At 49.9% G+C, this 141608-nt stretch overlaps 4 protein-coding genes and 1 long non-coding RNA gene across 14 annotated transcripts in view; 2 read left to right on the top strand and 3 right to left on the bottom strand.

Annotated features, from left to right (window-relative positions):
- The window catches only part of EMID1 (EMI domain containing 1), a 40946-nt gene extending 37444 nt beyond the window's left edge, over positions 1-3502 (bottom strand). For 8 of the 9 annotated variants that reach the window (XR_005723027.1, XM_040251376.1, XM_040251374.1 and 5 more), the window contains exon 1: positions 3353-3500. Coding sequence is in view for 7 of the 9 variants with exons in the window: in XM_040251376.1 (XP_040107310.1) it covers positions 3353-3453 (101 nt within the window). In the remaining 2 variants the exon portion in view is untranslated. Of the gene's footprint in view, positions 1-3352 lie in introns of all 9 variants that reach the window. The other variant, XR_005723026.1, reaches the window with a different exon arrangement.
- A 35476-nt stretch (positions 3503-38978) lies between these two features.
- Positions 38979-40311, top strand: LOC120871603. The gene is made up of 3 exons (XR_005723071.1): positions 38979-39165; positions 39742-39863; positions 40038-40311. It is a non-coding gene; the product is annotated as an uncharacterized LOC120871603 (long non-coding RNA).
- A 411-nt stretch (positions 40312-40722) lies between these two features.
- KREMEN1 (kringle containing transmembrane protein 1) lies at positions 40723-99363 on the bottom strand. 2 transcript variants are annotated; one of them, XM_040251649.1, is made up of 9 exons: positions 99254-99363; positions 81439-81601; positions 76978-77069; positions 56793-56917; positions 50339-50492; positions 48480-48812; positions 47540-47701; positions 46337-46421; positions 40723-44529 (listed from the first exon to the last, which is right to left on the bottom strand). In XM_040251649.1, exons 1-9 carry the CDS (start codon positions 99348-99350, stop codon positions 44361-44363), a joined length of 1380 nt encoding a protein of 459 aa, XP_040107583.1. In that variant the 5' UTR covers positions 99351-99363; the 3' UTR covers positions 40723-44360. The 2 variants fall into 2 exon arrangements, with proteins under 2 accessions (XP_040107583.1, XP_040107584.1); XM_040251650.1 differs by having other exon boundaries at positions 47543-47701.
- A 3256-nt stretch (positions 99364-102619) lies between these two features.
- CUNH22orf31 (chromosome unknown C22orf31 homolog) lies at positions 102620-110419 on the top strand. Its single transcript, XM_040251300.1, has 3 exons — positions 102620-102763; positions 108129-108593; positions 109906-110419. Exons 1-3 carry the CDS (start codon positions 102620-102622, stop codon positions 110329-110331), a joined length of 1035 nt encoding a protein of 344 aa, XP_040107234.1. The 3' UTR covers positions 110332-110419.
- A 503-nt stretch (positions 110420-110922) lies between these two features.
- The window catches only part of ZNRF3 (zinc and ring finger 3), a 145261-nt gene continuing 114575 nt past the window's right edge, over positions 110923-141608 (bottom strand). Inside the window, exons 3-9 of the mRNA XM_040251409.1 lie at positions 123136-123210; positions 122603-122734; positions 121139-121249; positions 120040-120207; positions 117857-117959; positions 115465-117228; positions 110923-114472 (exon numbers count right to left, since the gene is read on the bottom strand). Coding sequence (XP_040107343.1) covers positions 114429-114472; positions 115465-117228; positions 117857-117959; positions 120040-120207; positions 121139-121249; positions 122603-122734; positions 123136-123210 — 2397 coding nt within the window. The 3' untranslated portion in view covers positions 110923-114428. The remainder of the gene's footprint in view (positions 114473-115464; positions 117229-117856; positions 117960-120039; positions 120208-121138; positions 121250-122602; positions 122735-123135; positions 123211-141608) is intronic.

Genomic DNA, 141608 nt, shown 5'->3' with positions numbered 1-141608 from the left:
GCCCCGCCTCCAGCCTGCTGCCCTTGGGCGCTTCTTTCCCCCTCACCCCACCTTCCAGCATGCTTGGTGAGAAGCCACCTGAGACCCTGCCGCTGAGGCTGGGTTACCTCCTGTGGGACGGGGCGATAGCTGGGGCTGGGAGGAGACAGCACCCCTCTGCTGGGCCTGCCACTCCTGCCCACTCAGCACCTCCGCAGCCCCAAAGGCTGCCGGGAGGAGAGAAAACAGGCCAGACCAGCTCGGCCTGGCACCAGCTGCCCCCACAAGGGCCACCCCGCCCACCTGCCTTCCACCCCCTGCCACGAGGGGCCCAGGGGACTTTGTCTCCACAGGGCCCAGGGCTGTGATCCGGAACAGTGATAGGGGCTAATTGCAGGAGGCAGCCAAGCGGGCTGGGGGCCAAGGGCCCTTATGAAAAGGAGAGGAAAGAAAGAAGACCCACGGGTGGGGGTGGGGTGGACGGAGCCCGAACCCCACACCGGAGGCCAAGCTCCAACCCTGGCCCTGCTGCTCCCTAACCTGGTGACTTCGGACGAGCCCTGACCCGCTGTGGGCCTCACTCTGTCCATCTGGACGTGGGGACGGCAGGACCTCCTCCAGCAGGGGGTGACTCACGCTAAGCCCCGAGCGCAGTGCTGACGTGCGTTTTGGTCCTTCTTGTTCCTGGACTGTGACACGGGGCCTACGCCAGGAGGCTGGGGTCCAGGGGCTTCCCTGAGGGACACCAGTACTGCCCCTTCCACACAGGGTCGCCCCCTGCCCCACCCTGACTTTGAGATCGTGACTGTCAGGCTCTGCATTTCACAGAGGGGAAACTGAGCCTCCAAGAGAAGTCACCTACCCAGGTCACCCCTATGGGTGCAGCACTGGGATCTGAGCTCCCCGGGAAGAGGATGAGGAAGAAAGTTCTCCACTCTCCTTGACTCTGGGATTTGCCCAAAGGAAGCCAGTACTGTGCAAGGGAGGAGGATGGGTCAGGACGCCGGTGATGGCGTCAACTCCAGAGCCACACTGCTGAGACACAGACGGGTCATTACAGGCTGGAAGGGTCCTCAGCGGGGCAGGAAGCTGCCCCAGCAGGGACTGGGGGGGCAGACGGGGCAAGGCGAGCACAGGCAGCTCTGCGCAGCCCGCAGGCACCCGGTTCCGGGGGTCTCGAAGTCTCAGCACATACTTGGGCCTGGGGGCGGCCCCTTGGACGCTGTCCCGGGCCTCCCCCTCCCCAGGCACAAAGCCTCTTTTCTGCCTCTGGTCCCTCGGCTGCCAAGGGGCGCCTGGGGCACGGGGCTGGAGGGAGGGGTGATGGGCGCGACATCCCTCTGCTGTCTCCAGCGAGGCCCAGCGAGGCCCAGCAAGGCTGGGCTGGGGCCACAAGGGGAGGTCCTGGCAGCCCAGAACCACAAATTCCTCTGGCGAGGGTCCCTCCTTGACTCAACGTTGGTGTTAGCAGGTTGGGACCTTCCTCAGAACGGGCCTGTGAGCAGGGGCTGAAGGGAGGGGAGAGGGGAAGAGGGTGGAAACAGAGGGGAACTGAGCCCTGGAGCCACGAAGAGACCTGCCCGAGGTCACACACTGAGTGGGTGACAGAGCGGGAAGGAGCCTCTCATTGCTGACCGCGACTGCAAACCCTTCCCTGCTCCCCAGGCTGACACCCGTGCTCCCTCCTCCAGAGAGCTGCCACGGTGAAGAGAACACTGGATCTGGGGACTGACTGACTTGGACTGAGGTGTCGGGTCTTCTCTTGGCCTCAGTCTTTCTATCTGTAGAATGGAAGCAACAGCATTGCCTACAGGGCTTTTGTGATGCTCAGGCCACTCTGAGCCTTCTATGACCGGGTGACAGTCCCCAGCGACGGCCAGACACCTGCCCACAGCCACAGTCCTGCTCCCGCACGGGGAGCCCTGCAGGGAAAGGAGCCCAGGCTGGGAGGCAGTATACTGGCCGAAGGGCAGCGCAGGCCTCACGCCCTCTCAACCGTCATCCTGAGCTTGACACTGGATATTCCGTTCAGAGTCTTGGTCATTCTGGCACCTGGGACCCTGGGGGTTCACGTCCCTGCCCTCAGCAGGTCATATCCCCTCTCTGAGCCTCAGCTTTGTCTTCTATGAAATGAGGACCATACAAATGTGTGCCTTCCTGGCAGTCGGAGAGGTTCTGGAGGGGGACAGGTGCAGGTGAAATGCAAGCCCAGGTCAGCACGCACAGGGGCGGCTGCGACAGTGGCCAGCATCAGTCCCTGACTCAGACAACTGCACCTCTGGCCTCTGACATCACAGCCACCTTTGCCCTCCAGCCCTGCCTGCGTCACCTGCTCTTGCTAGCCCAGTGGAGACACGCTGGCCCCTGACCACTGGGAAAGTGGAATTTCTGAAAAGAATTAAAGAATTGAGGCCATAGGGGGTGGGGGCCCGGCAGGCCTTTGAATGGGATGAAAAGGCCCGGAGAGGCCTGGCTACTCTGTATTGTTTGCCTCAGACAACAGCAGTGGCTGGCCCTTGAGAGGGGACCCCAGCCCGGGCTACAGTCAGGACCAGAGCCTGGGCAGGTTCAAACAGTGTCACCAAGGCCAGAAAGACACAGATTTGAATCCCGGTTCTTCTGTCAATGCTCAGAGAGCCTAGAAGATTTTGTCAATTCTCCAGGGCCTCGATTTGCTCACCTGCTAAATGGGGACAAGTCTTCCCTAACTCATTCAATCCTTGAACACTGCATGTAAAGGGGCCCCTGGCTGGTACTAGGGGATGCTCCATAAACACCACCAGATAGAATGTTCCCTGCTCTTGAGTGACGGGCAGGAAGACAGAGCACTCCCACAGCACTTGGTCTAAAATGCCAGGTCCCTGGGGGCCGACACTGACCCTAGGTCTGTGAAACTCCACCCCAGCCTTCTTCCTTCAAGGGAAATAAATAGCTGGGATACTAAAAAAAGCCAGGAGCAGAGTAAAGGGGAGAGGGTCCCCCAAGTGTCAGCTAGAGGGTGATCTGGGCTTCTCCTATGTGCAGGGAGGGGCCCCTGCGGAGGGGACGGGGAATCTTGGGGTTTCCTCCGTCGTGTCCCTTCCCCCTCCCCTGGGGTCCGGAGTTGAAGTGGTGGGGGCTGGAGAACGCTGTAGGGGGCTGCTGGCTCCGGATACGTGAAGCAGGGGACCCCCGCACGGCCCGGAGCTCCTGCCAGCTAATGAGGCCCACGGTCCCTGCCCCCACCGGGGCTGGCAATGAGGTGGGGAACCGGGTCCCTTTCCCAATCCTGGGCTTGTCCGGAGGTTGGGGGCCGGGGTGTCCGGAGTCCCGATCCCCAGCCCCGGACTGGAAGGACACTGAGGTGGTGCAGGGTGTGGGGGGCAGCCCTTACCTGCGCGCAGAGAACGGAGCTCCCCCGACGCTCCACGCGGCGCTCCCTCCTGGGAGCAGGAGCCCGAGGCAGAGCAGCGCCCAGGCCCGCGGGCCGCCCATGCTGCGCCCGGAGCCCTCCGCGCGCGGCCCCTCGCAATCGCCCCCAGCCTGGCGTGCCCGCTCGCCCGCCCGCCCGCGCCGCCAGCCGCCCCGGACGCGCGGATCCCGGTTCCCAGCGCAGCGGCTGGAGGGCGGGCGGGAGGCGGGCGCGGGGCGGGGGCGCGCGTTCCCGGCCTCGCCCGGCCCCTCCGCGCGGCCCCCCGCCCCTTGCGCCGCCGCTGCCAACCCGGAAGGAGCCCCAGGGGGCCGGGCGACCCCGCCAGGAAGCCCGCCAGGTGCCCACCTGAGCCTGGTGCCCTGCGCCGCGTGTCCCTTTTGGGAGCAGGGTGCCAGTTCCGAGGTGCCCAACCACGTGTTGCAAACTGAGGCCGGGCCACGGTCTCTGACACAGCCAGGACCCAAAACCACCAAGCCTGGGCTAATGATGCCAGGGGCCGCATCCCCTCTGGATATTTTTGAGGGGCCCAGTCATCAAGGCAAGGGGGGCGGTCCACCTACACAACGAGAGCTGCCCAAGCGGTGCGCTCCACTGTGCGCGGGGCACCTCACCTGCGCTTCACGTTCCCTCTCAGTTTAATCTTAAGACTGCTGTGGCCGAGGTGGGCACTGTGATCCCTATTTTAGAGAGAAAAAGAGGGAGGCCCAGGCACTGTAGTCCCCCCTGGGAGAAGAAGACCTGGGTTGACCCTATAAGTCAGTGTCCACTTTTCTTGCTGTTTTACAGATGGAGAAACTGAGGCCAAGAGATGTCATCTACCTAAAGCACTCCAGGAGCGGTCAGATCCAGGCCTCCTGACTTCAGAGGAGGTGTCAGCTCTTTAGCACAATCAAGGAAGAGTGCAGACAGCATTTGGTCTGGGCCTGGGTCTCCCCATCTGTGACACTGGAAGAACAGGCTTAGGGTGGAGTTACTTCATCTGGGGTGTATGGATGGGCTTCTGGGCAGAGGGCTGTGAAGTCCTCCAAAGTGTGTGCCAGGGTGGTATGTGTATATGACACATGTGTGTGCAAGCATGATGGGGTGTGTGAAATGTGTGATGTCTGTGTGCATGGCTGTGATGTATGTGTCTGTGACAGGAGTGTGTGTTTATGTGGAGAGGCCATAGCTCTCATCAGAGGGCACCTAGAACCTTCCCAAACTCCAGAATAGTCTCTGACCTCCCCGCTTCTGCCGCTGGGACTGACAGGTTCAATCTCTGGTGAGAGCACTAGATCCCACATGCCTCAGCTAAGAGCCCACAGGCCGCAACTAGAGATCTTGCGTGCCTCAACGGAGATTGAAGATCTGGCGCAGCCAAATAAATACGTATATATATATTTCAAAAGCCGAACACCCCAGAGAGCACTTTGAAGGGCACGCAGCTCATCAGGAAGGGAAGGTGCTGGGCAGTGGCTTCTGTCCTGGGAGGGACCTGGGAGACCCACGGAGTGAAGAGCACCGCCACACCTGTTAGCGACGTGTCTGAGGTGCTCCGTGATGAACACATGCGCTCAGTGGCTCAGCCATGCCCCAATCTTGGCAACCCCGTGGACTGTAGCCGGCCAGGCTCCTCTGTCCATGGAATTCTCCAGGCAAGAATACTGGAGCAGGTTGCCATTTCCTACTCCAGATGGAGAAATATCAATAACCTCAGATAACGTAGATGACACCACCCCAGTGGCAGAAAGTGAAGAGGAACTAAAGAGCCTCTTGATGAAGGTAAAAGAGGGGAGTGAAAAAAACCTGGTTTAAAACCCAACATTAAAAAAACTAAGATCATGGGATCCGGTGCCATCATTTCATGGCAAATAGATGGGGAAACAATGGAAACAGTGGTGGACTTTACTTTCTGGGGCTCCAAAATCACTGAAGGCGGTGACTGCAGCCATGAAATTAAAAGACACTTGCTCCTTGGAAGAAAAGCTATGAAAAACCTAGACAGCCCATTAAAAAGCATAGACATCACTTTGAGAAAAAGGTCCATACACTTAAAGTTAATGGTTTTTCCAGTAGCCATGTACAGATGTGAGAGTTAGACCATAAAGAAGGCTGAGCACCAAATAATTGATGCTTTCGAACTATGGTTCTGGAGAAGTAAGGAGATCAAACCAGTCAATCCTAAAGGAAATCAACCCTGAATATTTATTGGAAGGACTGATACTGAAACTGAAGCTCCAATACTTTGGCCACCTGATGCAAAGAACTGACTCATTGGAAAAGACCTTGATGCTGGGAAAGACTGAAGGCAGGAGGAGAAGGGGACGACAGAGGATGAGATGGTTGGATGGCATCATTGATTCAATGGGCATCTCCTCCAGGAGATAGTGAAGGACAGGGAACCCTGGTATGCTGCATTCTGTGGGGTCACAAAGAGTCGGACACAGCTAAACAACAAAAAAACAGCTCCAGGGGACCTTCCCAACTCAGGGATCAAACGCAAGTCTTCTGCACTGGCAGACGGGTTTTTTACCACTGAGCCACCAGGGAGGCCCAGATGGACTGCATGCATGTTCCTTTAGCACCAAACTTGTGGGAGCTCTGAGCCACTGTGGGATTTCTCCAGCAGTGGATACTCCAAGAAAAAGCTGTTATCAACACTGTGACATCAGAGGCTGGGGTCCCTTGGTCCAGGGTATTTATTTGAAACTATAGCTATGACTTAAAACTCAACATTCAGGAAACTAAGATCATGACATCTGGTCCCATCATTTCATGGCAAATAGATGGGGAAACAGTGGAAACAGTGACAGACTTTATTTTGGGGGGCTCCAAAATCACTGCAGATGGTGACTGCAGCCATGATATTAAATGATGCTTGCTCCTTGGAAGAAAAGCTATGACCAACATAGACAGCATATTAAAAAGCAGAGACATTACTTTGCCAACAAAGGCCCATCTAGTCAAGGCTATGGTTTTTCCAGTAGTCATGTATGGACGTGAGAGTCGGATTATAAAGAAAGCTGAGCACCGAAAAATGGATGCTTTTGAACTGTGGTGTTGGAGAAGACTCTTGAGAGTCCCTTGGACTGCAAGGAGATCCAACCAGTCAATCCTAAAGGAAAACAGTCCTGAATATTCATTGGAAGGACTGATGCTGAAGCTGAAACTCTAATACTTTGGCCATCTGATGGGAAGAACTGACTCATTTGAAAAGACCCTGATGCTGGGAAAGATTGAAGGCAGGAGGAGAAGGGGGCCACAGAGGATGAGATGGTTGGATGGCATCACTGACTCAGTAGACATGAGTTTAAGTAAGCTCTGGGAGTTGGTGATGGACAGGGAGGCCTGGCATGTTGCAGTTCACAGGGTCGCAAAGAGTCAGACATGACTGAGCGACTGAACTGAGGACATCCCTGGTGAAACAGTGGCTAAGACTTCATGCCCCCGTGCAGGGGACCTGAGTCTGATACCTGGCTGGGGAACTAGAGCCTGCATGTTGCAGCTAGAAGATCTTGTGTGCCTCAAATAAGACCCCATGCAGCCAAATAATAAAAATACATATTAAAAAAAACAAAAACAAAACAGATTTCCCTGGTGGCGCAGTGAATAAGAATCTGCCTACCAATTCAGGGGACACAGGTTCAATCCCTGCTCTGGGAAGATTCCACATGTCGCAGAGCCACTAAGCCCGTTCCCCACAGCTACCGAGCGTCCGTGCTCTAGAGCTCACGTACCGCAACTGCTGAGCCTGTGTGCTGCAACTGCTGAAGCCGGAGAACGTAGAGCCCGTGCTCCTTGACAAGAGAAGCCATCACAATGAGAAGCCCGAGCCACAGCTAGAGAGAGCCCGCGCAAAGCAACGGAAGACCCAGCGCAGCCGAGAAAACACCTTCTAGCTAGAGCCCATGGTAGTGCGGTCCAGCGGCTAATGCGGGCTCAGTGCCTCTTTGGCCTAGATGTCAGTGAGCAACCACTTGGTACTGTGTGACCTGGGACAAGTCACCTCCCCTCTCTGAGCCTCATCTCATTACCTGGAGAAACAAGGCGGGTTTTTTTTTTTTTCTTTACATGTTCATACATATTTATAGATCACTGTAAGTGTTGGCTTTGCTTTGTCTTTAAGACAGCATGAGCATCTCTTCATGCCCTTAAATGTCCTTCTGAGATGTCGTGTTTTTATGTTATTAGTTATGCTGTATTTTCTGCTCTTTGTTGTGTAGATCTTAGTTCACCAACCAGGGCTTGAATCCATGCCCTCTGCATTGAGACTGCACAGGCTTAACAACTAGACTGCTAGGGAGGTCCCAAAGTGAGGCAGTTAAAGATAGGGAGGCAACCTGAGTGTCCCTCAACAGGCGAATGGATCAAGAAAATGTGGTGTGTATATATATACCTATATACACCGTGATATCTCTTGTATATGTAATGGAATATTACTCAGCCATAAAAAAGAAGGACATATTGCCATTTGCAGCAACGTGGATGGACCTAGAGATGATCATTCTAAGTGAAGTCAGTCAGAGAGAGAAAGTCAAATACCCTGTGATACCACTTATATGTAGAACCTTAAAAAATGATACAAATGAACTTATTTCCAAAACGAAATAGAATCAGACAGAGAAAACAAACTTACGGTTACCAAAGGGTAAATGTGCAGGAAGGATAAATTAGGTATTTGGGATTAACAGATACACACTACTTTATATAAAACAGATAAACAAGGGGAACTATATTTAATATCTTGTAATAACCTATAATAGAAAATAATATGAAAAACTGAATATAGATATATAAATGTATCACTTTGCCGTGTACCAGAAACTAACACAGCAGTGTAAATCAACTATGCCTCAATTAAACAAACAGAAAACAGGCAGTTCTTAAAGCTTTGGGTCTCTGGGCAGTGGTCCTGGGCCACAATATGAGGCGCCCTTTCGAGCACACCCTCCTGGTGCATGTCAGCCTAGTTTCTGGTCCTCTGTGCTCCCTGAGCAGGAAGGGCAGGAAATGCTGTGGGGACCTGGGTTTGGTCATTTGAGGTTTCAGTGTTTGCTGAGATGGGGAGGAGAGGGGCCTCCTCCCTGGGGGCCTGATCTTCTCGCTGCCAAGACTAGACCACAACCGCCAGTAATGACAGCAACTTCCGGTCTGGTCTGAGCGCTGAGTGTGTGCCAGGTGCTGTGCTAAGCATTTTACTTTCATTGTCGCCTGCCTTCTTCTCCCACACCTGGGAGGCCGCCAGATTATCCCCAGGTGCGGGGCTCAAGGCTGGTGAGTGATGGATGCCGGCCTGGGTGCTTACTCACCAGGCCGCATGGCCACCCTCTGGCCACCTCTGGCCCAGCCCTGCATGGGGGGCTTCTCTGGGTAAAAAGAGAGATCAGCTCAGATTTAGACTCCCACTGGGAGCTGAGGAGGTGAGAGGCAGCACACACACACACACACACACACACACACACACACACACACAAGTGTGTGGGCCACATGGGGACATGGACTCAGACACCGCCCGCCCCCACCCCAACCCCGAAGCAGGCCACGGGGTCTGGGAAACACAACCCTGCTGGTGTGGATTCACTGACACATCCAGCAGCCTAGTCCAAACAGGAAATGCTGTTCTCTTAACAGCAAACAAACCTGGGTCACAGCCTTCCTTCCCGTTATCTCCCCCTGGAGCCTGTGCTAAGGGCCTCTCCTCTCCGCCTATGTCCCAAGGGCAGCCTCCCCGGCTGGGGGTGCCTATAAGATCAGCCCTGTCCACACACCAGCCCAGGTGCCCCTGGTGATCTGCACCCATATCCTGCCCATTCTGTAGGGCCAGGAGCAGCCCAAGAGGGCTGGGGGTACCTGAGTCCACGGCAGCAGTCCCCAGGGGCCCAGGCAGCGCCAGAGGCCTTCAGAACCTCTGCCTAGACAAAGGGCAGGGCCAGAGGGCCAGCCTTCCAGGTTAGGGAACAATGCCTGCGTTCTGTGCCTTTAATCTGGAGGCCTGGGGCTGCGGCCCCTCGCTGGGCCAGGGCGGGGAAGCTGGGGGACCTGAGGGCCTATAGCTGCCCAGCCAAGTTAGTTATGCTCCACGGAGCTGCCCTTCTCACCCAGTTCTTTCCTTCCATGTGGGGCTGGGACTGGGGCTGGAAGGGAATGGTAGCAGGAAGGAAGCTGTAGGAAAATCATAAAGTAGGGGCCCAAGAAGGCCTTCCTGCCCTCCTCGGAAATCCTAGGAGGAGAGGCTGGCACCTCTGGGGTTGCAGGGAGGATGACAGAGTGGCCGGCAGGGCACCTGTGTTTGGAGTTAGAAGACCTGGATGTTTGTGTGATCCACAGTGAGACCCTTCTCTCTGGGTCTCGGTGTTCCCATCTGGACACCAGAGGAGGAATGGATACAAGGCTTGGGGACTTTCCTGTGGCTGTGCTGTGTTGGCTGTGAAGAACTAGACAAATAAATGGCTGCTTCTTAACAATGTTTGCCCCAATTGCCTTCCTCTGGGTTTCCCCCCAAGTCCCCTCCTTTCTGCCCCCTGCTTCTGCCTTACCTCCCTTCTTTGGGGGTCCCTTTGCTTCTCTCTCCACAGCTCTCCTCTTGCAAAAACAAACTAGTAAAGTCTCCTTAAGGCAGCATCCCCCTAGCTAGAGGGGAGGGGTTGGGTAGAATAGGAAAAAAAAAAAAAATTATTGGCTCATTTATACTAGAGTGTTAATGACTGATATGTTGAACGTTGTTAAATATTGGGGCCCATTTAACAGGGATTCTTCCTCATTTAAACTCAATCACTGGTAGTGGTATTTGTCTGCTAGTAAGGGGGATGCTTAGTCACCAAGGGTCTAGGAAAAAGATATGCCAGGTGAAAAGGCCTTCTGTGTGGGCTAAGTGCCCTTCTCCCCATCCCCTGCTGGATGCATCCGGAGTGGCAGCCACAAGTCCCTGCAGGTTAGTTGGATCTGGCAGGTGTGAAGGACAGGTGAGAGAAGCCCCTCAGAGCAGAGACCCCAGAGCTGCCTGGCAGCCCCGCCAGCCCCGGGAGGTGCCTGCCCGGCCAGCAGCGTGTGGGCCTGCCTCACCTGACACCCACAGGATGAATGGGTTCCACTCTGAGGAGGAAGAGGAGAAGGAAAGCGAAAGAGCCAGCGAGAGACAGAGAGAGGCATTTGGAAAGACAGAGAGATGGACAAAGAGGCAGACGCAGAGAGAAGAGCTCCTGGGGAAAAGGACCCCAGGTTGTTGGTCTCAGCTCCTCTGGGGGCCGAGCAGAGGGGGTGGGACCAGGGTGCCAGCTCAGCAACATCCTCTGCACCCATAGGCTCTGCCTTGCTCAGAGCTGCACCCCGCAGCCCTGAGAGTCGGGAGCTGGGCCTTCCTCCATCTGCCGCCCAGGTCTGGCCCTGGCCGACCAGTGAGCGCTGGTTTGCCTGTGCTGCTGGTGTAAGTTGTGCCACGGCAGCCCCGTCAGGCAGATGGATCCGCTGGCCCGAGAAGAAATGGGTTTCTAGCCTGCGGCTTGGCCTGGGAAGTCACAAATGGGTGGACAGCGTACGGGTGTGTGCAGCCCTGGGGCTCCTGGACTCCAGGCTCTCCCTGCCCTGCCCTCCGGTCCAGCCCTCTGGGGCCAAGCCTGGATCTTCTCCACCTGCCTGCTCTTCGGCTCTTGTCCCTTCCCGCCTTTCCACTCCCCATGGGATGTGGCCTCGCACGCGCCTCCTCGTCGACCCTTCCAGTCCTTCGGAACCTTCCCTAAGGCGGATGGAGGCATTTCTCCATGGGGGGATCCTGCAGTGTCTCTGCTGCCCTGAGGCAGGAATGGAATGTGGCCTGGCCTGCTCACCTTCCCACTGCCCCAGACCCTGAGATACCAACGCGAGTCTCCGGTTTCCCAGACGACCCTGTGCTCTCCAGCTGGACTATGGGGCTTTCCCTTTGCACCCCTTCTGCCTGCCAATGCCCACACCCCTTCTGTCTCAGCTCAGACATGACTCCCTCCCTGCCTCCAGGAAGATGTCCCACACACCAACCCTGGTCCCCTGTCCATTGGGCTTCCCCACTCATAGAATTCTATGTAAGAGCCACCTGTTGATTTGTCTGGTTCCCTTGATGGGTCATAGATAGTTGCTGGCCCCTTTCTCTAATCTTCCTAACAGTACTAGGAAAGCTACATACCCCGGAAGCCATAAAGGATGCATTGGGTACTTAAAATTTTCTGCATAGAGAAAGAATAATATGATTAACCATGGAAAAAAATTGCACCTTATCAGAAAAAAAAGACAACTAATTTCCTCCATATATAAAGAGCTCTTACAAATCAGTAACATCAATGACCCAGTAGAGAAACAAACCAGTTATGAACAGACACCTCAGAATGACAAGGCATTCAACTTCACTCAAAGGAGAAAAATTGGAGATGAAAACCATAGTGAGATAGCACCTTCCAAAACGGATGGCTAGGATTTTTGCTAAAACGCTGTGGCAAGTCTGTGGGGGAAAACATCACTTCATATATTCCCTCTTCGGAGCACAGTTGGTAATATGTAATAAAAGATAAAACTTGTATTACCTTGACCTGGTAATTCCTTACACGTGAGGCAATTTCTTACACGTACATTTGCAAAGAACAGAAGGAAATGAACTGCAGCACTATATGTGGGATCAGAAAACTGGAAACAACCTAAATACCATTGCACATTAGTATACCAAGGCACACCCGTCAGAGGAACGCTGCTGCATCAATGGGGTGTGTGAAATGCGGCACTGCCAGATTGGAATATGCGCCATCACAAGGAACACAGCACGGGTCCTCGCTACAGAACCTTGACAACATTATCCTGAGTGAAAGAAGCCAGACACCAAAGGCTACATATTGTATTTATATGAAATGAACAGGCAAGTCCCAAGAGACAAAAAAGTAGGTTAGTGATTGCCAGGCACTGGGGACTGGCACTGGGAGTGACTGCTAATGGGTCTGGGGTTTCTTTTTAGGGTGATGAAAATGTTCTAAAATTAGTGGCAATGATTACACAACTCTGAATATACTAGACATCACTCAATTGTTCATACTAAAGGATGGGTTTTGCGGCATGGGAATTATATATACCAATACATATTCCTAAAGATGAGGCTTATATATACATTTACCTATATAAAGATGGGGTAGATAATGGAACTTCTAAGATCAGTTAAGTGAAAAGAGTAACAGCAGCTTTGTGTAAAGGATGCTGCCGCGTGTGGGAAATTGCACAAATACCCCCCCATAAGTACTCAGGTTACACCCTCACTTTCTCTAGAATTCACCAGAAACCGCTAACTGGCTGCCTTTGGGAAGATGGAATGAGGGACCGAAGGTGTTAGTTTTTACTGTGAATCCTTTTGCATGGTTCAGAGAAAAAATTAATGCCAGAAAGTATACATACTATAGTCACCCTTTGCCCTAAGAATTAAGTACGTGTGTGTGTATGTGTGTGCACATATGAACCGGCAGCTCTTAGATTCCCAGCCCAGAAGCTGGAGGGCACCTGCAGCCTGGGAGGGCCCCTGAGTGCTGGGGTGAGGTTTCAAGACAGACCTTCACCTCTGGGCAGGCTGAGGCTCCACAGGGCTGAATTGGGAGCTGTGCCTCTGAACCAGCTGGACCCTGGGAGGCGGCCCCTCCCTACCCTCCCCGGAAGGACCCCGAGCTGCTGTCCTCACCAGGCCTGGCCTGGGGCTTCCAGTCACTCATGACACACCTGAGTGGAGGCTGTTTGGGAAGGCGGGCTCCCTGGCCAGAGGGAAGTCCTGCCAGAGAGCCGGGGCGGCCCCCGTGCCCACACTGACCCATGAGAAACTGAAGTGGGCTGTGTTCTTTCCTGATCCCAGGGAGGGAAGAAGAGGAAGACAGAGGGAGGGAAGACAGAGGGAGGGAAGACAGAGAAGAGCAGGATGAGAGGGCGCGGATGACAGAGACTGAGCTGGGCGTCAGCAGGGAGGAGCTTGGCCTGAGGAGGACAGCCGGGCTGCCACGCGGCGGACAGGGATGTGCAGAGAGCAGAGAGACTGTGGGAGGACAGGGCGGTGGCAAGGGGCAGGCGGCGAGCAGAGGCGGGGGCGGCGAGGACCTGCCCTTCCCGAGCCAGCCCTGAGCCCTCATCTGCGTGCCTGCAGACGGTGTGCATTACCATAGCCGCCCATGCAGAGGTATGTTGCCCAGGAAAGGGAGGCCAGGAGGCTGATAAGCTGCACAGCTAGTGATAGCAGAATGCCACTCAGCGTCTGGCTTCGGAGCCCTGGAGCGGTGGTCAGGACAGTCCAGGCCCAGACTTGACCCTGGGACCCCACACTGTACCCAGCTCCCTCCAGTGGGGGCCCGTTGGCCCATCTGGGCTGCTTCTGTCCTGCCGTGGTGGGACGTTCCCAGGAGCAGAGCAGACCTGTCTGGACTCCAGCCTGCTGTCAGGAAGGGGCTGACACTAGCCCCAGCTTGGCCGGCAGGATGACGTTTCAATCCTGCCTGTATTCTCCTCACTGTGTGGCCCTGGCCAAGCTGCTTCCCCTCTCTGAGCCTCAGTGTGTTTGCCTGGAAAGTGGGGATAGCAGCGCTTGTCTCAGGGTAGGCTGTTTAACCGTGCAAGCTAAGTCACTTCAGTCGTGTACGACTCTTTGCTACCTGCCAGGCTCCTCTGTCCATGGGATTTCCCAAGCAGGAATACTGGAGTGGATTTCCTTCTCCAGGGGGTCCTGCCAAACCAGGGATCCAGACCAGGGATCCAACCCACGTCTCTTATGTCACCGGCACTGGCAGGTGGGTTCTTTTTACCCCTGAGCCATAAGCTTAAGAGGAGCATTCAAATTCAAAAGAGGGGCTCCTTACGCAGGGCTGCCACATTCTGCTCAGGAAAAAGTACCCAGTGAATCTGAGGCATAGGCTGTGCAGTCTGCAGAATGAGACATCTGGGCATCCGGGGAAACCTGACATGAAGAGCCAGTCTTCGGCAAAGAGAATATTGGGGGGAGAATCGGGTTTTCTAAAGGTCCCTCGTTATGACATGCTTCTTTTGGCCAATCTCTCTGGCTAAAGCAAGGAAAATCCCTGTTGAAATTCAAATTTTTTGTTTGTGTATTTACTCAAGACCAGACTGAATAGTTTAATTACTATCATCGTGGCTGGCTTTCTTTGCTGGCCCAGGGAACCAACCTGTTCTTCCTAGTTTCAGTCGTACTCTGCCTGCAATTAGGAAGCTCTGCCACTAGGTGGCGTCTTGGGTTTGCACCTGCAGTGAAGTGAGGTTTTTTTTTTTTTTTGGCGGGGGGGGGGCGGTTTGGTCCCTCTGATTCACTCCAAGAAGCTGCCTTTGGAGAACAGACAGGAATACAGAGACAGTCTCTAGACTGATGGAAAAGAGTGCTGTGATCACTTAACAATGCCTGCCCTGGATGAAGGAATAGAAAACAGGGGCTTCTGTGCCCTCAGCCCTCTAGACTGTGCCTCTGAGTTTGTGTTTCTATTTAATGCTACTTTTTTAGACTAAGTGGGAATCTGTGAAACACTTGAATTGTTTAAGAAGGGATGCTTATACAAATAATTTTTGTAATAAAGAATATATAATTTGGGGAAACATTTGCAGTAAAATATTAAAAAAAAAAAAAAGCAAACATGAGGGTTCAGCCTTTCTTACTGGACGGTTAAGAATTTCCATTTTTTCCCCCACAGTCATTTCTGTTTTCTGTTGTGCCTCGAGGCATGTGGGATCTTAGTTCCCTGACCAGGGATGGAACCTGTGCCCCATGCAGCAGAAGCGTGGAGTCTTGACCACTGGATCCCCAGGGAAGTCTCTCGCCACAGTCCTTTTAAAGAGAGACACCTCTAATGCCTTTTCTTACCTGCTCCTTCCTAAGTGCTCACAGGCAACTCTCATTCCTGGAGGTGGGATATTCACAGCTTCCCTCAGGCCTGTGGCTATCGGCTCCCTCCGTCTCAGCCTCAGTGAGCCTGTTCTTGGAAGAAACTATAAAAGAACAGGAAAGGCCTTTTTGGCCGCACTCTCCTTCAGAATTGCTGGGTTTTATGAAATCATTCTTTTTCATCAGTAATCCCTCAAAGCCTTCTTAGACTCTTTTTAGTGGTAAAACATTATGATAATATAATATCATTAAAGTTTTTTTTTTTTAAGAAAATAAATCATTTGTAATCCATCCACCTTGATGTAGCGATTCCCCAGATCTTTGTTTGGGGTTTGGGCTTTCCTTCTTTTTCTAGTGCTTTTCTTTTATTTTGCCAAAGAAGAACTTCCAGTCCCATTGAAAATCTTTTCCCCACCTCCAGATAGCTGAAAATCCTCCTTCTTTCTTAGCTAAACTCTTGACTGCTTGTCCTTTGAAGTTAAAGCTGGTTTCTTTCTAATCTGCACTGAATTGTTCTTTATCGATAGTCACACAGGAGATCAGAGGAAGCTGACTGCAAAGGCCAGGAGTTGTCACAGTTTCCACGTACACGGCCACCCATTCGGGATTCATATAAGTAAAAAGAGCAAAGGGATATTTGAAGGGTTGGACACCAGATATCTTTGTTCATGGGGATTACGGGTGTGCTTGCATTTTCTTGTTTCTAACTAGTTGGCTTGGTGCTCTCTCATGTTTCACGTTTGTAATTTAAAATATAAACTGGTTTTAAAACTAACTGGTTATTCTTGGTTGCACTGGGTCTTCACCGCTGCGCACAGGCTTCCTCTAGCTGTGGGGAGCGGGGGCTCCTCTTCGACGCGGCACACAGGCTTCTCAGGTGGGGGCTTCTCTTGTGAAGCACGGGCTCTAGGCGTACGGGCTTCGGGGGCTGCAGCACACAGGCTCCACAGTTGCAAATCGAGGGCTCCTGAGCACAGGCTCAGTAGTAGTGGCTCACGGGCTTAGTTGCCCTGAGGCATGTGGGATCTTCCCGGACCAGGGATTGAACCCGTGCCGTCTGCATTGGCGGGAAGATTCTTACCCACTTGGCCCCCCAGGGAAGTCTTCTGCAGATGTAATTAAATTAATGACTTTGAGATGAGATCATCTTGGATTACCCAGATGGGCCCTAAATCCAAGGACAAATGTCCTGATAAAGGACACTGGAGGGGAGACAGGAAGAAGGCCCTGTGAAGACAGAGGCAGAGCTTCACGAGGGATGCAGTCACCAGCCAAGGAGCTTCTGGAGCCACCGGAAGCTGCTTGAGGCAGGGGAGGACCCCCCTCTAGACGCTTCAGAGGGAGCCCTGCTGACATCCTGACTTCACTTCTGCAGCTTTAAGCCAAGTTTGTGCTCCTTTGTTATGTCAGCCCCAGGACACTCGTATAGGAGGGCACGTGGGGATGGAGAGAAGTCACCAGATCTGGAGATTTTTGCGTGCTAAGTCACTTCAGCCGTGTCTGACTCTTTGCGACCCTGCCAGGCTCCTCTGTCCATGGGATTCTGCAGATAAGAATACTGGAGTGGGTTGCCATGCCCTCCTCCAGGGGATCTTCCTGACCCAGGGACCAAACCCCCATCTCTTCAGTCTCCTACACTGGCAGGTGGGTTCTTTACCACTAGCGCCACCTGGGAAGGAGATATTTAGGAGGTAGGAAAAACCTTCCCCACACACTTCCTCTCCTGTCCGAATTTCCAGGCATTGCCTTTTACTCCAACTGTGATGATTTGAGTCTCATTCTTTCCACTGAGGGCTGCGAAATGGGTGACAGTCATCCTTAGAGGGTGCCTGGCACACGGTGAGCATTCAGTACAGGGCGACAATGGTTATAAATTCATAAAATCTTAACGAGTATGCAAAATGTCCTTTCACTTTGCCAACATCCCCAACCCTCAGAACCTTCCCCACTGGCCTCAGGGAGGCCAAAGGCAGTAACTGTCGTGGGACGGAGCTGTCTTTGGGTTAGATGGTGTCCCTCTAAAACACGCTGAAGTCCTAACCTTTGGGATGTGATGTTATTTAGAAAGAGAGTCTTTGAAGATGCTCAAGTTGGGCTTCCCCGGTGGCTCAGTGGTAAAGAATCTGCCCGCAAGGCAGGAGACACGGGTTCGATTCCTGGGTCAGGAAGATCCCCTGGAGGAGGACATGGCAACCCACTCCGGTATTCTTGCCTGGAGAGTCCCATGGACAGAGGAGCCTGGCGGGCTGCGGTCCATAGGATTGCAAAGAGTCAAACACGACTGCAGTGAATGAGCATGCAAGTTAAGGTGAGGTGGACCCTCATCCGACATGGCTGTGTCCTTATGAAAGGGGAAATGCGGACACATGGACACACGGAGGGAAAATGGTGTGAAGACAGGGAGGGGGCCACCACTGATACGAGGAGTGCCCGAGGCCACCAGAAGGTACAGAGAGCGGCGGTATAGATGCCCCTTCAGGCCCCTGAAGGCACCTGCAGAGCCCTCAACCTCAGACTCCCGCCTCCTGAGCTGCGAGACCAGACGTGTGCTGTTCACGCCTCCTGTTTGTGGTACATGGTTACTGCAGCCCCAGGACTCTATACAGGTAGGGATGGGTGCCATGGTCTGGGGAAACTGGTCATTCCAGGGCCTGTGGAGGGGCCTTGGGCTGTTCCAAAACCCTGTCCCCCCAGCGGTCATTGTCTAGGCCTGCGGTAGGGCCCGGCTACTTCTCTCCCCGCCTGCCCCCCGGCCCCACCAGCAGAAGTGCACGGGCACTTCCAGGGCAGAGGTCTGGGCTGCACTTGGAAGCCCTGGCAGGGGGTTTCCAATCTGGCCCCTTCCTGGTCAGCAGGGACCCATCATCTGGATGGCCTGTTGGCCGCCCCTGGCAGGGGAATCGGGGCTGAGCTGTGGCAAGTGGTCAAGGAGGGGTGGCTCCCGTTATGGCCAGGGCCCCCGGCAGGAGACAGCAGGTCCTGCAGTAGGCCCCCTGGGTCAAGCCTTGGCCCTGTGCTTACTTTCTGGGTGACCTCAAGCCACTCATATCACCTTACTCATCTTGGTTTCCTTACCTATTAAATGAGGGGCAGAAGTAGAAATTACCTCCAAATACAGCTGCCAGGATTTGGTGGGAGAATGGGAATACCAGGATGCTTGATGAAGGAAAATTTTAGATACTTTTTTAACTTAAAAAAAATCGGGGTGGACTTCCCTGGTGGTGCAGTGGATAAAAATCTGCATGCCAATGGGATTGACAGAGATTCGATCGCTGGTCCGGGGAGATTCCACATGCCTCAGAGCAACTTAGCCTGTAAGCCACAACTACAGCTGCCCTCTTGCTCAAGGGCCCTCAAGCCACAACTGCTGAAAGCCTCGAGCCTAGAGACTGTGCCCCCCAACAAGAGACACCCACACCACAACAAAGAATAGGCCCTGCTCGCCACAACTAGAGAAAGCCCACAGGCAGCAACCAAGACCCAGTGAAGCCAAAAATAAATAAATTCATTAAAAACCATTAGCAGCTCATCGATATAAAACAGATTATAAAAATGGTAGTAAAACGCATATGATTTAAATTTACTATTTTAACCATTTTTGAAGTTCAGTGGTATTATGTCCATATTGTGCAACCACCATCTATCTCCAGGACTCTTCTCATCTCGCAAAACTGAAACCATGTCCCCATTAAACACAATCTCTGCATCCCTCCCTTCCTACATCCCTGGCAACCACCATTCTGCTTTCTGTCTCTATGAATTTGGCAGCTCTAGCATATTAAAAAGCAGAGACACTACTTTGCCAAACAAGGTTCGTCTAGTCAAGGCTATGGTTTTTCCTGTGGTCATGCTTGGATGTGAGAGTTGGACTATAAAGAAAGTAGAGTGCTGAAGAATTGATGCTTTTGAACTGTGGTGTTGGAGAAGACTCTTGAGAGTCCCTTGGACTGCAAGGAGATCCAACCAGTCCATCCTAAAGATCAGTCCTGAGTGTTCATTGGAAGGACTGATGTTGAAGCTGAAACTCCAATACTTTGGCCACCTGATGTGAAGAGCTCACTCATTTGAAAAGACCCTGATGCTGGGAAAGATTGAAAGTGGGAGGAGAAGGGGACGACAGAGGATGAGATGGCTGGATGGCGTCACCGACTCAATGAACATGAGTTTGAGTGAACTCTGGGAGTTGGTGATGGACAGGGAGGCCTGGCGTGCTGTGGTCCACGGGGTTGCGAAGAGTTGGACACGACTGAGCGACTGAACTGGACTGAACTGAGGGACCTCACATGATGGATTCACACAGTGTGTGTCTTTTTGTGACTGGGAGGTTTCACTCAGCATCGTGTCCTCAAGGTTCATCCATGTTGCCACATACATCAGCATTTCCTTTCTTTTATTTTAATATTTATTTATTCAGCTGCACCAGGTCTTGGCTGCGGCATGTGAACTCGTGTCTGCTGCGTGTGGGATCTAGTTCCCTGACCAGGGATCAAACCCGGGCCCCGTGCATTGGGAGCGCACAGTCTTAGCCACTGGACCACCAGGGAAGTCCCAGTATTTCCTTTAGGTTTTATTTTCCGAGAGAAGAATATTGTGAAGGCTCTGTGTGGTGGTGAGCTCCAGCTGCCCTGGGAGGAGGCGCTGAGCAGCCCCTCTGCCCTAGGTGGGCTCCAGGGGCCCCGAGGAAGGAGGCGTTGGGACTACAGCTGCTCTCAGGGGCCTGCCTGCCTCCCAACCTCTCGCCTGGGGAGCTGGAAGAGGGCACTTTCTTAGAGAAGCTCCTGACCCACTCCCTTTTGAGTTTCTGAAGTTTCTAGAAGGAGATCCTGGGTTCCAGGAACCTGCACTGGACTGCAGGGGTGGAGGGGCAGGCGGCGGGGCTGGGGTGCAGTGAGGAAGTGGCTGTGTGCACACACGCTGGGCATATAAAAGGAGGACTGGCTGAAATACTAGGGGTGGGGAGACCCAGGCTCACGCGTGGCGGCCCAGCCAGTGTCCGACCAGGTCTTGGAAAGCTCCCCGCAAAGGGTTACTTCTGAATTCAGCTTCTACTGTGAGTGCAGCCACACTGGACGCTGAGAAGAGAACCCTGAGAGGACCCCGAGGTACCCAGACGGAGGATGGCACCCCGGCCTCTGGGTCACCCTCAGCCTCACATGCAGTTGTGTCTCCACGGCTCCCTGTGGCCTCTGGGCTCCCCGGGGCCCAGTGGAGCCTTGCTCCCAGCACGTATGTGACCTCGGGTACTGTGCTGAAATGGAAAGGCTATTGAATGCATGGCGGACCCAGAAGGCCTTGGGGTTACCCTTCTGCACAGCAACCTCCGCTGTCTGGGGAGCGGGGGCTGCAGTAGAAAACAGGACAAGCGTGGGGTCTGGAGGTGAGACAGACTTGGGCCACCATGGCCTTAGGCCGGGGGCCCTCACCTCCCTTCGCCAGCCGCCGTTTCCTCGCCTGCCAGCTGCAGATGATAGCAGCTGTGGACACCTGACTGGGTGGGTGAGGGCTGGTGGGCTGAGGCCCAGTGTCCAGCCTGGCCTGCAGCCCTGTGAGGACACGGCCCTGTTACCGCTGGCATAGAGGACAGCTGCTCACGCTGAATGTGTGTCAGGATGCCCCCCAAGTCGGTGCTTTTCCTTTCTGGATGTGTCAGCTTACTTTCCAGCCGCCAGCCTCCTCTAGAAGTTGCACACAGATAAAAGGTCCCCGTTAATGAGGATTCTAGCTAAAGTTTTAAAATTCACAGCAAGCCCGCTCTGCATAATAATGTATTAGAAACACAACAATCCTTTAATCTAGAAGGAATTAATTGCTGGGCCCAGAAATTCAGGGCACGTTGACAGAATCCTTAATTTCTTGAGTGGATGGTTTCAGAAATGCGACTGATTTTAGACTGCTTCTCTCTCCGCCTAAGACTCCCACCACAGTTCCGACAAAGGGTGAGATTGTCTCGATGTCTCGCTGGGTAAGAATCATGTATATGGGGTCTGAATTGACGTCAGCTCTGAGTTTTCCCTGCTGGGTGGAACGTGGCCGACTTGAATCCCCAGGAGACTCAATGCCGGCTCTGTGGCCCAAGCGTCTTGGGCCCTGAATGGCTTCATTCGTCCCACTCACACACGTTTGCTGAGCGCCCTCTGGGAGCCTGAGCTCACGGTCAGTGCTGGACATGCAGGAGCAGATAAATTTAAAAAGCCTTGAGACTTCCCTGGTGGTCCAGTAGTTAAGAATCTGTTTTCTGGATGCAGGAGGTGTGGGTTTGATCCCTGGTCAGGAAACTAAGATCCCATGTGCCTCGCAGTACAGCAATAAATAAAAATAATAAATAAATCTTGGCCTAACCCAGGGTTGCAAAGGTTTTCTTTTCTTCTAGAAGTTTTAGTTTTACATTTTACTTTTATGATCTGTTTTTTTTTAAATTTATTTACTTATATTTTGATCGAGCTGGGTCTTCATTGCCGTGCAGGTCTTTCTCTAATGGCTGCGAGCGGGGGCTGCTCTCTAGTTATGGTGAGCGGGCTTCTCGTTGCAGTGGCTTCTCCTGCTGCAGGGCCCAGGTTCCCGAGCATGCAGGTTTCGGGAGTTGCAGGACATGGGCTCAGCAGCCACGGCACACGGGCTTAGTTGCTCCATGGTGTGTGAGGTCTTCCTGGATCGGGGACTGAACCTGTGTCTCCTGCATTAGCAGGAGGATTCTTCACCACTGAGCCACCGGGGAAGCCCCATGACCTGTTTTTGAGTTAATTTTCACGTACACTAAGGTGTGGGCCAAATTTCTTTGTTAGAAAAATTTGCATATGCATTTCTACACTAGTTTCTTGAGGATGCCACAACAAACTACCACATATTCGGTGGCTTCAAACGACAGAAGTTTATCCTCTAACCGTTCTGGAGGTCAGAAGACTGAAAGCAAGGCGCTGGCAGGGCCATGCTCTCTCAGGGGCCTGTATGAGAAAATCCCTTTTTCATATCTTATAGCTGCTGGTGGCCACCTGGCATTCCTTGGTTACACCACTCCCATCTCTGTTTCTGACTTCGTAACACCTTTTCCTCATGTGTCTCTTATAAAAATACTCGTTATTGGATTTAGGGTTCACCCAGATAATCCAGGATGATCTTCTCACCTCACAACTCTTAATTATATCTGCAAAGACCACTTTGTTGTTGTTCCATTGCTAAGTTGTGTCTGACCCTTTGCAGCCCCGTGTACTGAAGCATACCAGGCTTCCCTGTCCTCTGCTATCTTCCAGAGTTTGCTCAAATTCAAAATTCATGTCCATTGCTCAAATTCATGACCATCTCATCCTCTGATGCCCCCTTCTCCTTTTGCTTTCAATCTTTTCCAGTATCAAGGTCTTTTCCAGTGAGTTAGCTGTTCACATCAGGTAGCCAAAATATTGAAGCTTCAGCATCAGTCCTTCCAATGAATATTCAGGGTTGATTTCCTTTCGGATTGACTGGTTTGATCTCCTTGCAGTCGAAGGGACTCTCAAGAATCTTCTCTAGCAGTACAATTCAGAAGCATCAATTTGTCGGTTCTCAGCCTTGTCACATCCATACATGACTACTGGAAAAACCATAGCTTTGACTGTACTGACCCTTGTGGGCAGAGCAATGTCTCTGCTTTTTAATATGTTGTCTAGCTTTGCCATAGCCTTCCTTCATTTATCATAGCCTTGTCATGGCAAAGGGACTTGCATAACTCAATGAAGCTATGAGCCATGCCGAGCCACCCAAGATGGATGGGTCACAGTGAGGAGTTCTGACAAAATGTGGTCCACGGGAGGAGGGAATGGCAAACTACTCCAGTATTCTTGCCTCGAGAACCCCATGAACAGTATGAAAAGGCAAAAAGATAGGACACCAAAAGATGAACACCCCCCCCCCCGCAGGTTGGAAGGTGTCCAATATGCTACTAGGGAAGAGTGGAGGGCAATTTACTAACAGCTCCAGAAAGAATGAAGCTGCTGGGCCAAAATGGAAATTACACTCAGTTGTGGATATGTCTGGTGGTAAAAGTATAGTCCAAAGCTGAAAAGAACAGTATTGTATAGAAACCTGGAATGTTAGGTCCACGAATCAAGGTAAATTGGACATGGTCAAGCAGGAGATAGCGAGAGTAAATATCAACATCTTGGGAATCAGTGAACTAAAATGTATGGGAATAGGTGAATTTAACTCAGATGATCATTATATCTACTATTGTGGGCAAGGATTCCTTAGAAGAAATGGAGTAACCCTCATAGACAACAAAAGAGTCTGAAATGCAGTACTTGGGTGCAGCCTCAAAGACAACAGAATGATCCTGGCTCATTTCCAAGGCAAATCATTCAACATCACAGTAATCCAAGTCTATGCCCCAACCACTAATGCTGAAGAAGCTGAAGTTGACTGTTTCTTTGAAGACCTACAAGACCTTCTAGAACTAACACCAAAAAAGGATGTCCTTTCATTAAGAGGGGATTGGAATGCAAAAGTAGGAAGTCAAGAGATACCTGGAATAAAAGGCAATGAGGCAGGGCAAAGGCTAATAGAATTTTGTCAAGAGAACACACTGGTCATAGCAAACACCCTTTTCCAACAACACAAGAGACAACTCTACATACGTACATCACCAAATGGTCAATACTGAAATAAAATTGATCATATTCTTTGCAGACCAAGATGGAGAAGCTCTATCCACTCAGCAAAGACCACTCCTCTCCTTCTCCTTCTTCTGCTCCTCTTGTTTTTGGCCATTCTGGGTCTTCATTACAATACGCAGGTTTAGTTGCCCCGAAGCATGCAGGATCTTAGTTCCCCAACCAGGAATCAAAGCCACACCCCCTGCATTGGAAGGCAGATTCTTGACCCTACCTGGCCACCCAGGAAGTCCCTCTCCTTCTTCTTTTTCTTCTTCTCTTTTAATTTCTGAAGGCAGAAGCTTATTCAAATCCTTTAAAATTCACTGAGGTCTGTTTTATAGCCCAGAATATGGTCTATCTTGGTAAATGTTTTGTGTACATCTGAAAAGAATGTGGATTCTGCAATTTGGGGGTAGGAAGCTGTATAAATGTCAATTAAGTTTAAAAGAATGTAGAGAAAGCCTGAGCCAGTCCAGACAGTGAAAGGAAGGTCAGGGGTTGCTGCGGAAACTGCAAGAGTATTTCTCAGCCATGGTGAAGGCTGAGGCTGTGCAGAGATGATCTGTCCAGGGCCTGTGGGCGAACACCCAGCTCTGGCAAGGAGAGGTGCAGGAGGAAGGTGCATGTTCAACGTCATCTTTGCCCTGGGCCCTGTGGCCCTCACGGCTGCCTCCCTAGCTATCTCCTTCCCAGGCCCCCTCTGCTGGGCTGGGCTGACGCCCAAGTTCCAATTTCTACTTTCCGGAAGGCCTCAGGCCTGACATGGCCATGGGCCTACCAGTGAAGCTCAGCCAGACAGAGACCGCCCACTGGATTCTGTGCCACTTAGCTGGAGTACAGACACGGTATGTACTCCTGGCTCCTCGGCTTCCCAGAAAGATCTCTGTGGCAGGTGTGGAGTCCCATCCCAAGGCCACAGACGCCAGAACCAAGGTCACCTCAGGAGCTGACTGAGCCCCTTTGTGTTAGAAAGTGTTAGTTGCTCAGCCGTGTGACCCCCGTGGCTCCTCTGTGCATGGGATTCTCTGAGCCCCTTTGAAACCGTTGCCAAAAGCCCCCTTGATCATCACTCGCAAGCTTCCTGACCCTGTATTAGGCAAAAATGCCCACCTCAGTGCTCACCCTTGGCGCCCTAATCACCTAATGCCACACTTCCAGCAGGAATTCCCTTTGTCTTGAAGCTATAAAAATGGCTTCTAAAATGGAGATGGAAATGGCAACCCACTCCAATACTCCTGCCTGGAAAATTCCGTGGACCGAGGAGCCTGGTAGGTTACAGTCCATGGGGTGGCAAAGAGTCAGACTTAACCCATGAAAGCGTCGGCTTTCCCTTAAGTTGGCCCACTGTTCTAACAGCAGCCCGTCGGATTTCTCTGGTCTGTCACAAAGTCAGCCTACTGAGCTCAGAGAGCCCACACTATCTCTGCTCTTTGTTCTTAATAAACTTCCTCCCTTCGGCAACACTGTCTGGAAATCCTTTTACAGCCTGCCTTTGGATGGCCACGACAGCAGGCAGCCTCCCTCTCCTCCTCTGATCATGGGGCCTGTTCCCCCGCCCAGTTTCCTTGTGCTTTCCCTCACTGCCTGCAGCCCCTTGGCTCAGAAAAAACTAAGCTTTCAGGACCTGTAGGGCCAAATTGTGCCCACTCCCAAATTCATATGTGGATGCCCTAACCCCTGGTGTCTCAGGAAGTAACAACGTGTGGAAAGAGAAGATTAAGTTAAACCAAGGACATTTGGGTGGACCCTCATCTGATGTGCCTGGAGAAGAGGAAATCTGGACGCATAGTGAGATACCAGGAGTGCACGTGCCCACGGGGAAGACCACATGCAGAGTGGCGAGAGGGGGGGCCGTCTGCAAGCCGAGGACGGGCCTCAGGAGGAGCCGCACTTGCCAGCACCCTGATCTTGGACTTCCAGCCTTCAGATTGTAAGAAAATAAGTTTCTGTTGTTTATGCCACCTAGTCTGTGTTCTACTTTAAAATATTTATTATTTTAAAGCAAAACGGTAAATATTTATTCATTTTTGTGGGACAAGGGTGTTGCCTTCCTGACCTGTGTCCCACCCCCCCCACCCCAGCCTCCCCAAGCCCATCCTTCTGGAAGCGGCCGCAGAGGCTGAGCTCTGTGGGAAGAGGAGATGGGGGGGTTGCTCGTGTTTGAGACACTTCCTTGTATTCCTCTGATAAAAGAAAGGTCCAATGTACTGGGGTCCGGGGGAGTCATTCTGGCTTATACATGAGTAAACTTGAATTTTATGCTAACTAGTGTGGCCCATTTGTGACTTATTAAACATACATTGCATGTCTGCTTCGATTTAAAATAAAAAGGGATATTTGACCACATGTAAAGAATGACCATGATAAAAACACAGACTAAATGCCTCCCTTCCTGGGATGCCAATGCTTGCTTGTTCTCCCCTGATGCTAAGACTCCCTTCCCAGGTGCCAAGGCCATGCTGACTTGCTGTGTCCATGCTGATCTGTTCTTTTTTTAAACTTGGAGGGATGTATCCCTGATGCATTTGATGTTCTTTGTTCTGACAAGACCTAAAACTGTGCTGAAAACCATGCTTCTACAGAGCAGTTTCTCAGAGTTATCTGAGAACCTGTCTTCCTGGCTATCGTCCTCTGTTTGGCTCAAATAAAACTCTTTGCTATTCCTGTTATAGATTGTTTGTGGATTATTTTCATCGACTGCTCCCTCCCCAGCCTGTGGCTTCCAGGGAAACCCCGAGTTATGGAGCTGAGGGGAGAGTGGACAGTTCGGCCGACCTTGCCAAGTCCTGGGCCCTGGCTGAAAGATCTGGGCTGCAGGAGCCAGCTGGAGGCCCCTGGAAGGTCACTTGCATTCCTGCAATAATCACAGCAAACTTGAACGTGCACACGCCAGGCACCGTGCCTCACAAGCCTCCTCTCAGGACCCTCACAGCCCTGGTGGACGGGTGTTAGGAGGCCTGCTGTACTGAGGGGCACACCGAGGGCCACAGGCCTGGGGCATGGCAGGACCTGCATTCACACTCAGCTTGTTTTAACTCCAGGACCAGAGAGATGAGCGGAGGTGGTTCTGACAAACTTGGTCAGAATCCGGCTAGAAGATAGCAGAAGATCTAAAGAGAGAAGCTCTTTTAATTCCAGTGTGCACGAAGGTTTGTGTCTTAGGGTTAGTTTTGTTGGAGCTGTAACTGTCTATGGGGAGGGGACGGGCGGTGTCGTATTGTCACCAGCAGCCTCTGCAGATCTCAGCTGGTGGAATCCAACGCCACTGTCCCGAACTGCTTCGCTGCCCCCACCCCATTGTCACCTCTGTCCTTCCCCTGACCCACCTCCTGCTAGGGCTGGGTTACCTCCAGCACCTTCCATGGCCCCCCAGCAAGGGGACTGCCAGCTCCTCTGGGCGGCAAAGGGGCATCAAGGCCAGAATCACTCAAAGGCCGTCATAACAAAGACCATTGAAATGGTTTCAGACTCCACACTGCAAGTAACCTTTGAGAAACTGCCACTTTTGCATTTTAGTTTATATCGAAGAAAAATAGCCACTGTTATCTGAAAATGCTTTGAAAATGCTCCTTTTTTTCCACCTTCCTATCTGTTGAGGCTGAATTTTCTTCATATTTTCAACCCAAACACTACGTCACAACAGACAGAATGCAGGCGCAGACATGGGAATCCAGCCATCATTTTGTGGAGCCAGACATAAAGAGATTTGCAAAAAGTATTTTTTAAAAGCCATTTTCACACTAATATTTTTTTAAAATATAGTTACTTTAAAATAAAAATATTCTTAGTATAACAAGAAATATACTCATTGTTATTTTTAAGCAAATTAATAGATTTTTTAAAAAAGTTTTCAATTTAAATTTCGAACAGGATGTATTCATTTCCTATGGCTGTTGTAACAGACTGCCACAAACGTAGTGGCTTCAAACAACACAGATTCATTCCCTTATCATTCTAAAGGTCGGAAGTTAGAAATGGGTCTCACTGGGTCAAAATCAATGTGTCAGCAGTGCAGTCTGGGGCATTTAAACAGAGCTTGGAGCTTGGTAGGTGCTGTAAAGTGTTGGCAATCACCACCATCATCTTCTATAAGTTAGTAAAATTTGTTTTCAACTTTCTATTATTCAATTGGGCTGTACTGGGTCTTCATTGCGGTGTGCGGGCCACTCTCTAGCTGAGGCTCTTGGGTTCTAGAGCACTGGCTCAGTAGTTGTGGCACATGGGCCTAGTTGCTCCATGGCATGTGGGATTTTCCCAGACTAGGAATGGAACTCAAGTACCCCGCACTGGCATGCGGATTCTTAACCAGTGGCCACCAGGGAAGCCCCTTCTTCTCCTTCTCCCTCTCCTCCTCCTCCTCCTTCTTTTTTTGATGGATAAGAAAAGGATTTATTTAGAGAGAAACAGACTCCACAGACTGTGGGCCATCACGAGGACGAGTGCCTCTCCTTCTTCTTAATGAGGTTGGAGAGGTCAGTTGGGGACAGCTCATACAAGCCCTGTTATCCTAAAACCACTGGGGTTCTCGGGGCTGGCGTCTGGCTGTGGAAAGGTCTAGGCAGGAAGGAGCTGGTCAGCTTTGGGTTCAGGAGGCCCCCCTGTGGGAGGGTGGAGAAAGGACAGGAGTGGGGAGACCTCCAGGGAGACTACTGCTGTCTCCCAGCAAGGGCTGGTCATGGCTTGACCTCAGCACGGCAGGGAGATAAAGGGCTGTGGATAGGACAGAGAACGGCCGGGACAAGGCCCACGTTTCTGAGCCAGCAAGAGTACCAGGGCTGGACAGGCGAGAGCTGTGTCGTCAAGCGCCGGAGCAGCTGCCCGCAGAGGCAGGGGTTTCAGGCCACAGGAAGGTGCGTGCAGGGGTGGAGGGCCACCTGCTGGGGATGCTGGAGGGGTGCACGCCCCCACTGGGAGGGGGCCCGACAGGCAGACACTCTGGATTGTGCCCTAAATCACTTGGTCCTGGCTGTTAGGAAGGTGTCTGTAACCAGAGGTAAATTAGGCAGGTCTGGTCCAAAGATGGGTTGGCCAGTCTCCAGCAAAGTCTCCGCGTGCTGTCCGAGGGCCCCTGGGCTCTCTCACGTGTGCGTGTGGGCCCGCCCCGAGGGCGCACTCTTCATCTGCCATCACTCACTAACCTTGTTTTCTGCTGGGGGGCCCAGGCCACCGACTGATGCTCGAAGTCGGTGGTTGAAGTCATGGTGGGACTGTGGTCCTTGGGGCTGGTGTCTGGCTGGGAGATCCAGAGATGCCCAAATCCTCCTTCCCATGAGGTTCCCCAGTGAAATATGTACATCAACAGGAAAACGACATGCAACTTGGTTCTGGGACATTCTCAGAGAAGCCTGCTGGGCCTGGAGACCATTTATGTCACTGAGTGATTAAGCGACTGTAACCACTGACCCTGAGCAAGCCACACCTTTATGTGCTTGCACAGATCATAAAACATACTGCGACTTGAGCTGGATTCCTTCAGGGTGTTCCTCCTTTCATCCTCCCCGGCTATTGTTGTTGTTGTTTAATCGCTTCCGTCACGTCTGACTCTTTTGTGACCCCATGGACTGCCTCTGTTCATGGGATTTTCCAGGCAAGAATATTGGAATGGGTTGACATTTCCTTCTCCAGGGGACCTTCCTGACGCAGGGATCGAACCCAAGACTCCTGCATTGGCAGGTGGGTTCTTTACCGCTGAGCCACAGTGGAAAGCTGCTCCCTGGCTGACATCTTGACTATAACCTCGTGGGAGATCCTAAACCAAAGCCAGTCAACTCAGCTGCTCCTGAATCCTGACCCAGGGAAACTACTGATAATACATTTTCATTGTTATAAACTTCTCAATTACGGGATATGTCACACAGCCAAGTATAACTCACACAGGTGTGTAGTGCAGTGCCTGGTACTGTGTGTACTCAGCAAGTTATTAGTCATTCCTCTTCTTTGGAGTCAAGCTCTGTATCGAGGTCGAGCTCACTGCACTAGGTTCCTCTTTGCTTAAGGCTGTGGCCTGTTCTAGGTAACGCAGTAGAGGGCTGGTCCCATCAATTTGCCAGCTATGTCTGACACTCTCTTTGACTTGACAGAGGACCCCCACCACCACCATCCTCAGCCATTTCCCTTTTGGATTAGTTAACCTATTTCCTGCTTTTGCAATGTCACCACATCAGCACTGGCTTTAAAAAAACTGTACGGGTAGGCCTCCTTGAATGTCTCTTGTTATACGAAGGTAGAGACTCCTAAGATTAGGATGAACCTTGCTCTAATCCAATGCCCTCATTTCCCCATTTGGACACCTGGACTTCATCCATCGTCTGTCATCTTCAACATCACATTTCAGGACTTTTCTGGCAATTCAGTGGTTAAGAGTCTGTGCTTCTAATGTGTGTGTGGGGGTGGGGGCAGGTTCCATTCCTGGGTGGGGAACTAAGATCCTACATGCCGTGTAGCCAAAATAAATAAATAAAATAAAATATAAGGATCTTCTTAAATAAAAAAATCACATCTCTTACAGAGCTCATCGTTCTCAATTAAAAAAAAATCTCTCACCGGCTAATATCTTTTTCTTCCCAATCGGTAGAATCTGAAACCAGTCCCTCCTAAATGTTTATACCTCAGAACATTAAGGAACCAGATACACCTGAGCTGACCACACCCCACCCCCCTCCTCCCAAGCTGTCTCCAGTTCCATGTCTTGTTGCCTTGCTGTACGATCAGGCTGGAAAGTAGCCTCTGTTAGCGGCACCTTTGCCCAGGAGGCAGGGTCATCACACCCATACTGCTGGACATAGGGCTGGCTACACAATTTTCTGGGGCCCAATGCACAATGAAACTGTGGGGCTCCTTTGAAAATTATTAGGAATTTCAAGATGGTGACAGCAGAGCGGAGCATAGAGCCCTTCTGAACGGACGGCCCTCTGTCCCTGCCGTGAGCCTTCATGGGAAGCGGGCCCTGCTGGCACCAGTCGCCATCGTCTCAGAACTCCCTCCCTGGCGCCCTGCGCTTGCTTCTCTCCTCTCCTCTCTTCCAGCTCCCCCTTGCTTCTCTCCTCTCCTCTCTTCCAGCTCCCCCTTGCATCCTCTTCTTTTCTGGAAAGCCGGCCAGGACTCTTGGCTGGTGGTGCCTCCTCTGAACATCTTCAGGGCTCTTGGGTTTCCCTTAACATTCATCTGGAAGATTCTGCCTCTCGCTCTGGCACCATCCTGTCCCTCTCCTGCTGTGGCTGGACTGATGTCAGGGACTTGAGCCACAAGGGCCTGATTGCAAATCAGGGTCCTCTCTCCTTCCTACTTTTCCGCTGGTGTTTCTCATGCTGGGCCTGCCCACATCTCCCTCTGTTGCTCCTCCTACATGCTGAGCAGCACTCACCCTGGACCTCCCTCAGATCTTGAGGCATTTCAGGCCCTGATATGACTGTGGGATTTTTGAACAGTTGTGGCAGAAACAGTGCCTTTGACGGACGTATTTCATGTCTCAAGCTGCCTCTCCTGCAGGACTACATTTCCCAGAAGACCTTGCATCCAGCTGAGCCCATGTGACTAGTGATGGCCAATAGGATGTGGGAGGAAATGAAGTACAGTAAAGGACTACTTTCCTGGGTCCCACCCATAAAAAATCTGGAGACCCTCTACCCACACTGGCTCCCAAACTGTTTGTTGACACCAAGGGTGCCTTGAATGCACATGATGCTGGAGCTAAAGATGGCAGCAGTCCACGGGCAACTCTGCATCAAGAAGGAAACACCCTTAGACTGGGTAACACCCTCCACCTAGACCAATTGCTAAGTCCTTTCAGTCGTGTCTGAGTCTGTGAGACCCCATAGATGGCAGCCCACCAGGCTCCCCCGTCCCTGGGATTCTCCAGGCAAGAACACTGGAGTGGGTTGCCATTTCCTTCTCCAGTGCATGAGAGAGAAAAGTGAAAGTGAAGTCGCTCAGTCGTGTCTGACCCGCAGCGACTCCATGGACTGCAGCCGTCTAGGCTCCTCCGTCCACGGGATTTTCCAGGCAAGAGTACTGGAGTGGTGTGCCATTGCCTTCTCCGACCCAGGCAATTTGGAAGATCAGCTTTTGCCCCGTTTTCCCGTCCAGTGCTTGCCACCAGCTTCAGTCTTTTCAAGAAGCCCCATGGAGTTGTGTGAAGGGCATGGACTGTGGAGGCGAGTTCCTGGTGGCAACATGGGGGCATGAATTCTGCCCTCTGGGCTCCAGTTTCCCCAGTGGAGAGATGGAGTCCCCAGCCTCTCCTGAGAGGCTTCAGGACGTGGGGGCTGACAGCTGGCCCTCTCACTCCCTCTGGGTACCTACCCCACAGGTGGGTTTTTGAGTTCAGTGTTGTTTCTAGGGATCTGAAAGGCGACACTGTCCTTTGTGTTAGTGAATCACAACCGCACAGGGATGGCCAGAGGTGACTTTGAAGTTGCAAAGCCCTGGGTTTCAGTCCCAGCTCTGCCCTCCAGTCACCAGGTCGATGACCTTGGGCAAGAGCTGCCTTCTGTCAGAAGAAGAGGACCTAACTAGCTGGGATTAAATGAGACTGGGGAAAAAAAAAAGAAAAAAGCAGACTTGATTTCTCTGAGATTCAGTTTCCTCATCTGTGAAATGTGAATATAACCATACTCACCCTAGTGGGTGGCTGGGAGGCTCAAATGAAATAATACAAAGTGCGTTGACTTTAGCAGGGAGCCTGGTCCTTAGACGTTTAACCAATGTCCACTGTTGGCAGGACAAAGTACCTGATCTTCAGCAAATGTTAGCCTTGCTGCCCCTGCCTCTGTGTACACACCCAACATCAGGGGTCTTGCCCCCAAGTGATTTGAGTGCTGTAGCTGCTCACAGCCGTTCACCTGGCGTGGGTGCTGCTGTGTTGGGGGCTTTCTCTAGGGGTGAGTCCCTAGTGCCTAATTCAGAGTTTTAAAGATGTAGCCAGCGTCCTTCCCGGGGAGCGTTCCAAGGCCTCAAAAGCCCATCAAAAGCAAATTTATAGCAGAAGCCCACATGAGCCACCACCCCCCAACCTGCTACAGACCAGTTGGCGGAAGATCAGACACCCCAACTGCTGAGGGTTAATTACAAACTTGGCGCCCATCTGCTTGGGAGAACTTGCAAGAGTCTTTTTTCTCTTTCCAAAGGCATAAACATTTGTACTGCAAGTAGCCCAGGGGGCCTGGAGATGTTTATTTTGTAGTTAACAAAGAGAAGGAACTTTTGGCTTGCAAGTGGAGTGTTCTGCTGGCCCCAGGGAGAAAGAGCTTTAGGGAGGCCCCCCTACAGGAGCAGGCAGCTCTGGGGGTGGCTCAGGTCAGGGTGGGGAAGGCTAGCAGCTGTCAGCCCAGCCTGGGGACCCCAGGTGACCTCCCCAGGTAGGAGATGTGCTGCTTCTCAGGGCTCACTCTGTCCCAGCATTTTCACTCTTCGACAGCAGAAAGAAGTGCTTTTTTTCTTCTGAGTGGTGTGCCAGTGAGAGGCAAATGTTGCTCTTTGTGTTTTTTTTTACACTTTCCATTTAAAAAACAATGTGTTTTTCCCCCAAAAAATTGCACATGTAATTCAAGAATATAAAAGATTCAAGATACATGTAAATGCATCAAATAAAATGTGTTGAATGCTGACACAGCATTTCATAGTATGGAAGTAGAATAACTCATATGCTCACTTACCTGCTGATGTAACGTGTTCTTTTTATAAGACAAAGAGGATGTTCTTAAGTAAAGATCTTTCTGTTGTTGGGTCCTGTGGGGTCAGGGCTCAGAGGACTCGCCTTCTGGGTAGACAGTTTGAGAATCCAAGAGCTCCTAGGTGTCAGTGGTGAGAGAGAGTGTCCTGGATTAGTCTTCAGGGTTAGGGCCCAGAGCTCTGTATGGAGGCTTTGGTTCGGCTGCAGCTCTCTAATCATACCACTTGGGGGCACTGCTGAGCAAGTCTGAACAGGGGCAGCTCTAGTCAAGAGAGCCAGGGCGGAGAGGGCAGGGTCCGGACAGTGGGGAATGGGGAGCTGGGCTTCTGGGCTGGCCTGTCCGCTTGCCCTCATGGCAAGGGGCCATGAGGGAAATAAAAGGACATCCAAGTTCTGCATTTGTTCCTGACCTGAACATGTTGGTTTAGGAACTAAGTTGTGTCCAACTCTTGTGACCCCATGGACGGTAGCCTGCCAGGCTCTTCTGTCCAGGCAAGGGATTTTCCAGGCAAGAATACTGGAGTGGGTTACCATTTCCTTCTCCAGGGGATCTTCTCAACCCAGGGATTGAACCCGGGCCTCCTGTGTTGCATGTGGATTCTTTACTGAATGAGCCACCAGGGAAGCTTCCTGACCTGAAGCAACAGATTAAAAAAAAAAAAAAAATCCACTGCAGGCAGGAGGCCAGCAGAGAAGGGTATTTTCACCCAATAGATAATGTTGCTGAAAAGGTGATGGTCAGCAGATAATTTTACAAAATAGGGCCACATTTTGAACATTTTGGGGGGAAATTAGCTACTTAAAATGAACTGAGTCAGGAGTTATTTTCTAAGGAGCGAACTACCCTTTCTCAGAGCATTGTATGCTTGGAGTTTGATAAACAAGGTTTCAGTCCCAGAGGCAGGGTGCACCTCAGGTCCCCCTGCTCTCGGTGGTCCCTGGGAGGTCAGGCTGCAGAACCGTGTGAGTCGGCTCCCGTATGCAGAGTCAGGACTGTGAACCAGGCCTTTGACATGCTGACTGTCTCCAGACCTGTGTGGTTAGGGTGTCGCCACCTTAGTTTATTGCCAGAGCTGAATACTTTACCTTTATTATGGTATTTAACCTTCACAGCAACTCTCTGAGAAACTACTGTTAGACCTGTTTTACAGATGAGTCAACTGAGGTTAGAAAGGTAATTTGCCTGAGGTCTGGGAGCAGGTTCCATAGCGGACCCCACATGGAACCTGGCCCCCAAAAGTCCAGAGCTCATGGTCTCCATGCTCTTCTGATGAGGAGTCACAGCTTCCCCCGTGAAGCCCCGTGGTTTGGCTAAGGTTACCTACATAGGTGTGGCAGCAAGCCCATCTCCTCCATGCACCCGTGAGGGGCTGCCTTCCTCAGGTTCAGCTTCCGGTCCCTGTCACCCCAAACAAGACAGAGGCCCCAAGTGTGTTTCTGGGGTGGAGGGCTCCCAACCCTTGGACCCAAGTTGCAAATGACTCAGCGGGGACGGAGAAGTGGCGAAGGGCCAAGGGCCACCTGTGAAGTAAGTTTCCTGCCCTGAGAGCCAGCTGGGGAGGCATGGAGTTGGAGAAAGGGAAACAGGTTCTTTGCTGAGACCCTTTGCTAAGAGATTTGATGGCAGAGCTCAGTCAAGCAAGGCCACGTGCAAAAGGGCGGCCCTGGCTGCCTCATGGGACTGAGAAGGCCAGTTTCTAAGAGACTGAGGCTCTGCACGTGGGAAAGAGAAGTGATTTTAGCCCAGTGGTTGGCCAGGAGCCTGGTTCATGGTTCCAGCTCATGGGTATTAGTAGAGGAGAACAAGGCATTGCTGAGGGTGGCAAATTGGTTATAATTAAGAGAACCTGGGAGGGCAAAACAATGCAAGGGCCACCAGCTGTCCTGGATCTGGGAATTTCTCTGGAGGAAACCAGTCACTCCCCACCCACCCTGCAGGGTAGTCCATTCGAGCAAAGCGCCTCCCCCATCACCACCTCATGCTCCCAGGGACCTCTTGCTGCTCCCCACCAGCACCTTTTCCTTCCTGGACAATTTTAACTCACCCAGCTGGCTTGTCTTTCAGGAAAGCAAACAGGCTTGGGGACGGGTTCAAGTCCCGAAGCCTGTGCTTCCTGAGTGCGTTACGTAAACTCTCTGAGCCTCAGTGTCCTCATCTGACAGATGAGGATGATAAGAAGGCCTAACCCATCCAGCCATTTTATGTGTTCAACAGGATGGACGAGAAGTGGCTGGCCTGGCACCCGGGGCTGGCCTGCGGAGTTGCCGCCTGCTCTCCTATGGCCGACAAGCTAAGAACATGTTAATTGTTGGGGGAGAATCAAAAGATGTGTGACAGTTATATAAAATCCAGGTTTCACAGTCCATAAATGAAGTTGTATTGGCACATAACCTGCCATTTGTTTATACAGTGAGTCCCCTACTTATACGAATGAGTTTCGTTCTGAGACTGCGTTTGCAAGTCCAACTAAGTTAGCCTAGGTACCCGGCTAAGACAACTGGTTATATAGTACTGTATGGTAATTGGTTTATAATACTTTCCACATAAATAATACATACATTAAAAAACTCACAAAATAAAACATTTAAAATAATTTTATTTGCTTATTTATGTTTGGCTGGGTCTTCATTGCTTGCAGGCTTTCGTCTAGTTGCAGAGTGGGGGCTTCTCATTGTGGTGGCTTCTCTTGTTGCAGGGCATGGGGTCTAGGGTGAGTGGGCTTCAGTAGTGGTGGGTCCCCAGTTCTAGAGCACAGACACAGTAGTTGTGGCTCATGGCCTTAGTTGCCCTGCGGCATGTGGGATCTTTCCGACCCAGGGATGGAACCCGTGTCTCCTGCATTGGCAGGCGAATTCTTTACCACTGAGCCACCAGGGAAGCTCAAGAAAACATTTTCTTATCTTACAGGACAGTACCTTGAAAATTGTAGTAGTATAAGTACCATAGTTGGCATACAGGGGCTGGCATGTACGTTTGCATCTTTGAAAGCTTGCAACTTGAAGGTTTGTGTGTAGGGGACTTTCTGTTTATTGTCTGTGGCTGTGAGGGGTGGGCCTTGGTGCCCGCCTCCCACTGCCAATTCCCCACCCCCTCACGGAGTCACCCAAGGCTTGAGGACTTGCAGTGCTGGGGTCCTTGGGGTTCCCTGGGGATGGGCCGTGATCCCAGCCCGTGGGGGATGCTGCCCCCAACCACTGCAGGTAGAGGTGAGATGTGACAGAGATCAGAGACTGTAGGAGCCAGGAAAGGTAAAATAGTTACTATTTAGCAATGCGGGAGACCTGGTTTGATCTCTGGGTTGAGACGATCCCCTGGAGAAGGGAATGCCTACCCACTCCAGTATTCTTGCCTGGAGAACTTCACAGACAGAGGAGCCTGGCAGGCCCCAGTCATGGGGTCGCAAAAAATCAGACATGACTGAGCGACTTTCATTTAGCCCTTTGCAGAAAAACTTGGTCACCTCCTGGCATGAGCACCCAACACTGGATGAGTGATCAGTAAGAAGTATCCATGGTTACCATTATTATTATTCTCCTGGTCTAGTTTTAACTTTCAGGTATCCCTTGCTTTTGGCTTCATGGAAAGACTATGAACCTGAAGTCCTTGGAAGGGTTTTGGGGGTGTCTCTGAATCTCCAGAGAATCTCTATTTTTCTGTAGATGAGGTCTTTTGGGGAGGGGCTTCATGACATTCATCTGATTCCTGAAGGAGTCTGTGTTCTCAAACAGGTAAAGAAGCATAGGTTTGATGCCTTCCTTATTGCAGGCACTGATCTGTATTCTCTGGGCTGTTTGGAGGCAACATGGATGATATTTGGGGGAGATTTTGGAAGGCCGCAGGGCCTCCCTCAGATACCCATGCCCCTGCCCAGATGGGAGGGGCTTTCAGAGCACCAGAAACCAAAAGCCTTGGCTTTGCAGCCAGCAGACAGGGGTTCAATCCCGGCCTTGCCCTCCACTGGCCCATCTGTTTCTCCGAGCCTCGGTTCCCAGGCTGGGTTGGCCCCAGGAGGACTTGGAGGGCTGACCACAGTGTCTGGCGCACAGGGTACCACGAAAAGGGTACCTGCTCTTACTGTTATCACCATCAGCATCCCTGGACATTCAGAAGCTTCCCTCAGCTCACCTGGAGACCACGAAAAGCTGCCCCATGTCTGGCTAACAGGAGGTTTGAATTCCCTCTGCTCTTGATTTGACTTTATCTTTGGTACCAGCAACTAAAGTGAGTTCATGAGACATATTCATACAGTCAGTCTGCCAAACAGCAGGCCCCCAATTCTGCTTTTTTAGAAGTTCAGTGGCTTCATCTGAACAGGGACAATAATAGACATTTCCTGAGAGTGAAATAAGAGATTGGAAGTGTCTCTGTTGCAAGAAGCTTGGCTGTTTCAGATTCTCCTGTTTTTGTTTTTTTTCCCACCTGAGGAGTTACTCTGGACCTGGAGCTTGGATCTGTTTTCCCTCTAAAATGCTTCTCTCTGCAGCCTGGTTCCCTGGCCCAGTCATCCACAGCAGGCAGGTTCATTCCTGGGCCCGGTGACCACCTCTGAGAAGGCTGAGGGAATCTTCAGCGACAGGCCTGTCCTGGAGACAGGCCTCCGCACACAGGCTGGTCCACGGCCAGGCCAGCCCGGTGCAGTCTGCGGCCAGTTGCTGGGCGTGGTCCCATTCAGCAGGGGTCCAGTGGCTCCAGACGACAGCTGGAGACCAGGAAGGGAGACTTCCAGCTACAAGCAAATGTTGCTGCTTCTTGAGGTTGAAATGTTCTATCCCCAAAGTGCCCCTTTCAGCCAAGCAAAAACAATCCCCCACGGGGACCCGACTCTGCCACAGAGGAACAAAGGCGCCCCAGTTCTCTGTGTTCCAGAGACCGTCTGCAGTTTCAGGCACGCACGGCCCAGTGGGGAGAGGGGGTGGTCATGTGATCTTCAAGCTTGAGGACAAGGTCGTCCTCGTCCAGGCCTTTTGTCTCTGGAGGAAGGCCCTTGGTTGCCTGACAGAGGATGAGGCTGACGCTGCCCTGGCGCCAGCTCCCGGGCGAGCAGGTTTTAGTGTCCCATCTTGCAGGTTCAGAACAAGGAGACGAGGTCAAGGTCAGGGGTCCCCGGAGTCCACTCGGATGGGCCGGGAGGAGGGCTCCTCCTGGCCCTGCTTCAGGCAGTACAGGTGCCTGTGTTCTGGCTGCATGTATTTATTTTTCTGTTGCAGGTGGATCTGTCTCTAAGAAGTTCACCAGCAAGGCCGCTCCATTTGTTCTCCAACAGTCATTAAAAATATTAGTATTTTCCTTCAGGGGCAGGCAAGAGCTTCTGGGAAAGAGAGGAGGAGAACTCAGAGAAGACCAATGCTCAAGTAACACTGGCCTCTGAGGTGCCAGCCGAGGTTGGGGCGGGGGTGGTGGTGGTGAAACCGCCACGTCAAGGCAGCACCTTCCGGAGAAGCGTCTGGAATGACTGCTGTGCCCTGCCCTCTCTGTCCCTCGATGAATCTCTGGAGCGATACGGCCTTCTAAGTCGAGGAACCAGTACTCTGTGGACGGCGGAGGAAGTGGCCAGTGGAACTTAAGGCCGTTGTCTGTGAGTGGATAATTGATTTCAGAGGAGAAGGTGACTACTGACCAAACTTCTCAAACGAGGTAAAAGGGTGTTCAGATTTCAGTGAGCGCCAGCATCAGTCAGGGGCTTCCCGGGGATTCTAGGGGGTCTGCGGTGGGGCCCATGAACCTGCATTTCGAACAAGCACACGAGGGGTTCTCAGGCCAGTGGTCCAGGTGGCAGTCCGAGAAGCACGTCTGCATCTAAGGCGGTGGTGCCGGCGGCCTTGCCTGGCCAATCGCTTCCTGAGAATTTGGACCTGGGGGCTTGCAGAGAGCCAGCGGCAGCCTGATCCAGGCGGGTCGGAAGCCTGGCTTCTGGGGCTGCCTGCTCTCCTGCCCGCTGGCCAGCCCCACTCCCAGCCCTGCCCCGGCTCCCTTCCACCTGCCTGAGTGTGTCCGTGACACTGCCCTCAGCTGCTCCTGCCCAGACACACCCTGGGATATCAGCTGTGCCTCCGCTTCCACGGGCCGAAGCCCCCAGGCCTGACCCTCCCTGGGCCTCAGGCCACCTGTCCAGGGTCTAACAGTGTGGCCTCCACATCCCATGGGGACCTCCCTTGACTCAGCCCGACAGAGCTCAGCACGTTTCCTCTCTTTTCATGTCCTTTACCGCAGAGACTGGCCTCTCTCTCCGCGGCAGCCAGGTCAGGACGCTTGGGCAGCACCGTGTTCTTCACCTACCAGCTGGATTCCAGAACAATAAGGAGCAGCTACCGCTTATTGAAAACATACCACAGGTAACAACTCACCACAGCCAGGTGGCCTGAGTACTGTAACTGCCCTCACCTGGCAGGTGAGGAAACAGGCACTGCAGGGGCCGCTCACCCAAGGTCATGTGGCAAGTGCGGGGACGGGGGTGAGCTGGGCCCTGTGGGGCGGCCGGCTCTCTCAGCCCTCCCCTCCCACCACAGCGCTGCTCTGGGGGCCCGGATAGGCTCTCGGCATCTCTGACTGCACCCTTGGTTTAACCTCACTCCGACCTAGTTCCCGAATGCAAGTGGGAAATGCTTCTCAACTGGGAACCTGACGCTGCTCCTCCACGGAAATCCTTCACAGGCTCCCTGCGGTATACCCCCGGCCTCGAAGCTGGGTCCCACAGGCTGACGCTCGGCTTCCTCAGGACCCGCTGAAAGGCGCTTTGGGGCACACAGCCCTCACAGGAGAGGGCAACTCACACCCACGCTTCTTCCCTGTTATTAAAAAGGAAGGGGTGGGTGGGGGGAAGGGGAGAGGAGGTGCCGGCTGCTCGGAAAGGCAGAGGGAACCGTGTGGATGAGAGTCATGCAGCTCACCAGCCTCCTCCACCTCCTGAGCCGGGGGTGCTGTGCATCTTACGGGAGCAGACACTGTACTGACCAGCCTGAGGCCACCTCAGACCCGGGGTCTGGTGCCCTCGCCCGTGGCCGCCCTGTGGGTGTGGGATCCCAACTCTTCAGACCTCAGCAGTCGGAGATTGGCTGCGGGTCAGAGGCACGGACGAGAGCTGAGCAACTGGGAGGCAGTGACCAGGGACGAGCCTGCGGTCCCCTAGCACAGCAACGTCCCGGCCCACGGGCTTGGGAGCCTCCCATAAACACAACAACCCTGGGCCCGTCACAGTTTCTACAACAATGAGAATATTTATTTTCTCCAGACGGTAAAAATAACATTTTTCTCTTTTGTAAAAGTTAAGTACCATTACATTCCATTTTCTTAAATAACAAAATCCTAAAAATATATATTAAATTGTATACAGTGCGTCACACTTCATCTTATATTTTAAAATACATGATGTTTCTATTTTATTCTCAAAGTTGCATATTAAGAGCATATTTACAGGTAAAGCCTTGTCATCCAGAGTCAGGAGCCCCTTGGGAAGGTGAGTCTGGGTGTGGGCAGTCCTGACGCCGTGAGGACCCCGTGGCAGCAGCCCCCACTCCCACCTGTGCTCCTGGCGCCACGTCCTTTCCAAAGCAGCGGACTGACCTGGACTTTCCCCCACACCCCACTGCTGCCTCACTGAGTGTGTTCAACTCGGCAAGACGGGAACCTAGGAGATGGGCCCCCGGGGTCTGCAGGCTGAGGGTGAGGCCCCGTCCCCCTGAGCTGGCCAGCCTGAGGGGAGGCAGCTGCTGCGGCTGGAAGAGAAACACCCCACACCGGGGCGGCTAAGCTGAGAGCCCCAGCCAGGAGGTAGAACAGCGAGGAAGGTAAACGAGACACCAGAGGAAACAATCAGAAGGTTAAACATTCCCAAGACGGCAGCAAAAGCAGACGTCAAACAGCAAGGGAGACTGGGAGCCAACAGGCTGCGGGCCAGCCCGGCTCTATGGGAGGCCGGGTGCGGCCAGACCAGGGACCGACCTCAGAGGCCGCCCACCGGCAAGTGCTCGGGAAGATGAAGTGCCAGGACTCACAGGGGTGTGGCGACACTGGGGTCAGGACGACCTGGCTGGATACGGAGCAGGTCTGACCACTCCTGCCAGGGGCTGACAATGGGCAGGGTGGCGGGGGCGGCGGGGGGTGGGGGGGAGCCCTCCCCCCTGGGTTTGGCAGAAGGGCCAGGACAGCTGCGCCTGCAAGTGCTCTGATCTCTGTGGGTTTCTGGCCGACTGGAGTCTTGAGCCAGAGCCCACACTTCAGAAGTTACAGCAACCTGGTTACCTCACTCACGCCCAGAAAGGGGGGGCCCTCAACCCTGTTCTGATGTGTGGGCACCTGGGTTCATTCCTCTTCCTTCTCTGTTCTGTGTGCCCCTGGCCACTTGGGGAAGAACACGAGCTCCGTGCGCCTTCTCCAGGGGCCAAGAGGCCAGGCTCCCCAGCTGGCTGGAGTCGGGTGTGGGCTGAGGGGGGGCCTGGGTCCCGGCAGCACCCCATCACCCCATGGCAGGGATGCTTTGCTCCACTGGGGTCCCCGGAGCCTCTACGCCTCCTCTTACCTAAGCCCGTGTGACCTGTCGTGTGCTCTGCTCAGGGTCACCCTTTCCAGTCCCCTCCAACCCCTACTTTCTCGCCTCTGAAGTGGTTTCTTAGCAGATCAAGTGCTGCCCCTTGGGTGTTCCTAGGTGCAGACGCCTCCCCTCTTCTGGGACAATGTGTGTCTCAAGTGTTTACTTAGGTGCAGGGGGCCCCTCTGGGCAGGTGGCTGACAGGTTCCAGCCAAGGTCATGGCCAGGTCAGGCTTAGAGACTTTGGTCTGGGACAATTTATGGCCCTCTCCCCCTGTGCCACCCTAAGGCCGGTGTGGGTTTTCAGGGCTGCTCCTGGGATGGTAAGTGGATCCTGGGTCACTGGGCTGCACCTGGGGTGGCAGGAGGGATAGCACTGGGCTTCCAGCACCTTGGGGATCTCTGAGAAAGGGCTCCTCCGGCTGCTCAGATACACGGTGACCTGAAGTCACCAAGTGTGACGACAGCAGGCGGGCCCACGGGACGCAGCAGGGCCAGTGATCAGAGGGAGCCCGCAGCTTTGAGCAACTGCTCCTGGTCGGGCAGAGCCCTCCCGGCCACGACCCCACATTCGCTCTGCGTTGCTCAGGGGCCTAGTGGCCGCACACACCTGACCCTTGTGTCTGAGAGGAGATTCCGCAAAGGCCGGGAATAGCTCGGAGGGGAGACTGCACATGCTGTGCATCCCAGTGGTCCTTGCGCGCGGCAGGCCTGTCTCCAGATCCCGGGGGCCGGCAGACAGCTGTTGCGGGGGAACTGCCTTTCCAGATCAAAGCCTCCCCCAGGGCCTGGGGCAGTGCCCCCGCCCTCCTGTGAGCTTGCTGCGTCTCCCACTCTGACTCTCCCCCCATGCCAGCTCCCAGCGTCTCTCTGGCCACTGGGGTCGCCTCCCTGCAGCCCCACGTGGCCCTCTGTCTTTCTGGGAGCCGGGTGCAGATGGCTGCCAGTGTGGCAGACCCCCAGGGAAGGCCAAACGAGGAGTAGCCCAGGGGCTGGAGGAGGGGGGCAAAGTGCCCAGACAGGGAGCGGTGAGGCCCAAGGCCTACGTGCCCACAGGAGAGCCTCAACTCTGAGAAAAGCCAGGCCCGCCCGCGGGGGCCGGGCCCTCCTCCCAGCTGCCGTGAGGGATGGCACCAACTCTACCACCCACGGCCACTGCAGCTGCAGCTCTCCATCTCCGGAAGCCTCTCCTGGAGGGGCTCCGGTTCCCACGCCCTCCCTCCGCACTCTGCACACCACTCTCTGTGGCTCCCCTCTGGGTCGGGGCAGGGGGGTGGTGGGACCAGAGACAAGAGCCCTCTCCTTCCCCGCCAAGCCATTCCAAAGCCCACCCTGTCCCCATAAGAAGGGGCATGGAGACCACCGAATGCCTAGGCCATGGGGAATTTCTCATCCTCTTTTAAAAGGAGGGATAATTAAAGGAGCGACTGCTGGCGCCCGGGGTCACAAGACGCTGCCTGGATGCTCCGCCATATACACTGTTCTGAACAGAGAGGCAGCTTAGGAGTCACCAGACGGGGCTTGGCTTGGGCTCCACGGGACCTCAAGCTGCTCAGGAACGAGGCCAGCAAACCCAGTGAGGAGTTACTGAGCATCTAGAAAAGCTTTCAGTGAAGTCTACTGCTTGAATAGATGGCTGGACATTTCTTATGATCATCCCTCAAACCTATCTGCTGGTCACCAAGCTGCACAAAGAAGCCATAGAAAGTAGCCGCGGGTGAAGGTGTCAGGTTTGACCTGATGGCCTTCCAGGCTGGAGGAGAACCATCCTTGCCCAGAGCCCAGAGCTAGCACAGACCATGTGCCTACATCATGGGCGGGGCAGCTAACGCCCAGGAGTACCGGACCAGGCCACCCCTCAGAAGAGCCTCAGAACTCTCTCTGCCTGGCCTGTTCCAAAGCAGAAAGACCAGGAGAAAGCCATCTGTGTATGGACAAAACTGAGAAGAAGCGCTACCTACCCACTACCTGACAGTCGTCTAGAATGTACCTGAGCCCCATGCCTGACACAATCATCCCGTCACCTCAGGCCCCATTGTTCCAATCCCCCACTCCTAGATCAGAGTGATACGCAGAGGGCACAGACCAGGGACCTTGAGTCTCTCTCCTGAGTGTGGTGATGAAGCAGGTTGAATCCAGGCCAAGCGGCCCCCGTGTCAGGTGCCCGCCCAGTCGGAAGACTGCTGCCCCGGAGGAGGCCAAAGGCGAGGCAGGGAAGAGTCGGTGGAAGGAAACCATGGGAGAGGCAGCCCCAGGGGCGTCGAGTACAGAGGGATGTCGTGTCCTGGGCATGGAGGGGGAGCTTTTAGTCACTCACAAGAGGATTACGGTCATCTGGTTGACTCTGACACTTGAGCTTCTTCTTAAAGATGGAAATTGAAGTAGAAGGCTCGTAAAAAATGCTCCAAATTTCCCCTGATGTCCCTGGTTGACGACAATCCCTAAGGTCCCCCGAGGCAGGAACACGATGGGATCTGTCCAACAAAAATATCTTAATTTTTCAAGCAGAACAGAACTAAGCATCCAAAGCAACCTACCATTTCATGAGATACCTGCACCTATAAAATGGGATACTCAGTGAGGAGGCCTGGGGAAACCTAATAGCTGCCTTTAGAGACTGGAGGGATCACCAGGCTGACCCAAATCCTATGGCATGGCCATGCAGTGGGGCAGGTCCCAGCTCAGAGTAACGAAGAACCTTCTAGCTGGTTATTCCAATCTGGAAAGGGCTGGCCTGAGAGATCATGAGTTTTCAAAAATCTTCTCTTTTTAAGCAGATGAACTTTTTTCGAATGACACTTATTCACAAGCTCACCTACCTAAACAGGATGAAGGCAAACCTGCTCTGCTGGGAGTGGGCCCTGCCTTTCTCCCCACCTGCCCTCCCTGTGTCAGCCCCTTGGGCTGCTGGGCGGGGAAAGTGCAGAGGGACTGGGTGTCAGATGGGAGACGCACACGAGCTTTGGGGTCTCGGTGCATGGTGAGGTGCTGGGCCCCAGAGAGCACCCCGGCCCCTCCCTGCTGTCGGGGACACACAGATGGGACTATGCCTGAGAGGCTTCCCTGGAGTATGTGAACTGTGACTCAAAAAAAAGGAAGAAAAACATATATATATATGCATCCAAAGCAACGTACCATTTCATGAGATACCTGCACCTATAAAATGGGATACTCAGTGAGGAGGCCTGGGGAAACCTAATAGAGCCTTTAGAGACAGTAAACAACAAGGACATTGTTTTCCCTGAAAAATGTACAGTGCAGGGTGGCAAGGCCTATGAGTAGTGCCAAAGTGGCCAAGGGCAGCCTTTGTATGAAAGTCTGTGGCAGCCTCAGGGCAACTAAGCCCATGCATCGCAACCACTGAGCCTGTGGGCTAGAGCCCTCGAGCTGCACAGCTGAGCCCACGGGCCGCAGGTACTGAAGCCCACACACGTAGACCCTGTGCTCCGCAACGAGAGAAGCCACCGCAGTGAGAAGGCTGCGCACTGCAGCAAAGTAGCCCCCACTCAAAAATCCAGGATAACTGAGTCAGAGCACAAGCCAGAAAGTTGGGGAAAAGGTAGCTTTTACACCAACGCTCCTCCTTGAAATGGAGGAGACTTTATGTCAATTATCTCAATAAAACTGGCGGCGGGGGAGAGAAATGGAGAGAGCCTGGACTGGGAACCACAGGAAAGACAGAGCAGAGGTTCCGGAAGACGAGCAAGCCCTTCTGTAGGTGCACAGGCTCCTGTGCAGAACAACCGCCCCTTTCCTGAAAGGCAGAGCAGTTAAACCTGAATAAGTGGAAGCAAGAGAAGGAATTTTTTTCCCAAATTGGTCAGAATTGAAGGGTGAAGCTATTATAAACTTCCTAAATAATGCTTTAAAATAATTATTAAACAATAGTTAATAAAACTTCTCTTCCTAAGACTGTCTCACAGATTCTAGACGGCATCAGGAAATATACCTGGTATTATCCTAGGAATCTTTGCTCTTATGTAAATCACAAATCAGCACAAATCAGAACAATGGAAATTGTCCTGTTTTATGCCCGGACTATTTCAGTCCTCGTGAAATGATATCCTCTAGACTGGGGAGCAAATACAATCCCTCAAACCTTAGTGAGATTTGTTCAGGTGGACAATTCACTCTACAGAGAATGAGGGATGTCTACGGCTGTACACTGCCCCGTGTTGAGCACTTTGGAATTGTGTTCTGATGTTACAAGTGTTTTCAGACAACTGAAACGAAGTAGGAAATTACCTTCCCTTCCTGGGGCCGGGCAGCTCCCGTACTCACCTGAACGTGATGTGCAGAAGTATCTTTGCTACAATGGCTGTGACCGTGAGGATGAGGAGTGTTGCCAGGCCATACACTGTCCATCCTGCAAGTGTAAAACACAGGGATGAGTTTGCACAAGGGGTGAATTTCGGACTGGGTGTGAGTTTAGTTTTCAGGAGGAGGTCTGTGTGGAGCCCTGAGGGAGCCCTGGCAGCTCAGGGTCGGGGGGCAGGCTGGCTGAGGGGTTCCCGGCAGGTGGGCGTGGCCACAGGATGCAGCTGGAGCAGGGCTGGCATGGAGACCCAGTCCTCTGAGCACCTCGCCTGGTTCCTGACTCCCCTGTGGAGAGAGGCAGGCAGTGTGGCTCAAAGCACACTCAACTCAGAGTCAAAAGGGGTGGTACACATTCCATCTCCATCGCTGGGACCACTGTGTGACTGCAGACGAGTTACATAACCTCTCTGGGCCTCAGTTTCCTCATCTGAGGAATGGGATGAGTCAACTGTGGAATGCTACAGATACGCAAAGGACAGGACACACAGGGAAGGGCTCTCCTGCCTGACTCCCTGACACGAGTCCTGCAGGGGAAAACCTTTAGAGCGGGGAATCACTAATGGTCTCTGCAGCTCTACAAGCTCCTAAAGACTGCAATTTCCTTGGCAGAAAAGGGGGAACGACAGTCTGTGTCCAATCAAGTCACCAAGCTTAGACCACAAGACTACTGCTCCCTCTCTACCCTACTCCTGTGGGGGCTGCCTTCACAGCTCAGGTCACTATCTGACTTCTCATTTTGCTTCTTGTCTTTCTCCTCCCACTTACAAGTGGCAGGAGGGCAGGGATTTTGTGTGGTTCTCTGTACAGTCCAGCACCTACGACAGAGCCTAGCATCATTAAAGCATTTAAAGATCTGCCCAATGACTGAGGAAAGAGCTCTGGCAACTGCCGATACATTTAGCGAACTACTGTTGGGGCTGTGGAAAACACTGGATAAGCTTATTACATACCGTGTCCTAAAGGAGGTGAACACTTTGCCTAAGGACTAAGGAATCAAGCCAGAGAGAAGATGTCCCTCCAAGGCCAGGACAAAGAGAGTCATGGAGCCAGGACCCCCAAGCCGCCTCGGAAAGGGAAACACCCAAGAGCACCCTGTTTCTGTAACTGCCTAGGGTGCTGCTGCCAAGCTCTGTGGCTTCCACCCCTTTGATGGTGTCTGGGAATGGCTACCTGGCACAGTCTGGCGTGGGTGGCTGGGGCTGGTGGTGATGACGTAGAGGACTTTGGAGGACCGGGCAGCGCTCACACTGAAGTTGGCCTGCTCCGTGATCACCTCGGCCAGCATCTGGTTGTCAGTGGGTTTTTCCTGTGGTGGGTCTTCCTTGATGGCTGGAAGATCAAAAGGAATTAGCTGGGGGAAAGCAGGTGGAGATGCCAAAGAGGAGGCGGCACTGGTTACAAAGAGGGGGCCGTTTTCTCTGGTTCAGTCCTGGGGCAATTCTCTGCCCTGGCCCCAGAGCAGAACCTGCCAGGCTCTGGCCCTGAAGGAGCCATCTGATGTCTCTGTGTGGACTCCCGGACATGCTTGAGGGTGCTCCTTCCCTTGTGCCTCTGCAGCTACGGTCCCTAAGTGTGAAAGGCCCTCTTGTTTCCTATCTGTCTGCCCCAATCCTACATGTCCTTCCAGCCTGTCCCACCTGTACACTGGAGCCACACACTGACTGAACTCTTCTCTAGGCTCCTGACATCCAGGGCAGAGACTAGTTCACGGATGCCTTCTGTGTACCCAGCACACATATCCACAGTATAGGAGCATAGCTCCATGTTAGGATGGTCTGAGGACAGTGAACCAGGCTTTGGTGATTGGCAAGGGTGTTCAGAGACAGGAGGATGAACCAAATGACCTCTTTGGAACCTTCTGATTCTATCAATCTCAGCTCTTTTAGTTATTCTTTTAGCCTTTCCATAAAAACTGTCACGAGAATGACTAAAACAGCAAAACTCACAGGTGGCATCTCTTCTCTGTATCACGCAGCATGTACAAGTTATAAAAAAGGAGGTGGGAAAACCTGCAAGTTGATTGGGCAGCTCCTGACACGCAAGAACCACCTGAAGTCTGCACATCATAACAAGGTGCAGGAGGGGCCCGAGGAGGCCGGGGCCTTACCTTGGTATAAGACGGCAAATCCCTGGGCTTGATTGATGCGATCAGAGAAGAAATACAAAATGATGAAATCCAGAGAGATGTTAAAGGACGAAGGTGGGCGGTTTCTCCCATTGAAACGGACCAGGACGCGGTGGGTATAGCCATCCAGCAGCTCCACCATGTCTGCGGAATCCCGGATGTCAAACAAGGTGAAGTTGAAGTGGATGTGCGCGGCTCCTGGGACCCGGATGGTCCAGTAGCAGACCCTCCCCGCGGCGTAGGCATCGGGAAAGTCAGGGGAATACACCACAGAGGTCATGGCCGAGTAATTCCCACCACAGGCGCCAACCAGAGCTGCAGGAGACAAAAGGACATCAGCCCTCAATCGGGGGCTTGGCCATGGGGTTTGCTTTCCAACGTGTTACAAACAAAACTTCTGAGCTGATGGGATCCAGTCTAGTATGCTGCTTTTTGTCTGCAAAACCAGACCATCTTATGTTTCAGGATCGAATCACAGAATGAGTAGCTTAAACCCTGAACAAATGACTGGAAGCTTTTTTTTCTCCCAGGAGACCTCAGAGTGAGTATACAGCATGGCAGTACAGCCCAGGCGGGGGCCAGGCTGGAGTCAGAGAGTCTGGTTTCGGGACCAGCTGGGCCGTGTGATCCCAGGGGCTCACTTCACATCCAGACCTCTCGCTTCTCTTGGCTCTGAGGGTGGAGAGACCACCACCTGCTCCTGTATTATACGAATGTGTGAGGACAGATGAGACAAAGCACATGAAAACACAGACCTCTCTGCAGGGGGCACTCAGTGAAGTGAGGGCCTCCCGGGTACCTAGGGGTGCAAGGCTCATGGGAGGGGCCACACTTGTTTTTGAAGTGGGACACTGTGGCACAAGAAATGACCTTCTGAAGACAGGAAGTTCCCTCATTACTTTGCACCAGCACATCTAATGTCTGGACCTCCGGTTCTGAGCGGCAGGTTCAGGGACGGGGACACACCACTTCACAGTCTTATGTAGTGAGGTGAAGACAAGAGCCTAGAAATCAAAGTCCTCAAGAGGAAGGGCAGGCCCAGGATTTACAAAGCAGGCCAGGTTGTGGGGGGCACCCACTTCCCTTTAGGATGTAGAAAGCTGCTTCCATCCTAACACTGAGAAGAAGCTCAGAACTTTTTCTTCAACCCATCAGAAAGCTGAGGTCTCAAGACAACCAAGGGATTTTAATTCTAAAAAAAAGCTCCTCTGAGGAGAGTCAGGCCACACAAAGTGCTTCATCCTTGACAGAGCACAAGAAGGAGAGCGGGTCACGATGAAAGCAAGGAAGAAGAAAGCAGCTAAAATTTTAACTAATGTCTAAAGGCTGAATGTGGACCAGCCTCTCAGTCCAGGATGCTCGGAAGCCCCGGACACAACAGTCTGCACTCACTTGCACGCACTTCTGTGCAGGCCTCCATCCAGTGCCCATGAGAAGGACCGGGGTGGGGCAGGAGACCAAAGGGTCCCCTTTGGTGGGACCAGTGGGCAGGAGGTGATGAGCTGCTGCTGGGGGACTGATACCCTGCTCTCTTCCAGAACCCTCCTGGAGCAAAAGCCTGAAGTTGAGAGGAAGGGGCCACACACCCTTCTGTTCCCAGGCCCCTGTCTGTCCCTGGGAGCTGCTGTTACTCTTGTCAGAGTAGCCAGGAGAAGACTCATTGCCTTTGAAGGAATAGCAGAGGCAAAAGGCACCTGCCCCTGGCCTGCAGCAGGTGCTTAGTAAGTACTGCAGGTGAATGACTGCACAGCAGGGAGGCGGGGTCAGACAATGGGCGGGCTGGCTCCCCTGGCCCAGGGTCCCCAAGCCTTGGACAGCGCAGGGCCCGGGGGCATACTCACTGTCGAAGATGATGACCCTGCCATCACCCCCACAGGGCTGGGTGTGGTCCCCAAAGCAGACGCTGCTGCACTCAGTACTGGCTGCCTCCCCGTACTTCCAGTAATCCGGGTCGTTTCCACAGAAGCAAGCGTAGCCCGACTCTATCCCGGCAAACTGCCATGACAGAGAAGCAGCACTTGGTAAGTGTCAGTCGGGGTGTCGGGTGGCCTGGCCGGGTCAGCCCCTCGGCAAGCAAGCACCTTGTCTTCCCAGCCCACCTTCCCTGGATCCTCTACCTTGGTCCTGCCCCACTCTCACTGCACTTCACTACATGCTGACTTGTAACTGTGTAACTGTGTACTACCACGGATGCTTCCCCTCCTGAGCATACCTTACTTATGTTTGCAATTCTACTGTATTTAACTCAGTTAAAGGCAGGGATCCCATTAACTTGAAACATTAATAACAGCTAAACATTTTACTGAATGTTTACTATTTGACAGGTGGTAAATGCTTTGAAGTTAGTGCTTATTGCAAACTTATTGTAGGCCCTATGAAATACATTTTAAAATTAACTGATTTATTTATGGCTACCCCAGATCTTTGTTCCTGTGCACAGGGCTCTCTAGTTGCAGTAAGCAGACTTCTCATTGCAGTGGCTTTGGAACGCAGCCTCTAAAGCGCACGGGCTTAGTTGCCCTGTGGCATGTGTAACCTTCCCGGACTAGAGATCAAACCTCTGTTCCCTGCATTGGCAGGTGGATTTTTTCTTTCCTCTTTTTTTTTTTTTGTTTTTTACTTTTCTTTTGGCAGGTAGATTTTTAAACCACTGGACCACCAGGGAAATCCCCTATTTAACATTTTTATTTTTATATTACCATAAAATACAACTATTTGTATGGTGTACAGGCCTAAGGATTTTAACCCATGAATAAATTTGTACAACCACCACTACAATCAGGACACGGAACGTGTGCAGTAACCTTTCTTGTACTGTTGCTCTACAGTTCCCCTCTACGACCCCTCAGTTCAGTCGCTCAGTCATGTCTGACTCCTTGTGACCCATGGACTGCAGCACACCAGGCTTCCCTGTCCATCACCAACTCCCAGAACTTGCTTAAACTCATGTACATTGAGTCAGTGATGCCATCAAACCATCTTATCCTCTGTCATCCCCTTCTCTTTCTGCCTTCAATCTTTCCCAGCATCAGGGTCTTTCCCAGTGAGTCAGTTCTTCCCATCAGGTGGCCAAAGTACTGGAGTTTCAGCTTCAGCATCAGTCCTTCCAATAAATATTTAGGACTGATTTCCTTTAGGATTGACTGGTTTGATATTCCTGCTGTCCAAGGGATTCTCAAGAGTCTTCTCCAATACCATAGTTCAAAAGCATCAATTCCTCGGTGCTCAGCTTTCTTTATGGTCCAATTCTCACATCTATACAGGACTACTGGAAAAAACCATAGCTTTAACTAGACGGACCTTTGTCAGCAAAGTAACGTCTCTGCTTTTTAATATGCTGTCTAGGTTGGTCATAGTTTTTCTTCCAAGGAGCAAGCGTCTTTTAATTTCATGGCTGCAGTCACCATCTGCAGTGATTTTGGAGCCCAAGAAAATAAAGTCTCTTACTGTTTCGATTTTTTTCCCCATCTATCTGCCATGAAGTGATGGGAATGGATGCCATGATTTTCGTTTTTTGAATGTTGAGTTTTAAGACAGCTTTTTCACTCTCCTCTTTCATTTTCATCAAGAGGTTCTTCAGTTCTTCTTCACTTTCTGCCATAAGGGTGGTGTCATCTGCATATCAGAGGTTATTGATATTTCTCCTGGCAATCTTGATTCCAGGTTGTGCTTTATCCAGCCCTGCATTTCGCATGATGTACTCTGCACATAAGTTAAACAAACAGGGTGACAATATACAGCCTTGACTTACTCCTTTCCCAATGTGGAAGCAGTCCGTTGTTCCATGTACAGTTCTGTTGCTTCTTGACCTGCATACAGATTTCTCAGGAGACAGGTAAGGTGGTCTGATATTTCCCATCTCTTTAAGAATTTTCCACAGTTTGTTGTGATCAACACAGTTTAAAGGCTTTGGCATAGTCAATAAAGCACAAGTAGATGTTTTTCTGGAACTCTCTTACTTTCTCTAGGATCCAATGATATTGGCAATTTGATCTCTGCTTCCTCTGCCTTTTCTAAATCCACCTTGAACATCTGAAATTTCTTGGTTCCCATACTGTTGAAGGCTGGCTTGGAGAATTTTGAGCATTACTTTACTAGTGTGTGAGATGAGTGCAATTGTGCAGTAGTTTAAATTCTTTGGCATTGCCTTTCTTTGGGATTGGAATGAAAACTGACCTTTTCCAGTCCTGTGGCCACTGCTGAGTTTTTCAAATTTGCTGGCATACTGAGTGCAGCACTTTCACAGCATCATCTTTCAGGATTTGAAATAGCTCTACTGGAATTCCATCACCTCCACTAGCTTTGTTCATAGTGATGCTTCCTAAAGCCCACTAGACTTTGCACTCCAGGATATCTGGCTCTAGGTGAGTGATCACACCATCACGGTTACTGGGGCATTAAAATCTTTTTTGTATAGTTCTTCTGTGTATTCTTGCCGCCTCTTCTTAATACCTCTGCTTATGTTAGGGCCATACTGTTTCTGTCCTTTATTGTGCCCATCTTTGCATGAAATGTTTCCTTGGCATCTCCAATTTTCTTGACGAGGTCTCTAGTCTTTCCCATTCTATTTTCTCTGCTATTTCTTTGCACTTATCACTTAGGAAGGCTATCTTCTCTCTCCTTGCTGTTCTTTGGAACTCTGCATTCAGATGGGTATATCTTTCCTTTTCTCCTTTGCTTTTCACTTGTCTTCTTTCCTCAGCTACTTGTAAGGCCTCCTCAGATAACCATTTTGCCATTTTGCATTTCTTTTTCTTGGGGATGATTTTGATCACAGCCTCCTGTACAATGTTACAAACCTCCATCCATAGTTCTTCAGGCACTCTGTCAGATCAAATCCCTTGAATCTATTTGTCACTTCCATTGTATAATCGTAAGGGATCTGATTGAGGTCATACACTAATTAGTTTTCATACTATAGTTTTAACTTTTTAAGACTGTCATATGCTAGAGACCAAATGTCCATGTCTGCCCCTCCCCTGCAAATTTATATGTTGAAAGCTAATTCCCAATGTGATGGTACCTAGTGGTGGAATCTTTGGGAAGTGATTCATGAGGGCTTGTGCTCATGAATGGGATTAGAGCCTTTATAAAAGAGACCCCCTTTCCCCTTCTGCCATGTGAGGACACAGTGAGGAGACAGCCATCTATGAAGCAGGAAACAAGCCATCACCAGACACCAAATCTGCCAAAGCCTTGATCTTGGACTTCGCAGCCTTCAGAACTTTGAGAAATGAATTCTTGTTGTCTTTTTTTAAATTGGAATATAGCTGCTTTACAATGTTGTGTTAGTGAATGCTTGGTTTAGACCAAGTACTTTGCACAGCAGTCAGAATAGACTCAGACACACTATACGCAGAATCGTATTCTGAGGCTGGCTTCTTTCCCTCAGCATAGTCTCTCTGAGGCTCCTCTGAACTGACCTAGAGTTTGCTGAGTGGCAGTTTATTGCATGAGTGTACTGCAGGTTGCTAATCCATTGAGTTGTTTTGTTTTTCATGATTATAAAACAGAGCTGCTATAAACATTTGTGTATATTTCTGTGTGACCATAGGCTTTCCTTTCTCTAGGGTAAATATCTAGAAACGGGATTTCTGGGTTGTAATTTCTCTACCTCATTAACATTTGCTTTTGTCCTTAAAAAAAAAAATCACAGCCATCCTAGGTTATTTATTGTATGAAATGGTATCTCATTGATTTTGATTTGCATTTCCCTAAAACTAGTAATACTGAGCATCTTTACTGCACGAAGTGTAAAAAAATTTTTTTGATTGACCAACCTAGATAGAATATTGAAAAGCAGACATTACTTTGCCAACAAAGGTCCATCTAGTCAAGGCTATGGTTTTTCCAGTGGTCATGTATGGATGTGAGAGTTGGACTGTGAAGAAAGCTGAGCGCCGAAGAATTGACGCTTTTGAACGGTGGTGTTGGAGAAGACTCTTGAGAGTCCCTTGGACTGCAAGGAGATCCAACTAGTCCATCCTAAAGGAGATCAGTCCTGGGTGTTCATTGGAAGAACTGATGTTGAAGCTGAAACTCCAATACTTTGGCCACCTGATGCGAACAGATGACTCATTGGAAAAGACCCTGATTCTGGGAAAGATTGAAGGCAGGAGGAGAAGGGGACGACAGAGGATGAGATGGCTGGATGGCATCACTGATTCGATGGACGCGAGTCTGAGTGAACTCTGGGAGTTGGTGATGGACAGGGAGGCCTGGCGTGTTGCGATTCATGGGGTTGCAAAGAGTTGGACACGACTGAGCGACTGAACTGACTGAACCGAACATAGGTTGAATATTGAGCACATTTTCATGTGCTTATTGGCTATTTGTACATCTTCTATGAAGAAACATGTATTCAATCCTTTGCTCATTTTTTAATTGGGCTGTTTATCTTTCTATTGTCACATTGTTAGACTTTCTTTATATGTTTTGGGCATTAGATCTTTATTCAGATATATGTTTTGCAAATATTTGCTCTATTCTGTGAGTTGCTTTTTCATTTTCTTAATAGTGTCCTTGATACACAGAGATTTTAAATTTTGATGAAGTCCAATTTATTTTTTCTTTGATTGTCTGTGCTTTTGGTATCCTAACTGAAAAAATCATTGCCTCATCCAAGGTCATGTATATCTGTACCCATATTTCTTCCTAAACCTTTATAGTTTTAGCTGCTACATGTAGGTCTGAGATCCATTTTAAATTAATTTTCATATATGAGGTAGGGATCCAGTTTCATTTTTTTCCATGTGGATATCCAGTTGTCCCAGCATTGTTTGCTGAAAACATTATTTTTTTCCCATTGAATGATATGGCACCCTTGACAAATATCAATCAGCCATAAATAATACTATCAATCAAGCGATTGGTTGCTTGCAAAAGATTGAGCATGTAAGTAAATCTATGGAGGATAATGGGAACCAGGTTTCTCACTATTAGAGAAGGCCAGAGAAAACTGGGATGAAGCCTGCAGCGTTGGGCAGGGACTGATGTCACTAGTACAGTGCATGGTTCCTGACATATAAAATAAATAACACATATTTACTATATACTATGTATACTATATACTATATCTTTATATATAAAGATATATAATAAATTATTATTCATTAATATAAATAATAATATGGCCACAAATAATGATGTCTGGACTCTAAATTCTATTTCCTTCAGCTTCTATGTCCACCTTTATGCCAGTACTGTAGCTCTTTTTTCAGTATGTCACTGTTCCCAGGCCCTCTTAGTGGAAAGAGCTAGGAAATACATATGTATATACAAACACACATACACACACTTTTATATTTATGTTTCTTTCCTTTTGGTTTTCTTTCGCCACATCATGTGGCGTGTGGGATATTATGTCTCCCACCAGGGATGAAACCTGTGCCTCCTGCAGCGGAGGTGTGGAGTCTTAACGACTGGACAACTACCACAAGTCCTATATATTTATTTCTGTATCTCTCTCTACATATATGTCAGAAACCACGCACTGTACTAGTGACGTCAATCCCTGCCCAATGCTGCAGGCTTCATTCCAGTTTTCTCTGGGCCCCTTCTCTAATAGTGAGAAACCTGGTTCCCATTATCCTCCATAGATTTACCTAACATGCCCAATCTTTTGCAAGCAACCAATCACTTGATCATGTTGGGCCAACTGCCTTGCTCAGCCCCTGCCTCAGACAGGCCTTGAGCACTGCCAGTCTATTCTCCTTGCTTGGGCCTGATTAATGGCCTTTTGATGAAATTATTAAGGAAGGAATGAAGGATGGAAGGAAAGGAGGGAGGAAAAGACTTCTTTTTTTAATATAACAAACAATAGCATTATTGAACCTTAATGACTGACGAATGACTTTAAGATAGAAGAATGGACAGGATGGAAAGAAAATATTTTGGACTGGTATCCAGGCAAGGCCCCCTTAATGTATCAAAGTGGTAACCACTACCTTGGCTTATTCTCAGATCCACCCCCCTGGAGCCAGAGAAGTCTCTGCTCATAACACACAGGGGCTGGAGGAAACACATGACTCTACTGGAGGTCAAGCTGGATGCACGTACTAGGGCATTTCCTTTTTTCTCTCAGTCTTTGGACAGAGTGCTGCCTCACTCCCCAGAATCCCAAGCTCCACTCTTCCTCCAACTTCTCTTTGGCAGAAAAGTACAGCTGTAATGGCTTCACAGGTTGTTGTTGTGTTTAACAATTCAAATAATTTAAATACATTTTAAATGATATCTCAGGAGAATGCATTTAGACCTTTATCTTTTTCCATAGATATAAAGCCACAGAACCATTACCTTGAATCTTTGACTCCGACAAAAACTGATGCAATTTTGTATGGTGAGTTTATTAGACGTTTTACTGGTGCCAGTTAGAGGAGGTGGGTTTCCATGATCCTTGTAGCAGCCAAGGTTTCCAGGCACTGGAGAAAAAAGAGAAACAAAAGAACTTCACAACATCTGGCTGTGAAACACCAAGAAGGAAAGGCGTGTTGTGCCAGGTACTTTCATCTCAGCCCATATTTCCATTCCTAAAGTGCAAATAAATAGCAAGCAGCAAGTGTTAAAAATGGAAGTCTTGGTGTCCTCTGCTAACTGCTACATCTTTGTTTTATTTTGACGAGTATGTGAAGCCCATAAAACCGACCCTAAGATTTTTTTTTACTTGTTGATAAATATTGATAGAATTCAGTATTGACAAGAACTAGGCATAGATTCTTAAAAACAGAGAAGCTACAATATATAAATTGTGTCTCAGAGTCACTGGAGGACCAAAAAAAAAGCTCTTGGAAGCTACCATCCTATGCCTTGTGTCTCCCTAGTCCCCTCAAAAAGCCCCACAAGTTGGTTTTACCAGGTCATTTTGTGAATTTAATAGTTTCCTATTGCTGCTGCAATAAATGACCACAGACCTAGTGGCTTAAAGTAGCATAAATCCATCATCTTATAGTTGCGGAGGTCAGAAGTACTAAATGGGTCTAATGGGACTAAAATCAAGGTGTCAGCAGAACTCTGGCTCCTCCTGAGGCTCCAGGGCACAGCCTGCCCCTTGCTGTCTCCTGAAGAAGCTGCCCCCATTCCTCAGCTGTGGCTGCACCACTCCAGCCTCTGCCTTCCCCCTCTGCTTCTGTCATCACACCACCTTCTCTGCCTCTCATCCCCCTGCCTCTGTTACACGTCCTGTGTGATGACACTGGCCCACCAGGGTACTTCAGGATAATCTCCCCATGTCAAAATTCTCATCTGCATTGCATGTGCCAAGTAAGGTAACATGTTTGAAGATTCTGGGGGTTACAACGTAGACTTTTGGGGGAGGGGGATTATTCTGTTTACCACAGTGGACGTATTAGCATTTCACAACTACAAAAGTCAGATGGTCTGGTCTAGTGGAAAAAGCTGCAACAGAGAATAAAGAAACCTAAATATATGTGCCCCCACCTCCTGGTGTTTGTGCCCCTGTGTGATTCCCTCCCCTGGAGTGTAGGCTGGACAAGGGATTTGTTTTTGCCCAACAGGATGTGGTAGAGTTGAGGGGAGTTACTTCTGTGACTGGACTTCAAGAGCTCTGACTTTGATCTTGCCAGTCGACTCTCTCTACTGCCTTCTTGGCTTATATATTCTAATAGAGCAATGTATCACATCAGAGGTCGTAAGAATGGCCTTCAGCCAATAGCCAGCAAGGAGCTGAGACTTCCAGTTTCTGCAGAGACTGAATCCCACCAAAAGCTATGTGTGCTTGAAGGAGATCCTCCCCAGCAGAACCTTCAGATGAGACCCCGGCCCTGGCAGATGCCTCACCAGAGACCTTGAGGCAGGGGACCTGGTCAACCATGTCCAGATTTCCTGACCTACAGAAAGTGTGAGGTGACAAATGTGTGTTCTCATTAAATTTTAATCTGTTACTGCAGTAGATGACTAACACACCTATGTAACATGCATCTAAATATATGCTCATTGAATAAAGCAATGTCTTGTGAGCCACAGACAAATTATGGCTTCCTAGGTGGCTCAGCTAGGCTCACTAAAGAATCTGCCTGCCAATTCAGGACACACAGGGCCGATCCCTGGGTCGGGAAGATCCCTTGGAGAAGGAAATGGCAATCCACTCCAGTATTCTCTCCTGGGAAATCCCATGGAGAGAGAAGCCTGGTAGGCTACAGTCCATGGGGTCACAAAGAGTTGGACACGACTTAGCGACTAAACAACAATGGACAAATGGACCTCTCTGCCCCTTAGTTTTTCATCTGTGTTAATTTATGAAATCACTCCACCATCAGATGAAGCCCTTTCCCTATGGTCTCTATTTGGCTCCTTACAGTTCACATCACTCAAGATATAAGACAGGAATGAGGTCTGGTCCTAGAAGCACTTCTAAGCCAGAGTTACATATTATCCAGTTCCAAAGTGAGACATATAGATTCTTAGAAAGAACTTTTTGTTTAAGACTGGAAAGCAGCATGGTCCAACTGAGTAAACTTTACACCCATACTAGTTTTTGGCACATAAGAAAACACACACGTGCACACACACACATACACTTTTCAATTTCTGCCACCATCTACATCTAACCAGCTCATTTTAAACTGGCAGGAAGCTAACCCAAAGAGTCACCCTCCCCGCCTCTAAGCAAAGTGGTTACCCTTCTCCCTTGCGTCACACATGGGTCAAATATAACAAATGTGGCTCACCACACAAATGTTAAAATGCATCTTTCGGAAACAAACCAAATCTCTATAGTAGCAAATGTAAACAGAAAAGATCTAGGCAGTAGGAGTTCAGCATTCAGTGGGGGCCTGGCTTGGGAATGGCTGGGCTTTAGAATTTAAACAAATGCTGTGAGCTAAGCACGTCTAGTTAGGGGTGTATCGTATAAGCTTGTCAAAGGGGCCTTACACATGGAAACCTGAAGCATGCATTTAATGGTTTTTAATAAGAGCTACTTGATTGTGATCATCTTGGTCATTTACTCTGATTTCTGTCTCATTTATTCCATTCCATGCTCACAAATAGGCATGTTATTATGTATTCATTTATAGACAGCCCAAGGCACAGAATCATAAATGTTAACATTAGACATAAACAAGGTCATGGTTTGCGTGGATGCAGCTGGAACCTATCAGGTTTATTCACAACAATTCGGTAAGCAAATTCAGGGAGCTCATGTTCAGTTCCAGGAGGGCAGTGAGGCTCCAGAACACCCCAGGGAGACAGAACCTGGAAACCAGCCCACACCAGGCTGCTGCTCCCTCCGTCTGGACAACAGTGGCCTTAGTATCGTCCTTGACAACATGTCAACTGCCTGCCAGACACTGTCCATTCTACCTCCTAAAATACTTCAGACACCTGTCCACCTCTCTATCCAGGCTGCTATTTCCCTGGTTTAGGCCACTCTCCCCTCTCATCCGGGGCTTCCCAGATGGTGCTAGTGGTAAAGAATCTGCCTGCCAATACAGGAGACACAAGAGATGTGGGTTCAATCCTAGGGCCAGGAAGATCTAAATAGGAAGTGGCAACCTACTCCAGTATTCTTGCCTGGAAAATTCAATGGACAGAGGAACCTGGTGGGCTACAATCCTTGGGGTTGCAAAGAGTCAGACATGACTGAGAACACACACCTCTCCCACTCAGACTATTCTATCAGCCTCCTGTTCCATCTCCCTGTTTCTAGGCTCACCCTACTCTAATCTAGTTAGTACACTGCAACCAGAATAACCTTTACAGTACATTCCAGGCAGAAGGAAGGCCAAGGGCAAAGGCCTAAGGCAAGAATGACCCTGGTTTTTTAGGAACACAAAGAAGTGAGTGTGACCAGTGAAAGAGAGACGGGAAGGCACCAGGAGCTACAGAGGTATGCAGGGGCCCTGCCTGAAACCCTCAGAGCCCCCGGGTTGTCCTCTAGGATCAAATCCAAACTCACACGTGGGACCCAAGGCCCTACCTGATCTATGCTGTTCCTCTATCCCACCCCCTCAGCATGAGCCCTCCCTCTGTCCCTCGGCTCCCGTTCTATATGGAACCCGAGATACGTTATAGTGTGTCTGCAAGTTGCCCACATGCGCACGGCTCTCTGGCCTCTGGCCTTTCTGACAAGCCGTTCCTGCTGCTTAGAACACTGTTCTCTGCCTAGGACGGCAGCCTGAGCATCACTCCCCTTGGGAAGCCCCACGGGCCTCCCATCACCCTCCCATTCCACAGAGAAGGCTGCACGCCCCTGTGGTGTGCTCCTGTAGCAGCCTGTGTGTGTGAAACCTGATTCTAAACACCTGTTTACGTCTCATTCGTCGATTAACCATGAACTTAAGGGCCAGACTGTATCTTCTGCACACCATTGTATTCCCAGGGCCTGGTATGGTCCCAGCCATACAGTGGGTGCCCCGAAACTGGGTGCTCAATGAACAGATGTGTCCCACGTTGCCAGCTAAACTCATGGAGAGTGTGGGTTAAGGTACCTGTCAGGCAGCAGGGAGTCAAGAGTGCAGAGCAGAGTAAGAGGAGAGCTGACCTGCATCTTGACGTCCACTTAGGTTTTGACTTCTCACTGTCCTCTTTGGCTAGCTAAAAACACCACTCCAGATAACCAAGTTCTCCACTAGAGGTTAAATTTAAAAGGTAAAATTCTATCTTCATCATTTTGGATGAAACTTCTAAAATGCATTAGATAATTAAAAAAAACACAAACAACTTAGTTTAACCTACGTACTTTGTTTCTTGGTGGCTTGAGGTCACCAGATGTATGTCACCAAATGGCCCCAGACTGTGTGCTTTCCTGTGTTCTTGTGTCTGACTCTAACAGTTAATCAGTCTCCATGGTTACAGCCGGGGCTGCTGAACCCTCAGAATATTAGCATTGGAAGGAGTCTTAGTGTCTACTTGCTACTGTCAGTGCCTGTAGCCTTGACTTATCTTCTTAATTTGCTGCTTCTTAGGCTTAGGATTATGAACTTCACTGGTGGCTCAGAAGGCAAAGAATCTGCCTGCAGTGCAGGAGACCCAGGTTTGATCCTGGGGTTCGATCCTCGGGAAGATCCCCTGGAGAAGGAAATGGCAACCCATTCCAGTATTCTTGTCTGGAGAGTTCTATGGACAGCATAGCCTGGCGGGCTACAGTCCATGGGGTCGCAAAGAGTTGGACACAACTGAGCAATTAACACTAAAAACTAAGTAGGCTTACAACAAAACTATCGAGCTTATTAGAACTGTGTGGAAAATATGAATAGTTTCTGAAAGAGGGGAGGCCTCTACGTTTCCTTCTCGATTTCAGCTGTCCATACAGTAGCTCAGAGCTTTTTTTTGTTTGCCTACTTCCCAGTTCTTGGCAATGCTCTGAAGGGCGCTGGTGCTACCATCACCCGTCCAGAAGCAACCAGCGTTTTGCAATAATCACAAATGTGGGCTTTTGACAGACAGACCCCAGGGTGAGCTTGGGTCCCTCTGCCATGGCCTTTCTAAGCTCGGGTTCATCCACAGTGGATGGTACGGGCCTCAAACGGTTCTTGTGAGAATTAAAATTAGATAATGTAAATAAAGTAAACACCACAAGGCCTGGCAATATAGTATGTGCTGAATAAACACTGTTTGCTATCATTACATACAAAAAGGCTTTCACTATTTCCCACACAAACCAGAATAACCTGCTGGGTTGATAGAAGAGTAAAGAGCACTGAATTAAAAGATAAGATCAAAGGCAGTTATCCTGGAAAACTGGATTTGATTCCAGATATTAAAATGTTAACCTCTACATCTAGGTAGATCCAGTGCGCTGCCATGCAAGCCTTTCCCATGAAACCCAGAGCCCTTTCAGGAAGGCAGACAGGAGATGGGTTTCCTAGGTGACCAAGAAGAAGCCACAGTTTGGCCAGGAAAAGGGCCCTGAGTGGGGGATACATGAGAGGCTGTTCTCCCTGGAGAGCAGAGGTCAGCTCCAGAGTGCTCACTCCACGGCTTTTCCCTTGGCGTCCCTCTCCTGATAAGGCCAGTCTGGGAGCTAAATGAAAGTGACTCCTTAAGATGAAGGGCTAAGTCTGCAGACACGTTAGTCCCTTGGTGCTCTGTGCACCGCAAGGCCACCCTTTGAGGGCTGTCACTGCTGCTGACTCTCACTGGAAAGTGTGGCTCCAAGTCTCGCCAGAGAAGACACGTCATTGTCGTCTTCAAAAGCATGACTGGTCAGCTGAGTGGATTTCCAGACCGTGTCCCACCCTGAGTTCTTCCCAGAAGCAGGGAGGGAAAGTCAATTTGTAAAAGGATATTTGTTCTCAAATTCCTTTTTTACTTTCAAGACCACTTTAAAGTCCTGTGGCTTGGTCATGCATTTTTTTTCTCTTACCAAAGAGACTTCCACATTTTCAATTTTTAAAAATCATCTGAAAATATAAATGGACCCCTTGTTTACCACATTTGGTGCTTTAAAGTGTGACAGTTAATTACCAACAACCTTTTCAGAGATTCAGGGTTCTTGACAGAGGTAAAAGTTTTAGAGGTAGCTGAGGGAAGATGGTTCTCTCTTCAGATTAACCCAGGAACTACTGTCTTTTCACTGCCACAAGCAACTGGTGGGAAGCAACCATGCAGACTTGCTAAACAGCCTTTACAAGTTATATCCAAGACTGGATATAACTGTGGTCTCACTTTGAAGGTGCACCTCACACCTCCACAGGGCCTCCATGGCCAACAGCCCTTCTCTGAGAACCATCATCTTGGAGGACCTGCTGCTGACCCCCACTGGGGTCACCAGACTCCCTCTCCCAGGAAGTTGGAACTAGGATTCTACGTATTGAACTGCAGGCACAGGACTTGTGGGATTCGGTCAAGCCTGTATTAAGGCAACAAGCCACGTCTGGGCCACGTGAGTGGATAAGTGAGCTGATTCTGTTGGTCCACAAAGAGGAAGAAGAATGGACTCCATACTGAGAGAGAGGTGCAGAGAGTGATACCATGTGGCCCCACAAACAGATGGTTAAGTGTGGGCACCTCCTTCCCAGGTTCTGGGACACAGGGATTGGATTCTGTGATATTCTCCCAACACCCTTCCAATAAATCTCTTGCATTCAAGTTAGCTTGAGTGAGTTCTATTCCTTGCAGACAATTCCTGACAAAGAAGAAAGCCTTCCCTTTATTGTAAAAGTTCAATCTGAATAAAAATCTTCAGCTGGTAATTTGCATAAGAAGTCCTGATCCATCATTGTGTTGTCTACTGCCAAATCTGAGAGATCTGTTTAAGAAACCGGAAGCAAAGTTTCTCTCTTGCATTTTAGAAAACTCTGCCCTGGCTCTGGGGACCATCTTTTACATTTTCTTACAAGTAAAATCTGGCCCTTAGGAAACTATGCAGCGATTGCTTGTTTTACTTTTTTATACTAAAAAATAAAGATTTTTTATTAAGCACTGTAAGTTGCATTCAATAGACTTCAGATACACCACACCACAACCCATCTATAATCAATCAAACCCAACAGCAGTTCATTCTCGCACAATCCATGAGTTAGGGCAAATCTTCCTTCAACTTAGTCAGGTCCTACTCAGGTCTTGTGGGCAGGGACTGGGAAATTACATATCATTTCTGATCACTAATGTGTGATGAAACGCATGGGGAGAATTTTATGAAAACGAATAAATGATTCTGTTTTCAATGTACACTGTTTGAAAGTATTAACAAAACACCGAAATGATATATGTATACTGGCTTCTACAAAAACAAGCAACAAGTTTCCTGCTACAGAAGGTGGGGTGGGGCGGGGCGGGGGCGGGGCAGGTGAAGTTGATTATTATAAACATCATAATGTCATTCACTACCTTCTGCCTTCACACTGGTGCCTCAGGAGCTGAGTTCTCTCTTCTGGAGGAGAGGGGAATAAGGAACTAAGCATACATGAGATGATGCCATTGATAGTCCTATCAGATGACCAGTCATTTCAAAGACTTCCCTCAGAGCATCAGTAGGTTAGGTATGGATTATCCCATACTCTCAGCCCATGACCATGAGCACCCTGTATTCCATCCTGTCCAACTACAACTTCCGTTAAAAACCTGAGAGTTGCCAGCTTGGTCCAAGTCCTACCATAACATGGCCCCATTCTAACTCTGCAACTTTTTTTTTTTTGGCCATGCCATGCAACATGCAGGATCTTAGTTCTCTGACCAGGGATCCAAACCAAGCCCCATGCAAGTGAAAGCATGGAGTCATAACCACTGGACCTCAAGGGAAGTCCCTCTACCTCTATAACTTTATTTCTAAATATCAGTTCTCATTTTCAGTCACTCTGATTCTTCTACTCATGTCTGAGTCTCATTGCAACTCACCCAAATAAGTAAGTAAACAAGGCCTTGTCTTCCCCTATGAAATTTTACCCTTGGGGAAGGCAGGAAAAAAAAGTTCCTAAGGGTTCTGACCCCCATAACGACCCTGATGTATCACAGAGACAGTTCTCCTCTGGCAGGAGTTCCTTCTTTGAAAGTGAATTTCTGGGGATAGAATTTGGTAGACCGTCTCCAAAGGAGGCTCTAATAATTTCCTCCCTTCCCATACATATGTGCGACTCCCCACTTTCAACTTGGAACCAATTTCCTCTCCTCTTGAATCAGTACTGACCTTATGACTTCCTTTGATTAATAGAATATGGTGGACTTCTGAGTTCACCCCCTAAGAGGACTGGCAGCTTCTCTTGGAAGCCGGCCACCCTATAAGAGGTCTAAGCATGCTGCTGGAAAGAGAGGCTGCCCAGGTAGGGGGCTGAGGCCAGCCTGGACATCCCATAGGTATCCCAGCCCCAGCAGAGGCCCACTGGATGCAGACACCTGACTGAGTCCAGATGAGAGCAGGAGGAACACAGCCAAGTTGAAACTTGGCCGATCCACAGAGTGAGGAGGTATGACAAGCTGTTGTTGTTCTGAGACACCAGGGCTTTGGGGTGGCCCGTGATGCAGGAACAGACAACCGAAACACCTTACTCAACAGAAGGTCAGTCCAAGTTCAGGAGGGACGGTGCGGTACTGCTGTGTCTCTGGGAAGAAGAGCTCAGTTTGTTGACTCAAACTTTTTTTCTGGACACCACAAATATCCCAGGCAAAGAACCACAGAGGCATCCTTTATTCGTCCTGCTGTTTCATGCCGTATGTATTTCACCTGTCATCAAGTTCTCACTCCTTCCTAAACGAGTCTTGGATGAACCCCTGCATGATCTCGCTGCCACCACCACAGCCCAGGCCCTCATCCCTCCATTTAGAAATCTACACCTATCCTCCCCTCCCCAAACATCCCTCTTCCATCCACCCTATAACAGACACTGGGCTCATCTTCCTGAATGAGGAGGGCTTTCCCTGTATGTGAGCCTCGATCTAATCAGCCCTGGTTTTCAAGGTTCCCACTCAGTTCCTCTCTGTCCACTCCTTTCCTTGGGCACCGTAACTCCCACCGACACGCAAAGCAGTCCCGTGTCCCTCCTCTAAGTCTCTGTCTGTCTGTTTGTTCCCTGACCTGTGAGGCCCTGACCCCTCCAGCCCCTCTGGCCTTTCTCCCTAATGATGCCTCCAGCTCCCCAACCCTCACCGATCCCTCTCAACTTCAAAAACAGCTCTCTACCGCATAACTCAATCTTATTTATATAATTGGTGGCTGGTCTCCAATTTTCTCCTGTGTTTATAGCTCAGATTCCTAATTACATCATAAGATTGAGGGTGGGACTATTCCTTATGTTCATGTGTATTTTTTACAGGCCAGTGCTGGTATAAAGATTATCAGTAAAATTATCCTTACTGATCTGAATGATTTTCCCTTTTTAACCTATTAATATGCTTTAGAACATTTTTAAAATGCAACATATATAACTGTCGCTGAGGAAAATGTCCACTTGGTTCAGAAAGTCTCAATTTTTTAATGAGAAATTAAATAACATCCACTGCCAAAAACAATGAGTAATCGAGATATGCCTGTTCTGAAACCATAAAACTGTACTGTCAGAGGAATGCAGGGCATCCATCCGGTGTTCCCTGAGCACAGGGTCACACTAGGCCCCAGGGGAACAGCCTCCAGGCAAGCAGTTGAGGCACACTCCAGGGCCCTGGGGCCCATCAGATAACACAGGACCAGACAGCAATAAAACAAAGGTTGGGAAGAACCTGTTTAGGAATTGGATATTAGGAACAGGCCAGTGGTAGTCCACACCTTGGAGGTAGCACAGACCACCACAGTCCCTGCCCATACTTTTCTGCCTACCTTCTGCTAGGTCCCTGGACTCAGAGACATGTGTATTTTACTCATTTAATCTTCAAAATGACCCTGGAAGGTAGAGATGAGGAGACCAAGGCTAAGAGAGGAGTCATTTTGCCGTGAGCTATAAGCAAGTGATGATTCCAACCTGAGCTCAAGGACTTTGGAGGCCGAGTTCTTTCCACTGGATTGTGTTGTCTCTTCCTGGGAGAGATATGACAACCACATCAGCAAGCATATTTGGTGAGCATCTATTACAGCCTACATCCAGTCCCATCACTTCATGGCAAATAGATGCGGAAACAATGGAAACAGTAATAGACTTTATTTTGGGGGGCTCCAAAATCACTGTAGATGGTGACTGCAGCCATGAAATTAAAAGATGCTTGCTCCTTAGAAGAAAAGCTATGACCAACCTAGAAAGCATATTCAAAAGCAGAGACATTACTTTGCCAACAGAGGTCTGCCTAATCAAAGCTATGGTTTTTCCAGTAGTTATGTATGGATGTGAGAGTTGGACTATAAAGAAAGCTGAGCACCGAAGAATGGATGCTTTTGAACTGTGATGTTATAGAAGACTCTTGAGAGTCCCTTAGTCAATCTTAAAGGAAATCAGTCCTGAATATTTATTGGAAGGACTGATACTTTGGCCACCTGATGTGAAGAACTGACTCATTGGAAAAGACCCTGATGCTAGGAAAGATTGAAGGCAGGAGGAGAAGGCAACGACAGAGGATGAGATGGTTGGATGGCATCACCAATTTGATGGACCTGAGTTTGAGCAAGCTCCAGGAATTGGTGTTGGACAGAGAAGCCTGGTGTGCTGCAGTCCGTGGGGTCACAAAGAGTTGGATACGACTGAGCGACTGAACTATTAAAGCCTGCACTGCAAGGGGCTGTGGAAGACTGTTAAAATATATGGTTTGAGGGGGGAAAGCCCCAATAAATTCTATTAGCACCCCTCCATAAACAGACATACAGTCCAAATAAAATGAGAGCCCCACTGAGAAAATACAGGTTTCAAAGAAACCTCGGGTCCCCACCACTTTAAGGTCTGTCCCTCACAGAGATTTCAGAACCTGTGCCTGTATTTGAACAGTTTAGTCCAGTTGGGAAAACAAACATAAAAAATAAATCATCAAAAAAGGATTCTGACCGCTAATTCTGGTAACCTAAAAGGGTTCACTTAAAAGGTGAAAAATGAGACTGCATAAAGTACAGTATTAATGTTCATTTCAATTTCAATATTGCTTTGGCTATGGGCTACAGTTTGAGGTTTCATTATTTAGCTGTAAAGTGTTAGTGACGTGCAGAGATGTGTCTTTTTCAAGGTGAAGTTCAGAGCAACAGGAACACGGTGTTGGGAGAGACCCTGAGGCTGGGACAAGGCCGCTGATGGTTTCATGCCAAGGGTCCACCTGTGGGGAGCCCCTTCCCAGCTGAGAACAGCTGGGCCAGGAACACCCGTGGAGATGGGCTCAACGTGTCCAGAGTGGCTCTGCCTGCAGTGAATGCTTCCTGGATACTATCGCAGCCTGCTTACTCCTGGGGCCTGGGATTTCCCAAACTCGGAGGAGAAAAGGGAATGGCTTGGGGCTAACAGCTTGAACTGCAGACCCTCTGTCGCCACTGAGTTAATCCTTTGGTTTCCCCAGTGTTGAAACAGCGATCCTAATAATTCAGCATACTATCAGAATTTCAAACACAAATTCCCAAACAATCCCCAAAGAAAAACTCTTAAGAATGACCTCAACTCTAGCCTGATTCCATCCCAAGCCCCCCACTTTTAAGGAAATAAAGGAAATGGGGCTGTTCACAAGTCCTGGGAGGGAAAGGGCACTGGTTGGTCTTGCCATGAAGAGTCCTAGACTCAAATCCTATTTGGCTCAGAGGGTAATCCTCGTCAAATCACTTAACCACTCCAGCTTCATTTTCTCATCTGACCAAGGAGGGCAGGAGGGAGGGAACATACCACCTGCTTCAGAGAATTGTTGAAAAGGTAATGTGAGTATAAGTGCTTTACACATATGAGGTACTCAATAACTGAAAAAAGCTAAAACATTAAAAAATTAGTTCTGACATTAAAATGCAAAAAGTGCTGACAGAAGCAGAACAGTTTCTGAAGTTGAGGGCCTGCCTTGACCGTCATTGCCAAAGTGCCCTTGGCTTTTCACTCAAAGGCTGAAGTTTAGAAACTCCAGTGCTCGCTTTGGCAGCACACACACTAATACTGAACTTTAAAAACTCTCATTAGGGGTCACAATTAGAAGCTTTCAAACCCTGCTCTTTTGGGCTGCATTTCTATAAGGAACAACAAATCTGTTTGAACAAAGTCAGGGTGTCATTTAATTAAAAGGAACTTAAGCCAGTGAGGTCACTGACCAAAGGTCCCAAGTGGCAGAGGTGCTGTTGCTGGTGTCCTCCTAGGGGAAGTCTGGGAGAATGATGCCACCAGGAGAGAACTTCTCCCGGATTAGGAGGGAGGAACAATGCCCCGAATCCCTGACACAGAGGCTTAGGAAGTAATGGAGAAGGGCTTCCTTCTGACCCTGGCACTCCCCCAGGCCTCATCACTGTCTTTCTGGGTCAGGTTTTGTACCCAGACCATGATCTGGCCCCGTCTAATTTTTCTCAGACATCATTTCCTGACCTTTTTTCTTAAAACCGATGTCTTAGCAACACTGATGTGCATGAGAATTCCTGTGTGTGTGTGCACGCATGCAAACTTTTCCCTCTGCCCCACCCTACCCTGGCTGCTTAAAGTGCAGTTCTGCAGTGCCAGTATCCCAGGAGCCTGTTAGAAACACAGAATCCCAGGTCTGTCCCAGAACTACTGAATGAGAACCTGCATGTTAATAAGCAATGGTGATGGTAGATACCGTAAAGTGGGAGAAGCCCTGCAATAACGCCCTGCATCTTCCAGAAGCCCTCTGGCAAAGCAGCCCTGCCACCCGCCTGTGCAGAGCAGACCCCTCCTCTTCAGTGCTTCCGTCCTTCTGTTCATCTCACGTACGCAGAGCATCTCACATATGCTCATCTGCTTATGTACTGCCTTCAGTTCTAAACTAGCGGTTCCCCACTGGCTGCAGACCATGCCACCCCTGTGTCCCCTACTATATGGTTAGAGCTTAAATAATGTCATTTGTCACAGCTAATCACTTTTAAGGTCCTTGTGATTTTAAACTTTAATAACTAATTTTAAATAAATTTAATAACTAACAGTATTAAACTTATAGAAAGTCTAATAACTAACCCAAATACCTATGAACTATGTTTTAAAAGTACAGTTGAGGTGAGTCATGTCACACACTTGAATCTGGATACTTTGAATGTGTTTACACATTCAGTTTAAAATTCTTTAAATATTACAAATTTTTTCAGTATTACAGAAACTATTTTTTGTAATTGAAACTTTCAAGCATACACAAAATGTAGGAAAGAATATGAGCCCTTACCCAGCATCAACAAATAGCTGCTTTAGAAAAAATATTCTTATTTCATCTGTTTCCCCTGCACCCGTCCCACCTACTCACTCTTTGGAAGGCTAGATCACTTAAAACAAATCTCAGATATACTATAACTTCAGTGTGTATCTGTAATTTAAAAGGGCTCTCTCTATATGCATGTCATTACGGTAGCTATTACAGTTAACAGTGATTCCTTAATATAATCTAACATTGTCAGGATTCAAATTTCCCTAATTCGAAGGGGAATTTTTATAGTTGAGTGTGTAGAAATCAGGCGAAAATTTTATTGCAAACCAAAAATAGCTCTTGGAGCCAACATGATAAATTTCTCATGCCTGTGGCCTCAGGCTCTAATCAGGGATCTGAAGAAAATCGTATTTGTCTTTAAATACCATTTGCAGGTTCTGCTCTCCCCCAACTAGACTACTTGGTTTCAAAAACTGTATGAAACTTTTATAAAGAATTTGTAGATAAAAGAGAACAAAACAAAAGCCATGCAGGGTATTATAGTGCCTGTCCCTCAAAAGCAATGAAATAAACAGGAATAGGACTGGTGTGGCTGACTCTTTAACAAGAGACAGACACGCAAAGGCTGGACATTAAGCCAAATGATTTCCTGTTCAGTAGTCAACAGGACTTAAGAGATTCAGGAGGTGGGACAAACAGGGATGGTAAACTTGATGTTGGGATTTCCTTTTAAAAATCTGTATTTCTTCTCTCTCTGATAAGAATGGGTTTTCTGAGAAACATATTGGCAGAAGCAGTTTGAAGAGCAAATCCAATTTCCTGGGGGTTGTTCTCCTTTTAACAGTAAGTTCTGATCCGGGCTCCACAGGTCAAGAGTGTAGTTCAGATCTCTCTTTGCTCCCTTTTAAATCAGACTTGGTCTCTGCCTGCCTACTCGTTTTAGCTCTTTGCGTAACAGAGATTCCGGTCTCCACACAATGGCCCGCCATTCAACCACACTCGGCTTTGTCCCTAAACACTCATTCCCCCTGCTCCTGCTGGGTCTGTTATATTCAGATATGAACTTTCCAGGAATCTGATCATGTCACAGGCCTTTTCCTGTATGACAAGTTCAATGCTGATCATGAATAGCGGGCTTCACACAGAGGGTTAGTATTATTCATGAAAATTATGACTCCACATCCAGAAATAGGGCAAAACTGGCCTAAAATAGGCAGGCTGGATCTCAGTTGAGTCTGTCAGGCAATTACCAAGGTCTCCTGCTGCAAACAGCTTAGGAGGTTTTCTCAACTCTGTTAATCTGACAAATTAAAAGCACAATGTCCTTGCAGACTCAAGGTCTGAGGCCCAGCTTGTGGGGACCCTGGTGCCCACAAGGTGAACAGAAGGGTTTTCCAAAGGACCAAAGCCAGATACTGCTCCCTCCTCCCACTGCCCTAAACCAAGGGCTCCCAGTTCTCATTCCCAACTTCTGTGTGTCTTCCCACCTTGATCATTTTAAGGCCAGCTTTAGAAGCTCTGAGAGGGTTATGAAAGAGCCTTTAAGAAAAATAATATTTAGTCTTTCTTTTTTGGAACAGTGAGACACATCTGACAAATATTACAAATTAGAGGGGACCTAGGTGGTTCGTACTATTTTGCTGGAATTCTCTACTCTGGAACTCAGTCTCAGTGACCACGTGAGTCTGCTTCCATTGGCCCAAATTATATTTTATAAATGAGCGTTGAGGATTATCTTTCCAAATAAAAGCACTTGGACTGAAACCCCCTCTTTGCCATTCCTAAGAGAATGACATAGGCTGGTACTAAAAGACCATCATTGTGCAGAACAAATGGACCGAGGAAAATCTGCTTTCCTCTCCCCCTGCCCCTTCCTTCTTCACAAAACTAGAGCCAAAAGAGATGTTTTTCATTTTAAAAATTTGATTAAGCTGCCTGGGCAAAAGCCTATTCTTCTGGTCTTTACAGTTTTCTCAATTTGGTGGAGCTGAATCAAGGTATACCAGGCTGGAAGGACAGGGAAGTGAGGGCCTAACTGCTGGGCAGTAGTGAGACATGCGAAAGTTTAGCTCACGATAGTGAGCACTGGTCCCCCTGAGGCAGCAGAATTCAGACTGCTGAGGTGGGCATGGGGAGAGAGGCTTGGGTCCCGCTTGAACCTCCACACCCCTTCCTCACCTGAGGAGTGGGAGAGAGGCAGGACAAAGGCAGGCTTAAATCATGAGGGAGAAAGCCTGGGTAGGATTATTATGGGAGAGCAGCCCTTTCCTTCAGCTCTAAGAGCTGAGAAACTCTATTCCTCTGGCATATTTAACAAGATATTATAAACACAGATTAGTAAATGCCTTATGGCTACCATGTTTAGTTTTGATTTCTGTATGTTAAATCTTCCCACAACATTTTCAACCTTATTTTCAAGTCTCTTTCTAAGATCCCCTGACATATCACATATGCCCTGAGGGTCAAGATACCTTTTTTGCCTTTACATACATATAATAAACACTGAACAGGGAATGAAGGGATGAACAGATTAGAAGACAGATCTTGTGCTAAAAGGCTGAAGAAAGTGGGTTTTCCAGTAGTAGGGAGTGACAAATTGTGAGCTATTGTAATATAACAATAGAACATGGCGGCGCACCGAGAGCTACCCCACGTCCGAGGTCAGGGGCAGCGGCTTAGAGTGCCAGGCTGTGACGGCGCAGGAACGGCCAAGAGGAGCTACCCCCGGTCTGAGGCCAGGGGCGGCGGCCGGGAGGGGCAACCCCACGTCCAAGGAGTGGTGGCCGTGCGGGGGCAGGAGGGCCTAGAGGAGCCATCCCGCATTGAAGGTCAGGAAGGGCAGCAGGAGGAGATACCCCTCATCCAAGGTAAGGAGCAGTGGCTGTGCTTTGCTGGAGCAGCCGTGAAGAGATACCCCACGCCTAAGGTAAGAGAAATTCAAGTAAGATGGTAGGTGTTGCAAGAGGGCATCAGAGGGCAGACACACTGAAACCATGCTCAAAGAAAACTAGTCAATCTATTCACACTAGGGCCACAGCCTTGTCTAACTCAATGAAACTAAGCCATGCCCCTGGGGCAACCCAAGACGGATGGGTCATGGTGGAGAGGTCTGACAGATTGTGGTCCACTGGAGAAGGGAATGGCAAACCACTTCAGTATTCTTGCCTTAAGAATCCCATGAACAGTATGAACAGTATGAAAAGGCAAAATGATAGGATACTGAAAGAGGTACTCCCCAGGTCAGTAGGTGCCCAATATGCTACTGGAGATCAGTGGAGAAATAACTCCAGAAAGAATGAAGGGTAGGAGCCAAAGCAAAAACAATACCCAGCTGTGGATGTGACTGGTGATAGAAGCAAGGTCCGATGCTGTAAAGAGCAATATTGCAGAGGAACCTGGAATGTCAGGTCCATGAATCAAGGCAAATTGGAAGTGGTCAAACAGGAGATGGCAAGAGTGAACGTTGACATTCTAGGAATCAGTGAATTAAAATGGACTGGAATGGGTGAATTTAACTCAGATGACCATTATATCTACTACTGTGGGCAGGAATCCCTCAGAAGAAAGGGAGTAGCCATCATGGTCAACAAAAGAGTCTGAAATGCAGTACTTGGATGCAATCTCAAAAACGACAGAATGATCTCTGTTCCTTTCCAAGGCAAACCATTCAATATCACAGTAATCCAAGTCTATGCCCCAACCAGTAATGCTGAAGAAGCTGAAGTTGAACGGTTCTATGAAGACCTACAAGACCTTTTAGAACTAACACCCAAAAAAGATGTCCTTTTCATTATAGGGGACTAGAATGCAAAAGTAGGAAGTCAAGAAACACCTGGAGTAACAGGCAAATTTGGCCTTGGAATACGGAATGAAGCAGGGCAAAGACTAATAGAGTTTTGCCAAGAAAATGCACTGGTCATAGCAAACACCCTCTTCCAACAACACAAGAGAAGACTCTACACATGGACATCACCAGATAGTCAACACCAAAATCAGATTGATTATATTCTCTGCAGCAAAAGATGGAGAAGCTCTATACAGTCAACAAAAACAAGACCGGGAGCTGACTGTGGCTCAGATCATGAACTGCTTATTGCCAAATTCAGACTGAAATTGAAGAAAACAGGAAAAACCGCTAGACCATTCAGGTATGACTTCAATCAAATCCCTTATGATTATACAGTGGAAGTGAGAAATAGATTTAAGGGCCTAGATCTGATAGATAGAGTGCCTGATGAATGAGGTTCGTGGCATTGTACAGGAGACAGGGATCAAGACCATCCCCATGGAAAAGAAATGCAAAAAAGCAAAATGGCTGTCTGGGGAAGCCTTACAAATAGCTGTGAAAAGAAGAGAAGCGAAAAGCCAAGGAGAAAAGGAAAGATATAAGCATCTGAATGCAGAGTTTCAAAGAATAGCAAGAAGAGATAAGAAAGCCTTCCTCAGCAATCAATGGAAAGAAATAGAGGAAAAGAACAGAATGGGAAAACTAGAGATCTCTTTAAGAAAATTAGAGCTACCAAGGGAACATTTCATGCAAAGATGGGCTCGATAAAGGACAGAAATGGTATGGATCTAACAGAAGCAGAAGATATTAAGAAGAGATGGCAAGAATACACAGAAGAACTGTACAAAAAGGATCTTCAGGACCTGGATAATCACGATGGTGTGATCATTCATCTAGAGCCAGACATCCTGGAATGTGAAGTCAAGTGGGCCTTAGAAAGCATCACTACGAACAAAGCTAGTGGAAGTGATGGAATTCCAGTAGAGCTATTTCAAATCCTGGAAGATGATGCTGTCAAAGTGTTGCACTCAGTATGCCGGCAAATTTGGAAAACTCAGCAGTGGCCACAGGACTGGAAAAGGTCAGTTTTCATTCCAATCCCAAAGAAGGGAAATGCCAAAGAATGCTCAAACTACCGCACAATTGCACTCATCTCACACGCTAGTAAAGTAATGCTCAAAATTCTCCAAGCCAGGCTTCAGTAATACGTGAACCGTGAACTTCCTAATGTTCAAGCTGGTTTTAGAAAAGGCAGAGGAACCAGTGATCAAATTGCCAACATCTGCTAGATCATGGAAAAAGCAAGAGAGTTCCAGAAAAACATCTATTTCTGCTTTATTGACTATGCCAAAGCCTTTGACTGTGTGGATCACAATAAACTGTGGAAAATTCTGAAAGAGATGGGAATCCCAGACCACCTAACCTGCCTCTTGAGAAATCGGTATGCAGGCCAGGAAGCAACAGTTAGAACTGGACATGGAACAACAGACTGGTTCCAAATAGGAAAGGAGTACGTCAAGGCTGTATATTGTCACCCTGCTTATTTAACTTATATGCAGAGTACATCACGAGAAATGCTGGACTGGAAGAAACACAAGCTGGAATCAAGATTGCCGGGAGAAATATCAATAACCTCAGATATGCAGATGACACCACCCTTATGGCAGAAAGTGAAGAGGAACTAAAAAGCCTCTTGATGAAAGTAAAAGAGGAGAGTGAAAAAGTTGGCTTAAAGCTCAACATTCAGAAAACGAAGATCATGGCATCTGGTCCCATCACTCCATGGGAAATAGATGGGGAAACAGTGGAAACAGTGTCAGACTTTATTTTGGGGGGCTCCAAAATCACTGCAGATGGTGACTGCAGCCATGAAAATAAAAGATGCTTACTCCTTGGAAGGAAAGTTATGAGCAACCTAAATAGCATATTGAAAAGCAGAGACATTACTTTGCCGACTAAGGTCCGTCTAGTCAAGGCTATGGTTTTTCCAGTAGTCATGTATGGATGTGAGAGCTGGACTGTGAAGAAAGCTGAGCGCCGAAGAATTGATGCTTTTGAAGTGTGGTGTTGGAGAAGACTCTTGAGAGTCCCTTGGACTGCAAGGAGATCCAGCCAGTCCATTCTAAAGGAGATCAACCCAGGGATTTCTTTGGAAGGACTGATGCTAAAGCTGAAACTCCAGTACTTTGGCCACCTCATGTGAAGAGCTGACTCATTGGAGAAGACTTTGATGCTGGGAGGGATTGAGGGCAGGAGGAGAAGCGGACAACCGAGGATGAGATGGCTGGATGGCATCACTGACTCGATGGACGTGAGTCTGAGTGAACTCCGGGAGATAGTGATGGACAGGGAGGCCTGGCGTGCTGCGATTCATGGGGTCGCAGAGTCAGACACAACTGAGCGACTGAACTGAACTGAGCTGATGCTAATGTGAGGAAAGGAGCTATCACATTGGTTTTGAAGGTATCTAATTAGACACTTACTGAACACCAGCTTTCAGGGGACACAGTACATCAAATCTAAACAGTAAGTAGAGTCACAGCTTAGTTTTACTGTTGATAAAAGGCTCTTTGTTCATTCTTAAAAAAAAAAAAAAAATTGGCCACACCCTGTGGGATCTTAGTTTCCCAACTAGGGATTGAACTCAGGCCCCAGCAGTGAGAGTGCTGAGTCCTAACCACTGGACTACCAGGGAATTCCCTCATTTTTGAAAATTAACTCCCCAAAGTGCAAGGTACTGTTTCTTTTTCTGGACTGCTACCAAGCTGGTGCATCTCTACCCATGAAAGAATCGGTGTGAGGAAAGCCAGTGGAAGGTGAAGTTCTGGGCTTATTCATGGACGGAAGGGGGTCCTGAGAGAACCTGAAGGTCTCCTTCCCAAAAAGCCTCCATGAGAAAAGTGAAACTCTTCAGCCCAGGTGGCTTTTCCTCCCACCTGCTCCAGGAAGCCCATCTGCCTGCCTGCACTATCTGCCCTCCCCCCGACCCCACGCTGGGCTACTGGCCTCCACTCCGAAAGCCTAGTGCTCAGGGCCAAGGGGAAGTCAGGGCCTTACTCTGGCAGGTGGGGATCTCGCAGTACTTCCAGTAGACACCGTCCTCGTGCTCCGCCACGTAGCACCAGGGGCTCACGTCACCGTCTGGGTTTCTGGGGAGGGAAAAGGACACACCCGGTAACATTCCCTTTGTTTTAAGTCAACTGGCTCATTGCTTTTCAGTTTTACCAACCCCCATCCCCCACCAACACCAATCCAAACAGACAAAAAATCTTCAGCTTCTGTGCTGTTTCTAATAATTCATATGTATCTTAATGCCACTTCTCATAAAGAAGAAAAAAGTGGTAATTACTACAAGAACAATGCAGTCCACTGCCACAGAAACTTCAGAGCTTGCAGGGGGAGTTGGGGGTGAGCACAGGTGAAGTGTGTCTACACGAATTCACTGCAGTGTGACCGGGACAACTTTCCACTGAACAGATGATTCCAAACAGCCCTGGCACCTTAACTGTGAACATGGGGATGCCATGACTGGGAGAGCACAGGTGCACATAAAACTGTGCGTAAACAACGAATGGAGCAAACGGCCAAGATGGAGACTTGGAGGCTCGGAGTCAAAGGTTCTGCTGCTGCTGCTGCTAAGTCGCTTCAGTCGTGTCCGACTCTGTGCAACCCCATAGACGGCAGCCCAAGATACTGCTGCTGCTAAGTCGCTTCAGTCGTGTCTGACTCTGTGCGACCCCATAGGCGGCAGCCCAAGATACACAAAACCCTCTTTACTGCACAATTTCTCTTTCAATGTTGTATTCTAGGGAAATCTTTACTTGCAAAGATGTTCACCACAGCATTTTCACAATGCAAAAAAGTTAGAAACAACAATTAAAGGTTGGTTAAATAAATATGTCCATATAAGAGAAAGCTAGACAGCTGGTAAAAATGTGGTATAGAAACATATTTATTAATATGGAAAGATATTCACACGTCTTGTTAGGTTTTTTTTTTAAAGGCAGTTCTAAAACATAATGTATGACTGCTGCTGCTGCTGCTAAGTCGCTTCAGTCATGTCCGACTCTGTGCGACCCCATGCAGGCCACAAGGCTCCCCCGTCCCTGGGATTCTCCAGGCAAGAACACTGGAGTGGGTTGCCATTTCCTTCTCCAATGCATGAAAGTGAAAAGTGAAAGTGAAGGCGCTCAGTCGTGTCTGACTCTTAGTGACCCCATGCACTGCGGCCCACCAGGCTCCTCCATCCATGGGATTTTCCAGGCAAGAGTGCTGGAGTGGGACAATGTATGACAACAATCCCATTTTTGAAAAAATATATTTAGGGACAGATATACACCAGATCCTTGAAAGTTTATCTCTAGATGATGGGACTATAGGTATTAATAATTCTAATGTTTTTCTTTTCTGATTCCCTTTATTTTCTTATGTCTTCTAGAGTGAACACTGTGATTTTTAAACAATAAAATAAAATTCACATGTTCCAGACTCCACTGACAAGTTTTCAACAGGATCAGGCCAGTCAACTCACGTGTGATAGAAATGGGTCCTATTTTCACGTCAAAATACTAACTTCTCTGAAACTTCTAAAGAAAACTACACCAAAGAGTTTCAGTCAGAACATAGAGTCCTGTTACCCTGGTATCAACTTCTGACATGGCAGTAATAATCGCAAAAGACTTATTTCACATTTCTAAACAAGTAGCTTGGAATAAATGCCTTTAAGGTCTTTTCAATTCTGAGATGCCACGACAATAGTGGGCAGTGCTACTGAAACACAGCAAAAGATGGCTGGGGTTACTGGACACAGAAAAGCCTTGCCTCTCTCCATTGCTTTTCAAGCTCCCTTTATTTGGACTCAGAAGGCTGGAAACCTGACACTCCGGTTAGGCCGGAAATGGGCATAAAGACCCTGCGGACTAAGCTTTTGGAGCAGCCCCTATCAAGCCTGGGAGGGATCAGCCTATTGTGCGGCCCAGAAGATAAGCCACCCTGAAGCACAAAGGGTCCTTTTATTTTCTGTGCCCAAAGGCAGGTGCCAGCACCAGCCCTGCTGTCCTGGCCTCTCTGTCCTCCCACCCCCAACCCAGATATGCAGAGCGCAGAGAAGCCCATTCCCTTCACTCGCCATCTCTCAGATGTCGCAACTGGGATGGCATTGGAAACATCACGTAAGACAAACATGGTGTCGGGTGTCAGCTGAGAAATCAAAGTTGGAGAACTTGTACAAAGCCCTTCTTTAGACAGTATTTCACTGTCGTTTTCCTCCCTCTATTCAGGGTTTGGCTTTGATGTAGGATTTGGTAAAGTTTTTCGAAAACAATTGTTATCAAACTCAAAACCATTCTGAAAAGCATCAGACTACGTTAAGAAAAAACAAGTAAATTCATCTTTGACTCTGCTTTGGTGCTAAAACAAAAGGTCCCGGGGCTCTCTAATGTGATAATAATCGACAATTACAGTGTCCCTTTTTTGAAGGATAAACTGTTAGGTCAGGTCTGGTACATTTCACCAAATCAAAGGAGAGGCCTGCTGCCAGCCAAGGCTTGGGAGGAAGGTGGTGCTCCTGGCACTTAGTGTTTCCTTAATGGATATTTACTGGTGCAAGTGGTGGCTCAGATGGTAAAGCATCTGTCTACAATGCAGGAGACCCAGGTTCGATCCCCGGGTCGGGAAGATCCCCTGGAGAAGGAAATGGCAATCCACTGCAGTACTATTGCCTGGAAAATCCCATGGACAGAGGAGCCTGGTAGGCTACAGCCCATGGGGTCGCAGAGAGTCGGACACAACTGACATATGGAGTCTTTGGTGTGGGAGCCTAGTGGTGGAACTGGGTGCTAATCTATAAGAAAAAAATTTCTTTTTCATGTAAATTAAACCTCATGGGAAACTTAAAATCAGATTTAAAAACAGGAGCACATCTGAGAAGACTTGCTTGATAAAAGGCCACAGAAGAATAGACTAAACCGACAGCCTAATACCAAGAGATAGTTTAGAACAAGAAGATAAAACAAAAAACAAACACTGGTTTCTCTTTCTAAGTACTCTTCTTTTCTTAACCCAAGCCAACTATTCCCAATAGAAAAGCTAGGGGAAGGAAATAAGCCAGAAGTAGAGTGGGGTTCATTTCTTTTAAATATGAAAGGAAAAAATTAATGATCATGTACAACTTTGAAAATAAAATATAAAAGGATTATTTAATAAGCATGTGTAACATTAATGCTAAAATGCAAAAGATAGCAAAATGTGAAGTAGTATATAAACAAACTGTTACCTCTAGGAAGAAGGCCTTGTTGGAGAGGATTTGGGAGGGAAGAGGTAAAATGAGGACTTTATTTAAACACTATATATATATATATATCTGTGGTGTTTGAGAGTTTTTAATAAACTTTTAATACTTCTATTACAAACAAAAAATAAAATGTAACATATAAAAAGCAGCAATCAAATAGCAAACTAAAGACAGTGCCCCAGTGGCTCTGAGGGAGTGGCCAGTTGGCGTCCATTAGACTAGAGGTGAAGCAAAGAGATGGAGAAAACACGGACTACAGGCCTGGAGACTCCAAGACATGCCCAAGGGTCCTAGATGTGGGCAAAGGCACCTGGGGGGTGGGCAGCAGGTAAACACTGGGGCCTGTGCAGTACAGCTATATGTTGTCTCAGCTGGGTCAACAGTGCAAAGATCCCAACATTCTGCTAGAACTGGGGCCAGAGTGTGTGGCTCAGAGAGTAGCTCAGTGATTGTTTTTCCCTGCCCCAGTGGCTCAGGAGGCTGCCCTTGTACCTGTCCTAATAATAATTAAATTCAGCACATGGCTGAACCATGAGTCACGTAACCAGGATCCTGGGTATAAATACCTAAGACGTAGCTATAACCAAAGGTGCTCTGGTCCCTACTGACCAATGTTTCTCAACCTGATTTGGATCACTGACAACTTTGAGAATCTGATCAAAGCCACGGATCATTTCCCCTGACAATCACAAGTACACACCTGAAGCACCATGGAGTTCAGCCCCTGTGAGGGTCAGACAGCAGGTGAAAGAGCAAAGAAACACCCGAGTATACTGAAAGGAAAGAAACAGCACAAATCTGCTGGCTACAGCTGCTCCCAGAGCACGGTGTTCCTGGGCTGGCAGGATGTGGGACAACACAGGGCATCTTCCTTAGCTCAGAAGCAGAGGGGAGGTTCAGGCTGCAGACAGTGCTCTGCTTGCCCATGACATCCACGGGCAAGAAGCTGAGTCTTCTGGTGGCAGCGCCAACAAAGGAAACCCTCCCAAAGAGATGTGGAAGTGATCAGACAGGAAAGCAGAGCTCTGAAAACCAACATCAAAGAGCCCCAAGTTGAAATGAGATTCTGTGTTTGTGTGTGTGTTTTTGTGCACATGCGCACGCAGTTTTGCGAGAAATGTTTCTAAAATAGTAAAAAGAAAGGCTTTCTGAGTTGGCCAAAAGGAAGACAAAGCTTTGCCTAGTTGTGAGCAAGGTGGGAAGAGACTGGAGGAGGAGGGTCTTACCTGCAGTAGTTATGCTCGCCCACGCCCCCCTCCCCGTTGGGGTACTTCAGAGTGTTGTAAGGATGCTGGAAAGTCTCGTTCCAGAACAGACATGGCTTCCCACCTTGCAGTGCCGTCCAGTTCTGCGTTCCCCTGTAATCTGCACCGTTGGCTGTGAAACATTCTAGGAAAAAGAAAAGACAGAGCAAACTAAATTTCTGGCACGTCTACAGCTTCCTCCCTCTGAGCTTGATGTCTTGTTTTGTTTGGATGGAGCTGGAAATGGGTAGCGTCTTGCTGGATCCGAGACACAGCGGGCTGAACATTGGTAGGGCTGGGTACCCTCCAAAGGCCAGGCTCCTCTTGGCACTTGGTTGTCTGGAGACACGAGGACATTTTCCCCGAAAGTATACAGATCCCAGCTAGGATATAAACAGGGAGCTGAAATGTATAGAAGCCCATGAAGTGAACCAGGAAAACCCCCAAATCTGGGAGCCGTCCATGAGGAACTCTGGGTGCTCAGAGGGGGGTCACTGCGCCGCCAGCGTCTCTGCGTGGTAACTGGAACCAGGGCACCAGCTCTAACTGAGCTCTCCTCTACGGTCTGAAAGGCTGCACTGACACTTGGATTTAATAAGACCATCGGATACAGCAACGCTTTGGAATCCCAATCACACGGGTCTGGGAATGACTCACATTCCCTGGTAATGAAGAACAGTCCTCCCCATGCTGCTTGAGACGGAGGTGCCACAAAACAGTCAACAGGAGGGAGCGGGCGCTGAGCTGGCATTTTCTTTCACCTCCTTCTGAAATTCCTTCCTACAGGACACGTTCAACATGGTCTGAGGTCCCTTTAATAAGAAGACAAAACCCTTGCAGGTGCAACAGTTGTGCTTCTAAAATCTGCCTTTCAGACTTTGTGGGGGGAGGGGGATGGGGGTTGGATGGGAAACTCGGCTGAGAGGATTCTCCCCCCACATATTGCATGCATTACATTCACAGAGGTTCACGAGAAAGGCACAGTACAAAGAGCAATTTCCAAAAATCAGCTTAGTTGAAACTGACAGATAGAAGCACTTCAAACACTTCTTTAAGATGTATCCCTAGGAACCTGACAATCTGGGGGAGTTACGGTAACTTTCTTGGCTCTGTTCCTTTCCCTCTGCTGGCATGTGCTGACCCACGACTTCCGGCATGAAGGACTCACACCTCAGGCTCCCAATGTGGGGCATGCTCCTCCTCCAGCCTCAGCATGTGCATAACACAGGCAGGTCTATACTCTGAAATGTATCTAAAACCTACCCGCAGATCATCTCTCTTCCTGTACCCGCTTCCTCTCCCAATCTGGGCCCTGTGTTTTGCCCAGAATGGCACAGTTTTATGGACATCCAAAATAACCAGGAACCCCAGGCTGCACAGGACACCTCACACTTCACCTACATGTTGTGAGAAGGGTGACTCGTCATGTTCTGAATCAACCGACCCCTCCACCAAGAGTGTGCACGAATTTAAAAAGTTCAAAGGTAACTGAAGGAGGCAGCTCAGTATAGCAGAAAACCCACTAGTCCCAGACCTGATGCCAAACAGCTGTGCGACCTTGGATGACTCACTGCCATCCACATCGCTGCTGACGCTTACACGGGGTTCTACTGAGTGCCAGGCTCTGCTCTAAGTGCTTTACATCAGCTCATCACCAGCCCGCACTCCCACTGTACAGATGAGGCGACTCAGGCACGTGCTCACACCCTACGCTGCCTCTGACAGATCCCCTTGGCCTCGTCCGCGCTTTCCCACGTGCTCCCTCACCCTGTTCCTCTCACAGGCGGGTCCTGTTGCCTTCTGTCAAACGAGTTCCCTGAAACTACCCTCTCCTCTCCGTCGGGCGCCGCCACCCTTGTCCCGTTCACCATGGGAGGACAATATGGTCTGATTTGGGTCCCACAGCATCCACTTTCGTGCTCCCAACAACCCATTCTCCACACAGGGCTCAAAACTCCCAGAGAGATGTGAGCACTGGGAACAAAACCCAGAGCCTTCATCCCTGTCTGCAAAGCCCATGAGACATGGCCCCAGGCCCTCTCTCCACCAACCGAGCTCTCCTCTCATCATTTGCTGTGCTCCAGCCACATTCTTCTGCTTTTAATTCTATAAACACACCACGCTATTTCCTGCCTGAAAAGTTCTTCCCCTAATACTTCCCATCACAGACTAAACATTATCTCCTCAGAAAACCCTTCCCCACCATCTCCACTCCTGTTTCTGTGCCCTTCACTTGTTTCCTTCGTAGCACTTATCATCACTAGGAATATATATGATCTGCTGGAGAGAGAGAGAGACTGTGTGTGTGTGTGTGCACGTGTGTGCGTGTGGGCTCATCACACCAGAGCCCTACCCAGTCTCAGGGTTAGAGCAGGACCTGGGAACCTATATTCCTAAAAATCTGCCCTGGTGATGATTCTAAGAACATCATGCCAATCTCTGCCAGTTACTAGAATCTTAATTTCTATGTGTTAATACATCTTTTTCCCCTATCGAAAGTGACTGAGGAGGGGCTTGGGAGCCAGAAATGCGTGCGGGCTGACCAACGGAAAGCCTTAGCAGTAGACAGCAATCTGCAGGGCAGTGGGTCAGCATTCCCTGATGACTTGATCTGAAGAAGAACGTGGTGGCCATCCATACAAGGGCCAGCCCTCTGGAATGGGATGAGGTGGCATCTGAGAGATGGGATGGGTACGAGCAAGCCTGTTGGCTTTAGTCTGCTCCTCCCAGACCCAGTCTTGTTCTTAATTACACTAGGGAAACTGAGGCAGTGTTACCAGATTTGACAATTATTTTTTGAGCAGACTTGCCCAGTGCACGTCAATTGTGTGTATGTGTTGCGGGCGGGGGGTGAACATCCTGGATTAAGTTATGTGTGCATCTTGATTTCATCAGAGTACCAGGGTGGGCACTAGGCAATGGGGACACTGGCCACCTTGTTTCCTACCGCTGGGAAACTGACCCAAGCCTTGGCTAGACAAGCAAGGAGAGGCTTAAACCAATAAAAAATAAACTATCACATGGCTGGTTATAATATTTATGCATTCGGTAAAAGAGAATGAGCAAAAGCAATAAATCTAATGTCCAGGATATTATTCATTAATTCGTTCAACAAATATTTATTCAACACTTACTATGTGTCTGGCACTGTTCACAGCACTGGGACCGTGTGGTGAACACTCTGCATTCACACACTAACAGGGCTTCACGCTCATAATACACCAATCAAAGTCAACACTGGCCAGTGCGGTGTGCAACCAGAGAAAACGGAGTAAGGAGATGGAGGTGGAACGGTGGGAGTTCTCTTTTAGGAAGGGCCTGGAAAGGAGACATTTGTACAATGATGTGGACAAGAAGAGGAAGCAAACAGTAAATGACACAAGAAGGACTTTCTGGGTAGAGGGCATGGCAGGCACAAACCCGGAAAACTGCACAGACTCTTCAGGAAAGTGCGAGGCCGCTCCTCTGACCCAGCCAGAGTAGGGCGAGTATGAGGGGAAGGGTGGGCGGGACACGAAGAGGAGGGGCCAGGCAAGACCAGGATGTGTAAGGTCTTGAAGGCCATATAAGTTAGATTTTAGCTTTTGTTCTAAGAATGATAGGAAGTCATTGGAGGGCTTTGAGCAGAGAAGTGACGTGATCAGATTTATCCTTTAGCGGAACTGTAGCCGCCAGGAGGAGGAGGAGCTGTGAAGAGCGTGCCAAGCACCTGGCAAGGGGACCCTCAGTGGCTGGTGCAGATGATGGGCTGGAAAGAGGGGTGGCCTGGGCCAGGCTGGCAGCTGAAGGGTAGGAAGAAGTGGCTGGACTCTGGATGTATTTTGAAGGTAGAACCAAAGTATTTGCTGGGGGGCAGGGGTTTGATGAATACAGGGTCCCAAAGAAAGAGCATTTGGCGACAACACCGAGGAGGTAGGCCTGGGCAGCTGGGTGAATGGTGCTGCCATGTACTACGATGGGGTGGACCCAAGAGGCACAGTATCTTGTGGGTGGAATCAAGGCTTTGGTTTTGGACCGGAAAACTGGATGGAGAGAAGAGAGTAAGTAGATGGGCTAGATGAGCCCAGGGTTGAGGAAAGAAGCCAAGGCCAGATCCAGAAGTGTGGAGGTAATGGCGCCTGTGTGGAGAGAGAGGACATCTGGGCCACACCCTGGGGCCCTGCTGCATTTCAGGCCTGGAAGAAGGGCCCAGCTGTGACAGCTGACAGCGCAGTCTGGGAGGTGGGATCTTGGAGGGAGAAGGGGTTTTGAGAAGGAAGGGATCATAAGCTGTGAAAAGCACTGCTTTATTTCCTGCCTATCTTCTCTAGCTGGAGCCTACTCCATTCATCTCTGTTGGACCTTTCCTCTCAATCAGAGAACCCCAAGTCTTTTGTTTTGGGGGACTGAGGAAAACAGCCCTTAAGTTAGACACAAGCCTGAAGCACTTGGGATTAATTCTGCCTTTCTAAATTGGCGATGCCTTGTCTTTTTCTCCATCACCAAAATCCTTCAAAGTACGGCTTGGGGCATTTATTTTCTAAAAACTGGAGATGCACTTGTGGTCAGAGGAGGATGCTGATGGGCGCGGGCCTGTGCTGCTCTGACTCCGACCTGGCAGCTGTACCGCCTTCACAGCACGTCCCTTCTGCAACTCAAGTTTCTTTATCTCTGAAATGACGGCGGTTAGTGAGATCAAGAGTCCTAATCCTTTTACATACACAGAGACCTCCTGGAGAACAGGCTGAAAGACAGGGATCTGATTCCCCAGACAACCATCACATACACAACAGTTTACAGTTTCAGAAGTGCTCGTGGAGCCCCTGAAGCCCTTCTATGCAGCCCTGACCACCTGAACAAGTGACACCTACAGATTAGACGCACATGCACATGTAAACTTCCAGGACTGAATGTTTAGTCTCCAGGGTTATGAAACAGTTTAAGTCAAATACTTTTCTCACTTACTTTCTAGCAAGAAAAACTTCTAGCATGGAAAGAGCATGGTACCGGCTGGAGTTAGAGCTCAGCTCTGTGGTTTACAAGCTGCACGCATGCAGCTGAACTCTGAGCCTCAGTTTCTTCACTGGTACAAAGGGGGATTCGATTATTAATAGCTTGGGACAACTGGAAGAATCAGAGGAGCCGAAAGTAAAGTGCCTAGTACACAGTAGGTGCCCCATAAATCATTATTATGTAAATAAAGTGTATTACTATGTAACTAAACAGTGTAAAAAAAAATTAAACGTTATTATAACTTTGAAAGTACTGTAACAATCACGATCATGTAGTTTACCCCATAAAAATACATAGCTATAAAAGGCAATATGCCATGGATGGACAGGCACACCATTCTGCTATTTACAATTCTGTTGACAGTTACCAGGCTACTATGCAGATAGAAAAAAATATGTAATGTTGGAAAAGGAGAGGATGTATGTACACGTATAGCTGATTCACTTTGCTGTATAGCAGAAACTTTTCAACACTGTAAAGCAACTATACTCCAATAAAAATTAATTAAAAATAGATAAATAAAAGGAAAAAAATATATATGATTTGAACCCTATGTTGAATCCTAGCATTCAGTGGATAAAAAGTAAGGCAAAAACGTATATGCTTTTCTTAAAATTCCAATGTGTGATGAAACATGTCTTTGTTTATATATGCTACTGAAATCACATAATTCAATATTTGTACTTATTATAAGTGAGGAAAATGCCAAGTTAAGAGTCTCAGGCAATTTAACCCTTGATGGGTTGCATATACCCTGAATTTTTAAAGTTCATGTTTAAAACTGTAATGAGGTATTCTGTTAAAATAATTAAAACTTGACATATATGAGATAGTGGTGGGAAAGCAAAAGACATTCTACTCCTCAACAGTATTTAATAAAGTTGAAGAATAAGCTCTCAATGAAGCTCCAAGTCATTCCTAACGACACTATTTCCCTGAACCATTCCTAACCACACTATTGAGAAATAGAAATTTTTTCTCATACTGAGTCTTGAATTTTCCTAGTTTTCTGGTAGCTAATTACTAGTTAGATCTCTGTTTATGTGGTGTTTGTGAGAGTCACTGTTTTTAATCCATCAAAGTCGAGTTTCTGTTCCACACAGAACCATTCAGCATCTCTATCAATCCTATGTTGGAAAAATCTGGCTGGTTTCAGCCTAGTTTGAAATCAACGAATCAACAAGCATTAAATTGAATTATGGCATCTTAAAATAAGGCAGAAAATATTTTTCAGCAGAAATATCTTCTGTTCTTTTAAAAGATATCTATTAAGTTTGGCAGACAGGTAGATTATAGAGATACAAGGCTGAAGTGGAAAAAGCTCCTTTTAATATTTAGATGGTGACGTAAGAGTGTCGTCAGATGTTTGCACAACACACCTGGTGCATTTCCAATACAGACTGGTGTCTGGTGGGAACTTGTGTGTAGGTCCTCAACGCCTGCAGTCCCTGACAAAATCATCTTTTGCCCTCAGACACTCAAAGGCACTTCAGGAATGCTTATTTCAGTTACATGGAACCTGGCGGTCAAGAAGTGTGTGGCCCTGGGAAGGCAGTGGTTCTCAGCTTTTCTCACCCCAATGGGGCTGAGCCTGTGAGAAGAAAGTCTACATCATTAACACCGACGGCTCCCCAAGGGCACGGATTCCCATGATTACAAGGAGGCAAGTGATCTAGATCTTGACCTAGATCCCCAGAGAGAGGCTAGTCTGTGGGGAAGGAGGAGGCCTTCTATATACATGGTGCATGAAGAATCACTTGCAGAAAGAGGACGTGATGCTAGGTAAGTAGCTGACACTGTGAGGTTTAAAGAAATCACCTGGATTTGGGTCTCCACTTCCTCACTTGTGAAATGAGGGGACTGGAGCCAACGTCCCCTCACTCTAAACCCTAATCTCAGGATTCTAACAAAACAGGACAGAGATGCAAAAGTCTGAGGTAATGTGATAGGAAAGGCTTAATGACTAAAAATCTCTTCCAAGCTTACAATGCTCTAATTCTGTTTCTCTAATGGAAGCGGCGATTCTTCAGGAAAAAAAAAAACAAAACAAAACTCGCCTCCCATGTGGGCTTGCCTCTGGAGAGGCTCTTAAGCACTCTTTTTTGCTTAGAAGAAGCTACATCTTCAACATATATATGTCAAAGAAAAAAGAAAAAAAGGGGAAACTTCTAGGTGAATAGAGACTTAGGTTAAGAGAGTCAGATCACCTAAATGCACCTTGTTCAGATCCTTGTTTGAACTATAAAAAACACCCATGAGACAATCAGGAATATTTAAATACTGATTAATGGACTGGATATTTGATGATACTAAGAAATTATTGTTAAATTTTTAGCTGTGACAATGGTAGTGGTACTATGTTTTTGAAAAGGGTTCTTATCCTTTACAGATACATACTGAAATATTTACAGAGGAGATGATATGATATCTGAGATTTGTTACAAAATAATCCAGTTGTAGGAATCAAAGGGATACAAATGAAATAATACTGGCCTTGGTGGATAATCATGGAAGCTGGGAGATAAGATACAGAATGACTTCCTTACACTCTTCTATTTTTGCATATGTTCTAAATTTCCCGTATTAAAATTTTTTGAAAGGACACCTTGAAAATACTAACATGTTGTTTTACAATTAATCTACCTTCGTTTCTTTTTCAAGAACTATGATCAAACTCAATCAACCATAAATTCACTCATCTAAAATCAAGACAGACATTCACGTAACATGTTCTTGGACTATGTATTCACAGTTCAAATGACCACAGGAAAAAGGAGTTCTGTACTTTGCCCAAAGTATAATTGCCACAAAATAATCACTGTAATTATTTAACTTATCAGTAGCGTTTCTATTAAAATATCTTTCAGATCTTCCTTTTCATTCATAGGAACAGTGTGCTTAAAAACAGCATCCCATACCTCTCAAAGTTATTTTAACTAAAGAATGCGTACTTTTGGAAGAGGACCTGAGGTCTTCTATTTGAATCTCCAGCTTATTCATTACAGATGAATAAGTTGCTCAGTGGCTCAGTCTTTGCAACCCCGTGGACTCTAGCCCACTAGGCTCCTCTGTCCATGAAAATTTCCAGGCAAGAATACTGGAGCAGGTTGCCATTTCCCACTCCAGGGGATCTTCCCAACTCATTAACAGATAAAATACTTGATTAAAAGACTGTTCTAAGAAACACTGAACCTACACTAAGCAATGGACCACAGATTTAAATTCAGAAGACCCATGAAAAAACTTCAGAGAGGGGTCCTTATTACTTGTTATATAATAATTTGAAAAACGGATAACTATCAAAGCAGAGCAGGCCCTGAATGCAGGGCTGCTTGGGCTCCAGTGCCCAGTCTGGGTCTCATCTGGAATATGCTCTCCCCTTACCCAGGGAGGACCCGCTGGACAGCATGCATGGCTGTCGTGGTGAAGCATGTGTCTTTGCCGGGAAGCGTCACCGTGAACATGCAGCAGTGCTTGAGGAGCTGACGGTCATTCTGTAGGGTATTATAACCAAGTATGCTCACCAAACTGAAGACCAGGGGACAGCTTTTAAGAAAGAAGGAGGGACTTCCCTGGTGGTCCACTGGTTAAGAATCTGCCTTGCAATACATGGAACTGGGATTTGGTCTCTGGTCAGGGAAGTAAGATCCCATATGCCTCTGGGCAATGTAACTCTCGTGCCACAACTAAGACCTGATGCAGCCAAAAAAAAAAAAAAAAAAAGAATGACCATTCACCCACCAACATATACAGAAAGATTAGGCCAAGCTTCAGTGAAAGCATGAACTCTCTCAGAAGTCACTAGCTCAGCAGAACTCTAAGGAAAACATTTCATTAATTAACTGTGGACTTTTCTGCCAGTACCAGCAGGACATATTCTATCACAGCATGGTGATGGCACCTCTCTCAGTAATGCTTGAGCATCAGTGGGTCTACTTAAATATTTACTTATGAATATCCTCTTCAATCTTGAAATAAAATTTCACACTAGAGTTTTCACGTAAGGAAATGGGAAGCATAATAAGATCTTTTCAAGTTCAAAGTCCACTTCTCTGATGGACAATAACTTAGTGCATCATAAGTCAACTCTAAAGGATCAGAACATAAGACAAATGCTGGAGAACTATTTGAAAGCTCAGGGTCCAGAGGAGACAGCACTACACTCCTATGGAAACCACAGGCTCTAAAACAAGTCCCACAGCGCCTGTTGTCCCAACTCTTCTAAGACTTGATCATCTTGAACGGTAATTGCTCCAGAAGCACCTGGCCCTGCTTCCACTAGCCTGTAAGCTTCCTGAGCGGTTCACTCATCTCTGTACTCTCAGCAACTATAGACCACACAGAACGTGCCTGGCAAACATCTGTTGAGTGAGGGAAGCAGGTGTATGGAGGGCTGGGGGGGAACCCAAGATGGACATATTCAGAGAGCCCAGGTTTCCTTACCAGTTTGGGCCTCCACCCTGGCTGTCAGTGCCATACTGTGAAATGACCCGGGAGAAGTTCCAGGAAAGTTTATGTAAATCAAAGTATTTGAAAATCAAATGCTTGCTATTTAAACCAAGGGAATCTGCTATTTAAATGGAATCCATGGTAGAATTGTTTGTAACAGGGAATGAGCAGCCCTCTTTGCAATGAATACACCTGTTTCTATTCTGAGTCTGCTTGCAACAGGAGACACCTGGATCAAATCTACACCTCGCCTAACCATCACTTGAGCAACACTTTCACACTGTCTGAAGTTCTTGATCAGACTAAAAAGGAGAACTGATACAATCCAGCTTCTGGACAAGTTCCATGAGTATTGCCTGTGCCCGATTTTTAATTTCAGACAGTGAGTAAGTTCCCCAATAATGGAATCCTGGAGGGCAGCCAATGCTCCATGGAAGCCAGGCTCTGGGCTATTCAGCTTCCCTTGGTTGATACGGGGTGTGCAAATAAATACAGCAGCCCTTGAATGAGGAGCTAGCTGACTGCCAGGTAGACAGTGTATTTTAGGGGAGTGCGTGCTCAGTCGTGTCCGACTCTTTGCGACCCCGTGGACTGTAGCCCGCCAGGCTCAGTATTCCAGGCAAGAACACTGGAGTGGGTTGCCATTTCCTACTCCAGGGAATCTTTCTGACCCAGGATCGAACCCACATCTCTTGAGTTTCCTGCACTGGCAGGCAGATTCTTTTACCGCTGAGCCACCTGGGAAGACCCAGTGTATTTTTAGAGCACATCTTTAAATTAAAACCCAAAGCAACAAAGTTATCGTTTTCTATCATTTGGCACAGGGACAAGTCCTAGTCAGAGATGCGGGGCATACAGTAGACATTTGATAACATTTGTTAGTCAGTTCCAAGATAAAGATATGACTCAATAGACAAGTTTCAGAAATCCTGGCCATGGAGACAGCTTGAGGCAGAAGGAAAGTCTCAGTTCAGCGCTGACTACAAACAAGATCAGGCATCGTTGTCACCACTAGTCACTCAGAACAACGAGGACAGATGGTGGCCAACAGACTGATTTGTTGGTCAAAGGTTTAAAGTTTCAGGCAATGTTTCATGGATCAAGAATTTGGTTGCCAGATTTAGCAAATGGAAGTACAGAATGCCCAGTTAAACTGGAATTTCAGATAAACAACTAATGATTTTTTAAGATAAGTATTCCCAAATATTGCATGAGACAAACACACAAAAAATTACTGTTTATCTGAAATTCAAATTTAATTGAGTGTCCTGTATTTAATCTGGCACTCTTACTCTAGAGAAACTGGAAACATACGGTGACGCACAGACCTCCTTACTCCACTGAGATTTTTGAAGCCCTGTTCACAGAAATGCTTAAGGAGTTCAGATATGGATGAAGAATCTATTTTCTTAAGAATGAAAAAAGATGTTGATCAGAGTCACCTACTCTGAGGCCACAGAGAAGAGAAGGGCAAAAGAATTACATGATTAGGACAGAGTTTCTCAATCTCAGCACGACTGACATTTCGAGTTGGATAATCCTGTAGAGGGGCGCTGTCCTGTACATTCCAGGATTGTCAGCAGCATCCCTGGCCTTTACCTGCTAGATGCCAGTAGTGCACCCCTCCCCACCGCAAAAATGTCTCCAGATATTGTCAAATGTCCCTTGGGGGCACAAATCTCCTCTGGTTGAAACCACTGAATTAAAAGAAATGGTCAGATAAACAGAGTGTCATACCCATTAACCAGTGGTCACAGAACAAAAGATTCTTCTCAAGGGAGAAATTTTCAGCTCAGCCTGGGGGGCCCCTCAGGCCCGTAAGAAGGACGAGAGGACTAGTTATTTCAGCTAAGACAATCAGAAACCCTTCACTGGCCAGAAACTTGGTGAGCCAAGCCGATGAAGTTGTGCATGGCAGTGCACACATCACAAAGCAGGGAGACGCACCCAGCCTTTGAAGACGCTCCTTTTACGTTAACCTCCCTTCCAACTAAACTTTTTCCAAATCTCTTCCTGCCATTTGGAAGTTGAGTGATTCTCAGCTGAAAAGGCCTGTATATACGAGGTGCAGATGGCAGCAGTTATGGCCCTCACCAGATGCTGCAGTCTCTAATTTGATTGAAAGGATATAATTAGACAACAGAAACACTTTAATGAAAGAGCAAAACATGGAGGGAGGGAAGGATTGAAGGCCCTTAACTGATGCCAAAACACCCACCAGTAATAGAGGCTTTGAGTCTGGGGAAAAGGAAGGGGAAAGCCCCTTAAAAGGACAGTCCCCATCCTGTTTATTTCCCCATAGACATACGAATAGGGATTTTATTACTGTAGATTTCCACTGTATTTTATGTGGGAACAATCTGATTAAAACCAGAAGTCTTCGGAAGAACATCAAAGAAAAACAAATATGGCTTCTGTGGTCATTATTAAAAATATTTTTACCAGTCCAATAATTTTCTTTGAAGATGAATTTTTATAGATTGAACAGCAGCAAGTAATTTACATACTATGATGACACTGGTTAACAATCCCTACTGTTCTAGAATAGAACTACTTGGCCGCCATATTTTCACCCAACGAACATGGACAGCCACTTAACATTTGTTTGGAAGATATCAAGAAACTGGGGAGAGTTAGTCCTGTAAGTCAACGCCACAATTGTTCTGAATCATCTTTAAAAGTTGCCTCTGCTGTTTTTATTATTTCCTAGCTTTCAAACTTTGAGTGTGAGTACACTGCTCCGGTTCTAACCAAGAATCTAACCAAGCTGAAAGAAGTCCAGCCCTCAAAGTCTGAAGTTGCTAATGTGGTGTGACACTCTGGTTTGGAAGCCTCCTCAGCCCACTAGAAGTGGGACCCGCCCTCGTGGAAAATTGAACAATAAAAATTTAATGCTCTGGCTACTTGCCAGGGATTAAATCAGTGGTGAGAGAAACTAGAAGCTGGGCCCAGCAAAGGGGCAGCTCGGAGAGGGTACTGTTATAAGTAGGAGGGAGACGCAACCTTGTGTAGGAGGTGGCCTGAAATCTTTTGTCTATAAAGTTCTTCCTAGTCCCCAACCTCATTCCTCTTCAAACTGGTGCAAGTCCAGGCGAGGGAGGTGTTTACCTAGAAAGTGGCTTAAAGGCAGGTGGGGAGTGGGAAGATTTCCATAGAGAAGGAAAAGGCAGGTTTCTGTAGAGTGGCCATTTTTGAAGAGGACAACCTTCTGACATTTCTACAAGGGCTTCTTTGCTTTCTCTGTTCAATCTCAATCCAGGATAAGGTCCCAGAGGTGAGGTCTGGGGAAGAAGCACTGCTATCTTGAAAGGAAGACACTGAAGACAACAGAGAAAGGGGGAAAAATACAGAGTGACCGTGGGCTCCTCTCCTAGACTCACGCTTCTGGGTTCCAGCTGGATTCTCAAGATCAAAATAACATGGGAGAATGTCAGTCAGAGTTCTCACCCATTCACCAGGAGTCAGCCAGCAACTAACCTGCCAGGTGACGACAGGGGGCTTGAGGAGACCTCACCTCAAACCCTGCACAGGTAGCTTGCTAAGAAATACATTCACTTCCTCCTCTGTGGTCCTTATTCAGGAGGCAAAAACCCAGACCAAAGCTGCAGATCCAAACTTCCGGCCTCTCACAAGTGTTTTGCATTAACTGTTCCACAGTACAAATACAATCAACTTGGTATGTTTGTTTCATTTTGTTTTTTTCAAAAATGTTTTAAAATAATCAGTCATGCTAAACACATTGTTGTTTTTCTAAAGGCCACTTTATAAAAATGACGATAGAACCATGGAAATAAAACTCAACTGTTTAGGAAAATGATAGAAGTTTGTTTTCTCTTTTTTTTTTTTTCTGGCTTTTTTTTTTTTAAATATCTCAGGACTGGTGCCACCTGCTGCCTGGGCTTTCCTCTGAGAAACAGATCTCTCAACAGTTTAATCCAAGCAACATCTGCATAGCTGAACAAACCCTGGACTGGTTCTGAGGCAGGCTCTATTTTCTTTATGTACTGCACACTGAACCACACTGAATTTCTTTTTAAAGCTTTTTTTTTTTAAGTCTTAGTAAAGATCCAAATGGATGTTCCCTCCTGGACACATTATTTTTAATCGTGGTAAAATATACATAAAATTTACCTTTTCAACCATTTCTCAAAAGTCTTTTAAAGTCAGCTACCAGTAAAAGGTAAAAGGTTCATTCATTCACCAAAATCATTTGCCTCCTTGTCACCTGTTCAGACCAGTGAACAGTGGGAAAAAAAAAATCAATACATATGGACCTAGAGCAGGACTTGGTCAAGTACAGCCTGTAGGCCAACTCTGGCCCACTGCCTGTTTTTGTATGTCCTATGAGCTAAAATATGCTTTTTAAACTTTTAAATGGTTGAAAAAACTAAAACTTGTGACACATAAAAATTACACGAAATTTGAATGTGGGTGTCCATGTGAGTTTTACTGGAAGACAGCCACTCTCATTCATTCACATTTTGTCTATGGCCTCTTTTGCCCTACAAAGCCAGAGTTGAGTAATTGCAGCAGACAGTACATGGCCCACAAAACCCCAATTATTTACTGTCTAGCCCTTTATAAAAAATTATTGCTGACACCTGATCTAGACCTCAGATGGCATTACAGGCTTGAAAATTCTACACTAAAGACGATATACTGCCCATCACACCAAATTCCTAATCTGTACACTGTGAAGCAATTGAAAGCAATATATTTTACCTTCATCACTGATTGCCTTTGATCCAAATAACCTAAATCATAAGTAAGTATATCAAGAATATCTCTATTAAATGTACCAACTTGCTGTTTCTTAGCAGTGAGCTTAAACTGAACTTCTTTCTGCTGTAAGATTTATAAAAGGTCTCATTACATATCTCAAACACTTAAATAGCTTTGTTGAGGAGTGAGAAGTTTTCACAAAAAGATGAGAGTTCTTTGATGCCCGGTCAGTTTTGACCGTTTCCCTGTCTCTTAAAATACTAAAAGCATAAAAGAAACTGGCATGCACGCTGGTCCCCTTCATTCCTCTCAGCCCTTCTGTTCGTTCATGCTAAGTCCCTTCAATCATGTTCGATTCTTTGCCACCCCATGGGCTGGCTGTAGCCCGCCAAACTCCTCTGTCCATGGGATTCTCCAGGCAAGAATACTGCAGTGGGGTGCCATTTCCTCTTCCAGGGGATCTTCTGACCCAGGGATTGAACTCATGTCTCCGGCATTGGGAGGCAGGTTTTTTGCAGGTAATCCTATTAACATTAATGGAGCCCCCATAAGGGGTAAAGCTCTGTACAGTATGAAGTTCTTACTGTTAACTGAACTCACAGGTTTTAGGGCAAGACACAGTACTGTCTAATGAGACAAATTCTAGATGAGGAGCTGGAGGAGAATGAGTATCAACTATAAAATTATGTTCACAGCAAACGTTAGAGTTGAGACACTGCTGATGCACACCCAGCAGGCCCTAAATGTGGAGAAACACTGATGGTGAAGGTGAAACACTGAAGGTATTTGCCTTCAGCGGAAAACTCAGAGCTAAAGTCCACCCAGCCTTCTCTTCCTACCTCTGGCTGTCCCCTGCAGGTTAGTAAATTCCAGATGGGAGTCCCTGTTGGAGAGTCCATGGCCCTGGCTGCCTTTCTCCTTGAAGAGGGAGTCTAGATTCCACCACTAACCTCTACATCCCTCCTTATCAGTTATGAGGGAAGGGAGAGGATCTCAAAGGATGAAGAGAAGGGAGATTATTTGGGGTTGGCTATACACTGTAATTAGAAGTATCACTGATAGGGAATGAGCTAACTGTTTTCATAAAGTCAGCATTCAAAAATGCAAACCACCAGTAATTTAAATATTACAAAATTATGCAGAATGTTAAGTACTGAAATAATTTTTTCCATCCACAAAATTTTAGAGAAAATTACAGTATCAAAAATATGAAATGGCAAGCCTGACATATCTTCAGAGTAAAACATGTTTTTTATTGGAAAGGACTTTTAAAAACTAGTGGGTAGGCTCTAGACAGGATGTGATGGTGAAGAAAGACCATGTGGTATCTCCCCCAAATTGCACTGGAACTAAAGAGGAAAAGTCACAAAGGCACTGATGTATTATATCAAGATGGTAGGGAGAAAAGCTGATGAGGCTCACTGAATTGGGAAGATGGGCGTTATCAGAAATCATTTCATAATGGTTATTTATTTGTCCCTACCCCAGACCCACTCTTTCCAGGTGGCTCAGTGTAAAGAATCCACCTGCCAATGCAGGAGACTTAGGAAATTGAGTTTGATCCCTGGGTCAGGAAGATCCCCTGGAGGAGGAAATGGCAACCCACTCCAGTATTCTTGTCTGGAAAATCCCATGGACAGAGAAGCCTAGTGGGCTATAGTCCATAGAGTTGTAGGACTTAAGGACTAAGCGAGCACACAGGCACACACAAACCCCAGACCCTCCAATAAAAGCACACCGAGGTTTGAGGTTCACGTGACATAAGGGCTGCTGCACTTGATCCTTTCTACTGAAGCAAAGGTGCCTGAGAAGGGTGCCACCTTCCAACAAGCATAAGCACGCAGCAGGCTCCCTGAACACTTTTCAGAGCTATTACTTTGCCCTTTCCAGGAGAGGAACCAGTTTATTTCCACCCGTACCTCTCTCCATAGAGGACATTAAATCCTGACCACAGAGATGGCAAAGTGGAGCTAAGGGGTTACTAGGTTACAGTTATGTTGACATATCCTGGCTCTCAGAAAGTTCCTCCGTCATTCCTCACATACGGTAAACAGTAAAAGTGATCAAACTTTTGCAGAAGTTTTTGTAGACGTCCCCTTAAGAGGCCACTGATCACTCAGAAACCCCTTCCTGAGCCTAAGCTTTACAGCACTTGGAGAGCCCCCTTCTACCTCTCTCTCTAAAGCCAGGCTTTGCCTTTTATGGGGTTTAATCAGATTGGAAGCTCAGAGCATTCCCAGCGCAAAGGAGGTGTCCAGCAGTTGGCAAACTGTGAAGCACTATAAAAAGAATTCTTAAATGTGTTCAGTGACTGCCTGCTGTATGTGGGTGTGTTACCTGCAGTATATCGTTTAATCTTCACACACCCAGCAAGGGAATTACCACCATCCCTCCTTTACAGATGAGGAAACTGAGGCTCAGAGAGGCACAGACCAAAGTCACCCAGGAAGTGACAACATTAAACTTGATCTTCATCAGGAAACCAAGCTGGCAAGTAAACAAAGCAACCCAGAGTTTTCTTTCAGCAGCAAAATCCTGTCTCTCAAACATCACAGTCTGTGACTTTGGGTGGAGAACCCAGAGGCTTGAGTTTTCCCACTCAGGCAAATCTGTAATGGACTTTTCCCACCCCTTTCCCTCATGTCCAATTCCCCACACTTGAACAACCTGCTGAGGAAGGTACCTGGGCCAGACAACGCCCTCTTGCCTGCTCTTCAACTTGGGAGAGTTCTGCTGCAAGGAAGGGTGTGAGGACAAGCTAAGCAAGTTCCAGCTTCCATCCTGGTCTAGGGCCCTATGTGGGGAAAACCTGGCCTTGACCTTGGCCTGGGGAGCGGGTGACCCTGTTTAAAGTGTGGAGACTCCCACGGGAAACGGGGGCTCTGCGTTGCACTCGCACGACGAGCACACTAAACTCTGTAGGGGAGACGTTTGCCATCACCCCCTTCCTTTCTTCCTCTCCCCACGCTGGACCTGCACCTGAGTCCCCGGGAAGTTCAAAGCGGGCCCCGGGGGGCGGGGTGGGGGGAAGGGGACGTGCAGGCAGAGCAGAGCCGGTCGTCCCGGGACCCAGATCCGCCTCTACTAGTAGGACAGGCAGCTCAACTCGACTCCTCACGAGGCGCAGATTAGAGCTGGGCTAGCGGGGCGCAGACCCGGGCAGAGGGGCCAGGCGCCCGCTCTCGTCGCCTCTCGGCACCCGCTCAGGAGCCGGGAGGCGCTGGGCCCGCGGACGTGGGAGGGAAAGGGACCGGGGGGCGCGTTGTGGGGCTTGCGGAGGGCGTCCTGGCCCGGGGTGTCGCTGAGGGGCTGGGGGGGGGGGGGGGGCAGCGTCCCCAAGCGGGGCGAGTCGCCCCAAGGGACTTGAACTGGGCTGGGGGTGCGAGGTCCTGAGCGGGGAGACCTCCCGGCCGGGGGGGCGTCGCTGAGGAGCCTGAGGAAAGGGTCTGAGGTACTGAGGCAGAGAGGGCGCCGGCCGGGGGCGTCGCGGAGGGGCCTGAGGAGAAGGGCCGCCTAGTCCGAGGGGCGTCGCTGAGGGGCTGAAAAAGGAGCCCCACCAAGCAGGGGCGAGGGAGTTGGGCCCCTGGGCGGGCTCCGCGAGGGACAGGCGGCGGCGGGGGGCTCGCTCACTCACCGGGTCCGGGGCCAAGGCCGGGGCTGGGCGCGGGCCGGGCGGCCAGCGTGAGCGCGGCGGCGGAGAGCAGGGCGAGGCGGGCGGCGGGCGGCGCCATGGGCCGTCAGTGCGGGGCCCCGGGGCGCGGCCCGGGGGAGAGGGGGCAGCGCAGGGAGCCGGGGGCGGCCATGGGAGCGGGACGCTGGGCTTGAGCGTGGCCCCGCCCCGGCCGCCCGGCCGCCCCGCCCCGGCCCGCCCTCCCCCGCGCCGCCACCGCCCCAGCCGCCCGGGGACCGCCCGGCTCAGCCGCGAGGACCGAGGGGCGGAGCCGACAGCGCCCGCCCGCGCCTGCCACTCACGCGCCAGGACCCGCCCACATCGCCCCCGACTGCACCTGGCCCCGCCCACCGGCGGAGCACTCAGTAGGAAGATTCGAGGGGCGGGACCTACAGGTAAGGGGCGGGGCCTGAGGCACCGCCTCCGAGGCCCCGAGCGGAGGTCTGACCCGGCTGGACCGGGCCGGGCGCCCAATGACCCCTGCTCCACCCTCGTTCGGGTCGCGACCCACACGCGGGCTCAACCGCAGCCGTAAAAATCAAAACAGCACTTTGCAAACCAATTTTCTCTGCTTGGCTCATCGCAGCGGTTTTAAAAAGGTTGCTCTGGAGTCAGCCTGACCGGATTCATATCCCACTTGATCACCTGTAAGAGTGATCATCTTGAGAGTGAAAGTCTCTCAGTCGAGTCCTACTCTTTGCAACCCCATGGACTATACAGTCCATGGTATTCTCCAGGCCAGAATACTGGAAGTGGGTAGCCGTTCCCTTCTCCAGGGGATCTTCCCAACGCAAGGGATCGAACCCAGGTCTCCCGCATTGCAGGCGGATTCTTTACCAGCTGAGCCACCCGGGAAAGGAAAAACAGCTCTCTTATTTCAACTTCTTCATCGGTTAGACGGGGGCGTTGATAACAATTACTCCCAAAGCGGTGGTACTAACGAGAAAATGCGTGGAAACTTTTACACACACATAGTAGGAGCTTAGAAAATGTTGAGTTCCTTTCACCATGCCGATTCTTGCAGGCACAAAAGAGGCAGCATACTGAGCCCTGGTTTCTAATCCTAAAACACATCTTTTGTCAACTACCGCAAGTTCCCTGCTCTTAGTCATCGGCAAAATAGAAATAATAAAAGGCCCTCACAAAATTAGGTTAGATTACATAGAAACAAGTGAAGCTCCTGACCCAGAAGTGGGTGGGGCGACGGTGCTTTCTCAGACACTTGGATCCGCGGGCGCAGAGAGAGCGTGGCGGCTCTCGGCCCCCGTGTGGCCGGCCCATTGCTCCTCACTCCCCGGCAAGGTCTTCCCCGCTCGCCCCAGGGTCTGTGGTAGGCCCTTCTCCCACCCCGCACTCCCCTAGGCAGAAATTTTCCTGCGGCTCCCGCCGAAAGGGCCGCGGCAACGCCCCGAAGGGCAGGTCCGGGCGTTGCGCCGGGAGTTTTTAAGTCCCTGGTACCAGACTTGCAAGTGCGGGCCTGCGCCCGGCGCGGCGGCGGAAACCTCCGCCCTCTCATGCAGATTCGCAGCGCCCTGAGCAGAGCTGGGCTCTCGCCGGCCTGCAGGCTCCCCGGCCGGCTTTAGGGACACCGTTCCCTGCGCCCCCTAACCCCCCGGGGGCCGTCCCCTCGCCTGCCACTTCCCCCCAACCATCCCCCCCACCCCGTCCCAGCTGCTTCCAGAGGCGCCCCAAAGGCGCACCTACCTCCCACGAGGCCTCTGGGCTCCCTCCTTCTCCACCCACACGACCCAGCGCCCCGGCAAGAGTCATCTTGTTTAGTCATTGTTTTCCCTGTGTCATTCCCGAGGTGGAGACTCCTCTGGGCTCCTTGGAGCAGGGGGCCGCCCCTCTCCCAGGTTCCCGGAGACACTCCCTCCACATCCCACCTGGTGTCTTGCACTTAACTTACCCTCTGTCCTCTGCACCATTTCCAGTCCTTCCCCACCTCCAAAACTGCCTCCTGTAACACAGCCTGGGAATTCTTCACCTCTGAGCGTGCACCCTCCCAAGCAGGAGCCGCTTGAAGGAGAATAAAACGGGGGAGATTCAGGTAGAATGATCAGCACAAAGTCAGTACGTAGAGAAGGGGATCCTTCCTCCCTTCAACAAATGCTAAGTGAGGAGTCTGTCAAAAGCACCAAGATAAGAACTTACAGTCTGAACTGACACTCATACAGAGGGGAGAAGCTGGGAGAGAACCAACAGGAAAATAATGTGATTTTCAGAGAGCACCAAGTAGGACAAAGACGAGAAAATGATGATATTGACAGAGGATGCTCTGTGGACTGTTTTAAACAGTCCGCTAGGGAACGGTTTTAGCAAAGCAGGACACAGCTCTCTATAGTTTATGAGGTCCTTTCACATCTCATTCTAGTTTCAGAAGAGGAAATAAGAAGGGCAGACGGGTTTCAAAATCAGGTTTATTTGGCCAAATCTGAGGATTTGTGCCTCATGGTAGTAGCTCCCATCTGTCTTACTGTCCTGCAGAAAGGCACCCCTGCTGACCGGGTGTGCCAGTCTGCTCTCTTGGCCTTGTGTAACCAGAATGGGCTACAGTGAGAGATGAAAATGTGGGGTCCCTTTCTTCAAAATGAAGAACTTCCAGACAGCAACAATAGAACATTAAACCAAGCCTGGGGTCCTCCTAAGCTTGAAGGCCTGGTGTCATCAACTACACACAGCCCTGGAATGTCGCAAGCCCCAGAAAGCTGGCTTGTACAACAGAACTGAGAAATAATGTGCAAGCCCCTGCCCCCACTGGCTGCCATGAGAAACATCCCTCTAGCTGTCCCCAGGCCTCCCTCCCCTCTTTTCCAGCGTAAAGCCCAGCACAGGTGATGGAAACAGCACACAGAGACTAAAAATACAGCCAAGCAGGTCTAGGTCAGGTCACGTAAGGGCTCAAGGTCTTTGCTCAATTATGTGGTCTGGGACCTGGCAAGGAGCTGCCTGAGATATTCATTTCAGTGCTTTACATGCCTCAGTCCTTAAGCAGCTTTATTTCATGGAAAGAGTGAGGACACTGATCGTAGCCCCTGGGCCTCCAGGAAGAGGCTGGTGTCTGTCTGTCTGCTGGCTCTGCAGTCAGGCCCTTGGATTCCTCCTGAGGGCAGCAGGATTTGCCAAAATCTGAGTGATCTCAGCTGGTGGAGTTTGGGGGATCCTGGATCTTTGAAACTCCAGCTGGGATGATTTCTGCTCAAAAGGCAGTCATGCTGTGGAGAGAGCAGGAGACGAGAAGTCTGGTTATAATAACAAGAATAGCAGGCATTCACTGAGGATTTTACTGAGCTCTCGGCAGGGTGCAGGTTTTGTCATCATATTGCAGGTATGGCAGTCACCCTGCAAGGGAGGCACCCTTACCAGCCCCCTCATACACAGATGGTTAATGGCTTGCCCAAAGGTCGCCTAGTGGTGGAGCTGGGCTTTGACCCCAGTGGGACTTCACGACTACACACCTCATCACCCACCATGGTGAACTGCCTTCTTGTCTTTGTGGGGTTCTAGCAACCAATGCTCCCTGAGTGGTCCAGGGCTGGGATTAGGGTGAGGTGAAAGAAGCATTGGCTTTAAGCACAAGATTTAAGGGGGTCCTCAAACCCAGGTGGTGCTATTGGTGAAGAACCTGCCTGCCAGTGCAGGAGACGTAAGAGACGCGGGTTCAATCCCTGGGTCAGGAAGATCCCCTGGAGAAGGGCATGGCAATCCACTCCAGTATTCTTGCCTGGAGAATCCCATGGACAGAGAAGCCTGGTGGGCTACAATCTACTGGGTCACAAACAGACACAACTGAAGCGATTCAGCCCCAAACTCAGTAATCAAGATAAATATTTAATCAAGTTTAAAATATATTAAATATATTTAATGGACTGTGTTTTTGAAAATTATTTTATCTTTGGCCTCGCTGCGTCTTTGTTGCTGCACAGACTTTCCTCTAGTTGTGGAGACTGGGAGCTACTCTCTAATGGCGGTGTGTGGGCTGCTCATTGCTGAGGCTTCTCTTCTTGTGGAGAATGGGCTCTAGGGCTCATGGGCTTCAGCTTTAGCAGTTCCCAGGCTCTAGAGCAAGGACTCAGTAGTTGCGGCACACAGGCTTTATTGCTCCTAGGCATGTGGGATCTTCCCGGATTAGGGAGTGAACACTTGTCTCCTACATTGGCAGGAGATTCTTTACCACGAAGCCACCAGGGAAGCCCTGGACTGTGTTTTTATGTACTTTTTAAATTTTTTAAAAAAATTTCTTGGCTGTGCCATGTTGCATGTGGGATCCCCAACCAGGGATTGAACCTGTATCCCCTACATTAAAAACACAGTCTTAACCAGTAGACTGCCAGGGAAGTCCCAGTGCATTACATTTAAATGCAATATTTTTAAAAACTCTAAATGAATGCCAAAAAATTCATGAACAGAATCTTAAGTTTCTAAATAAAATCAGGATCTAGATTCCTGATTTTCCTTTAGTCTCAGGCTCATCTCAGCACAGTACTGTTACTGACCCTGTCTCCCAGGTTCTGAGTCAGGCAACTAGTGATAGAGAAGAGAAGCAGTAGTTTGTCTTTTCGGATGGAGGTGAAGGGAGAAAAAAAATTTGGTTTTGAACATAAGGAGTTAGAGATGTCTGTGGGGCATCTGGTGGCCACGTCTGAGAACCCAGAGCCAGGTGAGAAGGGGTTGGCAGGACACCGTCATCTCACATACTTGGCCATGAGAGGTGTGTGTTTGGCACATGTGGTCTAAATCACTGGTCCTCTGAGTTTGCATCATGGCTCAGGAGTTTACAGATTCTCTCATCCAGAGTTTCTCTCTTCTTTCCTAAAACTTCTGCATCACGAACCTCAGATGTGTTCCCATATGGGTGTAGAAGTTTACTTGCTTGGGTGTTAAAAAACATCTTTTGCGGAAATTAAAAACAACTAAATTCCATTAGAATTTGAGGATGGGGCATGAAGGAGGAAGAGGAGAATTCACATGAATTGGCTCAATTTCCTCTTTATTCATCAACCCTCTAGAAAGAGAATAGGAGCTAAGAAAAACTACAGAGAAGAAGAGGGGGTAGTAAAGGAGAAAAAGAAAGAAGAAAGATTAATAGAGCTAAAAATACAGTGAGGAGAGCCTGGCTAAACATTGGAGAAGGGCAGATGTGTTAGCAAATAGAAGCGATGATTTAGATATGTCAGGAAGAAGAGCTCCAAAGGATGGGTGGAAAGTAAAAGTTATTTAGACTTAGCTCAGCACAGTAAAAAAGGTTCATTGGCCAATCAAACTGAGGGACAGATCTTTCCGCAACATGGAAGCCCTACGGCCTCAGCCCCAAGTTCTCTGGACCAAGTGTTGGCGCCAGCGATGGAAACTCTTGCCATGGTTTCAGGACCCTGGACCAAACGGAGTCTTTCCATCCTGATTTCATGCTTCTGAACAACCTTCAAAGGAACAACCTCTGTTAAAGACTAGTTACTTTGTTTAATGTATCCTCCTATACCCACTTCCCTGTCCACCTAACACAGCAGGGGACATTCGAGACAACTTCTAAAACCAGTGGGAGAGACTTCCCTGGTGGTCCAGTGGCTAAGACTCCCTGCTCCCAGTGCAGGGGGCCTGGGTTCAATCCCTGGTCAGAGAACTAGATCCAACATGCCGCAACTAAAGACTGCATATGCCACAACGCAGACTGAAAATCCTGCGTGCAGCAACGAAGACCTTGGGCAGCCAAATAAATAAGTTTGTTGTTGTTTTTTTAAAGAAGACTGTTGGTAGCATTTTGTGAGATTATGTTGGTAAAGAGTCTAGAACCATGCTTTGGACTACAGTGAGCATTCAATCAACACAGGTTTTACAGAAATAGGAGCAATCAGTTCAGTTCAGTTCAGTCGCTCAGTCATGTCTGACTCTTTACGACCCCATGAATCGCAGTACACCAGGCCTCCCTGTCCATCACCAACTCCCGGAGTTCACCCAAACTCATGTCCATCAAGTCGGTGATGCCATCCAGCCATCTCATCCTCTGTTATCCCCTTCTCCTCCTGCCCCCAATCCCTCCCAGCATCAGGGTCTTTTCCAATGAGTCAACTCTTTGCTTGGGGTGGCCAAGGTATTGGAGTTTCAGCTTCAACATCGGTCCTTCCAATGAACACCCAGGACTGATCTCCTTTAGAATGGACTGGTTGGATCTCCTTGCAGTCCAAGGGACTCTCAAGAGTCTTCTCCAACACCACAGGTCAAAAGCATCAATTCTTCGGTGCTCAGCTTTCTTCACAGTCCAACTCTCACATCCGTACATGACCACTGGAAAAACCATAGCCTTGACTAGACGCACCTTTGTTGGCAAAGTAACGTCTCTGCTTTTCAATATGCTGTCTAGGTTGGTCATAACTTTCCTTCCAAAGAGTAAGCATCTTTTAATTTCATGGCTGCAATCACCATCTGCAGTGATTTTGGAGCCCCCCAAAAATAAAGTCTGCCACTGTTTCCACTGTTTCCCCATCTATTTCCCATGAAGTGATGGGACCGGATGCCATGATCTTCGTTTTCTGAATGTTGAGCTTTAAGCCAACTTTTTCACTCGCTTCTTTCACTTTCATCAAGAGGCTTTTTAGTTCTATAGCACATGTCAAATTACTCTGAATTATTGGTAAGGAACATGAGGATTACTCTTGGGGCAGTATCAACTGAAGAGAGTTACACGGAAGGGAGAGAAGACAGAATTTAACGGAGCTTGAAGAGTATGTATCAGCTGCCATCTGTGTGAAGAGCTCTGTGTTAGAAAGAGATTCTGAGTGCTCCGAGAGGCAGAGCAGTGTTGCTCAGTGATTGAGTCAAAGGCCCAGGAAAGTAAATACATTTGAGTGTTTGGAAGGAGGTGGTAAGGAGAAGTCAACCGCAAGACGGGGAAGGAGCAAAGGGAAACGGAGGCGCGGTTCCCTGTGTCTTGCCCTTCTGTTCCCACAATGCGGAATAAAGGCAGACCACAGCCCCAGAGCAGGGGCGCACTTCTCCGGGGCTCACCAACTTTGAAAGGATGCCTGCCTGACCAACCTCCAGACATTTGCAAACGCTTCCCAGAGACAAACCCTTTCCGATGCCCTGCTCTAAAAGTGACCCACCTCTCGGGAGGTGAGGCCAAGGCTCCGCCACTGAGTGGGCCCCATTGTCCTCCTGAGCCTCTGTGGGTCCAGATGCTAGCGGCCTGGAGGTGGTTCCACGGCGGCCTGCGGTGCGGTCTGCCTGCGACTTTGATTCACTCCGGGCACAAAAACAAAAACAAACAAACAAACAAAAATCAAACAGGCAACACATGTGATTCCAGGAACTCCTGCCAGACTCACGCTCTGTTTTTCCATCATTTCGCTCTCCTCCTCCCCTGGGGAGGGAGCCTCCTTTGGCATTCTGCACATGAAATGTCAAAACCACCAACGGGGCGAGCACCTGATAAGGAGCTCAGCATTGCCCAAGAGTTCCCAGGAAGAGGCGTCTTTGTTCTTGTTTCAAGCCCTTGACACTGCTAACAGCTCTAATTACTGCATTTGCCATGGGATGTAAAATAAAACCACATTCCAGAAACCATGTAGTCTCCCCGGGAGAGACACGCGGGCAGAGGTAGGTGCCCAGGGCTGCAGGAACGTGTTCTTTCATTTCTGGTCCCTAACTTTGGCAGCCGTTCTGAGAACGTAACAGTACCTTCTTTATGTGCATGGAAAAGGGCCCTTGTGCACAGGTAAAGATACATCTTGCTACCTGTACCCACAAATCTGGTCTACATATTTGAGTATGCTGCATGCAGAGAGTGCTTCTTAAGAATGTCAGGACCTTCAAAATTCACCCGAGCCATTTTGGGAAAGAAGAGGGCTAGAGAAGTTTCTGAGGCTGTAAGCACAAGAAAATAGAACTTCTTCCAACATAAATCAACTATAAAAATCTGATGATGTAACACCCACCCACACCCACATCACAAACCAAAGTGACATCACAAATACCAGGGATAATGGTTCAAAACTGCCTGCATGACAGCCAAAATCTAAACAAACAGCAGTTTGCCCATGCATGACTGAGGCAGAGAAAGACAGGTGATAGAAATATTAAAACAAAGCAAAAAAAAAAACAAAAAAGAAAAAGGGAAAAGAAAATACATATTTCTTCCCCCTACTAAGCTAGCTAAAATAAAGTTTAAGGCAACTGAAATATGGTAAGGTGATTTTATTTTATTATAGATGACATTTCTTAGAAAGCCAGGTCTCTTTTAAGTGTGTGATTCTAATCTCTCCAAATTGTTCTCTTGTTCTTGGCTGGTCATGGGAAATGGAGGCCAGCATCATTTACCTTGTACTTTTGCCTTTATAGACCCCAGAGTATATTTCCCTGCTTAGCAGCTTTTCTTGGCTCATGGCAGTCTGGTTAGAAGCGATTTCAGGACTTGGCGAGATTTTTACCTGCTGTCATTTCTGGGTTGTAGCAGAGTTGAGAACTGGCCACAGCTCTGTAGGCAGCTCAAGTGATCCTGTCTCCCATCCCTCTCCCACTGTGGTTTCCCTTAGCTTTCCAGGAGACAGAAATTGCTTTTAATTCCGTAAAAATGCTCCCCAACCCTCCCTCCACTTCCAGTGCAAGCATGCTATGTTCTTTGAGAACCTGACCATCACTGTGACGTTGTGAAGTTACTACTGCTTTCCTACTTGGTACAAAAGGCTTTGGTGAGCAGGAGAGAGGATACGTAGAAAGGTTTCTAAGAGTTTTTGTGGAAGGAATGATCTTTAAAAAGATGTTAGTAGTTTACCTCCAAAATAGACCTTCTAGTCTCAGCTTGAGAATTGGTCTTTTTTATTCCTCTTTCCCCTTATGATTCTAGCATCCAATCTATGTGAGACGAGAGCCCAGCATCCCTGCCTACGGACTCCGACAGTCTATCTTACTGAACACCAGGCTCCAGGGCTGCTATGTGGACACACCAGCTCTCACCAACATCTGGACAACCAGAACGTGTGCTGAGCCGAATACCACTGCCCCCACACCGGGTCCCACCTCTTCCTGGGAAGTTGTAAAGGACCCAGTCATTGCCAGTTCCTTCTCCCTGGTGAAACTGGTGCTCAGGCGACAGCTGAAGGAGAAATGCTGCCCAGTGCCACTCAAGTTTGGAGACGCAAAACCCTCCAAGAGATTAAAGCCCAGGGACGATGCAACAATGAAAACCACCCAGCGGGGCGGAACAAGAAACTCCATCAATTCCAAGAGCAAGCAGCCAGCAGGGCAGCAGCCAGCAGGGCAGCGGCCAGGCTCGCCCAGGTGCAAGGGGCCTGCAGGCGGCGTCAGTGAGGTAGGAGAGGGCTGGTGGTGGAGGAAATGTGACAGAGTGGGAAGTGGGAAAGGTAAGCTAGGGATTCCCATGAAGAAGAGGAAATCCTGAAGTTAAAGATGGCATGAAGGGGTTGGGGGGGAGTTAGGATGGGAGTGGGGGGTGTGATATAGCAGAGAGAATATGAGATCCGGGGTCATGCCTATGTATCCTCTGCCCAGCTCAAGAGGAAGACAAAGTGGTTTTCAGAAGCAGAGACAAAAGGAACTTGATGTGAAGGGAAAATTAAGATGAGAAAGGCTCAGAGACACACGCCTGAACCCGAGCTGAGCCACAGACCTAGCTATAAATCTGAACATGGAGAGCTTGGCATCCAGAGGCCTGATCTGCGTCCAGCTCTGTTACTCCTGGTGGCCAGCAGAGCTCAGGAGGCACCATGTGGGAACCTGCTGCACAGCACAGGGAGCTCAGCTTGGTGCTCCATGATGACCTAGAGGGGTGGGATGGCAGCAGGGGTGGGCGTGAGGTGAGAGGGAGGTCCGAGAGAGAGGGGACAAATGTATGCATGTGTATCTAATCGACTTCATTGTACAGCAGAGACCAATACAACCTTGTAAAGCAATTATGAAGAAAGTGAAAGTGTAGTCACTCACTCATATCGGACCCTTTGCAACCCCTTGGACTGCAGCCCACCAGGCTCCCTGTCCTTGGGATTCTCCAGGCAAGAATACTGGAGTGGGTTGCCATTCCCTTCTCCAGGGTATCTTCCTGACCCAGGGATCAAACCTGGGTCTCCTGCACTGCAGGCAGATTCTTCACTGAGCCACCAGGAAAACGGGGTAATTATATTCCAATTAAAAAAAGAAAAAAAGAATGCCTCCTGGAGCTAGTCACTCAGGGTTCTGATCCCAACTTTGTAATTGGCTTTTGTCATCTATAAAACAGGGAGTGACAGCCCTTCCTTCATAGGGTTTCATGAGAATGAAATGAGTTTGTACACGCAAATGGTTTTCGAACTGAGGCTGGCGCAGAGTAGATGCTTGGGGTCCTGTGTGGCACTCTGTAGGTGATAGCCATGGCCCACCCAATGGCTGTGTGGCCTTGGGCAAACCCATTCCCAGCTCCTTGCCTATACAGCCATCTCCCACTGACCTTCCAGTGTTGTGGCAAATTGCTCACAGAGGCATCCCTAAAGGAATTCAGTAAACTAGAACATGCTAGACAAATGTTGGTTGTGGCTGTAACCAAGATTCGGGGACACAAATCCCAGATAATTATTCTGAGCTCCCTTCTCAAGTTTTAGCTTTGACTTCTCTGCTTTCTTCCTGGCTAGAGTAAAGAGAGTTCAAAGGAGAAAAAAGCGACAGTCTGCCAAGATCTTGAGAGCAGATATGCTGAACATGTGGCCGCCACCCAGGCGCTATCCTGGGACATGGGGACAGCGTCCTGGAAGGGCCAAGCTTCGCTTCCCGAAATCGGGAAGAGGCAGTTGTCCGAGGATGCGTTAGTCATCCATGGCCTCCCCACTGAGAACTACCAGGCTCTGTACCACGCTGTGGTAGAGCCCATGCTGTGGAATCCTTCCGGGACCCCCAAGAGGTACAGCCTGGAGCTGGGCAAGGCCATCAAACAAAAGCTCTGGGAGGCTCTGTGCAGACAGGCTGCCGCCCCCGAAGACGCTCAGAAGGACCTGCTGCCAGGCAGGAAGCGGCCGGAAGTCCACAAGGAGCCTGTTGAGGAGGCTGTGCCCAGGAAATAGCTCAAGAGGGAGAAATAGGAACTGGAGTTCACAGGATTAGGATGTTCTCTGCTGGATGTCTGAAAAATAAACACTGCTTTGCACCTTCCATGCTATCTCAGAGCGCTTTACAAATCAGTGACTACCTTCCCCGGGGCAGGGGGGAAGCAAGCACGGATGAGTAGGAGATTCACTTAAGATGCAGGGTCCCCTCTCCACCTTCAGGGTTTGGTCATTTCCAGGCTGGACACTTAAGCCTTTTCCCTACAAGTCCCTTTTCCTTAAAAAGGGGCTGGAGGCCCTCAGTCTTCCAAATAGGAAAAGGCCTGGCAGGTGAAATCGATGGTTACATTCAGCCTATGGTCCCTATTTGTTAAAAGTAGGCTCCTGGGATTCCCCCCTCCCCTGCCACACACACACATAGGGCTGAGCAGAAAACTTGCCACCACCACCAGGGACATAATCACAAATGCTCACCCGGGACGCCGCCCGGATCCCCAGTTACCTGAATGCTGTTTACACAGAAGCCACCGTGGGTGACAGGCACTGCTTCACGCACAGCTCTCCTCTGTTGCATCTGTAAGACCTTTACCAAACAGAGCAACGACAACATATAACACATACTTGATAAAATTGTATTTTTTTTTTTTACAGTCATTTGTACAATTTGTTACAAAACCATAGAAGACTACAACTTGTTTTAAATCATTTTTGGTCGGCAAACATGTAAAATCTGTGTGCAATTATCATGTATTTACAGGGCTTCATGTTAGTCATTTTCAATGATTATTCCAACAATGTCACACTCTCAACATAAGACATGGCTTAAGATAAATATATTAGTAAATAAATATTCTGAGAACATATTTCCATAAATGAAATGTGCTGCTATACATATACAGAATATACATAAGTTGTTTTCTAGCCTTTAAAACATTTTTTAAAAATGGTAATGTTGGAGAAGGAGCCCTTAGACAACTTTATTACAAAATCTTTACAGCAAAAGTCTTTACAAAATATCTTTTAAGTGCTATGGGAGAAATATTTTTTTAAAAAAACATTTTAAAATAGTGCCTTGTTAGACCAATACAATAGAGTTTATATAAAGAATAGAAAAAGGCAGTTCTGTGTAAAAAATAATACTCTTGATTAGTAATTATTTTTTAGACCTCATTTTAAAAGCATTAGTCCTGCATGAGCTTTGAGTAGGGGCTAGCAGCACATTAGGGAGGGTGTGGGCAGTGGGCAGCAGAAGGAGCTTTATAAAACGGCGTGGGTTAGGGTCAGGGTCAAGGTAAGGAAGAGGCGAAGAGACGGAGAGTTAAGGCCAGCATCCCAGGGCTGTGGCCACAAAGAGGTACCTGGTGGACCAGAACTCCCCAACCCCCATTTTCCACTAGTTCCAGCACTTTTCAATCTACATGGCTGCCCTACACCCAAGGCTGGGCCATTGGACCACGCCCAACAGTCACATTCCTGCTCATGGGTGTGTGTGTGTAGGGGGTGGTTCTCAATGGAAGATTCGAGGCTTCCAGTTTCCACGTCTACATAACCCCCACACGCCACGGAGAGGCCACTGAGAAAAGATACTTATCATTATTGGAGTCTTACGACTTCAAAGAAGACAGTTCTTTTGACTTGAACGGTGAGGCAATATAGTTGGGTCATTATGCTTTGTGACCCAACACAGATTTAAGACAATGGTTAGAGATTTCAAAGTCTGAAAAATTCATTCTTCTGTTTCTACCACCCTATAAAATATGAAAATTAAATGCGTTTCTTTTGCCATCTGTAGTTACTGTTCTTTTCAAATGAAAATTGGACACATTTATTCTAATAAACCCAGTTGAAGCCACATGTTCTCCTCGCCCATTTATTGCTTAAGGCTGTTGAGGAGTGGTTTTTTTTTCCCAGTCGGGACTAAAGCAAGCCACTTTGGGGGGGTCGGGTTTCAGACAAATAGGAGAATATGCACTCGAAGGCATTAAAAACAAACAAAAAACACAAAACCACAAACAAACAGAATCTCAACAATGAGAAGCTGCTTTTTGTAGTCCATGTTAGAAGCCCCCACCCGTTCCCTATGCAATTTGCTGTCCTCTGCAGCTGCTACTCTCGGCCCCAGGAATAAAGGCGGCCCAGATTACACATCACCCGCTCAGGCGCTGCCCACACCCTCACCAACAGGTGTGCCAGGCACAGGTGGGGCTGGGGGTGGGGGTGGCCCCAGAGGGATGTCCCAAGCGGAGGCTGGGGGACAAATCTCACTACAGTGAGCCCCTTAATGGGCAGATGGCTCAATCATTTGATGCTGAGATTTCTTTCTGACAAATCCTGGCCAGAAGTAAGTAGATGTCCTCACCACAGGCTGGGCTTTTTAAGAAAGGGATTCAATAAGATTCTTATTCAAAATGTTCTGGTGCAGACCCTGGGCTGACCTCCCCTGGGGCAGACTGGAGAAGAGTCTTACAGCCCCCTGGCAGAGGTCTCCGCTTCCTCACCTATGGGGGGGCCAGGACTCAAGGTTCTATTCGGCAAATGAGCATTTCAGATGACAACAAACACCTGCTGAATAAATGAATAAGCAGAAATGACCAGAAGAGTTAGCAGACACTAGGGCTAAGGTGATTCGTTTCCTTTAAAAAAAAAAAAAAAAAAACAACACTTTTCTTTAAGGACAAGAAATACATTGGACAAACAGGTTAATGATCCCTGATCTGAAACAGCTTTAAATAGATTCTCCCTTTTAAAATGGAAACATCTTTTTAAAAATGGTTTGGGTTTTTAAACTCTCCCTCCCTCTTAAAACGACAACAACAACAAAAGAGAACAACGAAAGGCTGGAACAATATACAAAAACCTACCCTTTGGGGCTAAACTATCTGATAGTCTCTTTCTGTCTCATGGAGAATCAATACATAATAGTGCATTAGGTAGAAAGGATAGTAGACATTTGCAGGCGAGATGAGCAATTTCAGCCATGAGGCAGAGGGCTGAACAACCCTGAAGCGACGGGATGAGAGACTTTCATATGGAGCTCAGACCCTATGGGGTCCCTGCCATGCGCCCCTAGGAAGATATCCCAAAGTCGGAATAGTCCGGGGGCGTGGCCGCGCCCGCTGGAACACCTACGCACAAGCCCACTCTGCGCCAGGGTGCCCTCCATCCCTCCCCTCCCCCAACTTGGGTCAGACACCGAGGCTGCAAAACCATGTACATTCATTCCTCCTGGGTGTCTGTCCCCACACCCCACATCGAACCATCTCTGCAGCCAGTGGCGGGAAGCCCAAGATCAGGGCTCTGTCCTTCTATCTAGGACGCAGACCAGAGGGGACAGGGGCGACAAGGGGACCGAAAGCCCCTGTCACCCCGGGGCTTACTTAGCAATGGCTTGTCCCGGCTCCCCAGTGCGGCAGACCTTCCGCCCGACCCCCGGCTGTTGCCATCAGCGACCTGCAGGTGCGGGCTGGACAGGCCTGGCTTCCGAGGAGGCCTGACGCTTTGCACGTTGGGATTTGCCACGAGAAAGAAAGAGGCAGCATTGCATTGTTCCTCAGAGTTTGTACCCATATCAACTAGCTTTACTTCAAGTTTCTGGTTCATTTTCTAAGGCAGGTGTAGCCCTGAGCTTTTCAAAGGCCTGAGCTCCCTCCAGGGAGACAACAGTATCTATACATGACGTGGTTCAATTAATGCAGCAGTGATTTTTTTTTTTCAGCAAAAGTTGGCAGTTAGGGTTCTTTAAAATATATATTTAAATAACTTTTTACATTTACATATAATATCTTAAAAAAAAAAAAAAAAAGCAGAGAAGTCAATCCCACACACCTCTGAACCCCAAGCACACACACTTTACAAAACAGAAGAGTAACATGTTATCAAAGAGGCAAAAGACTCAGAATTTTGTCTGTTGGTTTGTTAATGGTTGGGGCGGGGGGCGCGGTTTGCCACAGGTGGCTCACATTTTGGGTTGAGAAGGAGGGCTCTCTTTATTACCACTTTTGTGTTTGTCAAAGCTAAAAAAAAAATTTTTTTTTTTTGTTTTCTTTTTTCTGTAGGAAGTCAGAGTTTGGAGTCTCCATACAGTTCCCATTTCCAAGGAAGAGTCCCTTCGGAGCTCAGGCTCCAGGGCTGCCGCTGTCCGCCAGGCAAGATATCAGTCCTGGGAGAGAGAGAACCACCGTCAGGGGAGGGGGCCGGCCCCGCAGCCTTTGGGCACCACGTGCAGGGACCAGGCAAGGGACCCAGGGGCCTATCCCCTGGGGTAGCTTAAGCCGATATCTGCAGGAGAGAAGTGGCAGAGGCACCTGGGGGCTGGGACCGCCTGGCATGTTAGGGTTGGATGACATCGTGAACAAGGAGGGAAGCGGGAGGTGGTCAGAGGGGTTGGCAGGGCCTGATATAGCTGGGAGAGGGACCTACATTTCTAAAATTCAGAGGGTAATGGCAAGTCAGTGAGGGGTTTTCTGGTGTAAAGACAGACTTAATGTTTAAAAAAAGACAACTGTGGCGCCGATGTGGAACAGAGGACAAGATCAGCCAGAGGAGACCAGTCAGAAGGCTACAACCCTCATCCTGGAGAGGGGGAATGGGCCTGGCTGCGGACAGCGCGTGGGGGGCAGCGGGGACCCTTGTGGGGTTTACTGTGGAGATGGAATGGTCCCGGAGCTACTCAAAGGTGCTAGGCTGCCCGCGTTCACTCCTGAGACAACATGTTTGGAAACGTTGTCACAGTTTGACCATGTCTGCTCAACCTCATAATAAAAGATCTGGACTGGAATTCTGCCTGTCTTTAGCTAAGTTTCATTTTTCCGGGGCTTCCCCTTTCTGGATGCGGGGCAAACCAGCACACAGGGTTCTCACAGACAGACCGTGGAGCCCAGGACCCTGAAGTGGGAGGGGCAGGCCAGCTGGGGGCTGGGCCTGGACATGTGGGTGGGGAGCCCTGGAGAAGAGGGTGCAGAGGGCCAGGTGAGCAGCCTCCAGGGCGTCTGGGGGAGAGGTGAGGGACACACAAGGCCCACAGGTCTGGAGCACAAAGGGGAAATCAGCCGGTACTGGGTTTAGAGCCAAGAGCACCAAGAAAGTCACCCAGGAAGTGACCATGGGGGGAGAAGACCCCAACCCGGGCCTGCTGTCACCGTCCGCTCTCACCTGCAGCCTCGGGGGCTGTGGCGCTGGATTCCCGAGTGTCCTGGAGGGCTCTGGGGGAGCTGGCCCCAGGGGCCCCCACATCCTCCGGAGGGCAGCCAGGTGGCCGTGGTGCCCTGGCTGGGCAGCACAGAACCCGCTCTTCTTGGGCTGCTCCCAGGCCCCTGTGGGGCCACAGGGCATCCGGACCGGGCAGCGTCCCCCACCAGGGGCTGAGGCCACGGGTCCCCTGGCAGTCGGAGGGCAAGCCCAAGTCGCCGTCCACATCCTCTGGAATGATGGGGACGCGCTGGCTCAGGTCCCGGGCCCCGGGGTGACAGCCGGCCGGGGGCTCCTGGGCCAGCGTGTACTGCACGCGCACCGAGCAGTCCTCGGTGTAGCAGCCGCCACCCCCGCGGCCGCGGGCCACCTGCTTCTCTTCATAGAAGCAGCAGGGCAGGCCCTCGTACTTCACCCCGTCCGTCCTGGGCAGATGGTCCGGGTGAAGGCCGTACAGGCCCTGGGAGCTCGCGGGCTGTGGCTCCCTGCCCCGGGGGCCGCACCCCTCACAGGGCGGGGGGCCCAGGTACAAGGGGCCGCCCGCGGTCGCCCCCGCGCCGGGCTCTGGGGCGGGGGCTGGGGGCTCGCAGCAGCAGGTGCACGACGGCCCCTCCCGGGCCCCCTTCCAGGTCCTCCTGAGGTCTGGGGCAGCGCCGGGAGAGGCCTCGAGCCCCCCTTGTGAGGTAGAGCTGTGGGACCCCCGGGGCTCCAGGGAGGAGCTGCTGCTGTAGTTCATCTCCAGGCTGCAGGTGGACAGCTGGTCCCCCGAGGCAGAGGCCGAGACTGAGACGGGCCCAGGCCAGGGCTCCCCCCGCGCGGCGCCGGGACCCCGGGCTGAGGCCGGGAGCTCTTCGGGGGCTGGGGAGCCATCGAGGCGCACCACGGGGCCCCGGCCCGAGCCCCCTACATCGCCAGCGCGACAGGGGCTGCGGCTGCGGTAGACGAAGGGGTCGTAGTCGCTGCTGAGTGAGCTGCGGAAGGTGGAGCAGCTGCCGTACACGCCCTGGTTGCTGACCTCCGTGCAGTCCACCACCGAGTCGCTGGACGAGCAGCGGCACTGGCCCGAGCTGCCGCTGCTGCTGCTGCTGCTGCTGTCGCTGCCCGGGCCGTCGGCCAAGTAGCCGCTGCACACCGAGCGGTGGCCGTGGTAGCAGCTGAAGCTGGACGCGCTGCCGCTCTCCAGGGGCGAGGCTGGGGCCGCGGGCGCGAAGAGCAGGCTGCCGCCGCCGCCACCGCCACCCGGGGGGAAGGCTCGCGCCGGGCTCCCGGGGGCCAGGCTGGCCGGCGGCTGCCCCTCGGGCTCGGGGTAGCTGAGGCCCCGGAAGTAGTAGTGCTGGTACATGGTCTCGTACTGCGAGAAGCAAGCTGCCTTGGAAAAGCTGCGGCCGCTGAACTTGGGCCTGCGGAAGGGGGGCGCGGGCGAGTAGGGCCGGTGCTCCAGGCCACAGCGGTGTGCGGCCAGGCCGTGGTCCAGGTGGAGGGGCGGGTAGCCGCGGATGTAGGCGGGGGTCTGTGGCGGGAAGAGGCCTTGCTCCGCGCGCCGGTCCACGGTCAGCAGCGTGACCGGATTCCCGTGGGCGTCCATGCTGGTCCTCGTGGGGTAGGCTGGCACGGCGCCGGCCCGGTGCACGCGGCCCGGGTAGTGCACCGGCAGGACCACCCTCTGCTGCCGCCCGCGCGCCAGGCTGCTGGTCTCCACGCACACGGCGCTAGGGTTTCCCTTTTGTTCTGGGGAGAAGCGCAGGAAACAGATCAGCGGGCGGAGCTAGAGGGGAAGACACCGGCAGACTGAAGCGGTTAGCACTGAGGAGTTCTGGTCCATTCTAAGCTCCCACCAAACCCGGCCACGCGGGCAGAGGCCTTCTGCTTCTCCACTCTCGGGGTGGTCACTCCTGTTAGGGTCCATCTCCCACCTCCCAGCTGCTTTGAGTGACAAGAGCCTCCAGAGAGGAACCAAGACGAGAGAAAAGGCCCTGACCCTCCTGGAAAAGCGGCTCCGGGGAGGGCGCCCTGCCTTCTGGGCCCTCAGCACCGCCACAGTGACACAGCATCACGACCCCGAGGGAGCAGGCAGGGCGCATGTCACCACTCTTGTCCCGCTTAAGAGACTGTGGGCCCGAGGCCTGAAGAGGCCGGGGGCCTGGTCCAAGGCCAGGAACTCAGTCGTGTCAAAGCCAGAGCTCAGACCCAGGCTGACCCTCCAGCAGACCTCCACAGGCCCCCTGGTGCCTCCAGGTCCTGGCAGCAGTGCCTCGGTGGTCTGCCGGCTCACCAGCCTGTGGTGCCCGTCCTGCTCCCACTAGGCACCCGGGAAAGACAGTGCCTCTCGGCAGGGACAGGGGCAGCGGAGCGTTACCTATGATGTTGTGTCGACAGTGGGGGCAGGTGTGGTGCTGCAGCAGCCAGGGGTCCACGCACTTCCTGTGAAAGCGGTGAGTGCAGGGGATGACCCGCAGCTCCTGGGGCAGGAGAGAGGACACAGAGCCTGAGCGTGGGCCCGGGCAGAGGGCGGTCCACCATGCTGCTTTCTTCCCGCGGGGCCGGAGTGTGGACCAAGGGGCCCAGTGCACCGTGGCGGTGCCCAGAGGCTCCCCCATCCCCACCTTTGGCTCCAACCACAGTGCTTGGTGTCAAGGGAGGAAGTAGGCTCCCTTCTTGCCTCTGGAGGAGGGCACTCACATTCGGGCCACTCACACAGGCCTGCCAGAGCTCGCACAGGGTGCTCAGCCTGGGGTGTGAGGGACAGCTAGGTGTGCTCCAAAACCTTTTGCATTTCTGGGATGGTGGCTGGCTCTGGATACCCAAAATGAGGTGGGTAGAAAGGACGATGCCTGGGATTCCTGACTGACAGGTGGGACAGCAAAGAGGCAAAGTTATCCCACTGTTGCCTTCACTGGACCCTCAACATTCACCTGAGGGCACATGGTCCGTAACAAAACTCCCAACATGGAGAGGAGGTGATGGGGTTCTGAGGCAGACAGAAATGCCTCTAAAGTTCCTGCACCCAGAGCACCTTCTGGACTTGCCACTTCTGATTTTCCATTCTCTGACCAGCTAAACAGAGTAACATTCCAACTAACCCCTAAGGCTGTGCCTGACCGTGCCAAGAGTCCTACCTAGATTTTCTCATGTGACCTTGGTGATTACTTGGAATTCAGGCCAGTCTTGGGCTCATGTCATAAGCAGAGGCACAGAGAGTAAAGTGACTCACCCAAGATCACAGAACTGGAACCCTCCTGGGCCCAGATGAGAGCTCAAGCAGTCTGCAGGTAAAGACTGTGTGAGACTGTTCATTTGAAGGCCTCTGTAAAACCTTGTTTTTCATCCAACAGTCTACACAGTGGCAGGACACTTTCATCAAAGGGGTGTCAAATGCCTTGAACTAATTCTGAAGTGGTTTGCCCCCTGCTCCCTCAAATGTGTGTGTTTATGTGTGCCTCTGCCCGGAAGGAAATGAAGCAGATATAGGAAGTGACTCTCAGTGAATGATAACAGCATTCATTGTATGATTCTTGCAACTTTTCTGAAAGTTTGAAATTTTCAGAAAAAAAAGCTAGAAGGACAAAGGAGACATCACATCCTTTGTCCTTACTTTCTTTTTTTTTCCTGTACCAACCTGGCTTGTGAGATCTTAAATCCCCAACCAGGGATCGAACCTGAGCCCCTGGCAGAAAAAGCGTGGAGTCGTAACCACTGGACCACCAGAGGAGTCCTCTCCTTTGTCTCTTTGTAAGTAAAAATGGGTGCAAGTGTTCCACACAGCTTTTAGGAGAGGACCGTATGAAGCTGAGTTCCAGAGTTTTCAGATGAGCAATGTGAAAATTAAGTGTTGCTCTGGTTCTGTTACTAAGTCATGTCTGACTCTTTTCTGTCTCTCAGAGTTTGCTCAAATTCATGTCCATTGAGTCGGTGATGCTATCCAACCCTCTCCTCTGTCACTCCCTTCTCTCCTGCTCTCAATTTAATAAGTATAAATTAATTAATTTTAATTTAATTAATTTAAGAAGCGGCGGGGGGGCGGCCCCCAACCTTGTGGCTCAGCAGTAAGAATCTGCCTGCCAATGCAGGAGACCGGGGTTTGATCCCTAGGTCAGGAAGATCCCCCAGAGAAGGAAATGGCAACCCACTCTAATATCCTTGCCTGGGAAATCCCATGGACAGCAGAGGAGCCTGGCAGGCTACAGTCCATGAGATCACAGAGTCAGACACGACTGAGTGACTAACACTTTCACTTTCTTCAAATGTAAATTAACTGTAAATATTCCTAAAACCAGAGTTACATAGATTACTGATCAACTTGTGTTCAGCCAGGTCTCTGGGTGAGAGTGTCTATGCGTGTGGCCACCCCCTTCTGGGGGAGACAGCAGTTGGAAGGCCTCAGGATGCCCCCAGGACACCTGGCAGGCTCAGCCCTTGTCCCACAAGGCTGTGGGGAAGGCCCGCGGGGCCTGTCCTTCCGGGTCCCATGTGCCCTCTGCGGGCCAGTCCACCTCATCCTCGGCTCGTCCCCACGGGGCCGGGCCCCGCCCCTGCCATTACCTCCCCGTCGATGTACTTCTCCAGGCAGATGGCACAGTCAGACGTGGAGCTGCTGCTGAGCGTGTCCAGGGCCCCGCAGCTCCCCTCCCGGCGCCCCTTGCTCTTGGAGTTGAACTTCCTGGTTTCCATCTTCTCCAGGGCCTGCACGGCTAGCCTGTTCATGGAATTCTGCGCAGGAGAATGTGGCCCGTGTGAGGGTCTGGGTTGTGTTAACAGCGGCGGTCACCCCCCGGGGGGCCACGGTCAGCCTAACGCTAGTCTCCATCCGACCAGGACAGACTGCCGAGGAATCACTAAACATGGAGAGACCACGGCCCAAGAGCACAGGTTTTCCAGACTCCAGAGAGTCCACCGCACTGGCCTAAGCAGCGGAGCCAGCAGAGGTCTGCTTGAGTTATTTTGGCCAAGTCTGCTCTGGGCTAAGGGCTCCTCCCTTCACTGAAGAACGTCCTGAGGGCCAATGAATAACGCATGGGGGTGTTCAGCACTTGGCAGACTGGACGTGCTCGACAGACACCAGCTGCTGCCCTGTCGCTGACGGCCCACCCGACCCTCGGCGCTGGGTCTCTCTGGGGACATCACACTGCTACACCCCTGAGAGTCTGGACTCCTGAGTGTCCCTCCATTTCCCTCTGCCCCCAAACCCTTCCTTCCTGTAAGCACGCAGTGCTGTGTCAGCCGGGGCACTAGTGTGGCTCCTCTGTTCACTGAGACTCGCCTGAAGAGCTTGGTAGATGCAGATCCGGACACAACACGTCTGGGGTGGGGCCTGAGACTCTGCGCGGCTCCCAATGAGCCTGCCGGTCCCCTAATCATATCTGGGGAGCAGGACTCTAGGGCTCCATGTTAACATTCAAACATTGTTTTCGAAACACCCATGGCTGGAAACGGCACCAGTGCTCGGCCCTTGTATTGAGAGGACGGGCCCCTCTGGAACAGAAACGACTCAGTGCTCTGGGCTCTGCTCCGCTTTTCTCCATCTTTGCTGGCTCTGGGCCAGCAGGGAAGAGGCTGCAGTATGGGGGCAGGACCCCGCCCTGGCCTGCACCGGCAGCGGGGCCTCAGGGATGAAGCTGATGGGCCACTCCGGGGCCATTACCTGACTGCGTCGCTGCTTCAGCTTGATTTTGACGAGGAGGATGAGGCAGACCAAGGAGACCACGACGAAGAAAGCCAGGAAAATCCCCATATCGAAGTACTCAGTGGGTTGCTGGAACAGAACAGACACAGTGAGTCACGGCGCTCTTCGGCCTGGGGATGAGCACACGTGCTGGGTCGGCTCTGGGCAGCGGAGGGATGGAGCCACTGGGCTGTGTTTCCCCTCCTTTGCGGGACACACCAGGGCTTCTGCTAACAGGCACCCGGTGCGCTCTCTGGGCCCAGGGAGTGCCTGTGGTGCGGCCTGGGGAGGCCTGCCGGGGTCTTAGCCAGGCCTCCTAACAGCTGGGAGAACCCTGCTCACTGAGTCCGGCTCCCTGCGGAATAGCGCAGAGTCCGCCGAACCCGGTGGGAGAGGCCCTTCCAAATAAACACAAATATCACATTTATGGGACAAAGGAGTGAGTGTCATGTTTTGAGGCAACAGTGATTACTAACCATATAATTAATGGTTTACAACAACTCAGAAAATTGTACGCTGCTTCCACAAATATCAGCTTCCACTATAGTGAGTCATATTTACCAAAGCACTCTCTTTTTCCCTTTAAAAAGCAGCCAGCAAGTCAGTTCTTCTGCAAACTACCTCTAGTTTTAGTTCTTACCTTTCCCTCATGGCATACAGCCTCCTAAAACCTTACAGCCACCTGATCTGGGACGTGCATTTGGCCCGTCGGAGTGGAGTTTTGCTCACTGAATGCTACGAGCATCTGGGTATTTTTTGCGAAAAGATCCTCCTCTATGTGAATATTCCAATATTTGGGAAGAGGAAATAAAGCATCTATGGAGCACCTGTCCCAGGCTCCTAGAGTCTTGAGCCTGAGGTTGGGCAGAGGATGCCAACAGCGTGGCATGAAAGGATGAAAGTCTTAACACAACTAAGAGAAGCCTAGAAGACAGAGTTGTTCATTAACCACCTGCAGGTGGTGAGCTCTGACCCCAGTTGAAAGCTTATACTTCCAGATTCTAGTACAGGTTAGGGAGTTTCGGTAATGCACTTGCCCCACAGGAAGGAGGAAGCACAGGCTTTATCCTCTTAGTGAAGACCCACAGGAGGAGGGAGACCCAGGAAAAGCAGCTGAGGGTAGGGCACCCTTCCCTTCAGTCCTTAGTCAGCCTTTCATGGGAAGATGGGACAGAAGAGAAAAAAAGACAGGAAGTCACCCAGAGGGGACGCCGGGTGGAAGAGACACCTGGTCACAAGTCATCTATATCTGGAAACGCTTTTCAGATGCCCTCAAGTAAAACTGGTAATCTCTCCCTGGCCTCCGGGCTTACATCTGCTATAAACCTGCAGGTCCCTGGGGCGCATCAGCGTTTTAGATGGGGAAAAAGCCGGAAGCAAAAAAAAGGCCGAAGCCAGAAGGGGCAGGTGGGGGGGGGGGGGGGGCCGGTGGCGGAGGCTCACTCGAGGGGGGCGGTGTTGGATCCGCGCGCGTGCCACTTTCTGCTTGTTGACGATGTTCATCAGCTTGATCGCGTCTGCACCCTTCACATACACCACCGGCCTCTTGAGCGGGTCTTCTGAGCCCTGGTTCAGCTAAGCAAGGAGAGAAGGTGCTGCTTAGAAGACATAATTACTTTCAAGAAGCCAGAGAGAGAGAAAGAAAAGCTGGAGGAAAAGAATATGAAATTCCCTTTTGAAAATCCCCAAACACCAGCATCATAGGCTGGGGGCTCCCAGGCAGATGAAGCTGAGGATGCCCCCTGTTTTAGGATGAAAGATCTTTGACAATGCCTCCCAGCCCCCAGCTCCCTGGCTCTTAACCCCTCTCGACACACTCGCTTTGGAGGACGACGTGCAAACATGGATCACTAATGAAGGCAGACAAGCACAAGGGCCCCGAAGACCCAGGTGACACGACTGTGAGAAGCCAGGCTAAGTAAGGGAGGTGCTTCTCTCAGGGGCCCTGCAGCCTTGGCCTGGCCCCAGGAGCCTACCTGGTCAATAGCTTCCGGGTTTTCGGACACATCGAAGATGACTGCAGTGGCTCCCCGCTGCACAGCTCGCTTGGCCTAGAAGAGTGAGAAAGAGCGTGTGTGGACGTTCCCAAAAAGCCAGCCTTGGGAACCTGACCTGTATTCGGATGCAGAACGTGATGGTCACGAGCTTACGTGACTGGGAGAGTTACCAACTTTCCTACGCCTCGACTTAAGTGAAAGTCGCTCAGTCGCGTGCAACTCTTGGCGACCCCATAGGCGATACAGTCCATGGAATTCCCCAGGCCAGAATCCTGCAGTGAGTGGCCTTTCCCTTTCCTTCACCGGTGGATCTTCCCGACCCAGGAATCAAACTGGGGTCTCCTACCTTGCAGCGGATTCTTTACCAGCTGAGCTATCAGGGAAGCCCAAGCCTCAACTTGCCTGTTTTTTTTTTTTTTTAAAGGAGGGGGTGGGGAGTGGGGTGGGGATGGAGGTGGGTAGGCAACAGCGCCTTGTTCAGTTGAACCTGAGAACTAGATGAGTTAGAAATGGTGAAAATAAATAACTGGGTACTCAATTAACCTCTGTCTCCCTCTTCAGCCTAAGCCTTAACATCAGACTACAAACTGACAACCTGCCCTGTCAGCATAAAGGTATTGGTTTCAGTAATTTCTGCTGTGAACGCAGGGCCACTGGCAACAAAAACACATGCCTTTGGTCCTTGTCTTGTGGTCCTCCTTCTTCCCCATGTCGTCCAGCCCTGCAGTCAGAAGAGCCTGTGACTATGTCCAAAGTAATCTCGAAATGGTCCGTTTTAATAACGGACATGAGCTGAAGAACTTTGGAGATGCTGTCGGGTGGGGGGAAAGGCTACGAGAAATAATTGTAAATGGGGATTTAGAGCTGCTGGCTGCCAAACCTGGCCGCACATCAAAAACCACTTGGGGAAGTTTGTAAAGCAGATTTCCTGGCTCAGACCACAGAGCCTGATTCAGCAGGGCTGGAGTGAGGCCCAGGAAACTGAGTTCTGAAAGTTTTCTGAGGATTCAACCATTTGGGGGAACTACTGATCAGACATGAAATGTTTTAGGAACAAATGAGAAGCGGTGGAATTCTTTTTTGGGGGGTGGAAAGGATTCCTTTCCATCCTGGTGAACCTTCTAGTTTCATGTCCAGCTAAGGGAACAACAGGGTAAAGCTGAGGAAAAATCAGACATAATCCTTGCTTTTAAGAACCTGAATCTTGTTAGGGAAGCAAGACTCCTCCAAAGGTGAGGGGTGGGAGAAGGGACCAAAATGAAAACCCAGCCTTCTGTAAGACGGACAGATGATGGCCAATACTCAGAGGTCAAGAAAGCCTCTATGGGCCAGACTGCTTGAGAAAGAACTAAAGCTGAATTCCTTCCATAGAAATAATCACTACATGGATACAGTATGGGAAAACCACACTGAGCCTTAGGCTGGAATGTGGCTAGGGCAATGCTCCATCAGCCCACCAGAGGGCAGTCTTGCCCCACAGCTGCTACAATAAGCCAGCTCCCTGTACTTGGTACAAGCAGGACAGTGAACCCTTCCGGATACAGCGAAGCCCTCTGCAAGTTAACGAGCTCAGGCACCTGAGTGCTGTCCTTGTTCCCCTTCCCGTTGGACTGAGATTCGCTGCACTTGGTCTGCTCTGCTGCTTGCCGGTCCCACTCTGGTTCCCCACTGGGTGTGCTCCCATCAGGAGGAGCTCCTCGGTGCTGTCCCTGGCTCTTCCAGACAAGCTGCCGATGGGGGCTGGATCACTAAGTCTCTTTCAGTCCCCAGCCTCAGTTTCCCCACCGGTAGAAGGAGGACAGAGCCTTGTCGTGAGGACTAGTCTTGGCCACGCAGAGGCAGCGGGCTGTCCAGAGCGCTGCAGAAAGAGCTGTGATGGCTGTCACCTGCCTCCAGCAAGAGAGGACGTGATGTCCCTGTGAGAAAGTTTGGAGCCAGATGGTGTCACTTTCCTCCATAAAGCTGTTTAGGGGCACCTTTGCCTGAGATCAGCAGGTCCTCAGGGGCCCCAGTAAGTGGGTGCCAGTCTTCTGTTCATGGGGTGTGTGAGTCACTCAGTCGTGTCCACCTCTTTGCGACCCCATGGACTCTAGCCCACCAGGTTTCTCTGTCCATGGGATTCTCCAGGCAAGAATCCTGGAGTGGGTTGCCATTCCCTTTTCCACAGAGTCTTCCTGACCCAGGGATCGAACCCAGGTCTCCTGCATGGCAGGCAGATTCTTTAACAAGGAAGATCCTCCCGGCCTTGTTCATAAACTGGCTGCCAATCAGGAAATAAACAGGATCTCTCGTTCCTTTACTGGCTTTCAGTCCCTGCACATCAGACAGCACTGGAGGGGACTGGGTATGCAGCTCTGTCTTGCTTGGGAGCTTCAGTGGAGGGCGGGCCAGTCTCCTGGTTTCTCTCATGAAAACAGCAGGTCAAGAACATGGAGCTTAAATCCTGTTTATAGCTCGACTGCAGACACAACCAGGTTAATACACAGGGTCCAGGGCACCAATATGTCGTTTGAGAAAACAATCATTCTCACAGTTGGCTTACTTTAAGAATTAGGTTTAATGTAAGCTGCTGTTGAAGTAAGGCTGTATTTCCTGCACACAGGACTGGACACGAGGCGGGTCAGGATTATGTTCAGAACTCAGTTGTCAGGAGCAGGCTTGGGATTTAAAATGTTGTTGTTGTTGGGTCTGACTCTTTGTGACCCCATGAACTGTAGCCCACCAGGCTCCTCTGTCCATGGGATTTCCCAGGCAATAGTACTGGAGTGGGTTGCCATTTCCTCCCTCAGGGATTGAACCTGTTTCTCCAGCTTCACAGGCCAATTCTTTACCACTGAGCCACGTGAAAAGCCTGGGTTTAAAAATAGGCCATGAATGATCTACATTTTGAAAATGACACATTGATCATCCTATTCCCAAAGCAAATGAAAAAACGTACTTGGTCACACAGTTCCCCCTCACCCCACATTTTCAGTTTAAAAATGGCTGCGGCGTCCTTGACCGCTAGATCTTTCGTGTCTTCTGTAGTCAAACTTTGGCCGGAGAGTTATTTCAAAGCCTCATCTTTATGAAGTCACACACCCGATGTCCAAATTTCTCAAACGGAGGCTGTTTCAATGGATGTCTAGGGAAGACGCCTTCTGGTGGACGCTTCTAGTCAGTCATTGTAGCTGAGCTTAGCTGGAGAGGGCAGTTGCCCCTGATCTGTGCACAGACTAGATTAAGAAGAGCTTGAGAAGGGTGTGGGCAGCAGAAAGCAGGTGGGAGGACCAGGCCAGGCCTCCCAGAAGCAGCCGGAGGCCTGGCTTACTGATCTCTGCCCACCCTTCCCTGCGCCCCACTCATACGGGCACGTTCCCACCTTCCATCACCGCCCCTGCTTCCACCAGGCTGGGACAGGTCGGCCCCAGCCAGCAGGTGACCACAAGCCCCACAGCAGGATGTGGACTAAAAGGTTGTCACGGTTCCTTATTTACCTTTCCAGGCCTGCTAGACCCGAGGCGACAACGTCCACAGCCACTGAGACATGTCACGAAAGCGCCAACATCTGCAGACTTACGTCTTGCAGAGTACAAAACGTCAAGCTCTAGAAGACAGGATCTTACGTGACCGGCACTTACTGCAATGCAAGACCCCTGTGGTTATTCAATAAACACTTATTCTGAATGAGAGCAAGTTTGCCTGGGACTGTGTTCTCGGGGGCCTGCTCCCTGAACGTGCACTGTCTCCCCCTCCAAGGAACTGCTTCTATCGATATGCTTAAGTCTTGAATTTCCGGATGCGTATTGTGCGTTCTGCTAATAGTCCCACTACCACCTTGTGGGTGGAGAGACCCACAGCCTAGAGTCTGCTTGGGCTTCGATTAAATTCAGGAATCCCAACCAGGGATGGACCTGGCACTGGTCCAGAGTGTGCAGTTACACCCAGACTGGGTCTGGGGCCTGGTCCTACACCACACCAGGGCTTCCCGGGTGGCTCAGCGGTTAAGAACCCGCCTGCCAATGCGGGAGCCACCGGAGACGTGGGTTCGATCCCTGGGTCAGGAAGATCCCCTGGAGGAGGGCATGGCAACCCACTCCAGTGTTCTTGCCTGGGACCATCCCATGGACAGAGGAACCTGGTGGGCTGCAGTCCCTGGGGTCGAAAAGAGTCAGACACGACTAAGCGACGCGACAGGTTCCCACCCATAGCTCCCCTGCAGAGCCCCTGGGAACAGACCGTTTCTTCATCAAGCACTGGATGCGGGGTCCCCGGTGCTTAAACTTCACTGTAGGAAAACTTTCAGTGGAATACCACCTGAATTGGACATAACCCAAAAGATGGCCCACAATCTCTCCTTTGTCCCTCATGCCTGGCCAGAGCATAAGCCAGGAAGCTGGACTGTTAGCACTGATACTAAGACTTGTGTCTTCAACCTCTTACAGGAAGTTCTGACATATGGGGGCTTCAAGCAGACTTTTTCTTTATTTGCCTCTATTGACTATAAGTCTGCGTTCTGTTTTTTTTTTTTTTTTGCACTTATCATAATCTTCCAACAAGTCATTTAAAATTTTTGTTAATATCTTTAAGGCTCTGATAGATCCCTTCAGATACCCTGCTCACTCATATCTTTTTGATATTTGGGCTATTTCAGTTTTTTTATTTGTATAGTTAATGCCATGTTGAATGAATCTTGGCTTACACGTCCAATTCTCCTAGGATGGAGGCCTAGGGCCAAAGAAAATGAAGATTATTAAGAATCTTTATACAATCCACATAAGATTTTAATGCTCCTCCTTATAAACCCACTCAACTCTTAATTTCTCTGCAGCAAGGACAAGATAGGATGACAAGGACAATAAAAGACAAATCTGGGTCAACAGATTTAACTTCTGGATAAAGTAGCACACTGGGGAGCTGGCTAGGAAGGAGGCTGGTCTGAGAGATACTTGACACGTGTAAAGACCTCCAGAGTGAACTACAATGAGTATTGACTCTTACCTAGCCTACTGATGCTTCAAGGTCAAGTTCATGTGCACAGCCTCCCACGTAAGACTGGTAAATGCTTCTCTTCAGTCAGAAGTAGCTCTTACCCCTGAGTTCTAATACCTGTAAAGATTTTCTCCTCTGCCACTTACCACTTTCTATGATGCATTTTCCTCTGCAAAGGTGACCATCTTTAGTATTTTTGCAATTAATAAAAGTAACGTGCTTGACATGAAAATTCAAACATAACTCAGAAGTTGAAAGCAAAAAATAACCGACTTAGTACCTCCTCAAACCCCAGCTTTATAACGTAACAACAGTGTGGTTTATATCCTTCCATGTGGGTTTTTTTTCTAAATTCATGTATCAGCAGGCATAAAATGCATATGTATATATACACTCACATATGAAAATACACTTAAAAATAAATTGGATGTATATAATCTGTTCTCAACTGTTTTCCCCCTTATCTCAACAATTTACTCAGCAACATTATGCGCAGGGATGCAGAAAAGCGTTTTTCTTCTTACCAGCTACATATAGCCTTCCATTACTGGGTGGACCGCCTCTCTGCCAGGCATTCAGGGGCTCTCTGCATCTTCTCCACCAGGATCAGTGCTGTATGTACAGGCTTGTACTCACATTCTGGTGGCATCCATTCCTTACATCGCTACACGTGGTCCTGTGGAGTCAGATGGCGCTAACATCTCACATGTAATTGTCTTGGCTGGCTGCTAGGCTCACCCGCCCTGGGGTCTGTGGAGCCAGGACGTACATCTGACCCGTTTCGCTGCCCAGAAAAGCCTAACAGAGCAGATCGCCCTGGGCGGGCGCAGCCCACACTCGACAAATTCACATAGCAGGCGGCGGCAGAGTTTAATTCTATTTGTGGTGACATTTATGACTTTATTCATTCGATGGTAGTAATTAACCAGTTACTGTGGGTGCTAGGCCGGGAGGATGAACACGGTGAGCAGGACGGTGGCCGCCCCATCCTCACGGAGCGTCCGTTTCACCAGCAGTGCTGGGGCAGGCCTTGCTGAAGAGCCTTGGGGGAGTTGTAACGAAAGGTCTGAGTGTTCTGTTCCGAGGGCCAATGAATTAGAAATGACTCACCTGGAGCCACTCATCCCACGTTCCTACAGTAGGTCTCAGGGGATGAGACACCGTCCTGTACAGCGTCCTTTGAGAAATATCGAGTGTGCTAAGGCTCTCAGCTACCCGGCAGCCCCAGTTTTTTCAACACAGGACCCTTACTGCAGCAACTTCTGTCCATACCTTTCCTTCCACGGCAGAAGCTTTGGGACTCAAGGCTCTGTGCAAATGGCCGGCTGAGGTGACAGGAGTCTCACTGCCTAACTACTCCCTGGCTCTTAATGCATGGTCGCATGGTCAGAGGGGGAGGGATGGGCCAGCATCTACATTTTGATTTGGAAGACAATGTCTAAGGAATATACCCACTGCAGCTTAAAGGAGGTGGTCCCTGGTGTGAAAACACTCAATTAACAGTTGACCCTCAAATATTGCGGGGGTCAGGGCGCTGACCCTCTACACAACCGAAGGGAAATCACCATGGATCTTAGTCACCCTCTGTATACTTGGCTCCTCAATCTCCAAGGTTCCTCCACGTCCACGGTTCCGTGTTCACAGATTCAACCCCCTGGGTTATGCAGCGCTGTAGTACTGACCACTGAAAAAACCCAGGTCTAAGTGGACCCATGTTCAAACCTGTGTTGCTTGAGGGTCAGCTGTATACCGTGCAATGTGACAACTACTTAAGAAAGCCAACTGTGTGCCAGGCACCCCAGGGAGGATCCAAGCCAGGACCTTCTAGAGCTGTCTGTCTCCACACACCTGCTGTTGTCCTGGGAGGGGGAAGAGATCTCGGTTAGCAAGCAGCAGGCTAAGGGCACTGAGGTCTCTCCCTTTCTTACTCAAGTGTTCATGTGCAGCCCTTCTCCAACATGCACAGCAATATGACCCACAGTGGCAGAAACCACGGTCGTGGGGAATCAAGATGGCACCAGAGGCCCAGGGCTTAGTGCCCACGACCTGGCATCAGCTTCCTGCTTCAGCGGGGACCCCGAGTTACTTCTGCAGCTGTTCCTGGGGCAGAGCTCACTGTTCCAGCTCAGGCTGATAGAGGTGCGTGCGCCTACCCTTCGCGCGGTCCCGGCCTTCCTATAGCCAGGGCTCTCTCTGGAGAGAGGTGCCCCACGAGCACCGTCCAGGGGCCAGGCTGAACCACACCCCTTTGCCCTCACCCTGCTGCTCAGCTGCTCACCAAGTTTTGCTGATTCCATCTTCCACATCCATTCATTTTCCCAGCCCCACTGCTGCCACCCTGTACTGGACACTCGAGTTCTCACCTGAGTCACAACCACCACCCGCCAAGGGCTCCGTAGCCCACCCTGCCTGCCCCCACTGCCCCCCACCCCCACAGGGTCTCCATGCAGCACAAGAGGGCATTCTCGGAATCGCAGACCTGCCCTGCCCCACTCTCCCGAATGACTCTGTGATGCTCTTCGTGTAAGACGTGAGCTCTATGCAAAAAATGGGTAACCACCAAGGTCCTACAGTACACCCAGGGAACTCTGTTCAATGTCACGCAGCAGCCTGGCTGGGAAGGGAGTTTGGCGGAGAACGGATACATGTGTGTGTATGGCTGAGCTCCTCTGCTGCCCACCTGGAAGTAGCACGACACCGCTAATCGGCTATCCTCCAGAAAACAGAATAGGATGTGACGACTCCGGCTTTTTGTGGACTCAGCCCACCAGCCCTGGAGCCTGACGAGGCCGGGCTTCTACAGCTCCTTGCCCACCTGCTGGGGAAACACGCTGCCTCTCGCCCACAGCCAGCCGGGTCTCCTCCAACTCTCACAGCCTCAGGTGTTCCTCTCTGCACCCTGGCCCACCAGGTCCCACTGAAACAGCTCTTGTGACATCACACTGTCACTGTTTACTTAAAGTGCCTCCCTCACTAGAGGGCAGCCAAGGCCTCAAGACTTCTTTCCCGCTCCATTCCCAGAATCCAGCAAAGAGCCTGGCACAGGGTAAAATGGCCTAGAAACCTCTGTTGATTGACCTAAAAAGGATAAGCTTTCGCCCCAGGGGTTAGCATCAAACACTCCGAGCCCTGCTGTTCCAAGCACGGGCTGCGGCTCGCTCCAGGCCACCTGGTCTCCTGTTTCCTCTGACTCTTTCTGAGTGGCGGAAGGTTCATTCTCTACCAGATCTTCTCGGAAGTCAGGATCCTCTGCTGGGCAGATGCTGGCGATTTGGTTTCTTATGAGCTGCGGCTGGCTCTTCTGCTGCAGCGCTTGCGTACGGGCCTTCTATTGGTGGTTGGTTCTAACTCAGGAATTATTCTCTCTGGGGAACCTCCACCCCAGTCCCTGAGAGTGGCTCTGTCTCGCTGGGGATCTTTATGGGGTCGCAGGCCTCTTGTGAGCAGGTCTCTGATGTCAGGGCACTCGTCACATCTGCCCCTTTTACTCCCAGGAGGAACATAAGCCTCCCTGACAACTCTCAGCAGAGGAGAGCTGAGCAAACCACACCTCCAGGTATATGCGCGGGCACAGATGGCAGGAGATGTGCATTTTCACTGTCCTCTCGTTGCTTAGGAAAACCTGCCCACCCATGCCCACCCACCCTGCTGTCAAGATCCCAGAACTGGTGGCAGATTCTGAACCCCCAGACTCAAACATGCCCTTGGGCAGAGCCACGAGAGACCAAAAGTGCAGGCTTGCGAGGCTCGTCCACCTGAGGTCTGAACCTCCAGGCATGGTCCCTGCCAGGAATGCGGGACCCCTAACAAGCCCTGCTCAGGCTGCCACTGGGGCAGGGGCCTGTCCACACAGAGACCACCAGCCAGATGCGGAGACACCCTGCCTGACGCTCACCAGTCTCTCTTGGCTGGTCCCACCCCAGCACAAAACAAGCCAGAGCTCCCCGGGTTCCTGCGCGCCCCTCCCTCTAGACACCGCTAAGTGGATTCTAAAGCTGCCCTCCTCACTTTTTCCTTTCCTCCTCCTCCCCTGTGTTCTCGGCTGAGTGACCACCCAGGCACGGGGCTCTTGGGCTTTCTGCTCCGCCGTTGCGCCCTGAAGCATGAGTCACCGCACGACAGGGGACACTCTTTGCCAGCCGAGGGGGCTTGCAAGGCCTGTCTCACCAAGTGCCCTGTTTTCCTACAGAAACCTTTCATTCCATAGGAAATGAGGTCACACACCGGCGCCCATGGGTAACCGGTGAGAAAAGCCTGGTGCCAAGAAGGGGGTGGGCGTCAGAAGAAGTGGCCAGGAAAAAAAAACAAACGACCGTAACATTCTAACCGGGCAGGGGGCAGGGGGCAGGGGAATCACCGGCTCTGGGGCGGGGTCTGCAGGGGAGGGTTAGGAGGGAAGGAAGGTGGGGAGGAGCACAGAGCTTGAAAAAACAGCCTGGTTTCGTTTACAGTATGCAAGACAGATAGGGTAGTTACTAAACAAAGTTCGCAGGGCATGTGCCTGGTTTACTGCCACGACTTGGAGCCCCTAATCCACTGCCTAAAGGGAGACCAACGCAAAACAGCTCCAACCCAGTGGGGGGTGGGTGTAGGGAAGTGGGGGGGTCGGGCGGCAAGGCGGGCTCACCTTCCGGGGCGAGAGGAGGCGGATGGGGGAGGCGGGTGGGTGGCGCGGCCCGGCCCGCTCCACTGGCTCCTGGCTCCGGGGCTTGGCTGCAGCCCGGCCTGACCTTCCAGGTTTCCCTGGCCGGAGATCAAAGCGCCGAAGCCACAAACACCGCTCAGAACTCCGAGGCCCCGCGGCCTCCCCCTCCCCCCACGCCGCGGGGCCGTCTTCGGGGGGGGCGGGGGTTGTGGGGGGGGCCCCGGGCTCCCATCCGGCCTCCTCTGACCCCACCCCGCCGGCCGCGCCCCTCCCGCCGGGAGAAGGTATTTCTCGCCATAATTAAAGTCATTAAGCCCTCCCGGGGCTAGCTAGCGTCGGCTGCGAGTTCCGAGCTCCGGAACGAAGGTGATGCATTTCAAGTCCTAGTGAAGAGTATGCCGATCTACTTAGGAGACATGTAGCAGCGAGAACTCAGCGGTTAAGTTAGTGGTTAAGGCTGCCTGCGTTTAGTGTTATTTATTCTCAAAATATGTAGCAGCCCCAGTTAATTTCTCCTAATTAAAGGAACCGGCAGGAGAGGCTGGGGGCCGCGGCCGTGTCACGGCGCCATCACCGGATTGGTACCCTTCACGAGCAGAAAACGAACGGAAATGCGTTTCCCTAGATCTTAATCTTTCAGAGACATTTAGACCAGTTCCAAGAAACACAACGATCCTCTTTGTTTTAACACCTTGACGAGGAGCACCCAAACCGGGGAAGCTGTCCACGCCCTCCTGCGCCACTGTGCTGCCGGGTCAAGAGGTGTTGCGGGGCGGGGTGGGGCAACCTCCGCAGGTTGGGTTGTTCCTCGGGAGATGGCCGTGCCTGCGACAGAAACTTCTCGAAGGACTTGTTAGCTGCTATGTCGGGTTGATGAGTTTCCAGAAGCCCCACTTCAGGCCAGATCTTATAAAGTCAGCAACTAGAAACTTCAAAAAGGACCACCCCCTTCTCTGCATACGGCAGCTAACGCTTGTTTAATATAAACAAGTGTTAATTAGGTGGCGGATCGGGCTTAACAACAACAGTGCCTACAGAGTCTGAAGACCCGACAAGCTCCCTTCCACTAGGAGAGCAAAGGCCGGGCTCCTCGCAGAGAGAACCACCAAGTCTGGCGGACTTGCTTCTCAACCTTGGCAAGTCGTGGGGTGCAGGGCAGCCTGCAGGCCTTGGCCCTTGCCCTGGAGATGCCTGTTTCATCTGTTCAGAAGGGAGCCCCCCACTGAGTTTCTCAGTCAGTTTTAAAATTCAGACAGGGCCGAGGTATCACTGAGTCCTGAGCTGCAGCAAGCTTCTGGGGTGCCTGTCAGAGGCACATTCCGACTCAGATAGGTCCAGAAGCTAGGTAACCAGCATCCCAGGCAAAACTGCTGATGAGGCAGAGGAATTCCTGAATCAGGTGGCAAAATGAAAACAAAAACAAAAAAAAACAACCCTAGGATAGTCTGATTATATGTTTTCTTATTTTTATTAAGAGGAAGGGAATCTGGATGAAAGAATTTCTGCATGCCCCAAGCAGGCTTGCTCTTCCCATCGGTGGGGCTTGGGGGGAAACTAACCTTTAAATAAAATAAATGCTACCATCTTGAGGGCCTCCCAGGTGGCTCAGTGGTAAAGAAATCTGCCTGCCAATGCAGGAGACTTGGGTTCTATCCCTGGGTGGAAGACCCCTTGGAAGAGTAAGTGGCAACCCACTCCAGTATTCTTGTCTGGAGAACTCCACGGACAGAGGAGCCTGGCGGACTGCAGTCCACGCACAGCGTTGGAGGCGACTGAGCACACTCACATATGTATCTTAACATATACACCTTCATAGAGACTTGAAAGGCCAGGTTCTAACTGAAATTTCTCCAACTCCTTGGAGTTCATTGTCGGAATGTTTTGGTGTGGAGAAAGCTGACCTCAGGCCCACTCTGCATTTGGGGTGACGGCGGGGGTGGGGGGGGTGGGGCGAGCTTGTGCACATGCGAGGGGTCACCCCAGCCTCGAGGCCAAACTCCACCCACCCTCCTTGGGAAGAGGGCTGTGCTGCCAGGGTACCCTGCCCCAGGAGGAGGGTCCTGGAGGAGAGGACTGCAAGGTCCTAGAAGCCAGCACAGGGCCATCTTGGGAGAGATCTGGGATACTGGAAACAATTTAGAAGGGGGCTTCCTCTTGGATTGTCTTCGAGTGGCCAGAAGCTGTAGAAGCTGGGCCTCCCCCACCTGGTCTTGGGACATGACTGCCTCAGAGCATCAGACCTAGAGAGGGAAAGTAACGTGTTATGTAAGGGCGAGGCAATGAGTGCTTTCAAACAGCACTGACCCTGCACAGCACATCTGCAGGTGAGGTGGGGCTCGCTCCTGGTTTAGAGCTGAACGGCCAGTGGTTACACGATACAGCCGTGGTATCCTGGGGAGCTGAGAACGTGACATCAGCCTCTCTCCGTACGTAATCCAAGGCTATAGAAATACTCATGGTATCCTGCTGCTGCTGCTAAGTCACTTCAGTCGTGTCTGACTCTGTGCGACCCCATAGATGGCAGCCCACCAGACTCCTCCGTCCCTGGGATTCTCCAGGCAAGAACACTGGAGTGGGTTGCCATTGCCTCCTCCAAGCCCAGGGATCAAACCTACATCTCTTGTGTCTCCTGCGTTGGTAGGCATGAGCCATTGGGGAAGCCCCACCCACTAACACCTTATGTAAGTATTCTATTTCCCAACCCCACAATGAAGTTCCAGCTATCTCTTATCCTAACCCAGCTGGATTCCCCACTCTTTAAAACTCCCTTTACAAATGCCATGTAGCTCACACAGTCGACATGAAGTGTGGTGGCAGGGTGGAACGTCCTGCTTATGTACAGGTTAGCTGCTTTGAAACTCATGACTGTCTCAGTCAGAAGCCGTTCATTCAGGAGGCAGGCCCACTGCTCTTTAGGCAGTGCGGGCTCACAAACGGTACACCCTCACTGTGTCGTTCTTAAGGCTCTACCGAGTTTGTTTCACATCGGTCCTCCCCTGTGTACCCTACTGTTGTGAATCCTTGTACCTGTGACTTGTATTAGAATATCGTTTCATCATCTCTTAACTTTACACTAAAGTCATTTATAGCAGCAACAGAACCACACCTCTCCCCCCACCCACCTTGGGTAGAGTTCAGGTGCCCCTCAGCCCGGGGGAGGGGTTTCATGACACCCCCCCAACCACGAGGCCCTGAGGAAGAACAGTAGCTAGAAGGTGACTTGGGAGTGGGTGGCTGACCCGGGTTCTTTTTAGCCCTGTTGGTGTCTAAAAAAAAAAAAATCCAGCTCACCTCCCCAGCTCTGACTGTCAGCACCTGCACAATGGGGGTGATGCTAACAGATGAGACGAGAAAGCGCCTGGCACGCGGTAAGCACTTCGGCACTCTCTCCATCTCGATGCAGTAGGTATGCGAGGAGTGTCTCCTTGGGGCCCTCGACCCTCCCTGTGACCGCCTGTGTGCAGGCTTCCTCTCCTCTCCAGGTCTCTTCTGCAGGTCCAGTTCCCACACAGAGCAGCAGGCACTCTGCTGGACTCACAGGGACTGTACCTGTGGAAGGTTCTGGAAGTCAGCGTGACTCTGCTGCACAGCGTGGACACACAAGAACCTCACGGTTTAGGCACAACCAGGAGAAGGTGGTCAGTAACACATCTGAATGTTCTGGGAGCCTCTTAAAAACACAGGGTGGGGGCAGGCCCTCCCTGTAGACCGGGGGCCCAGGGTGGGAGGTAGACCCCCACTCTGTAGGGCTGAAGGCTCCCTGGGTTGATCCTTGGGCACAGCTGAGAGCAGGACCGCCAGACTGAGACCCTGAGGAGGTCAGAGGATGGGGCGGTGGGAGTGTGCTTCTCAGTCGTAGCTCACCCATCCCTTGTCCACAGCCAACCCCCTGAGCCCAGCCCCAGTCCCAGGACAGCCTGATTCCTTTCTCAGTTGGGCTGTTTGGTTTCTAGAAGCCCACTTATGCTGCTGTAACTCAGACCGAAGGAAAGCGCTCAGAAAAATGTGCTTCAAGGCAACTAAGCTTCTTTCGATACTGGCTGAGGAAATGATACATGCCCCACTCCCCCACCAAGCAGGAGGCTCAGAGTCAAAGGTCAAAGGTCTGGGGGGCAGTCACTATCCCAGGCATCCTCCGGCAGGGTACCTGGGACCCTGCAGGGAGCAAATGTGCCAAGGCCCTCATGCAGGGCGGGGGAAAGGCTGTGGGCACAGAGCAACTCCCTACCCTGTAAGGGGCAAACTTTAGGGTTCACCACAGAGGATCTCCCGGGGCCCAGGGGCCTGCACACCCTGACTGGACAGAGTCTTCTGTGATAATAGGATGATGAAAATTCAAGATGAGAATCTCAAGGATTCCATTTCCGAAGTCCTGCTTTTCTTCACAAGACCCATGGTTTCTTATACAAAGTCTTCAAGCACAACCTGAGTCTAGTTAGCCGAGACACAGAACTGGGATCCCACCTGCCCACCTCAGATCCATTTCCCTGAGGAAAGTCAGGACAGCTGTGCTGTTGGGAGCCCTGGTGGGGATGGGGACTGGGGGTGTGGAGGGGGACACTGGCGAGAGCAGCTGAGATAGTGGGGCAAGCTAGAAAACATCATGGGAGTTCGTTCAGCCCAGAAAGGCCATATTCTAGTGTCTAATTCAAAGAACAAGCCTTATAAGCCCGTCTCTATAGACCAGCAAGCTGAAGGCCATGTGGAAAGTACATTTGTGTTTTTTCTCCCAATGCATTCCAGGTCTGACGCTCAATAAACAGCCACCACAATGGTGGTGGTGGTGGAAGGGGAGGGAGACAAGCTGAGCAGGCACCGAGCAGGCCTTCCTCAGGCTGAGAACAGACCGGAGCTGGAGGAGAAAGAGGTTCCTGTGTATCCCTACCCAGCATCAGGGTGGCAGCAGCAGTTACTTCCTGGGTCCACAGTCCCGTCCTGCCCACCGCCTGGGCTGCAAGATAGTCGGGGGTGGTCACTCGCCTGTGCAGAGCTTGCAGTACCCTGACTAGAGAGAGGGAGCTGGACCAACAGTGGGAACAAGTGGATCGAGACCCTGTGGGACCACCACCTTGAGGGATGCTCTGAACAGATGCTCCACACAGGAGCTGGCACGGGGGGTGCTGTGTGCTGCGGGCTCGAGTGGCTGGGAAGGGCTTTGGCAGCCAAGCTGCCCAAACGAAGAGGAAGGGAAGGCTGGCTGGGAGCTGGACACGTGCTGGCTGAGGCCGAAGACCTTGCAGACACCATCAAGTCGTATGAAGGGAAGAGGCGATGCTCTCTAACTTGATGGTGGTTACACATCACGGTCCCCTCCCAAGGCCACCGTGGAAATACTGACTGCTACTTTGTTGCTGTCGTTTAGTCGCTCAGTGGTGCCTGACTCTACAACCCCATGGACTGTAGCCCCGCCAGGCTCCTCTGTCCATGGGATTTCCCAGGCAAGAATACTGGAGTGGGTTGCCATTTCCTCCTCCAGGGGATCTTCCCGACCCAGGGATCCAACCTGCATCTCCTGCACTGGCAGGTGGAGTCTTTCCCAGTGAGCACTGGGGAAGCGTGACTGCTGCTGCTGCTGCTGCTGCTAAGTCGCTTCAGTTGTGTCCGACTCTGTGCGACCCCATGGACTACAGCCTACCAGGCTCCTCCGTCCCTGGGATTCTCCAGGCAAGAGTCCTGGAGTGGGTTGCCATTGCCTTCTGCAGCTTGACTACTACTTACCAACTAACTCTCTTTTTCTCTCGGTAGCAGGCAGCAGGCCCACAGGTTAGTTTCCAGCACACAGCGTCCAAGAGCCTCTATGGTTTACTGACATTTCTGGATCACTAACTGAAATTGCATTTTTTTTCTGGGAGGCGTGCCCTGACCCCTACACAAAGCTCAGTTTGCTTGCTCTGTGCTTACAGGCAAATGTGTAATTCTGACGGTCTTCCCCAGGAGTTATTTACAAAACACGTATTTCTCGAGTGCCTACCGTGATGGTACAGTCATATGCTGAGCAGGCCCAGTCCTAAAAGATTTAATCCCTCTTAGCTCGGAGCTGCAGCAGTCACACTGGGGGCCCTGTATGCACAGCAAGAAATACTCCTTGAATGAAGGAAAAATGGGAAAGAGGGGAAATAGAAGGAAGAAAGGTGCCTGCTGACAGGGCCCACGTGTCTCCACTTTACGTCAGACCTCAACTCATCATCCCGTGCAGGGCATACTGCCTCGGAACCCTCACTCAGCAAATACTAAAACATTTCTTCGGTGTGAATACTCATAGCCGACAACAAACACACGGGCAATTATTGCTTCAAGAAGGCAGATTTTAAAGTGTAGTTTGATGGCCTTTCACTGTGCCAAAAATTGAAAGAAAAAAAAAAAACAGTTAATGACTTTGAAAGTCGTTTATAATGAAAGAGACCAACGGGACTGTGAACCACAGAAAGGTGGGGTTGGGCTGGATCGCTTCCTTTGGTCAATAATGGGTCAATGACTGTGTCATTAAGAAGAGGACTTCTTGCAAAGGAACAGCTTAATCCCAGGAAAAGGAAAGAGTAAAAAGGTTACATTAAGGGAATCAGGGATAATCTCTATCAATTACCCAGAGCCTTTCCTGTTGGGGAAGTCTCAAAAGAAGAACAGGAAAAGAGCTGGGTCACGATCCAGGTGCTTACGCTTTGTTTCACGATCCGAGAGCTTGGCGGGCTGGCTTGTGGTAGGTAAGTGGAGAGGGCTGAAACCACCAGTGGGCGTGGGTGGGGGGTGGGGTGGGTGTATGTTCAGTCATGCCCCACTCTGCGACCCCATGGGCTCCTCTGATGGGATCCTCCGGGCAAGAACACTGGAGCGGGTTGCCATGCTCTCCTCCGGGGGATCTTCCCCACCAGGGATCGGGAACCTTTGTCTCCTACACTGGCAGGCGCTTTCTTTACCGCTGCACCATCTGGGAAGCCCATGTAACCCCCTCACCCCCACCCCCGAAAAACAAGCAGGTGATTGTAGAATATGCCAGGGCTGGTCCAGGAGGCACCCCACCATCAGGCAGGCAGTGGGGGGCTGGCTGGCCTCGTTTTGAAGCTAAACAAGTCAAACTGCGTTCCCCCGCGGGAGGCTGGCTGTTTGGAAGCACCAGTGAGCCAGATCCAGAAGAGAGGGTGAGGCTGCTTCTCCCGGGCGCCAACATGGCCCAGCTGAGGAGCCGCCACAGTCCTCACACAGAGGGACAAAGGGGGCCTCTGAGGCAACGCTGACCTCCTCGACTATGGTCCATCTGAATCGATTAAGTGCCTCTCGGTCCTGGAACGGGATTAAAGAGCACCTAGCCCCACGTCCCAGATTTGCAGAGGATGCGGTGACTTCCCGAGGTCAGAGCACGCTGGCAGCGGGGGAGGGCGTTCAACTCATATCCTGTCGGCCCTGCCCCCCACTTCTCTGCAGTCCATTATGTCGTGTCATGTCTGGGCTTTCCTTTGGGGAGAAAATCAAAACTCAGGGGTGTCCAATGGTAGTTTTCCAAAAATAGCTGAAGGATATATTTAACCGGTACCTATGCGTTAGAACGTAAGTATTTTGCATATTATTTTAAGCAGTAGTTTACTAGAACATTCCTACACTAAGAGGTCTGAAACCAAACATTTAAGGAAAGAGCTGTTAAACTGATCTGTGAAAGGAAGACGGTGAACTGTAATGAACTCGATCGACAGCAGACAGGTGGATGTTAGCCTTAAAGGAGATGGAGTCTTGAAAAGAAGTGTCAATTCAAATAATTTCAAGTGAATTGAGTTCATTATTAAAAAAAAAAATCCTAGAGTGAGTACTTTTGAAACAACACCGGGGTCCCCTCATTTCTGCCCCATATACTGAATTTGCTTCTACTGGGCATTTGCATAGCTCAAACTTATACATATAAAAGAGAGCTGACTGAAGTCCAAGCTTCTCTCAGAGCACCCGAGCCTGCTCTTCTGCCAGCCACACCATCACAAAGCCCAGAGGCCCCCCTGTCATGAGAACACGAAGATGGGCTATGTTCAGATTCAACCGTGGGCAGGGATGAAGCAAGACTCACAAGTGCTGGGTTCCCCAAGCCCCACAGCCTGACTCCAGTTTGAGCCCCCAAGGGAAAGGGTGCCCAGGACCAGGGTCTGACCGACAGTCAGGAGGAGCTTAGGTTTGGGGGTCGCGGTAACCGCTAACAGATGAGGTTATAGATTAACTCACTGCTGGCATTCGTTGGTTAATGTGCAATTTGGTAGGTGACTTCAATAGTGCTGGGCCAAGTTCAGAGGGAAAAAAAAAAAGAGCCGTGTTCCCTTTTCTCATTTAAAATTTTAAAAGGAATAAACAGCTGATACCATCAACATGGATGAATCTCAAAGTATGCTAATTATGCTGAGTGAAAGAAGTCAGATTAAAGAGTACATATTATATGATTTTATTCATATAAAGTCAAATTAATCTACAGAGGAGAAAGCAAATAATGGTTGTCTGGGGACTGGCAAGGGACAGAGAGAGAAGGGGCAGGGAAGGGTTTCAAAGAGGCAGAAGGGAACTTTTTGGAGCAATAGAAAGTCCATATCTTGACTCTGGTCCTAGTTTCACAGATGTGTGTCGGGGGGGGCGGCGGTGGTGAAAACTTATCAGATTGTACACTTCAAATATGTCCTGTCTATCATGTCTATTATACATCAATAGAGAACTTAGGAGTGGGGGCGGGGGAGGGGAGAACCCGGAAACATTCGTTCCCCGTTATTGGTCTTAACTGTTTAAAAGCAACAATTTTATGACACAGATAGCTTTCATCATGTGAACGCTGTTAGCGTTAGCTGGTATAGGAAAATTCTAAAGCTGGCTTTAA

Source organism: Oryx dammah, unplaced genomic scaffold (genome assembly GCF_014754425.2).
Source record: "Oryx dammah isolate SB20612 unplaced genomic scaffold, SCBI_Odam_1.1 HiC_scaffold_12, whole genome shotgun sequence".
Classification (NCBI taxonomy): Eukaryota; Metazoa; Chordata; class Mammalia; order Artiodactyla; family Bovidae; genus Oryx; species Oryx dammah.
This window is presented reverse-complemented; position numbering and strand designations above follow the sequence as displayed.

Bases quoted from the DNA above. Each gene is read 5' to 3' on its own strand.
- CUNH22orf31 (XM_040251300.1), top strand. From the start codon at position 102,620: ATGGCAGTCACCCTGCAAGGGAGGCACCCTTACCAGCCCCCTCATACA. The intron at 102,764-108,128 runs GTGAACTGCCTT...TTATGATTCTAG, and splicing joins ACACCTCATCACCCACCATG to CATCCAATCTATGTGAGACG. The intron at 108,594-109,905 runs GTAGGAGAGGGC...CTTCCTGGCTAG, and splicing joins CTGCAGGCGGCGTCAGTGAG to AGTAAAGAGAGTTCAAAGGA.
- KREMEN1 (XM_040251649.1), bottom strand. From the start codon at position 99,350: ATGGCGCCGCCCGCCGCCCGCCTCGCCCTGCTCTCCGCCGCCGCGCTC. The intron at 77,070-81,438 runs GTAAGACCCTCC...TTCCCTCCCCAG, and splicing joins GGCGAGCATAACTACTGCAG to AAACCCAGACGGTGACGTGA. The intron at 44,530-46,336 runs GTGAGTACGGGA...TTTGTTGGACAG, and splicing joins CTTCTGCACATCACGTTCAG to ATCCCATCGTGTTCCTGCCT.